Source organism: Cervus canadensis, chromosome 12, assembly GCF_019320065.1.
Source record: "Cervus canadensis isolate Bull #8, Minnesota chromosome 12, ASM1932006v1, whole genome shotgun sequence".
Lineage (NCBI taxonomy): Eukaryota > Metazoa > Chordata > Mammalia > Artiodactyla > Cervidae > Cervus > Cervus canadensis.
In genome coordinates this window covers 37268339-37412517 of record NC_057397.1, presented here as the reverse complement: position 1 = coordinate 37412517, position 144179 = coordinate 37268339, and positions in this window count along the sequence as shown.

The window sequence follows — 144179 nt, the reverse complement described above, 5'->3', positions numbered from 1 at the left end:
ACATGACTTAGTGACTGAATGATAATAGCTACAGGCTCCAAGAGGCCCGGACTATGTGCTCAAGTTCATCAAGTGGTTAACATCTTCCATGTGTTGGAGAGGGAAGGGTTTTTACATTTGTAAAACAGCTCAGGAAATGTGCATCAAATATAGGTACTTCAGAGAGGAGCTAAAGCAGAGGATATGGGGCTAGTCCTGTCGGGGAAGGCCCTAGGGTCCTGCTCCCTTACAGGTATATGAACTTGTATTCAATAATATTTTCCCAATAAACTTAGTTATATATTTCTCCTATTTTGCTTCACAATATGGGATATTCAGGATAACAGTTTTCCGAAGGAAAAAAACCACGGTTTGTGCAGTATTAATGGACTTTCCTGGTGGCTCTCTTGTAAAGAATCTGCCTGCAGTACAGAAGATTCAGGTTTGATCCTTGGGTGGAAGGATCCCCTGAAGAAAAAAATAGCAACTTATTCCAGTATTCCTGCTTGGGAAATTCCAAGGACAGAGGAGCCTAGTGGCTATAGTCCGTGGGGTCTTGAAAGAGTCAGACATGACTTAGTGACTGAAACAAAAACAAAAAAGTGGATTATGAATAGATGTCTACTTTAGGTGGTTATAGGATTGTGAATCACCTAGGAGACTATGCTTTAAATTTCAGAGTACTCTTTTTAAATCTTCATCCTTTCTGGGTTGATTATAATGATTTAATTAATAATCATGGTATCTTTAATTATATATGTATGTACTACTTAAAAAATTATTATTATATGATACTTATATATTTAAGCACAGGCCCTGTGACAGATAGGTGGAGAATTGTCAGATGAAGTATGATAGATTTCTTACTCACAAATAATTTATTTTCTTCAAAGTATTGCAATATCTTTTGGGGTTTTCCCTGGGCTACAGTCCATGGGGACATAAAGAGTCGGACATGACTGAGGGACTGAGCACAGACATAGATAAGCAGGCAGAGTTATCAGCATCAGCAATGTTTAATGTATACTTACTCTGTTTCAGCCATTGTACATTCTTGTGTGATTTACATCAAGGAACCATCACAAAACTCTGCAAATTCATGTTAAAGACAAACAATCAGGGCAGAGTGATGTTAAATAACTTCCTCAGGATCATGTGTTTGAATCAAGGCTTGATCCCAGGGTTCTGACTCCAGAGCCAAAGCTCTTAAGTTAAGAAACAGTCAATTAAAGAACTAGGGTTACTGTCTCCCCAACTTTCACACATGTACCCTGGAAGCTGTGTAGTTGCAACAGAGCTTAGTTACCAAACTCTGAATTGCTGTTGTCATCACTTAGTCACTAAGTGATGTCTGACTTTTTGTGACCCCATGGACTGCAGCCCACCAGGCTCCTCCATCCATGGGATTTCCCAGGCAAGAATACTGGAGTGGGTTGCCATTTCCATCTCCAGGGTATCTTCCCGACCCAGGGCTCAAACTCTGGTCTCCTGCATTGGCAGGCAGGTTGTTTACTACTGAGTCACCCTGGAAGCCCTCTGAATTGTTACAAGCCCTCTGAATTGTTCTCAAAGGTAGTAACTTGACTTTAATCTGCAAGTTGAAGACTCAGTTCCTTGGAAAAAAATGTGTCTATATTTGCTTTTGTAGTGAGAAACACTTGCATCTAGGTTTTTTCCAGCATCCCAATAATAGTCTTTACCTCTCAGCTAGCTTAACCTTGTTTGGAGGCTACAGTGAAGAAAATAAACCTAGGTATTCTGATCATTTCTCACTCTACTTTCACGTCTACCCCAATCTAATCCTCAAATGGACAAAGATTGATTTATAGTATGGTTACTTTTAAACACCAAAACTTACATTAACAAAAAAAATTCAGAATATATATGAAGAAAGTAGGTTTTTATTGATTAATAAATTCAGCCTTGAAAGAGGAAATGAACTGGAGTTGTTTTGCTATGAACTTTATTTATGAAAATTTTAACAACAGTAACAAAAATTTAACAGCAAGACCTTAAAGGTCATCTACCATCTGAACAATTCCCTGCCAGAGACTATTTCACAAAGAGAAGTATTTTCATCACTCAAAAAAGTCTACTACAGCTACTAAAGGGATGTGTGTGGGGTAGCAACAACATTTTAAACAACATTGGCTAAAGGTAGAGAAACAATTGCCCATTAACTGATCTTTAGATTGTTCTACCAAATACCTTTAGATTATTCACTTACAAGTAAAATTTTAATATCCCATATACATCCCCATTCTTCACTGTCACCCTATTACATGAGCTTTTACTGCCTTATCTGTAAAATGAGGGCAACAGAAACAAACTCCCCTAGCCTGATATATTCATATGTGATTATTACAACTTCAAGTATTTAAGTCATGTATAGGATTGTATGTTTTAACAGTTAACATCTATACATTTATTTCACTTTTCTAAAATCTACATACAAATTGTTACAATGTGTACACTCACAGGATATGTTAGCATTTTGGAAATTATTTGGACTAAAAAACAGCTGTATTCTGGCTTTAAATATATACACTTTCTCCCACCACCACCACATGCTTGTATTTTCCCATGTGATGTTAAAATGAGACCGTACCACATTACATTTCATCTGTAACATTCCCAGTCACAGCTATATTCTATTAAGATTTCCCTGTAGCTTTATCCGGACTCTGCTCTGTCTACTGCTTTCAAAGCAAGGTATGGTCAGGTTTACTCCTATTTCAAGGTCATTTATACAGAAGCTAAATGAGATTGGCCCTAGTATAGAACTCAGGGGAACTATATATGTTACCTTTCTTTTTCTAACATCTTCTATTCACAATTGTAGGGGAAGTGTGTGCGTGTGTGTGTGTGTGTGTTACTATCGCTTTTGAACTTTGTTCTCTAACACAATATGCTCAGTTATCAATATAATACTTTAATGACATAAAGAAATAACAGTTATAGGAAGACAGCATTTTTATTATGAAGGGAACAAGCATATCTACAGTAATACATACTAAAAATCAAGTTTGGAAAGAACTTATACAAATCATAAGAATAAAAATAGATATTAAACCTGTGACTGTATGAACATCTTTATACGCAATTTCAAATTTGAAATAGCCATCCAAAATTTACCATCTTCTTTTAAGCTTTCACATGCACCTGATTTACTAAGTTTTAAACTGAATATTTTATTTTTTATAGCTTTAATTATATGTATTGTTTTTATAAAATTAACGGTGTTATGCTTTATAATACCTCAATAAATTTATTTTAAAGACACTATAAATTATTATAGCATTTATCCTTTAAAATATTGTGGTTTGAGTTTAATTATTTCAAATTTGTTATGTTTTAGTGGTTGGATTGTAAATCAGGAATATCAATTGTTACATGGTTTCCTTAACAAGTTAGAATATTTAATAGAAAGCATTTTTTATTGTTAGAAAGTTTAGCATTATGTAAAACTTATTTTGGGGACCTCTACCTGCAGCTATAAATAATTCTGAAAATTTAGTTTTAGCACATTTATTTATTCCCTGGGCCATTGCTATGAACAAAAGAGATCATAAAGTTTTTTTTTTTTAATCATGTATGAATAGAGAATCAAACATGGAATATCTTCCCTTAGAAATATCTGCTCTGCCTCTTAAAGCTCACACATTTGAAACACTCACACATCTGCATGTAAAAGATCATATGGAGAACCCCTGAGAGAATAAAGAGAAGCAAAAGGATTTGGATGAACTCAGTCTCCCGTTAGCCTTTGCCAAAAATACTCATTTCGGTCCCTCAGACAATCCAGTCATCAACTGAATACACTCAAGTGATCCAAATAGATGCTACATGAAATAGAACACTACCCAGCCTGGCTCTGTCCAAATCCTTGGTACACAGACTGTGAGCATATTAAAATGATTGACGTTGTTTTAAGCCACTAAATTTTGGGTGGGTTTCTTATGCATCACTTCGTTTCAGACCGTATTAAAATAGTAATTATATAGGGACTTCCCTGGTGATCCAGTGGTTGAGAATCTACCTCCCAGTTCAGGGGATGCAGGTTCGATCCCTGGTTGGGGAACTTTGCTCTCATTTGTCGCCGTGGGACAACTAAGCCCTCCCACCACAATTAGAGAGCTTGTGAACTCTGGAGCCTTTGCTGCACAACTAGAGAAGTCTTCAGGAGCCGCAGCTAGAGAAAGCCCTAGTGCCATAACAAAGACCCAGAGCTGCAAAAAAGTGATTATATAAAATACAGTTTCCATATCCATGCTTGCTCCTTAGAAGAAACACTAGGACAAACCTAGACAGCGTATTAAAAAGCAGAGACATCACATTGCTGACAAAGGTCTGTATAGTCAAGGCTATGGTTTTTCTAGTAGTCATGGACAAATGTGAGAGCTATACTTTAAAGAAGGAAAAACACTGAAGAATTGATGCTTTCCAACTGTGGTGCTGGGGAATCTTGAGAGTCTATTGGACTTCAAGGATATCAAACTAGTCAATTCTAAAGGAAATCATCACTGAATATTCACTGGAAGGACTGATGCTAAAGCTGAAGCTCCAATACTACGGCAACCTGATGTGAAGAGCCAGGTCATTGGAAAAGACGCTGGTACTGGGAAGATTGAGGGCAGGAGGAGAAGGGGGCTACAGAGGATGAGATGATTGGATGGCATCACCAACTCAATGGACATGAGTTTGAGCAAACTCCTGGAGATAGTGAAGGACAGGGAAGCTTGGGGTGCTGCAGTTCATGGGCTCAAAAAGAGTCAGGCACAACTTAGTGACTGAATAACAATATATTTGCAAACACTCTTTTCTTTAAAAATTGTATTATTTATTCAACAAAAAGCAAAAAAAAAAGCATTTTAGTGCTTTTTTCCATGTTCTAATAAAATTTTTGTATATCTCCCATTACAGATTTTTTGCTTTTTAGGCATAATTTATCTGTTTATTTATTTATTTTCATTTATTTTTATTAGTTGGAGGCTAATTACTTTATAATATTGTAGTGGTTTTTGTCATACATAGCAATCCCACTTCTGGGCATACACACCGAGGAAACCAGATCTGAAAAAGACACGTGCACCCCAATGTTCATCGTAGGTAGCACTGTTTATAATAACCAGGACATGGAAGCAACCTAGATGCCCATCAGCAGATGAATGGATAAGGAAGCTGTGGTACATATACACCGTGGAATATTACTTAGCCATTAAAAATAATTCATTTGAATCAGTTCTAATGAGATGGATGAAACTGGAGCCCATTATACAGAGTGAGGTAAGCCAGAAAGATAAAGACCATTACAATATACTAACACATATATATGGAATTTAGAAAGGTGGTAATGATAACCCTATATGCAAAACAGAAAAAGAGACACAGATGTACAGAACAGATTTTTGGACTCTGTGGGAGAAGGCGAGGGTGGGATGTTTCGAGAGAACAGCATCGAAACATGTATATTATCTAGGATTTTTTGCTTTTTAAAACATTGCATTTTAATTATGGGTCCATGTGTCTTGTTTCTCAGAGAGCTACCAAAAAAGACACAATACATATATAAAACAATAGTTTCAAAAACATTGAACATGAAATAATAAAGCTCATTAAAAGACAGGAGAAAAATGAGGTGACTCCAGGATAGTCCTACTGTACATTGAGAAAGTGTTCCTGCTGTGAAAAAAAAGAGGGGAGAACTCAGGTAAAGCCCCATAAGTTGAGGAGTTGAGAGTCAGATCAAGCTTCTAGCATGAACAGGATAAAGCACTGGAGAGGAGCTTGATGTACAGAGAGAGAGAGAGAATTCTGCTTATCCACAGATGGTCCCCCTGGAATATTCAGCTAGGACCAGGAATATTACCTAGCTTATCAACCAGACAAGCAAAGGGTACTGGATAGAATTTACAAGTGGATCTTGTTTAAGAGTAGGGAATAACTAACCCTCAACAAAGTACCACCTAACACATGTTAAAAATAAGACGTGAAACGATCAAACCATTTCTACACTACTTAACCACATCTAAGGACAAAACCTAAGAATCTTTACAGAAATAAAAAAATATCTAGCACCCAGCTAGGCAAAATGCACAAAGTATGAGACATTCAATAAACTTTTGTATTGGTTGCAAACAAGAAAATACACCCTATAGTAAGAAGGGAAATCCATCAATCAAAATGAATTTTAAACTGACACAAAAGTTAGAATTAGCAAAGGATATTAAAAAGTTATAACTGAATTCCACATGCTCAAAATATGAAGTAGAGATATGCAACATCTATATTTTTAACAGACTTAAATCAAATTTCTTGACCTGAAGACTTCGACGTGGGAGATTAAAAAATACACTAGATAGAATCAACAGAGGATTAGACAGAAGAAATTACACTTCCATAATTAATATGCTTCACATATCTACTGACAAACGTTTGGATAAAAAACTAAATGGAACATGTGCTTAGAGTTAAATAGGAAAGAGTTAAGGGAGAGAAATAGTATTTTTCTGTAGTTATACAATGACCTAGGTAGCTTACACCCATCTATTCTCACAATATAATAATCCACACAACAATAACAATCTCATTTGATTCTCATTGTAGCATTATCCTGTTTTCAAAATAAGAAATTCAGGAACTTGTAGAATATTACACTGCTTGAGATGGTAAGAGCCAATATTTGATTCCATGTCCATCTGATTCTTCATACCAGACTTCTTTTGGATTATTTCTTTGACCTCCTGAATATCAGTTTCCTGGAACAAAATGACTGTTTAATTTCTTACCACCCTATCCACATTACAATCAGCAGGAAAGAAGAAAATAGGCTGAGGAGGCAAGTACTGTACTGTATAGAGTAGGACTATGAAACTTGTACACATAACTACTGCTCATTTTTCATTGGACAAAACACAGTCATATATCCACACCTATATAAAAGGGAGGTTAAGAAATGTAATCTTGTAAATAAGTTCTTTTGTATCATTTCTTTTTAGATTCTTCGTATGAGGGTTGTCATTCAATATTTCTCCATCTCTGTCTGACTTACTTTGCTCAGTATGACAATCTCTAGGTTCATCCAGCTTGCAGCAAATGGCATTATTTAATTCTTTCTAACGACTGAGTAATATTCCACTGTACATGTGTGCCACATGTTCTCTTATCAGACAGAAACAGACTCACAGACTTAGAGAACAAACTTTTGGTTGCCAGGGTAGAAGAACAGAGGGAAGGAATAGTTAGGGAGTTTGGGATTGACATGCACACACTGCTATATTTAAAATGCTTAAAATGGATAACCAACAAAGCTCTAGTGTATAGCACAGGGAGCTCTGCTTAATATTAAGTAGCAGCCTGAATGGGAGGGAGTTTGGGAGAGGATGAGTATGTGTGCCTATGTATGGCTGAGTCCTTTTGTTTTCCACCTGAAACTATCACAACATTGTTAATCAGTTATACTCCAATGTAAAATAAAAAGAAAAATAAAGGACATAGAAATGTAGTCTTGAATTGGGTGTGCAATCCTTCTTATGGGTCCCTCTGTTGACTTACCTACAATGCTATTTAGTTCAAGCTATTCAGTTTGACAAGGCCATGTTTATTGACTCCCAGAGTAAGAAGCAAATTAAAAGGCAGGAGAAAGAGAAGGAAAAGGAGAAAAAGAAGAGGAAGAAGAATTTGTTTCTTGTCATAGTCAATGATTAAAAAGTACTATTTTTTAAATTTTGAAATACTTAGCATATGGTTCTGTCTAACTGACAGATTTGCAGTACTATATAGACATGTAGCACTTGGTATTCACTCATATATTCAACAAATATTTATGAGCTGCTACATGTCATGTGTTAGAGATGTTCTATGGGTACAGTTATGAGTTTGAAATGGTGCCTAAGCCTGATCATTTTGATGGAGAGAAGCAGATTTTTAAGTGAAAGAAAGCTTTTTTCATGTTATGCTAACAATTCATATAGAGTACAATGTGGGTATAGAGATTTATGTGGCCAGTCTTATCAATGGCAGTCCAAAAACTCATGGAAAACTAATATTTAAACTGATTTTGTAATTGAAGAGAAAGGGCAACATTAGTACACATGTAATAGCACAACTTCTTTGCGGATTTGCCAGCTCTTTATCAGTGCTAAAACATGAGTGGTAGTGTGGCATGAGAACCATGAAATAACAGGCAGAAACCAATAATGGAGAGCTTTGTCTATTTTAGCATGGATTTTAACTTCTTCCTTATGTGCAATGAGTTAGCAATTAAAGAACTGTTTCTTGGCTTAAGGTTTACTTTGTCTTTTATTAATAGAGCTTTCATTTGACATGTTTACTTGGTATAAATTTTTACATCTTTCCTTCCAATCTTTTTGATCTTTTTATTTTGGGTGTGTGTCATATGACTAGCATATAGGTAGATTTTGCTTTTATATCCAGAATGATGATTTTTGTCTTGAAAGAGTTTATACATTTACAGTTAATGTAATCTTTCATATAGATTTGTTTACATTGAGCATCTTAAGTATTTTCTATTTCAGGCATCTGTTTTATTGGGTTTTTTTTTTCTTTTTGACTATTTCAATTCACTTTTTTTTAACAATCATCCACTAACTATTTGATTACATAGATTTCATTGAAGCATAATTGATGTATAGCATTGTGCTAATTTCAGATGTACAATATAATGACTCTATATTTGTTTACATTGAAAATGATCACCAAAATAAGTCTAGCTAGCGTTCATCATCATTCATGTTTTAAAGCAAAAATTATTTTTCTTGTGATGAGGATTTTTAAGATCTACTCTCTTCATTTCAATTCAGTCACTCAGTCATGTCCAACTTTTTTCAACCCTGTGGACTGCAGCACGCCAGGCCTCCCTGTCCCTTATCAACTCCCGGAGCCTATTCAAACTCTTGTCCATTGAGTTGGTGATGACATCCAACCATCTCATCCTCTGTCATCCCCTTCTGTTCCTGCCTTCAATCTTTCCCAGCAACAGGGTCTTTTCCAATGAGTCGGTTCTTCTCATCAGGTGGCCAAAGTATTGGAGTTTCAGCTTCAGCATCAGTCTTTCCGGTGAACATTCAGGACTGATTTCCTTTTGGATAGACTAATTGGATCTCCTTGCAGTCCAAGGGACTCTCAAGAGTCTTCTCCAACACCACAGTTCAAAAGCATCAATTTTTCTGTGCTCAGCTTTCCTTACAGTTCAACTCTCACATCATACATGACCACTGGAAAACCCATAGCTTTGACTAGACAGACCTTTGTTGGTAAAGTAATGTCTCTCTGCTTTTTAATATGCTGCCTAGGTTGGTCATAACTTTTCTTCCAAGTAGCAAGCATCTTTTAATTTCATGGCAGCAGTCACCATCTGCAGTGATTTTGGAGCACAAAAAAATAAAGTCTCACGGTTTTCCCATCTATTTTCCATGAAGTGATGGGACCAGATGCCATGATCTTAGTTTTCTGAAATTTAGTTTTCTGCCAAATTTTAAATTGGATTGTTTGGTTTTACTGCTATTGAGTTGTCTGAGCTCTTCATATAATTTGAATATTACCCCACTAACAGATATGTGATTTGCATTTTCTCCCATTCAGTAGTTTGCCTTTTCACTTCACAATCAAAAACAAATGATTTTCTCTGTTGTGCAGAAACTTTCTGCTTTGATACAATTCTATTTTATTTTTTCCTTTGTTGCCCTTGCTTTTGATGTCAGTTTAATCACATATTTTACTTTCATTTTTTCACCTATATTTTGGGGGATTATTAAAATAGTTATGTACTGACTCTCATATTATTTATATTTATCCATGGACTTTCCTGGTGCCTCAGATGGTAAAGAATCTGCCCTCAAATCAGGAGACCTGGGTTAAATCACTGGGTCAGGAAGATCTCCTGGAGAAGGGAATGGCAGCCTACTCCATAATTCTTGCCTGGAGAATTCCATGGACAAAGGAGCCTGGCAGGCTACAGTCCATGTGGTTGCAAAGAGTCAGACACTAAAACCTTCACTTTCTTTCATGTGATTTCTTTCTTATCACTTTCTGGTTTTCTTCACTTTTTTCTTGCTTCTCACATTTTCATTGGAAAACATTCGATTTTAATTTTTAAAAAGTGATATGTTTTTCCTGTTTTTGTATCAGTTTGTCTAAATGTGGCCTGGCCAGCAATATCTTCACTCAGTTTTTATTTATTTGAAATCATCTTTAATATCATTTTAGAAGAATATGTTTCTGAAAATAGAAATCTAGATTGCTATTTATGTATTTCAATAGTTTACATTTGACTCTCTTCTGGCTTCCATATTTTCTGGGAAGGATCAGATGAGATGAAAATAGTATTTTGTTTTCTTCTCTAGCTCTTTTCATGTTTTATTATTATTATTTTGGTCTTTAGTAGTTAGACTTTAATAGTCCTAAATTGTATTTTCTTTGTGTTTATCCTGCCTGGGCTTTTCTGAAATTCTTAAATGATGAGTTGAGGAATTTAAGTGGTTTTAAAATTTTCTAGGTTTTATCTACTTCATTCATAGTCATCTTCCTTTCTGAGGCTCCAAATAATATTTTCAATTTTTAGGCTATATTCCACAAGTTCCCTATCATCTGTTTTTCTCCTATTATATTTTCTGTCTGTGTTTCAAAATCAGTTTTCTCTGGTATGCATTCCAGTTCACTAATCCTGTTTTCTTTTTATGCAATCTACTGATAAACCCAACAATTAGTCTTAATTTTAGATATTTTATTTTTCAGTTCACTAATTCCAATTTATTTTTCAATATATATTCTCATTCTGTTTTGCAATTCTCCATGTTTTTCTACCTTTTTTCCTCCATGTTTTTCTGCCTTCATCTCTAGTTTTTTAACATAATCATAATTTAAAGTCATTTGTGTTACCTACAGCATCTGAGTCACCTAATGATATGCTTTTATTGTATTAAAATGTTTATTGGCTGAAAATAATTAAACTCCCACCAGAAAGAGTTTGTCCATTTCTCTGTTAGGCAGAAAAACTATTGGCCAAACCCTGAATCAACACATGAATTGAACTGGATCAAATCTGAGCTCCAGTTTTAGCTTATTGTAGGTGACTTCCAGTTTGCCCTATTCATAGGGCATGTCCTTCCACACGTTTCAGTGAACATCTAGTATGAAATTACCTCCTGCTGATCAACTAAAAGAAATACACTGTCAGAAAATTTTGATTCAGTACTTTGGCTTCCTAACTCACACATCTTCAGAACTTAGGATTTCTTTAAGACAGCAGTATGTATGATGTTCCTTCAGTCTCCATTTTTTTCCCCCTTCAGCCCTGCATAATCACCAAAATCTCTTCTAGTTTCTCCTCAATTGTTGTTGTTCAGTCACTAAGTTGGGTCCAACTCTTTGTGACCCCATGAGCAGCAGCACGCCAGGCTCTCCTGTCCTTCAGTATCTTCTTGAATTTGCTCAAATTCATACCCACTGGGATATATGTCCTCTATCTAAACCCATCAAAGAATCTTAGTCTCTTTGTAGCTGGAATTAGCAGATTCCCTTAGGGACAGCTGAAGATTCTTATTTCTTGTGGGGTTTTTTTTGTTGTTGTTGTTGAGAGTTTCTTTGTTCTCCACTCTCCAGATTGATTCCTTTTATTCTTTGTGCCTCATAATTCTCTAATAGCTGTAATATAAGGTGGCTGCAAGATATCATTTTTATCTATTTTTATTTTTGACAGATTGGCTTGTGATAGGTAACATATTTTATTTGATAGTTAAACCTCTTTCTTGTTTTAAAATTACCAAATATTCAGTGTCCCCATCATTGTAGAGTTTTTCTTGAAGTAAACTCAATAATAGTAGGAAGAAAAGAAGAACACTCAAATGTTAATTTTTTTTTTTAGCTCAATTGTACTACACATAATCATTTTCCTATCTCAAATTACAAAGTTTGAATGCCCACTGATTTGGGCAAAATAATCAGATTCAAGCAGCTCTCTTTCTATCCTCTATGTCTAATTTAAATGTTGATGTTGTTTCTGCTTATTGCCTTAAGACTAACTTGTCTTTTTGAAAGAATCTTGTGTTCAACAGAACTAACAGCACTTCATTTCATTTACACATTGTCTTCACTATAAAGCTGCTGTACTTATGTGAGTCAACATTAAGCATGTCTGTTTGTAGCTACAGAGTCTCCAAAACTCAATCCATATAATTTGTCTCCAAGTTTATCTCCTTTGTACAAAAAGGGCTACCATTTCACAATCAAATGTTTTGATCTACTCATCTTCTCTTTTACTTTTTCACTAAGGCAAAAGAAATGAAGAGCAACACGAAGCATAAGGCATTTCCATTATTGTGCATATAAAGGTTCCCAGGTATGTCAAGTGGTGTGTGAGATGGCTTTTGAAAAAATTAAACTTTACTGAAAAAATACCTTATAGTACAACAACCTATATTTCTTGAAGATTCCAGATCAACTTTAAGCCCAATATAAAGCTGGAGATAATGAGAATAAACAATGAAGAAAAATGATTTAAATATTTCTTCCCCAAACAAGTATGAAACCAAGGTGAATGTTGCACTGCATAAGGTAGAAAGAAATGAATCATATATTCAATTTCCCAAGAATAAGTTAAAATGACATTTAAAGTATTTTAAAATGGCACATTGTGCATTGACTTTGAAGATATTATTCCAAAGTTCTAATAATAGAGCATAATCCATTTCATTTAGACTTCAGTTAAATGTGTTTTTGATGTAATAATACATTAACATAATATTCTAATATTTTAAATTATGACTTCAGGTCATGACTAATTAATCTATGAGGTTTTATTAGACTCTTTCAAAACCTAGAAATAGTTGGTAAAAAGAAAAATGATATTTTAATGACTATTTTAAAGCGGTTTAGTCTTTAAAAAGAAATCTGGCTCTAAAAGTTCAAAATTAAAATTAAAGTATGATTTAAATGTTCAACTTCTTTCATTTGTTGGGCTGAGAATTGATAGGGACATCTAAATAAGTGGGTACAAAGAGGTTAATTTACATAGTACCACAATTTTTACACTAATAATTTTTCTTTATTTTGGGAGTCATGAAAAGGTGAAGGAGATTTTAATTTTTCTAGATAATAGAATATTGACAACTCTACCCAGAAACATTTTTGCATATTTCCTATACCCAATCAATATTGATTATGCTGAGCTAAAACAATTAAGAATCATGAACGACGACCACAATTTTTTTAGAATCAGTTTGATGCAACATATGAATATATTTCATGGAAAAGTACATATCTACAACTTTCCAAAATGAATGACTACAATGAATAGTCCTAGATACATTGTATTCTCTCTTGAAAATAAAAACACACTACACACTGTGCAAAAAGATTTCAGATGTTAGTATCTTTTAGCTGACTGCTTAGTGGAAATGAGCCATCAAAAATTGCAAGAAAAGATCATATGTGACTTTCCAGAATAATGCCCAAATCTAGATGGAATTTATTCACTTATTCATTGTTTCAAAAATCAAGTGATAGTTCATGAAATTTTCCAGTTTATCTACAGCTTGGATTTTTTATACTTATCAGTTCTTATTGATTAGTATTATATTAAGTCAAGACAGACTTTAGAAACTATTTTGAGTTATGTACCTACCAATGTACCAACTTAGAGGTGGACAAGCAAGACTAGTACAGCAAAACCCAGCCTCCCTACATTTCTAAGCTCAACATCTAAGAATAGCTTTTATATTTTAAATGGCTGAAGAAAAATTTTAGAAGAATCTGATTTTTTAACATATGAAAATTAGGTTAATATTAAATTTCAAAGTCCATCTCTAAAGTTTATTGAAACACAGATTTAAATCAGAAATTATGAAGAGTCTGAAATTTACTCTAACATGTTGAAGTGATAATACTATTTTGGATCAACTGATTTAAATAAAATAGACTATGAGAACTAACTTTATCTCTGTTGACTAATGGGGCTATTTGAAAATTTTCAATAATCTCATGCTTCACAGGTGGCTGCTCAGTGGTAAAGAATCTGCCTGCAATGCAGGAGCCACAGGAGATGTGGGCCCGATCCTTGGGTCGGAAAGATCCCCTGAAGGAGGGCATAGCAACCCACACCACTATTCTTACCTGGAGAATCCCATGGACAGGGGGGCCTAGAATCCCTACAGTTCATAGGGTCGCAGAGTCGGACACGACTGAAGCGACTCAGCATTTAGTGCACACACACACACACACACACACATATACACACACACATATTTTTATTGGACAGCACTGTTTTGATGAAAGTTTTCACTAATAATCTACCAGAGAGGTGTGAACAAGAGTTTCTTGTCTCTTTTAATACAACAGAATAATTTTCAGATCTTGTAAGAGAATGGAGTTACTAGTACCAGCAGTAACAGAGAGTATGACAAAATGATAAATGATGATATCAGGAAAATAAGGTCTATCTAATTTAAAACCCTTACTGTTCCCAATTTCCCAATAGTTTCTTTTCCTTAAGAATTAACAACATTGCAAGATTTAATAGTTTTGGAAAAGATATTCATCTTTAGATAAGTGGAGCCTCAGGTAGCTCACATCTGGCCACCCCCCAAAATATTCATTATAATACTATTTTCTAAGCGGCAGAACACTTTTTTTCACAACAAATTTCACTTCAAATCTTTATAGAAACAGAATTACTCTGATTAAATTTCAATTGTGTGTCCTACCTATCTATTTACCCATCCAAGCCTTGCAATATCATGAGACAAACTTATAGCGTGCCTTGAAGATAAAAATGTGAAGACACAGTGAAGCCAGAGTATGAGTATGCAGAAGTCCTTCCAGTAGTGTTTTACTGTACTAAAACCAATGGCTATTTCTAAAATTTGAAATACAAAATACAGTACTGAATATTTTTGAGATTAGTTCTCAAATTGTATATTAATGTGTGACCTTGAAAATAAGTATGTATAATTTATGATTCTCCATAAATAAGAATGTACTTCCTAACTTTAAAAAATCCACAGTAACTTTTAATTAACTTGAACCATGTGAAATGGTCAACTCAACAGCTACTTCTGTTGCATTTCTACAAACAGTATCTCTCCCATTCTTTTAAAATTATAGCCCTGATTAAAAACAACCACAGAGATCCTTAATAGAAAAGTAACTCTATCTCAGGAAGCTGCTTCTAAATTGTCTAAGAAAAGTCCTTCAATTATGCAGAAGAAAGGATCAAGTTGGCTAACTGATGATCATCAGCTGATAGATTTCATTCATGATTTTCTATTGTGGAACAATTTCTTACTATAGCCAGATTATATCGCTTAAGGAATTAGCTCTTAAGCAAAGGGGATTTAAAGTCAAATTCTCCTCTCATGTTTAGAAATCAAATCTCAAATTATCAACTGATTTATTGATAACCATTTAATGATTCAGTTTTCTAAGTCAAAACCATTATAAAGGGTTTCAGACTGTGGGAGAGATTATATATATATATATATATATATATATATATATATAAAATGTATACATATATGCCAAACTATCCCTTCAACAACTAGAAAGAATATTCCTTTAATATTATCTGCAAGCCCAATAAACAAGCACATGTGTTTGATAAAGACTATACTTCTTACTTTGGGCTCTATAATCAACTTCTCACACCTCGGCAGTTCCAACTGTTACAGGATGAAATTCCTAGTAAGAAAATTAAAACAGCTCTCATCCATTTCTCCCTTCTCTATGGAGATAATATTGTGAGAGAATATAGGCGCATTGGAGCTTAGTGATCAGAAACTTGGGATATTAAATCATCCAACATCTACTGAACACATCTTAATAATTGGGCAGGATATAGGGAATAAAGAGATTATTTAAACCCTAGTCTGTGTCCTATTAAAATTCACAATTCAGTTGGGAAAAAAAGTCAGTGAATAGTATTTAGGAGATAGTTTTAAGTCCTAGGTATGTGTTTTTGCTGACCATCAAAGTTCTTATGAAATTAGAAAAATGCATCTTTTTTGTTGTGCAATGGAGACCATAAATGTTGTCTTTTCTGTTTGTTATTGGCTAAAAATGCAAGGATGTAGGGTAAATTATTGCAGTAATAATGTAGATGATGTGGTCTTGGAATGAAGTTTTTGTTTGTTTTATTGTTGTTTTCCTGGTCCCACTATATCCCTGGTATATAGATCTTATTTCCCTGACCAGGAATCAAGCCCATGCCCGAACCCCTGGACCATCTCCAGGGAATTCCCTGGGAGGAGTGTTGAGACACTATGCTGCAATGTACTCTAATGTTCTTCAGCTACACATTTTTGTTATGTCTTCTTCTTTGACTGATTGTATAGCTAGAGATAAAGCTAGTTAAGAATCCCAAAACCCAATACTGGAAAAATATTATATATATTCTAATCAGTCTATAAATCAACTCTTTTTAAATACCTGTATAAAAAGGGTGGTGGGATAGTGAAATATAAACAATAGGGTTAAGCAAAGTAAAAGTGAGTGAAAGCATTTTTCTTCATGAATTTTGCAGGTCACTGATCAAGTTTATTGATAAAGATTTTGAAAACAACTCATAGCAACAAAACTGCCATTAACACCTTGATCTGAAGACAAGTGAGCTTGTGCTTGAATAGTTTCTTTATTCCATATATATAGAGGCCTCTGGAGTGTCAGATTCTGAGTGCTCACGATTTTGACAAATTCATAGAAGTTTCTGCCCAGATTATTTCTTAGTTTCTTCATCTAAAATAGCTAGATCATCTTTGTTGAAATTGAACAGCTTTATCACCCCTTTCCACTTAACAGTTTTGAGCAAAAGGAAACAAGACAAGTTGGGGGGAAATAATTGACCTTTCACTATAGTCATAAATGTAACAAAAACAAGGTGGCACTAGTGGTAAAGAACTTGCCTGCCAATGCAAGGTAGGCCAAAGATGCAGGTTCCCTCTCTGTGTGGGAAGACCCCCTGAAGAAGGAAATGGCAATCCACTCCATTGTTCTTGCCTGGAGAATCTCATGGACAGAGGAGCCTGGTGGGCCACAGTCCAAGGGGTTGCAAAGAGGCAGACACGACTGAAGAAACTTAGCATGCACATAGTCATAAATGGAACAAAAACAAATCATTTTAAGGCTGATGGCATTCAAAGTTAAATTTTGTCAGGAACCCAAACAAGCTAACTTTTTTTGTATTTAGAAATCCTTCTGAAGGATTGAACCTGATCTTGTTCTGATCAACTTTCCATCATGCTGAAATTCATAATTGCTAAGTATCTTCTGTATTTGTGCATGTGTGCCTGCTGGATCACTTCAGTCCTGTCTGACTCTTTGTGACCCCATGGACTGTATCCCACCAGGCCCCTTTGTTCATGGGACTTTCCAGGCAAGAATATTGGAGTGGGTTGCCATTTCCTTCTCCAGGAGATCTTCCCAACTCAGGGGTTGAACCCTCCTGTCCTCTATCCCCTTCATTACAGGCAGATTCTTTATGCTGAACCACCCAGGAAGTCCTTCTGTATTTGTGTACCAGCACAAAAATTTTGTTATGAAAAATTCTGGGAATATAAGAGAGTAAAAATGTTGTAGACTCTTTGCTCTCACAAGCAAAATAATATAATTTAATGTGGAGTGTTTTCTTATTTAAAAAAAAAAAAGCTTGAAAGTTGAAATTTAAAAATTTTTTTCTATTTTGAGACAGACTCTAATAAGATAATTCAAATATTAGAAAACACTTTTTCTTTTTTTTTGGCCATGCCCATGTCATATGGGATCTTAGTTTCCCAACCAAGGATCCAACCTTTGACCCCTGCACTGAAAGTGCAGAGTCTTAACCATTGGACTGCCAGGAAAGTTTCTAGAAAATACTTTAAAAGTCCTTATGATCATTGAATTTAACCATAACAAATCAATAAAATTATAAAACTATACACCCACTGAATGAGGAGCACAAAGTTTGTATTATAAGTCAGTCATTTTTTAAGGTTTATGACATTTCTTTATTTCTTTCAGGAGAGGATATTGATTGTTTATTGGATTATGGGCAATTTAGGATTGAAACATTTTACTTTAAAAGTGAAATAAACCAAATATCCCTGGTTAGTCGACTTCTACACTCTTAGTCCTAGATATAGATGAGATGTTATTTTAATGTTTTATATTTTTGATGCCAGTTTATATGCCAATTTATCCTTAAGCTTTTCCTTAACTCTCCTTATAAAGAAATTATTGCTACTTTAATTCTGCAAATCCTTTTTAAAATAATACTGTGTGGCACCTTACAAAGAACCAAGGATATAAGCATGGGAATCTAGTAGTCTTCTACTCTCCCATAGGGAAGTACTTGCATTTTCTTTTAGCACTCAAATTATTCTGTCTGTATTTCCCATTAGTTTCTAATGAAAGGCTCGTGTTTTATTCATCCCCTTCTCTCCAGCACCTAGGTGAATGCCCACCTCATAGATATATTTGATGAATGAAATTGTTGAAATGAAGTATATCCTTTTTCATAAAAATTTAATATCTTTTGCCTATTAAAGAGGATCACTTTCTATTTTTCATGACTAAAATGGCTTTCTAACATGAGGGATTCAATGTAATCCGAATAAGAGAGAATAGTACAAAGAAAAAATGCAGAATTTGGCTGCTGACCTGTAAATTCCATTGTAAAGAAAACCATGGCTCTCTCTTCACCTTATATTCCCATGTTTTGGCACAGAATCTGGCCCAAAGTGGATTCTAACAATGTTTTTAATCAATCAATTGATTTAAAAAGTGGCGCCATTATGGGTAGAGTTGGCTCTCCACCCATTACTTGATGTGTGATTTGGCATCTACTGTTTAATCTCTGGAAAATAGATTTAATATTCACAACAAGATTGGGTGTGAAAATTACCTGAAGGGTATGCTTATGACAATGCTTAGTAAGCTGTAAATCACTAAATAATTACATTGATATTAATTATAATCTTAAAATATAAAATCACACTTATTTTTGCATTGCCTTTATAAAGAGAAGAACAAAACAAAACAAAAATTCCAATTTCTTTGGCGTCTATTTTAATGATGTGATAGGGTATTTAGAGTTTCTTCCTTGGCATGTCTTCCGTACTGTTAATGGTTTTGTTGATTCTCTGCCATTCAAATTATAGTTTTCAGTACTGATAGATTTACATAATAATTCATAAGGTAATTAAAATTTTTGTTCACAAGAATTTCCAGTATAAGCCAGTGTAGGGAATGGCAAACCTGAAAATATTTTTGCTGTATTTTTTTAACCAGAGAAACTATTCTATTAGGAGCCTCAATAGTTTAAAAACTACAAATGTTTATCCTGTACTTTGAATTACATGATTTCATGTACCTGACCTCTCTTTGCTAAATAAATCCATGAATATGCATAGAGATAATTATAAATGTAACATCACAAAAGTTTCCAATATTTAATTCTATTCATTTTTCACTGTCATAAGTATGAGGAAGCCTTCAACATTTGCCAAATAAAACTTAAGTTATCAGAAATATAAATTATGTTTTGACTGCCTACTAAGTCTTATAACAAATTATAATTTAAAAATTACAAAGGCCTCATTTTTTAAATTTATTTTTGATTGGAAAATAATTGCTTAATAATGTTGTGTTGGTTTCTACCGTACAACATGAGTCAGCTATACATAAATCTCTTCCCTCTGAACCTCCCTCCCACCCTGCTCCCCTCCTCATCACTCTAAATTGTGACAGACAGCTGGTTGAGTCCCTTGTGTTATACAGAAACTTCCCCCTAGCTATCTGTTTTATATACGGTAATATATATGTTTCAATGCTACTCTCAATTCATCCCACCTTCTCCTTCTCCAGGTTTGTCCACAAGTTAAAGACTTCATTTTCGTGCGCATTGTCTATTTGTAGTAAAAGTGAGGCAGGAGACTTTCTAATGCCCTTAGGGATATTTCCCTATATGAAAATATCTTAAAACTTACTTTAAGGGAATGGCAATCTATTTATTTAATGATTATTTATGCACTAGTGACAAGATAAAACAATTTATCTACTTGTATTCTAGCCAATATGTTTTGCTTTTCCAATGCCAGATGTTATTGAAGAATATTAAGTTAGTATACACAAATAAGAAAGTTATAATAATAAAAGTTTGGCAATGTTAGTGAAGTAATATGTGACCATTTTGGAAAGTACAACAAGAATTCAAATGCATATGCTGTATTTTATGTTCATAAAGATTTATTTGTTTTACTGGCACAAATCTTAATGGTCCTAATTTATTTTGAATAGTTGCATGTGGTCTCCTGTCTTACTGATATTTATCAAACAACTTATTTAATTATAGGTAAGGATAAAAAAGAAAATAATACTATACTTATTAAAAGTCTAATAAATTCTTCATCACCTTTTTTTCAAATAAGCTTATAATTGCTGCTGCTGCTGCTGCTGCTAAGTTCAGTTGTGTCCGACTCTGCATGACCCCATAGACAGACACCCACCAGGCTCCTCCATCCCTGGGATTCTCCAGGCAAGAACACTGGAGTGGGTTGCCGTTTCCTTCTCCAATGCATGAAAGTGAAAAATGAAAGGGAAGTCGCTCAGTCATGTCCGACTCTTAGCAACCCCGTGGACTGCAGCCTACCAGGCTCCTCCACCCATGGGATTTTCCAGGCAACAGTACTGGAGTGGGGTGCCATTGCCTTCTCCAAAACTTATAATTAGTGCATGTGCTAATAAAACACATGACTACATTATTTAAATTGGAGTCTCCATTCACCCTATTTCAATCATTTCTTCTTTTACAACTTATTCCCAATAACAATTTTGCCAACAAAGTCCATATAGTCAAAGCTATGGTTTTTCCAGTAGTCATGTACAGATGTAAGAGTTGGACCACAAAGAAGGCTGAGCACTGAAGAACTGATGCTTTTGAACTGTGGTGCTGGAGAAGACTCTTAAGAATCTCTTGGACAGCAAGGAGATCAAGGCAGTCAATCCTGAAGGAAATCAACCTTGAATAATTTTTGGAAGGACTGATGCTGAAACTGAAGCTTCAATAGTTTGGCCACCTGATATGAAGAGCTGACTCGTTGGGAAAGACCTTGATACTGGGAAAAATTGAAGGCAGGAGGAGAAGGGAACCACAGAGGATGAGATGGTTGGATGGGCATCACCAACTCATTGGACGTGAGTTTGAGCAAACTCCAGAGATAGTGAAGGACAGGGAAGCCTGGTGCACTACAATCATGGGGTCACAAAGAGCTGGACACGACTGAGCAACTGAACAACAAAATTCCCAATACCAAATATTAGTTTAACTACAGTATGACAATGGTGAATTATTTTTGCACACCTTAGAGGGGGTAAATAGTCTACGCAAAGCATTAAACTTCATAGCTACAATTATTTGAGTTTGGAACTGAAGTGCTTAGAGAACTGAAATTAATTGAATTTGCTTATGACTCAGTTTTGAATTTCAGAGGTTTAGCTAATACACGCTGCTTCTCTCCAAAAATTTTATTTTACTAAAGCTTGTACCTCATCCTATTTTAACAAAGCCTCTTTCTTGCCTTCTTCCTTAGAGGGCATGTAAAATGATCTGTTCAACTGACATTACCAGCATTGTTGCTGTTTACTCACTAAGTCATGTCCAACTCTTTTGCAACCCCTGGACTTTAGCCTGCCAGGCTCCTCTGTCCATAGAATTTTCCAGGCAAGAATACTGGAGTAGGTTGCCACTTCCTGCTCTAGGGGATATCCCCAACCCAGTGATCGAACCTGGGTCTCCTACGTTGGCAGGCAGATTCTTTACCACTGAGGCACCTGGGAAGCCATTAAGGGATGTGAAGCATAGCAGTTAGATTATCAAAAGACAGGTACTCAACTTGTCTTTACTCATTCTTTTGAAAGGTATCAAACAATTTTTAAAATAAGGATACTACAAGGATAAATAAGGCAAAATAAAAATGGGGCATCTGGGGGCAGAAATAATAAATAATAAAAATGATAAAAATGCAATCTTTCTTGACTTCATTGCAACTTTCTTTTGCAAAGTATTTGTTGAGCTGCCCATATCTTGAAATAGGGGTGTATTTGCAAACAGTATTCAATGGTCAAATGAAACAAACAAAAAATAAAAGTTGGATATATCTCTGTGAAAATAAACAAAAGAAAACTCAATTCAAAAAGAAATAGAAGATCTTAACAGACCCATCACAAGCACAGAAATCGAAACTGTAATCAGAAATCTTCCAGCAAATAAAAGCCCAGGACCAGATGGCTTCACACTGAATTCTACCAAAAATTTAGAGAAGAGCTAACACCTATCCTACTCAAACTCTCCAGAAAATTGCAGAAGAAGGTAAACTTCCAAACCCATTCTATAAGGTCACCATCACCCTAATTCCAAAACCAGAAAAAGATGCCACAAAAAAAGAAAACTACAGGCCAATATCACTGATGAACATAAATGCAAAAATCCTTAACAAAATTCTAGCAAACAGAATCCAACAACATATTAAAAAGATCATACATCATGACAAAGTGGGCTTTATCCCAGGAATGCAAGGATTCTTTAATATCTGCAATTCAATCAATGTAATACACCACATTAACAAATTGAAAGATAAAAACCATATGATTATCTCAATAGATGCAGAAAAAGCCTTTGACAAATTTCAACACTCATTTATGATTAAAACTCTCCAGAAAGCAGGAATAGAAGGAACATACCTCAATGTAATAAAAGCTATATATGACAAACCCACAGCAAACATTATCCTCAATGGTGAAAAATTGAAAGCATTTCCCCTAAAATCAGGAACAAGACAAGGGTGCCCACTCTCACCACTATCATTCAACATAGTTTTGGAAGTTTTGGCCACAGCAATCAGAGCAGAAAAAGAAATAAAAGGAATCCAGATAGGAAAAGAAGAAGTGAAACTCTCACTGTTTGCAGATGACATGATCCTCTACATAGAAAACCCTAAAGACTCTACCAGAAAATTACTAGAGCCAATCAATGAATATAGTAAAGTTGCAGAATATAAAATTAACACACAGAAATCCCTTGCATTCCTATACACTAACAATGAGAAAACAGAAAGAGAAATTAAGGAAACAATATTAGTCACCATTGCAACAAAAAGAATAAAATACTTAGGAGTAGTATATCTACCTAAAGAAACAAAAGACCTATACATAGAAAACCATAAAACGCTGATGAAAGAAATCAAAGAGGATACAAATAGATGGAGAAATATACCGTGTTCATGGATTGGAAGAATCAATATTGTGAAGATGAGTACACTACCCAAAGCAATCTATAGATTCAATGCAATCCCTATCAAGCTACCAACGGTATTCTTCACAGAACTAGAACAAATAATTTCACAATTTGTATGGAAATAAAAGAAACCTCAAATAGCCAAAACAATCTTGAGGAAGAAGAAGGGAACTGGAGGAATCAACCTCTCTGACTTTAGGCTCTACTACAAAGCCACAGTCATCAAGACAGTATGGTAATGACACAAAGACAGAAATATAGATCAATGGAACAAAATAGAAAGCCCAGAGATAAATCCACAGACCTATAGACATCTTATTTTTGACAAAGGTGGCAAGGATATACAATGGAAAAAAAGACAACCTCTTTAACAAGTGGTGCTGGGAAAACTGGTCAACCGCTTGTGAAAGAATGAAACTAGAACACTTTCTAACACCATACACAAAAATAAACTCAAAATGGATTAAAGATCTAAATGTAAGACAAGAAACTATAAAACTCCTAGAGGAGAACATAGGCAAAACACTCTCTGACATAAATCACAGCAGGATCCTCTATGACCCACCTCCCAGAATATTGGAAATAAAAGCAAAAATACACAAATGGGGCCTAATGAAACTTAAAAGCTTTTGCACAACAGAGGAAACTATAACCAAGGTGAAAAGACAACCTTTAGAATGGGAGAAAATAATAGCAAATGAAACAGACAAAGGATTAATCTCAAAAATATACAAGCAACTCCTGCAGCTCAATTCCAGAAAAATAAATGACCCAATCAAAAAATGGGCCAAAGAACTAAACAGACATTTCTCCAAAGAAGATATACAGATGGCTAACAAACACATGAAAAGATGCTCAACATCACTCATTATCAGAGAAATGGAAATCAAAACCACAATGAGGTACCATTACACGCCAGTCAGGATGGCTGCTATCCAAAAGTCTACAAGCAATAAATGCTGGAGAGGGTGTGGAGAAAAGGGAACCCTCTTACACTGTTGGTGGGAATGCAAACTAGTACAGCCACTATGAAGAACAATGTGGAGATTCCTTTAAAAACTGGAAATAGAACTGCCATATGACCCAGCAATCCCACTCCTGGGCATACACACCGAGGAAACCAGATCTGAAAAAGACACGTGCACCCCAGTGTTCATCGCAGCACTGTTTATAATAGCCAGGACATAGAAGCAACCTAGATGCCCATCAGCAGACGAACGGATAAGGAAGCTGTGGTACATATACACAATGGAATATTACTCAGCAATTAAAAAGAATTCATTTGAATCAGTTCTAATGAGATGGATGAAACTGGAGCCCATTATACAGAGTGAAGTAAGCCAGAAAGATAAACACCAATACAGTATACTAACGCATATATATGGAATTTGAAAAGATGGTAACGCTAACCCTATGTGCAAAACAGAAAAAGACACAGATGTACAGAACAGACTTTTGGACTCTGTGGGAGAAGGCGAGGGTTGGATGTTCTGAGAGAATAGCATTGAAACAAGTATACTATCAAGGGTGAAACTGATCACCAGCCCAGGTTGGATGCATGAGACAAGTGCTCAGGGCTCGTGCACTGGGAAGACCCAGAGGGATGGGATGGGGAGGAAGGCGGGAGGGGGGGTCAGGATGGGGAACACATGTAAATACATGGCTGATTCATGTCAATGTATGGCAAAAACCACTACAATATTGTAAAGTAATTAGCCTCCAACTAATAAAAATAAATAAATAAATAAATAAAAAATGGAATTGGGAACCCCTGAAAGGTGACAACTCATGCACATACTGCTCCTCTCAACTTGCTTTACAGTACCCCAGCAGGAAGAAGAAAGATTTTCTCCTTCTTCAATAACAACCCAACCAATGAGAAACCCCTATAACTCAGCCAGTGGGAAGTCATCACAAATCTGAATTATTGCTGTCCTCCAGTGGACTTCCATTCAAAGCATCCCTGCCCAACTTCCTCCTTTCCTCTGAAACAACTTTCCTATCTTTTGTTCTCCAGGCTTCCATATACTTCACCATAGTTTGCAATCCCAAATTACCATCCCTTGGCTTTTCCGGAATAAACTTGATTTTGCTGGCTACACTGCTCACATTTTTGTTTTAAAGATTAACAATCCCCTTGTTATAGTTTCATAATATATACCTATATTATGTGGGCTTCCCAGGTGGCACTAGTGGTTAAAAAAAAAACGAAAGAAAAGAAGAAAAACACCTGCCAATGCAGGAGACGTAAGAGATGTGGGTTCATTCCTTGGGTCAGGAAGAGAGCCTGGAGAAGGAGATGGCAACCCACTCCAGTATTCTTGCTTGAAGAATTCCATGGACAGAGGGGTTTGGCAACTACAGTATATAGGGTCACAGAGAGTTGGACATGACTGAAGCAACTTAGCACTCATGCGCTATATTATATAGACTCAGAAAAGCAGTGCAGTCAAAAATATCCTTTTCTTTGTTTAGTTAGGGGATTCCCAAATTTATTTAAGATGAGAATATTCCTCCTTCCAACTCACCCACTAAACTATGCACCTAACTCAGCTCTGCAAGACATCAGACTAGAAAAACTGATTTTCCTCTGAATTTGTCTCATGTCTCTCATACTTTACAATACTAAGTTGGATGTAGATCAATGCTAGTTTCTTAGCAAGCTCCAGAACTTGGATGCTCACTTCTTAAAAAAAAAAAAAAAAAGCTGTTCACAGTTAATCAGTCTTGAAAACATGAAGCAGAAGTTCAGCTCAAAACAGAAAATTTCAAGTTAGAAATATTTGCAGACTGTAAGGATACTTGTAACTTGACTATCACTGCTAGAACATTCTAAGTGCAAAATTAGAGATTAAAAATACTGCTGCTAAAAATAAAAGCATATAAAAATCACAAACAAGTGAGAATTTAAGTAACAATCTATAGATTTTTATTTGAATTATTCTATTTTTAAACTGATATTGACTTTCTACTTAAATATTGATATTTTTTAATTTTTGATTTTGTTATTGTTCTTGAAAGTAGCCCAGCTAAAGCTTATCAAGCTCTGATGACAAAGCACTTTCAGAAACAGAATAATCACTTCTTGAATGGCAGTGTACAAAAAAATGAACATTGACCTGGACATTAACAGATGAGGATTCCAGTCTTACTTCCCTACTAAAAACTTAAGTGACTTAAAGTAAGCCAGTTTAATCTTTTCTGGCATTTAATATCCTCACTTGTAAATGAAAATGCTGAATAACCAGAGATGGTGCTTTTAAATGTAATATCTTAGGATTGCAAATGTAAAAACATCATATTCTGAAGTGTATTGCTAAGTAATACATGGAACCTCCACACTAGGAATGTGAATTGTCAAAGTGTGAAATTCCAGTGTGGCTTGAATTTATAACTAACAAAAATTAGCATGTGTTAAAAATGTTTTACAGCTTATGTAAAAATTCTTCAAACCTCACATCAACTCCTGGAACAGTCCTGTGTTTATGATATTAACATTCCCATTTTATGGACAAGGAAGTAATAGTGCAAACAATTTAAATTTCTTGTCTGTTGGTCACAGAGGGAGAAAACGCTGAGCTAAAGCTCAGATTTAAGCATCTTATTCCAAAGCCAATGGCTTTTCCACACTGCTAAGGAGTTTTTCATTAGTGCATGCAATTATTCAGTTGTGTCAAATAGCACCGCAATAATTGTTTCTTGCTTACCTTTATAATTATTTTTAAATGAAAACAGTTGCATTTAGCAGGAAATATGTTCATCTTTCTCTTTTCCAAAGAGTAAAGGGTACCTAAAAAGCCTTCCTGAGGTTTCTTGCTCAAAGTGGAGGTTTCTTTTGTTCTTCACAACTGATACAATCTTGATCTACCAATTCCACTGTTGTAAATGTGTTAAGCACTTGGCAAGGCTTGGGGAGTGCTATATTATCATCTTTGGATTGCTGTCACAGTATTAATACTTATCCAATTGTAATTATATAGCAAAATAAACCAGTTTTTCTTTTAAGTTGGCATTTTTATGTGGTAGAAAGTCCATTCAGCTTTGTGTCTTGTTTGGTTATAACCTGCTATACAATATAAAATGTAGTTGAGAAACTTCTGATTTTTTACTGGCTACTAAGGGTTCAATGATACACAGTCAGTACATATCTCCTGTGAATGTCAACTCACTACACTCAGTTCTTCACTTGAGTTCTTTTTGGGTACCAAAAGAGAGCCTTTAAACAGTCACTAATGAGTACTGATACATCCCCTGAGATGGGATTTGTGCATACATACAGGACAAAGTAACCATTACATAAATACTTCAGCTACTGGAAGCACTTCAGTGTTATTTAATCCACTATTTCAATACATTAATTACATGGCACCCTCATGAAGTCTGCAAGTGCTTTTATTTCAACAGGCAAACCAAAGTAATTAAGCTAATTCTAAGTAAATTAAATGAAATGAGGTTGCAAGGGGAAGTCAACAATACATTTGCCAAGACTGGAATTAAGGATTTTTGATACCCATTTTTAAACTCAAAAATGTGGTTTCATAGACTATGCAGAGTCCCATGAATATTGTTCACTTAGGAGACAATCAGAGGGCATAATCTGTTTTACCGGATCAGCAACCTAATCTTTCCAGAAGACTATTGTGTAGTAACATCAATACACTTAATGGATAAACATGGTACTACTTATATTTCAGAGCATTTATCTTGAGATTTATCCAAACATGTTTGTGCAGATATGGGTGTAGGGTTAAGCAAAAAAAAGTAGTCTTATTTTTAAAGCTAAGGAATTGAGCCTCTATTGAAAGATTATTTCACAACAAAGTTTTATAAAAATGTTCCTGAATAGTTTCCTTTCCTTATGTACAATTATTTTCTTGTTATCATCATAATCCTGTTAAATATAAAATTTGAAAGCCATCTGGCTGTTGGTGGTGAGCATTTTAGCATACAATATCAATATTTTATATATATATATTGTTTTGCTTATACTCTCTATTACAAAATGAAAGAATACTATAGGATGTGAAGTTTAAATAATACTTTCATAGTTTTACTTAGCATCTATAATTGCACCTGAATTATCAAGTTTTATTTGTTTGTTCAAAAAAACAAAAATGAGTGATGAGAAGAAGCTAAAGATGAAATACAAAGAATAAGTTTAAGTGAAATGCAAACACAAAAGCCATGTCGTCATTTAGTATGGACAAATGAGTTCAATCCAGAGGTCATCATTCATGAAATATTCTTAATTAAGTAAACCTCAATTAGGAAGCCTAGAAAGAAACAAGTATGATTGAATTTGACTGTAAGGAAGATTCAGAATAGGATGTTTTAGTCCTTTCAAAACACAAATTTATACAAATATCTGAAAGGAATATATTTTGGTTACAAATACACACAGGGAGGGCTTCTCAGGAGGCTTGGTGGTAAAGAATACACCTGCCTATGCAGGAGACCCCTGGGTTGGAAAGATCCTGGAACCTGGGTCAAACCTGGGGTCGGAAAGATCCCCTGGAGAAAGTAATGCAACTCACTCCAGTATTCTTGCCTGGGAAATCCCATGGACAGAAGAGCCTGGCAGGCTATAGTCCTTGGGGTCGCAAAGAGTCAGACACGACTGAATGATTGAGCACACAGTGCACAAACACAAGGATTGATGATTTTAAAAAATATTATCAACCAAAAAAGTGTCTTTCTTTCTCATATGCCCAGTTATTTTGTTCTGTTGTTTCCACTGCTTCCACCAGTACTTATACAAGTTAAAGGTTATTGTCAAGAAATGTGAGCCTACTTTCTAACCTTAGAGACTCAAATGCTAGTTCAAAAGAGCTAGTGATTTCTGTATGGTACCAGACAACTGAAAAGCTCTGCTAAAGATTCTGAACCCATGCTGAGAACAAATGCCACAAATCTCAAAGTCAACACAAGTAGAAGATGCGGGAGTAGTAAAACAAACAAGCTCAATTTTTTCAAACTCTCATCCAAATAAGAGTGGGGGCAGTGACTTCTCAATCAGATCTCAAGCTTGGCAAAGGAGTCGTTGGTTTCTTAGACTAAACAGAAAGAAGAAAATAGGGTTTAAAAAAGTCATACTCATTAGGCTGTCAGGATACATGTGGTGAAAAGATCATTGCTTGAAAAGAAGTAATAGATTGTGAAGATGCACATTTTTCTAAGCACCACTCAAATTGTCTCTGGTAGTAGCACATTATTTTGTCTGTTTTAGGCCACAAGCATGTACTGTAAAAGCAGACTGTATTTCTCCAAGGAGTAGAATTGCTTTTTAATTATTTCTGGCTCAACAGAAGCACAAATCATAAAAGCATTTTTGGTTTTGTTTGTTTTTTTTTTTTTCATTTAATCAAGTGGCTTAAAAGATGGTGATAAAAATGATATTCCAAACATATAGGTAAAAATACATGGATATTCCAGAATTAAAACAAGATAAAAATAAAAACTTCCCCATTCTCTCACCCCTCCATATCTTTCTGCTGTTTTACTTTTGATCAAAATGGCTAAAGAACAAAAAAAGAAAAAGATTCCCAGATATGTAGCTAAAAATATAAAGATATCCAAGATTTAAGTAAGAAGAGAAAGACAAGCTCCCACTGCAATATCATATAAACTTGTTTTCCCAAGTAATTTACACTGCATCAAAGCAGCTAAAAAATAGGTGGTTTAAAAACAAACAATAGTCCCTCAAGCTTGTAGGTAAAAGATAGAAAGGTATTCAGTGCTTAAAATAATAAAGTGTAAAAATAAACCCTGCTACCCTTCCCCCATCAGTCTGAATATTTCTCTCCATGTGCTTTCTGTGTTCATATCCATGACACTTTGAATTAATTCTTTCCCCTGAGGGATGGATTACCTTATCTAGTATGGGCATTTCAGTAGTTGACAATGAACTCATGAATTAATCTGAATATAGAAGCTAATTACAATAAAACCTGTTCAGTGTTCTCACTTAAAACATTTCCTCACCCTAAATGTTAATCTTTAAAAGACCAAGGCAATTGGCACAAAGGCAATGTTTCCCATTTAAGAAACTTTTGATTCTTCCTATACTAAATGCATTATTTCCAGTGAGAGAATCAGTGAGGGAGCACTAAGCTTGAAGGTTATCAGGGTACTGTTTGGGTAATTTTACCCAACATGGTCTAAAAGGTCAAAATGACTAAAACTTTTAAAGGGAATTCAAGGGAAAAATGTAGACAGAAAATGGTTGGTATAATAAGAGGAACAGTCACTAAATGCAAAGTAGGCAATTGAAATCACCTATCCCTTGGGTGTCTCTTCACATTTTTCTGCAAAGGGAGAAGCGTGTATAGGACTGATAATCCATTAGGAGTATATATAAATATTTTGAGACAAATACACATATATCTCCTCAAAATAGCATGGAAATTTACTGAATCTTAGGAATGACCAATTTTTCAAGAGTCTAAACACTGTTACCAAACTTTTATAGAGTTAGAAAAATAAATATTCCCTATGCATATTATGGCTCTCACATATTTGTACTACCAAGACTTTGTAATACTTACATAGTCATAGTCTAGGGAATATCAAGCCATCAGCAGTAAAAAGTGATTTGCTTTTTTCCTGCAGAATCCCCAAATACAAAATTTCTAAGAAATTTGCAGTAGCCTTCTTGCCAATCTTCTCATTACACAGATAAAAAAAAATAATAGAAAATACAATGGATGAATTTTCTTAACCAAAGGTCCTAGGGCAGGGACCAAAATTTTTTGTCTCCAAATCAATTCTTCTCACCATGCCTCAGTCTCTCACATAGTGTGATATACACACAGGCAGTACAGATACTTATATCCAGGAGTGGGAGTGGGTTTGGTTTCACTACCATGGAATGCTTGGTCTGCAGATGGGTACAGGTGGAGACCCTGCTTCAGCTCTAAGCTTAGCAAGGAAAAAGAAAAAGTCAGGGAGGAAGTGCCTAGGGATTCCTGCTGCTATTGCAGCAGTCCTGTTTAGTTGCGAAGTCTTGTTCAGGTTGCGAAGTCTTGTTCAGGCTCCTCTGTCCATGGAACTCTCCAGGTAAGAACACTGAAGTGGGCTGCCTTTTCCTTCTCCAGGGGTCTTCTCAACCCAGGGATCAAACCTGTGTCTCCTGCATAAGAGGCATCTCCTGCATAAGAGGCATCTCCTGCACTGCATACAGATTCTTTCCCACTGAGCCACCAGGGAAGCCCTTAGAGACTCCTACCCACATACTGGTAAACTGCTCCCCTAAAACTGAGGGCAAAATAGAAATCACTATCTTAATTTTTCGACAATTGCAGGAGATTGTATGCACTAAAGTTCTATTACATCATGTGTATCTTTGTTAGTGGTAGATAAAAGCCACTGAGGTTTTTTTCAATTCACAAATATGATCTAGAATATTTAACAACTAACACAATGTTCTGTCATCAGCCTTCTGTTCCCAGTCAAAAGACAAAGACAAAGACCAGTCAAAGACAGCTCTACCTTCAAGTCTTCTTTTCCCATTTCCTCTTTTAAGGTACAAAGGTATTTGACTTCTGCATAACATTTGACATTGCTAAATCATAAGAATCTCGATGTTTTGCTTCACTTATTTATTCCTCTCTTCGTATTTTAGAAATGCCTTTAAAGTGACAGATATCTAGGATTCACCATGGATTTTTTTCCCCCAATTTGGTGCTGGAGAAGACTCTTGAGTGTCCCTTGGACAGTAAGGAGATCAAACCAGTCAATCCTAAAGGAAATCAACCCTGAGTATTCACTGGAAGTACTGATGCTGAAGCTGAAGCTCCAATACTTTGGCCACCTGATGTGAAAAGCCAGTTCATTGGGAAAGACCCTGATGCTGGGAAAGACTGAGGGCAGGAGGAGAACAGGACAACAGAGGATGAGGTGGTTGGATGGCATACCCAATTCAATGGACATGAGTTTGAGCAAAGTCCGGGAGATGGTCAAGGACAGGGAAGCCTGGCATGCTGCAGTCCATGGGGCCGCAAAGAGTCGGACACGACTGAGCAACTGAACAAAAACAACAAGGTATTATTAGTCACTTATACCCTGAGAGTGGTTGAGTTTATCAGATCTTTCCTGAGAACTTGAGAAGGGTTATCTTCCAGATCTCCCTTGCTATTTGGAGGTCAGCTGGAGCCATTAGGAGAGACAAGGTTATATCTAATCATAGGTATAGCAGTGCATGCTTTTAGGACTTATTAAGGAGGAATGGAGAGAAATTTTTTTTTAAGAAAGTAGAATGCTATGAAGATTTGAGGGTTGTCTGACTAAAGCAACTACCTTCATAGACTGTAGAAATACCTTAACAAGCAAACATTGACCTGAGGTGTCTGAAGTTTCAGATGCCTGAGATTGACAGTTGGCCTGGAAATGGTAACTCTGAGGATCCAATTGATTCTGAATTCTGGAGCACACTGAAGAGGATCAATCCTTCTCATTTTCCTGCAAAGAAGTAAAAAACAGGCTTTTATTGCATTTGAACAACCTTGCCCACTAGAGAGCAGTAAATGAAACCCACATATACGAAATGATTTCCCTCAATGTTCCCTTCATTTTTTCATGTGGATTTTCATCAACTGCTATCACATGTAGGTTATCAGGGTATGTCTTAGCATGCAAAAATTTAATGCATCTTGAAGAATTAATAACCAACTAAGCAAGACGTCAACTAGAAAATTGTGTCTTAAGAACCACAAGTTAAACATATTTCAGTTAGTGTTTTTGTTCCTGGTCTTGTTTATGTAAACAAAGAACAAAGATGGCCAATATCATTTCACTCTTGCAAGATGGTCAAGAAACTAAAGTGGAACAAGTCATACGATGAATTTTCTTACTGTAACAAACAAGCAAGCAAAAATCAGAATTATCTGTATTGATTTCTACTAGATTATTCTAAGCTAAAGAGAGAAACTTTCAATACATTTTTTTCTTTCCTGATGTTACATATTAGGATTGAGAATTTCCAAGTGCACATAAGCATTGTGGGAAAATTTCTCAAAAAGAAACAGCCAAAAAAATTTCATCCCAAAATGTTTCACTTTCATCCTTTTCTATTTTTCATTTTACCAGATGCAAAATCTAAGTGTTGGGCTGTATCCTACAGGCCTACAAGCCCTCAAGATGGAAGAAAAGAGCGGGTAGTCAGTAACAGAAACATCCACAGTTTAATGGGTGGGGAAGCTCACACATCTGAAGTGAGGTCCTGGACCAACACCCCGCCTTGTGCAGCTGACAGCAGACAGGATAGGGCACGATGGCAGTCTTCACATGGGCAAGTGCTGCTACCAGTTATAGGGGAATTGACAATTGATGGCATCAGGTAGGCTCATTAGTTACCAGGGAAACTAGTAGAAGAACATGCCCGCACTGCCCCTTTGATAAAAACTAGAGGGGGCTTGGATCAAGTGTGCAGGAAAGTACATAAGATTAAAGTGAAGCAGGCACTCATTGGGCAGGGGATGTTCAGATAGCAAGAGACCAGTTCTCTAGAGTGGCCTGACCCTACACCACATTAATTGCCAAGGTGAATAATAAGATTTAGATAATAAATATTGCTAATTCCTTAGATTAAATCTAGAAATTAGAATTTCTGAGTCCAAATATAATGAAAATTTAGACTTTTACATATGTCACCATATATACACACTGCAGCAGCATAGTTTCCTTTTATTCTTGCCTTTACAACAAACAAAATTTTTCACTTTGATCTTTCTTTTTAACAGTTTACTAATTTTAAAACAGTAGTTTCTCACTGGCACAAGTCAGGAACTGAACTCTGATATCATCAATCAAGTCTTGTCTGTGACAATTTTTGTAAATGAAGTTTAATTGCAATATAGACGTGCATGGGTGTTTAGCCGCTCAGTCGTGTTTGACTCTGCAACCCCATGGAGTTCAGCCCGCCAAGCTCCTCTGTTCATGGGGATTCTCCAGGCAAGAATACTGGAGTGGGTTGCCATGCCCTCCTCCAGGGGATCTTCTCAACCCAGGGACTGAACCCAGGTTTCCTGCATTGCAGGCAGATTCTTTACTGTCGGAGCCACCACAGACTTGTGTCTTGTCCCTGGCTGCTTTCCTGCTACAATGGCTGAGTTGAGTGGTAGGACAGAGACTTTATGGTACACAAAGCCTAATATAGTATCAGGACCTTTATAGAAACACGATTTGGTAACCACTTATGTAAATGCAAGCTTGTTTTATTTCCTGAAAGTAGAATGATTACATCTATTTTCATTTAATCTTTCATTCATTTATAAAAACTATATATTTAGGTGTTTATTTGCCTTTTAAATTATTGATAATGATTTTATCATACTTGAGATTTAAAACAATCTCAATCTGTCATGGCTTTATTGATATACTAAATTTGTCATATTAATTTCTGGATATTTTTTCCTTGGTGCCATCAGTTTGACTCTAGGCACTTTGATGTATGTTTTCATCATAAAGAGGTAATATATTTTGATGTTTGCATTTACATTTACTAATTTTCTTGGGTTTTTATTCATTTATTTTTTTTAAATAATGAATTTATACATTAAAGATGGTCCATTCCAAAAATTGTTCGGATTTCTTTAAAATTTGTTAATTGCAGAGATTAATTTCAGGAAAAGTAACTCTTAATTTTTCAAGTTTTCAAGTCTATATGAGAATTACATAAGGCCATGCATTGAATGTATATGACAGGCCCCTGACATGTAGTTCAGTTCAGTTCAGTCACTCAGTCATGTCCAACTCTTTGCGACCCCATGGACAGGCAGCACGCCTGTCCATCACCAACTCCCAGAGTTTACCCAAACTCATGTCCATTGAGTCGGTGATGCCATCCAAACATCTCATCCTCTGTCATCCCCTTCTCTTGCTCTCAATCTTTCCCAGCATCAGGGTCTTTTCAAGTGAGTCAGTTCCTCACATCAGGTGGCCAAAATATTGGAGTTTCAGCTTCAACATCAGTTCTTCCAATGAACACCCAGGACTGATCTCCTTTAGGATGGACTCGTTGGATCTCCTTGCAGTCCAAGGGACTCTCAAGAGTCTTTTCCAACACCACAGTTCAAAAGGATCAATTCTTCAGCGCTCAGCTTTCTTATAGTCCAACTCTCAGATCCACATATGACTACTGGAAAAACCATAGCCTTGACTAGCTGGATCTTTGTTGACAGAGTAATGTCTCTGGAAAGTAACAAAGGCTTGTATAAGAAGCATTTATTCAAGAAAAATAGCTATGTCATGGTAAGAACAGTGAGCTTAGTAGTATTTTTTAAAATTAATTTACTTTTTATTGAAGGATAATTGCTTTACTGAATTTTACTGTTTTCTGTCAAACCTCAACATGAATCACTTGCCCTGTTTCAATAAGTCTAACCCAAATTTTCAGTAGCTTTGAAAACCAATAACCTTACAAGCTACTGGAGAAAACAGAATAGGTTGGAGTTGGAGCTACACCAATGTTACATTTCCGGAAAACCACTACTGTTCAACCTGACAGCTTACTGAAAATCTCCCTTCTCAGGACCAATTTTATTTATCCAATTCACATCTCTGCCTGTGGGAACAACCATTTTCCTATATGATTTGTTCAAAAATAATTAGAGAAAATTGTTTAATATCACAATTGCCTGAGACAATGATACATTAGGGTTAAGAGGCTAACCAAAAAATGTACAAAAAAAAAAAACCCCAAAACTGGGGAGGATTTCCCTGGTGGTCCAGTGGTTAAGACTTCATGCTTCTACTGCACAGGCGATAGGTTCGACCCCTGGTTAGGGAATTAAGATCCTGCATGCTGCACAGCTGTGGCCAAAAAAGCAAAAACCAACCAACCAAACAAAACAGAAAACCTGGGAAATAAAATGTCCATGGTGGGCTTTGAAAAAGTAAAAAATATTTCTGAGAATCTAGGAGGCAGCGTGATGCACATGACCAAGGAAAACCTGAGAAAGGCATAATCTCTCACATATAGCTCACCTCATACTCTGTGCAAGTAGAATTGTAAACTGCCTTCTGGAATAAGGCAAGGCCCCAAACGTGTACAGAACACCTTAGCAAAGGTTTAAAAAAAACAGCAACAACAGAAAATTAAATCGCATACATGTGGGTTGGGGAAAGCAGAAAATAGAAACTGTACCTGACAAACTGTAAATATTAGATTTACTAGACAGAGAATTTAAACATATATTGTGTGAAACTATGTCTAAAGAATTAAAGGAAAAATATGAGAATTATATCCTACCAAATACTGACCAACAAGGCAGAAAAACCAAGTAGAAATTCTAGGTTTGTGAAGTACATTAAATAAGATGAAAATTTCACTTTAAGGGCTCAAAAAGCCAGACAAGAAAATTACATAAAATCAGCAAAGGAAATAACAGTCAGGTGAGACTCTCTAGTCTGAGGAATAAAGAAGCAAATAAAATAAATAAACAGAGCCCTCAGAAACCTGTGGGTCACCATCAAGTGTTGCAACAAATACCTGATGGGAGTCTAGAAAGAGGACAGAGAAAGAAAATTTAAAGAAATAATAGTCAAAAACTTCCCAAATTTTATTTAAAAAAAATAATTTGCATACCCAAGAACCTCAAAAACATCACATAGGATAAAAACCATATTTAAACTATAAAATTAATTATAAGTTTAACTGTAAAAGCAAAAGTTATAAGTCTTTGAAGAAAATTCAGAAGTGAATTTTTGTATTCTTAAACTAGACAAGTTTCTCAGATGTGACACCAAATTCATAAGTGACAAAAAACAGACAAATAAGATTTCATCAAATTAAAAACTGTTGTGCTTCAAAGGACAGAATAAAGAAAGTGAAAGAAAACCTACAGAATGGGAGAAAAATTTTGTAAAACATATCTGATAAAGGACTTATATCCAGAACTTTTATAACTCAGCTTTTAAAAGACAAATAACCCAATTTAAAATGAGCTAATTACTTGAATAAATATTTCTTAAAAGATTATATACAGAGATTATATGAATGCATGTAAAAAATATTCTACATCATTAGTCATTAGGAAAATACATATAAAAATCATAAAGAGATATAAGTTTGCACCCACTAGGGAATCTACCAAAAAAAGGAAAAGACAGGCAATAGCCAAGTGTTGGCATGGATGTGGGAAAATCAGAACAATAATACATTACTGGTGGAATTATTAAGGGGGGAGCACTTTGGGAAACAATTGGGCCCTCCTTCAAAATGTTAAATATAGAGTTACCTTAATGATCCAAATATTCCATTTCTAGGTATACACTCAAGAGAACTGAAAACATATTTCACATAAAAATAGCCTTTGATGCTGGATTACATTGAATGTATATATTAATTTAAGGAGAGCTGACATTTTCCATACTACTAGTTCTTTAATCAAAGGACATGATATATTTTTCAGATATTATCTTTAATATTTTCTTTTTCCTAACTTGGGGAATTAATGTTTTCTAGCTAACAATGTTTTAGAAGCATAGATTATTTATTTCCTTCTTTTCTTAATATATGCTTCTATATATCTTTACTGGAGAAGGACATGGCCACCCACTCCAGTGTTCTTGCCTGGAGAATCCCATCAACAGAGTAGCCTGGTGGGCTACAGTCCATGGGTCACAAAAGAGTTGGACACAACTGAGCGACTGAGCATAGCACAGCGTATGTCTTAAAGCATACTTTTATCTGAATCTTACATATTTTGTTGTAGTTTCATCATTTAATCAAAATATTTCCTACTTTCCATTGTAAATTCTTCTCTTAATAATGCATTTTAAAAAATAGATTATTTCCCAAGCATTCAGAGATTTTATATTTTTAATTGATTAAAATATCCCAAATTTATAATTGGTATTTTATGTTTATTCAGTCAAACTTGTTAATCACATTTTTAAATGTCATGAACGTTATCTTTATTTGGTTGCTTATTATAAGTTAAATAGATTACACTATGATAAAATATAATTTAATGTTTAATAAAGTCATTAAAATGCTGTTATTATTTATATTTTATAAATGAGAAAGGGGCTTTCCAGGTGGCCTAATGGTAAAAAATCCACCTTCCAATGCAGGAGACACAGGAGATATGTGTTCAATCCTTGGGTTGGGAAGAATCCCCTGGATTAGAAAATGGCAACCTGCTCCAGTATTCTTGCCTGGAAAATTACATGGACAGAGGAACCTGATGGTCTATTGTCCATAAGGCCACAAAGAGATGGACACAACTGAGAAACTGAGCAGACACACACATAAAGGTAGTTCAGAGGTACAATGGAAGACATGTGGTTTGGATGCTTCTTTAAATCACTAATAAGTTTCAAACCATAAAACATAAAAGGAATGACCTCATAGAATAATTCACACAGAGAACTTAGAAGACTATGAATGGATTTCAAACAATTTTAAAAACTAGTTGCTTAGGATGTAAAGTAAGATGAGTATGGTCATTGTTGTCTAGTCACTAAGTCATGTCTGACTCTTGTGGCCCTGTGGACTGTGACCCACCAGGCTCCTCTGTCCATGGGATTCTCCAGACAAGAATACTGGAGTAGATTGCCATTTCTTTCTCCAGGGGAAACTTCCTGACCCAGGATTCGAACCCAGGTCTCCTGTGTCTCCTGCTTGGCTGGCAGAGTCTACAACTGAATCACCTGGGAAGCCCATACATGCATACACATAAACACATATTACTATGTGCTAGATATGCTACCATATGGTCTTTCATTTACAAATTTAGAAACATACTTAAATCATGACTCTAGTAAGTTAGCAGAGTTCAAATTTGAACCCAAACTTAGCTCTATTGTATAATCACATATGTATCATTTTGCCTTCTTTCTGCCTCCAGGGTCCATGAGTCCTACTCACTTATTCATTTGCCAGATGAGGAACATGAGTATCTCAGGTCACATCAGACTTGATCTTAGGTTTCCTTACACCTAACTCACATATCTTTTGATTATTCCAAAACTCTTCACAAATATTTTGAGTTATGAAATGTTTTAGAATCCTTTAGCAAAAATCAATCTATGACTTAATCAAAGTATAATAGTATAATGATTACATAAACTTTGAAGATTATTTTTTGAAAACTCAAAGTGCAAATTATTTTGCAAAAAAATTGCTGGATAAAAGGCAATGGAACCTATCAAAGGTTTGGCATATTTTATTTCATTTTGTCATTTTGTTGTGGGATAAAGATTTACCATTTTAAGGAATATAATAAAATGCATGTGCTTTGGTTAAATAAGTCATGCTATCAAATGCAGACTCCATTATAAGCTTTTTCTTTATCCAGAAGGAACATCCATGCCTTATAGTGTTTTCAATAGAATTACCGACTATAGTTTGTTTTCACACCAAATATGTGACTCTTTTCAAGTTAATGGATAAATTTGCTCATCTCTTTCTTTATTATAAGTCAAAGATAAATAAGTCTTTTTCACTCAATCTGCTGAGATAACTTGTGCCCATGCCGAAAGGTGATCTGTTCTAATCAACTTCACGAGGTCTGATGGAATTACACTGAACATATCTCATACCTGACACAACTACAGAATGATACAGTTCAGGACAAACATTGGTGACCTGAATAATACATGACAGACAGATGACCGGGTGAGAAAAGTAATTTTTCACCTACACCACTTGAGTTTCTTTATTAAAGGCTGAGACATGTTTGATGGAAAGAAGGCTGCTATGCCAGCTAAAAGCTGGTGTGTTTTATTAATAGCTTGGTCAGTATTCCCCTGCCGTTTTACTATTTGAAACATGTTATTTTGGCAGTAAAATACAATAGACATCTACTCTGCATGAAAACTCGACATTTCAAAGACATTTCATAAGAATATGAAATGGTTGGTAATTAGATATTATTATTTAATATACTTATATGGTCAAGAGTATTAAGTTTACTGAATAGAAATATCACATTTTAAATTGGAAGATAGATTATTTGTGAGTTGATGGTTGAGAGTTGCTTATGTTTTCATTTTGCAACACAATTTGTACAAAGAAAATCCATGAGAGAGTGGAGTATATCATTGATAAAATCTTATATATTTCTAATGCATTATTTTAGGTAAAAGGAAATTTAATTAGATTAGAGAGAATTCTTGACAAATACCCTGGCATCATTACCCAACTGTAAAATTTAAAGGAAAGATATGATATAGTGAGATGTTGAATCTTATCACTAAAAAAATACAGCTTTATCACTTTAAATAAAGAAGTAAATCAAACTGCTTCATTCCGAAAACTGGTCTTGACAGACAAGTTTAGATGAAGAAACATGTCATCTGTAGATATAATATTTATCTCACATGCATGTAATAAATATACATAGCCTTTTAAAATAGCTTGTTTGCTCAAATTGATGAATGATGTGTCTCCCTTGTAATTATTAATTTATACAAGTATCTATAAAATACTTATTATGTTTTAGGCCTTCTTTTAGAATCTGAGATACAGCGGTGAATAAACAATTAAAATGTGCTTCAGTGGGGTGTACATTTTAGTGGAAGAAAAATAATAAGGAAATTTTATATTGTGCCAGCTGGAGAGGTTCAGATGGTAAAGAATCTGCCTGCAATGCAGGCGAGCCCGGCTCAATCCCTGGGTCGAAGAGATCCCCTAGAGAAGGGAATGGCTACCCACACCCATATTCTTGCCTGCAGAATTCCATGGACAGAGGAGCCTGGCAGGCTACAGTCCATGGTGTCGCAGAGAGTCAGGCACAACAGAGAGACTAACATTTTCACTTTTCACTGTGAAAAAAAAGTAAGGCAGAGAAGGAGGAGGAGGATTAAAGCTGTTATAATAGAAAAAGGGAGGTCAGGCAAGGTCTTAGAGATAAGACTATATTTAAACAGATGAATATTTAAATGAATTGTGTGATACATGTAGAAAGAATATTTGACATAGATAAGAGCAAACAAGTGGGCTTTGTGTCATACGTTGTTGGAGTGGAGACAGTTAGTAGGAGGCGAGGTCAAACAGGTACAGGAAGTGGTAGGAATGACCATCTAGACCATGTTAGAGATTTTGGCTTTAATTCTGTTTAATTTGGAAAGCCACTATAGGACCTTGAGCAGTGAAAGACATGGTCTGACTTATTCTAAGATATTTAGGAGATAGAGATGGACAGGGAAGCCTGGCGTGCTGCCATTCAGGGGAGCACAGCGTTGGACATGACTCAGCAACAGAACAACAACAGCGACAAAGTCAAAGAAACAGATCCATCATGGAGTCAGAATTGGCTCCTCCCTGCAACATGTTTAAAAGGTTAAACCACTGGGATTTGTTGATGGTTTAAATATGGTAAATGTGAAACAGATAATCAAACATGAGTTCAAAGTTTTGATCCTAAACATCTGGAGGGATGAAATCCCTGAGTTACTGAATTGAAGACTAAGAGAGGAACAGGTTTGGGGAAGATGGAAAATCAGGAATTAGATTATTGTATTGTTTTCCTAGGGATGCTGTGACAAAGTAGCACAAATAGGGTGTTTTAAAACTACAAAAATATTTTTTCTCCCAGCTATGGAGGCTAGCTGAAGTCTGAAATCAAGGTGTCAGCTGGGCAATCCTCTCACCAAAGCCTCTATGGGACCCTTCTTTGCCTCCTCCAGCTTCTGGTTTCAAACATTCCGTCTGTGGGAGAAAAACTCCAATCTGTCTCCTGGCATGTGGCATTCTCCCTGCATCTCTGTGAGTTCACATGGTCATCTTCTTATAAGGAAACCAGTCATGTTGGATTAGGGGTCCACCCCAACCCCACTATAATAACTTCATCCTATTTCTCCCTACTTTAACTAATTTTATGTACAATAACTCTATTTCCAAATAGGAAACATTTGTGTGACAGACTCAGTGACATTCTGAGTCTGATGACATAAATATATACATTTATATATTTATAAACATATAAATACATATATATGACATAAATATATATATAAATATACACACACACACATATATATCTATATATATCCTGTCCCATGGCATCTGGTCCCATCACATCACTTCATGGCAAATAGATGGGGGAAACAATGGAAACAGTGACAGACTTTATTTTTTGGAACTCCAAAATCATTGCAGATGGTGACTGCAGCCATGAAATTAAAAGACGGTTGCTCCTTGGAAGAAAAGCTATGACCAACCTAGACAGCATATTAAAAAGCAGAGAGATATTACTTTGCTGACAAAGGTCTATCTAGTCAAAGCTATGGTTTTTTTTCAGTAGTCATGTATCAATATGAGAGTTGAACCATAAAGAAAGCTGAGTGCTGAAGAATTGATGCTTTTGAACCGTGGTGTTGGAGAAGAGTCTTGAGCGTCCTTTGGACTACAAGGAGTTCAAACCAGTCCATCCTAAAGGAACTCAGCCCTGAGTATTCATTGGAAGGACTGATGCTGAAGCTGAAACTCCAGTTCTTTAGCCACCTGATGCAAAGAACTGACTCATTGGAAAAGACCCTAATGCCAGGAAAAATTGAAGGAGGAGAAGGGGACGACAGAGGATGGTTGGACAGCATCACCGACTCAATGGACATGGGTTTGAGCAAGCTCTGAGAGTTGGTGAAGGACAGGGAAACCTGGCGTGCTGCAGTCCGTGGGGTCGCAAAGAGTTGGACATGACTGAGTGATTGAACTGAACTTATATATATATATATATGGCTTCCCTGGTGGCTTAGACAGTAAAAAATCTGCCTGCAATGCAGGAGAGACTGGTTTGACCCCTGGATCAGGAGAATTCTCTGGAGAAGGGAATGGCTACTCACTTCAGTATTCTTGCCTGGAGAAATCCATGGACAGAGAAGCCTGATGAGCTGTAGTCCATGGGGTCGCAAAAAGTCAGACATGACTGAGCAACTAACACTTTCATTTTTTTCACTTTTATATGTATTGGGTTGGCCAAAAAGTTTGTTCCATAATATCTTATGGGAAGACCTGAATGAACTTTCTGTCCAAGCCATATATACGTGTATTTTTGGGGGGGGGGGGGGAGGGGGAACAAAATATAACCTATAACAACTGCAAATATGTTACATTTGAAAATTCAACCTCCATGTGTACGTGTTAAATGAACAGTTGGTTACACTAGCTTGGTGATATCTGGTTTGAAGGTATCAATTTGTAAACCATCATTATATAAATGGCATCTAAAGTCATGAGCTGGAGTAAGTTTATGTAGGGAATACTAAAAGACAGAGCCCTAGATATTTTATTATAAAGTAAAGTAGAAAGAAGGGCTTCCCTGGTGGCTCATATTGTAAAGCATCTGCCTACAATGAAGGAGACTCGGGTTCGATTCCTGCTTCAGAAAGATCCCCTGGAGGAGGGCTGGCTACTCACTCCACTATTCTTGCCTGGAGAATTTCATGGACAGAGGATCCTGGCAGGCTACAGTCCATGGAGTCACAAAGAGTCAGACACAACTGAGCAACTAACACACATACTAACACACAACTAACATACACAAAGTAGGAAAATCAAGCAAAGGTAATAAAGGGAAACATCAATGATATTTACAATCATCAAAAGAGAGACAACCAGACAGCATGTGCCTAAAGATGTAATACATGACACTTTCTGTCTGGCTGTTCCTTCTCACTGATGATCGTTGCCTACATGCAATAACTCATTTAGAGTTGCAAAGTGGTGATATTATAATTATTCTTTGTTTATAATCTGAGATATATAGATAGAAAGAGAGAGAGAGACAGGCTTCCCTGTTCACTCAGTGGTAAAGAAATTGCTTGCCAATGCAGGAGACAAAAGTTCGATTTGGGAAGATCCCCTGGGGAAGGAAATGGCAACCCTCTCCAGTATTCTTGGCTAGGAAGACCCATGGACAGAGGAGCCAGGTAGGCTGCAGTCCATAGGGTTGCAAAAGAATTGGATATAACTTAGTGACTAAACAATAATAAACAAATATGGCTAGATACAGATGTAGACATAGACATAAATAAGCTTCCCTTTGTCATCTCTTTAGTTACCTGAGTACAATTCCTATAGGAATGGGGGAAAAAATGTTTGCATTGTCCTTTATCAGTTTTCAAAATAAGAGATTAGTTCTCTAACAACAGAGATTACTGACTGCGGGATTTTTTAAATTTATTTTACTTTCATCGTGGACTAATAATTTAAATCTACTAAATTTTCTTCAATCCATTTCAGTTATTATCTTCACTGAAGCTCAAGTTGCCCCATTTTTGACTAGTGGGAACCTATCCTGGTTGGCTTTGGAGTCCTTTTGACATGACTCTTTCAATTTTTGATAGATTCCTTGATCTTTATTAGTTCCTATAGTGCCTTTTTAAATTCTTGTGTGAGATTTAGAAATCAGATATTTCTCCAGAGTTCTGTTTTCTCTTACTAGGAGATAATATGTAGAGACCACAATTTCTGTAGCAATAGTACCTTAAGTAATCCTTGGTCAAGCTCTCTAGACATTTTAAAAAAGAGAGTTAGGAAATAGTATCATGGTATCATAAATTCAGACTATTACTATCAATTAAAATTCAAGACCACTGGATTTTACTTAGCTACATCAATGTGAGTTATGTATTCCCTTTCTTCCATATTAAAATATAGCTTCTCAATAGCAATATAACTGAGCCTTTGTAAAAACAAACTTGAAACAGATTCAAAATAACAATATTGATACCACTTACAATATGGCAACTAAAAAGATTAATTTATTTATGTGTTCATCAATTTAATGATTCTTTGTGTTTTAACATAAGCTTCATCACTTGAACTGTACAGTCAAGTCACTGTGGCTTAAAGTCATTCAAAATAGTTCCTCTCTGTACACTTTTTTCTGCCAACTAATACATAGTAAAATTTAGACTTTAAATTTTACTTTTGATTTTATGAATTTTTAATTTGCCTTATGTTAGTGTAAAATATTTGCAGAAGTTTATAGTTAATTTTATAAAAATTATAGATTCAAAGAATCTTGTCTTTTACTCCTGTCTTTCCATTGGATTCCCTCTCTACCCACTCATATAAATTTTTATTTGTTCAAGTTTCATAGTTTTCCTTCCTAAATCAACCCATTTTTGGGTAAGTAAACATATTCAAACATTCTTTTTTTGATGATTGTTTCATAATTATATACACATAACTTTAACTTGACTCTTTTACTTATAAAAATAAGTTGGTGATCAGTTCATAGTTATCTATTAGAGATATTCCTTATTGCTTTTTATACATGTACGCTACTCCATTATGTTGATTCCTTATTAAGTTCATTTTTTGATGGTGAATATCTGGGTTATTTGTCTTTTGCTTTTAAAAGAATACTATAATGTGTTTATGCATACATCTTTTGTATTTTTATCACCATTAAAAAAGTGCATATATTCTAATATTGTATATGTGTAAATACTTCAATGAACAACTCCTTACACAAATTATTTTTCTGGTATTTGAGAGTTATGGCAAGAGATTAGCAAAAGAAAAAAATTATGCAACAATTTATGAATGTTTTTGTAGGTTTTGCCAAAAAAGTTTGGACCAATTCATAGAATTGGTTTGAATTCCACATTTATCAGGTTCATGTCTTCATAAAATTTTGTGATTGGGGGTTACAATTCAGTATTTATAATAATATTGCATTTTGCATTTTAAAATATGGTATAACTAAGCTTTTTCTTTCTTTTTCTTTTGGACACAGCATGCATCTTGTGGGATCTTAGTTCCCCAACCAGGGATTGAATCAGGGCCACAGCAGTTAAATATCAAGTCCTAACACTGGACCACCAGGAAACTCCCAGCATTTTTAATTTTAGAATACTTTTATTTGTGATTTCTCCATCCACATCTCTAATACTAATATTTATTTGCCCTAGCTACATAAAATTGTGGTATTATTTTTTGTACAATTTGCTGGGATATACCAATGTAACTTTACATTTTCACTCATAAATTAATAATCATATATAAATTACACTTTCCTCTTTATATTTTCTCTTTTACAATAACTTGAAATGTTTTTCTCCCCACCTAGATTCTGTGATCTATGTTTATTCAAAAATTATATAAATTATTAAATTAGTGGTAATTTCTCAATTAATTCCACATATTACATTAATATTCTAAGGCATCTTTTAGATCCATGTCTATTTAGTTATACCCATCAAAGGTTACACAAGGTACTGTGATGAAATGAATGATTTATATAAAATAATTTAATTAACTAATAATGTCAATTTACAACCAATTTCTCTTCCAACAACACAAGAGAAGACTCTACACATGGACATCACCAGTTGGCCAACACCGAAATCAGATTGATTATATTCTTTGCAGCCAAAGATGGAGAAGCTCTATACAGTCAGCAAAAACAAGACCAGGAGCTGACTGTGGCTCAGATCATGAACTCTTTATTGCCAAATTCAGACTTAAACTGGAGAAAGTAGGGATAACTGCTAGACCACTCAGGTATGACCTAAATCAAATCCCTTATGAATATACAGTGGAAGTGAGAAATAGATTTAAGGGACTCGATCTGATAGACAGAGACCCTGATGAACTATGGACGGAGGTTCATGACGTTGTACAGGAAACAGGGATCAAGACCATCCCCATGGAAAAGAAATGCAAAAAGACAAAATGTTTGTCTGAGGAGGCCTTTCAAATAGCTGTGAAAAGAAGAGAAGCAAAAAGCAAAGGAGAAAAGGAAAGATATTCCCATTTGAATGCAGAGTTCCAAAGAATAGCAAGGAGAGATAAGAAAGCCTTCTTCAGCGACCAATGCAAAGAAATAGAGGAAAACAACAGAATGGGAAAGACTAGAGATCTCTTCAAGAAAATTAGAGATACCAAGGGAACATTTCATGCAAAAATGGGCTCAATAAAGGACAGAAATGGTATGGGCCTAACAGAAGCAGAAGATATTAAGAAGAGGTGGCAAGAATACACAGAAGAACTGTACAAAAAAGATCTTCATGACCCAGATAATCACAACGGTGTGATCACTCACCTAGAGCCAGACATCCTGGAATGTGAAGTCAAGTGGGCCTTAGGCAGCATCACTACAAACAAAGCTAGTGGATGTGATGGAATTCCAGCTGAGCTATTTCAAATCCTGAAAGATGATGCTGTGAAAGTGCTGCACTCCATATGCCAGCAAATTTGGAAAACTCAGCAGTGGCCACAGGACTGGAAAAGATCCATTTTCATTCCAATTCCTAAGAAAGACAATGCCAAAGAATGCTCAAACTACTGCACAATTGCACGCATCTCACATGCTAGTGAAGTAATGCTCAAAATTCTCCAAGCCAGGCTTCATCAATACGTGAACCGAGAACTTCCAGATGTTCAAGCTGGTTTTAGAAAAGGCAGAGGAACCAAAGATCAAATTGCCAACATCCACTGGATCATCGAAAAAACAAGAGAGTTCCAGAAAAACATCTATTTCTGCTTTATTGACTACGCTAAAGCCTTCAACTCTGTGGATCACAATAAACTGTGGAAAATCCTTCAAGAGATGGGAATACCAAACCACCTGACCTGCCTCTTGAGAAACCTGTATGCAGGTCAGGAAGCAACAGTTAGAACTGGACATGGAACAACAGTCTGGTTCCAAATAGGAAAAAGAGTATGTCAAAGCTGTATATTGTCACCCTGCTTATTTAACCTATATGCAGAGTACGTCATGAGAAACGCTGGGCTGGAAGAAGCTCAAGCTGGAATCAAGATTGCTGGGAGAAATATCAATAACTTCAGCTATGCAGATACACCATCCTTACGGCAGAAAGTGAAGAGGAACTAAAAAGCCTCTTGATGAAAGTGAAAGAGGAGAGTGAAAAAGTTGGCTTAAAGCTCAACATTCAGAAAACTAAGATCATGGCATCTAGTCCCATCACTTCATGGGAAATAGATGGGGAAACAGTGGAAACAGTGTCAGACTTCATTTTTGGGGGGCTCCAAAATCACTGCAGATGGTGACTGCAGCCATGAAATTAAAAGATGCTTACTCCTTGAAAGGAAAATTATGACCAACCTAGATAGCATATTAAAAAGCAGAGACATTGCTTTGCCAACAAAGGTCCGTCTGGTCAAGGCTATGGTTTTACCAGTGGTCATGTATGGATGTGAGAGTTGGACTGTGAAGAAAGCTGAGCACCGAAAAATTAATGCTTTTGAACTGTGGTTTTGGAGAAGACTCTTTTAGAGTCCCTTGGACTGCAAGGAGATCCAACCAGTCCATCCTGAAGGAGATAAGTCCTGAGTGTTCATTGGAAGGACTGATGCTGAAGCTGAAACTCCAATACTTTGGCCACCTGATGTGAAGAGCTGACTCATTTGAAAAGACCCTGTTGCTGGGAAAGATTTAGGGCAGGAGGAGAAGGGGACGACAGAGGATGAGATGGCTGGATGGCATCACCGACTCGATGGACATGAGTTTGAGTAAACTCAGGGAGTTTGTGATGGACAGGGAGGCCTGGCGTGCTGCGATTCATGGGGTCGCAAAGAGTCGGACATGACTGAGTGACTGAACTGAACTGACAACCAATTTAATCTCTTCTATTGAAGCTTTCTTGATTGAAAAATACCTTATATACTTCTGTATATATTTTATACACACATCAGCAGGCAGTATAGTCTATATTTACCATATTTAGAATTTCCTTTAATTATAAACTTTTTTATTTTTAGCTTCTAACATAACTATATATTAAAATAGTATAATACACCCAACTTCTCATCAGTTTTTACTAGAATTTAATATTTAGCTTCTATTATTATTGCTGACATGTAAATGTTTAGTACATGTAACAAAGAAAACTAATACTCACTAATATTGCTAATTGCAGTTTTCTTGTTTTATTCCTAAGATACTGCTTAACTATACTTGCCTTGATTTTGGTGGCACTGTGTGATGAGCCTCTGTCCAATAGAATATGTAGGGAAATTATTAATGCCCTTACAACTGATCTCTAACCTTCTTTTTGTAATTCTTCACAGTTTCTCTTCATTTGTGTGTTGTTCATATTCTGAAATATCAGTAGAGAATAGCAAAGCTCTAGAAAATAATAAAGCAACTAAATTGCAGACTATTTCCTAGAATGGAATAGAGAACTCCCAGTACCTGCATTGAAGTGCAACATTAAAGAGATTTATTGCATTAAACCTTTTAAATGGTTTGTTATATCATGAATAATATAGGAAATCCTTTTTCTCACTGTGATTGAACATTTTAGTAAAATAAAAAAATTCCCTTTTTCTGTTTCATACCTTATATTTAAAATTTTCTATTATTTCTACCCTATCTATAATCATAATTTATTTGCTTTCAACCGTGTTGCTACAGAAATCATCTGAGACAATTAAACTGCTATTTTTAATGTTTTGAGAAAGATTTGGCTCATGAAAATTTTCTCATACTTTCATGCGTAATTTCTTTATGTTTCATACGTTTCCTTTAGAAGTTACTCATTTCTACCTGGATAGTTATAATTTTTTTTCTTTATATTTGGAACCCTAGTCATTTTTTAAAACCTAAACATGGATTTCTTTTGAGTAGTTTTTCCCAGATAATAATGAGCCTTTGAGTAAATGGTTCTTGCTACTTTAAAAATTAATACATTTTTTTATTATTCCTTATATGTGTTGTTTCCTTCTTTCTGGAAGAGTCATTATTTGTAGGTTAGACTTCCATAATTACCCCCTATTTATGTAATTTTCTTCCCATTAATTTTCTTCTTTATAATTTCCTGTACTCTTTGAATACTTGTCTCTTCTGCAGACAATTCACTGTGTTCTGTAGTGAAGCATACAGTATATTGTTTTGTTACGTATTTTATTTAATTGCACCCTCTCTTCACATTTTATGTTGCTCTTTTAAATAGTCCTCTCTTGCTTAATACATTCATTTTACTATTCAATTTATTTAAAAATTAAAGCATATATCTTCTTAAAAATTTTTTTCATGAATTAGTTTGTATCAAAGAGACTATCCTCTGAGTCCTGAAGATATTCTTTTCTTTTCCATTTAGCCATGCATGAAAGAAAAGCTCTTAAAGCTTAGGCCGGAGAACCAACAGGACTAGGGATTGATTTCAGATTGTTCACAGGTCTATCATACTCTGCTCAAGGTATGTTAGGATATGTCTCTGTGAAATGTGAAACTGGAGGACAGGTGAAGAGAAATTTGCAGAGGAAAAGCTGACCTGCACGATTCTTATCAAATTTACAACATACATCAACTCTTTCAAAGTCCTTCATGGGATGTAATTCCATTTCAGTCTTCCTGGCAACTGAAAGAGGTGCATTTAGTCCAACCGGAAGGACTAGTTCCTTTCTCTAAAGTAATAGCAAACATTGCAATTAAAAAGAGAGAGAGTGGACACAAGACTAATTTTCAGTGTTTGTGAGTTTCACAAAACTTCATTATACACGGTACAGAAACTTCATAATTTGGTACTGACTTAGAATTTCTCTATTCTGTAGCTAAAAACCATTTCCCTGTTTGACGTAGCTCCAGTGTTAGTTTTCTATAACTGGGGGCATCTCAGATTTAGCTGGGCTTCATTCACACAGGGTGAATGGCTGGTGAACTGGCAGTCAGATTCATTTTAAAGTTAATTTACATGAGGATGTTAGAACAAATAAAGGAAGAGCAAGTTAGCATGTGTGACCTGAGGGTAAAAATAGCATTGTAAGATCAACCAGTGATGACAGTATCGGTTCTCTTGGTTTATGCTGGGGTATCTAATGGCTGAGCCTTATGAAGATGAGATTTTAGAATATCTTAAGGGCTTCCCTGGTGGCTCAAGTGGTAAAGAATCTGCCTGAAATGCAGGAGACCTGGGTTCGATCCCTGGGTTGGGAAGATCCCCTGGAGAAGGGAATGGCAACCCATTTCAGTATTCTTTCCTGGAGAATTCCATGGACAGAGGAGCCTGACCAGCTATATAGTCCATGGGGTCTCAAAGAGTCGGACATGACTGAGTCACAAAAAGTCGGACACTTTCCCTTTAGGATATCAGGAAAAATAAGCAGTCATGCTTTCAAATTTAAATGAGAAGTGCAAATCAGAGCAGGAAGAGGAGCAATATATTCATGTCTGTGGAAAATAAAAGAGTCTTGTGAGAGTAATTGTTCATTGTTTCTTTCTTGGCCTTTGTGCTGTCATTATCATACATTTTACTCCTCAATATGTTGAAAATCTCAAACTTTACTATTATTATTCATTTTAAATGGTCAATTATCTTATAAAAATATTTAAAAAGAAGGAAAAAAGCCTTTTATATTTACTCATATACATACTGTTCCAGTATTTTTCATTCCTCTGTCTAGAGCCATAGTGTATCTTTTGCTTCTTACACGTCTTGAAATATCACACTCAATTTCTTCTTTACTTTGCTGAACACATGGCATATAGTTGCAATTGTTTTATCTTTTTCTACTAATTATATAATGTTTATCATATTTCACTATGTTGTCACAATTCAATTTTTCTGTATTGTGGGTTATATTTCCACCATTCTTTTACATCTCCAGTAATTTTTGATAGAGTGCCAGGCATTTTTTACATTGCATTATTGAGTGTTGGGTATTTTTGTATTTCTATAAATATTCTTTAGCATTGTACTGTACTGCAGTTAAGTCACTTAGAAACAGCTCGATCCATTTTAGCTTTGCTTTTGGGTTTTATTATGCAAGACCAGATCAGTCTTTAGTCTAAGATTAATTTTGCTCCACTACTGAGGCAATATCTTTCTGTGTACTCTACCTGATGTCCCATGAATTACTAGGATTTCTACTCTGGCTGGTGGCAATGTAAATTCTCTGCCTTTAGAGAATCATAAGAATTCTTTCCTTTGTTACTTTTGTTCATTTATTTGTTTCCCAGTCTTAGGTAGTTTACTCACATATGTGCACTGGATTGTACTCAGCTAAAGAGTTAAGGGTGGTCCCCTACTGGATCTCTGAAGTTCTTTCTTTCTTTTTTAAATTTATTTATTAATTATTTTTGGCTGCACTGGGTCTTCATTGCTACATGGGCTTTCTCTAGTTGCAAGGAGCAGGGCTACTCTCTAAGTGTAGTACATGGACTTTTCACTTGTAGTGACTTCTCTTGTGGTGGAGCAAAGGATCTTGGGTACATGGGTTTCAGCAGCTAGGCATGTGTGCTCAGTAGTTGTGGTATATGGGCTCAGTTGCCACCCAGAATGTAGAATCTTCCCAGACCAGAGATTGAACCCATGTCCTCTGCATTGGCAGGTGAATTCTTTACCACTGGACCACCAGGGAAGTCCTGAAGTTCTTTCTATGTGCAATCCTCTCCTCTATGACAATCTGTCCGGGGGATTTGAGGTGTTACACCCTCCATGGACTCCCAGCTCTGTCTGCTTAAGAAAACGGCTGAACTCCATCTTGGACACTGTGTCCTGGAATTTCTCTCTAGGACGTAACCTGGGACAGTTTGGGGGCTTGTCTCAATTGATAATCCTGTCACAGTGGTCACTGTCCTGTTGTCAGCTGTTCAATCTGCAGACCATTTTTCTTGGTTTTTAATTATTTCAGGTAGGAAGGTATTTTTGGTCTAATAAACATAGATTATTCCATGTTATCTAGAATTCCTTCTCTCTCTCTAACTTTCAGTTCAGTTCAGTCGCTCGTTCGTGTCTGACTCTTTGCGACCCCATGAATCGCAGCACGCCAGGCCTCCCTGTCCATAACAAACTCCCAGAGTTTATTCAAACTCATGCCCATAGAGTCGGTGATGCCATCCAGCCATCTCATCCTCTGTCGTCCCCTTCTCCTCCTGCCCCCAATCCCTCCCAGCATCAGGGTCTTTCCAATCAGTCAACTCTTTGCATGAGGTGGCCAAAGTACTGGAGTTTCAGCTTCAGCATCAGTCCTTCCAATGAACACCCAGGACTGATCTCCTTCAGGATGGACTGGCTGTATCTCCTTGCAGTCCAAGGGACTCTCAAAGAGTCTTCTCCAACACCACAATTCAAAAGCATCAATTTTTCAGCATTCAGCTTTCTTCACAGTCCAACTCTCACATTCATACATGACCACTGGAAAAACCATAGCCTTGACCAGATGGACCTTTGTTGGCAAAGTAATGTCTCTGCTTTTAATATGCTATCTAGGTTGGTCATAACTTTCCTTCTAAGGAGTAAGCGTCTTATGCATGGCTGCAATCACCATCTGCAGTGATTTTGGAGCCCAAAAAATAAAGTCTGATACTGTTTCCACTGTTTTGCCATCTATTTCCCATGAGGTGATAGGACCAGATGCCATGATCTTAGTTTTCTGAATGTTACATATATATATATATATGTATATGAAAGTGAAAGTGAAGTCGCTCAGTCGTGTCCAACTCTGCGACCCCATGGACTGTAGCCTATCAGGTTCCTCCGTCCGTGAGATTCTCCAGGCAAGAGTACTGGACTGGATTGTCATTTCCTTCTCCAGGAGATCTTCCCAACCCAGGGATCGAACCCAGGTCTCCCACATTTCAGGCTTTACGATCTGAGCGACCAAGGAAGTTCATGTGTGTGTGTGTGTGTGTGTGTGCGTGTGTGTGTGTGTATTCCCTTATTAATGTGAAATGTTGTCTGTATCATATTTTATTGTTTAATTTCTGGACTCTTTTGTCTATGGATTTCAGTGTCAGAACTTATACAAACTTTGTGGGTATCATGATATATCTGTTAGTCCTTATTTGCAATCATGTAATCTTTTTCCTTTTTTATAATTTTATAGTTTTATTCTACATAAATTTTACAGTCTTTGCCTCAGACCTTCAGAAGTTTTGTTTTTTCATTAACCTTACATTGAATTGAATATTTAGGTTGATTTTGAGCTACTTGATGTCTTTATAGTATTTGTCTTCCTGTTTTATTATATTGTTTCTTTCAAGAATAGAGCATATCTTTATTAAACTCTATTTATTTATGTCTTTCTATACTGATCTCTCAATAGAAATGTACAGTTTTCTTCATACAGTTCCTCTACATTTATGATGAGACTTTTTAAGTATTTCATAATATTTATTGCTATTTTTATTTATTTTTAAATCAATATTTATTTGTTTTTGTTTGTTTGTCCTTGTCACATTGTGCCGCCTGGGAGATCTCAGTTGTTTGACCAGGGATTGAAACTGTGTCCCATGCAGTGGAAGTGCAGAGTCAACCACTGCACGGGCTGGGGAATTTCCTATTTCTGTCTATTTTCTCCAGTGATATATTTTAATTGGCTAGAATTTATATACAGAAGTTTTGGTTTTGACACTTAGCATTTTACCTGATCACATGACCTATTGTCTACCAGTTTCTAACGGTTTCTTTGTTGATTCTCTTGGATTTGCATTTTATGATATTTTTGAGTTCTCCTTTCTAACATATAAAACTTAGTTTATTCTCATGATCGCTGCATTAAGTAGCCCTTCAAAATGATATCAAAATATAGATAGTAAACTAGTTTGCCTTCTTCATGATTTTCTTGGAAATTCTCCTATTTCACCATTACATATGATGCTGAAATTTGTTTCTGGTATGTATTTGGTTATTTTCAAGTTAAGAAAATATTCATCCATTCCTATATATTTAGAGGAAAAAGAGATCTTTTAGAAGCCTAAACATTTTTCAAAGCTGCAACATCGACTGGAAAAAGCAGAAGGTCAAGAATAAATATATTTTAAATTATTTATGGCTATAAATCTCTTCACACAATGATACTTGCACTAAAACTTTATAAAAGAAATAAGTAAATTTTCTTTGCTTTACAGAGAGAGAAAAAAAAAAAAAAGGACACACTTAGCCAAGTTTTAAACCTCCATCTCTCACTCATTTTACTGTCTCTGGGACTTATTGGTATCCTCTGGGGCCTCTGCTATGTACACTAAAAGTTGGTGGTGATTATCTAACCTAACTATGCATGAGCATCTCTAGAAGACATCTTTGCAATGCAGAGTCCCAAGGCTGACTTCCCTGAAATTCTGCTTTTGCAACTCTGGGGAAGACAATGGGAATCTACATTTAAAGCATTCTCCAGGGAATGTTGTGGTTGAGCCTTATTTGCGTCATTGCTCTGTACCATATGAGTTCTATTCTGTATTATATGCTAAGCCTTGTTGAGTTATGCTATCCTGTAAACATTAAGAATATTGACATATTGGAATTCCCTGGTGGTCCAGTGGTTTAAGACTCATCACTTTCGCTACTGTGGACCTGGGATTCAATCCCTGCTCAAGGAACTAAGATCTCACACTCACACAAACACACACACACACACAGATATATTGACTTAAATATAACTGTATCATCTTAATGTTTTGAATGCAAACTATATAAAAAATGAAATAAAAAATTTATATAGAGGTAGTCTACTATGCTACTTCTTTTTCTTACTGCATGAAGACAAATTTGACATATAATTTGGTCAGTGTTAATTTTTGACCAGAGTCTCTGGGAAAACTTTGGAAAATTATTTTCAAAAATTTAGTTTGTTTTATTAATCTTGACTAGATGTGTTCTAGAGAACTATGATCCTTTGTGGTTAAGCACACATATCTTTTACTAAAGAGAGAACTGACAGTAATGACACTATTATTCAAATGCATTGTAATGCTAAAGGATTCATGTTGTCCAACTTTCTGCCCGGAATCAACAATTTATTTTGCCACAGGGAACAAAGGAACATTTTTTACTTTACTATGGGCTGTTAGAGGCCCTGTAATAAGTCACATAAAATGTTGCCATAAACCAATGTAATTAAGAGTCATTGGTGGAACTTTTCTTTCTACATATCTTTACAAGATAGAAAAGAATTGGAAGGAACATGTCTATTGAACGTTTTATTTAAAATAATAAAAATACATTTTGAAATACATAGAAAGACTCAAATAGTTTACTTACAGTCACTCAACAGGAAAGAGAGGCCAAAAGAAAGAAGATTGGATTAAAAATATATTTAAAAAAAATCAATAAATCTTTTTAATTTCCAGTGGTTGAGCCATCAAAGCTTGTCAAAAGCTTTATTTTTTATAAGAACTCTATACCCTAATGCTTTTTTCCCCCATATTTCAACAACTTTTTGCTGTTAAAAATTATAATATCCAAATTCATCTGCTACACAGTTAATGGCATCAAGAATTGGTGTGATGAAATCCAGGCTGTTTTTTTCTTGCAAGATATGGCAACTGAACTTTTTACTACATACAGAAGCTTACTTTTCTTAATTTTTATGACAAATATGTCTTCTAGTGCATGTGGATTCCTTTTTTTTTTTTTTTTTTTTTTTTTTTTTTATTTATTTATTACCATTTATTTTTATGTGAAGGCTAATTACTTTACAATATTGTAGTGGTTTTTGCCGTACATTGACATGAATCAGCCATGGATTTACATGTGTTCCCCATCCCGATCCCCCCTCCCGCCTCCCTCCCCATCCCATCCCTCTGGGTCTTCCCAGTGCACCAGCCCTGTGCACTTGTCTTATGCATCCAACCTGGGCTGGTGATCTGTTTCACCCTTGATTTCAATGCTGTTCTCTCTGAACACCCACCCTCGCCTTCTCCCATAGAGTCTGAAAGTCTGTTCTGTACATCTGTGTCTCTTTTTCTGTTTTGCATATAGGGTTATCATTACCATCTTTTTAAATTCCATATATATGTGTTAGTATACTGTACTGGTCTTTATCTTTCTGGCTTACTTCACTCTGTATAATGGGCTCCGGTTTCATCCATCTCATTAGAACTGATTCAAATGAATTCTTTTTAATGGCTGAGTAATTATTATATAGATGTTTTTCTCAGCCAATTAAAAAACATTTAATGAGCTTCTAATATATGCTAGATAGAGTCTCAGACTTTTCTTCTAAGAGTTCTTATAGAAAGAGATGTTCGTTTGTCACACATGCTTGTCTGTTGTACTTTGTATCTCATGAGAGGGCATATCAATTTTACAGATACAAACAGATGTAGAATGGAAAAGCACAAATCTCACATATTTATTAGTCATTTCTTGGCACCTACTTATCTTTATATATGTTCTTCTCACAGAAGATATTTTCCAAGTAAAGTTACTAAACTAACTTCAAAATCCAAAATTAACTTTCAAAATATATTCTGGGCTAGTGTTTTAGTCTTCAGATAGTTACACCTTTTGTAAAATGAAGACTCAACATTACTTCCATAGTCATCCTAAAAGGAGAGATAAATTTTAGTTTAACTAAATGTAGTAATTTAGGAATTTAGGAAAATTCAAGAGCTCTCAGGCAACAAACCAAAGTAACAGATGTTAAAATAGCAAAACTTTGATCATAAAAATACCTTGAATTTTCAATGGCAATAACATATAAACTCTACCTATTTAGAGAAAATATTTATCGAGAGACATGGGAAAATTCAGCAAGCACCAAGAAATATAGCATTTTTAGTGATAATCAGAAAAATAATTGCCTTGATTCACTGACTTAAAACTCAATAATTCTATATTTTTTTTCAAGTCTTTATACCTAAATAACTTACTCCCCAGATCAAAGCAGATCAGGACTCAGTCTTCTGCTAAAAGAACAATCATATGGAATAAACCTGCCTTTCTTAGTGACTGAACAACAGCAACGACAATCACCTTATTTAAAATCTTAGAGAAAGTACTTCAAAATTTCTAAATGATCACATATTCCAATATGATGTCCATTTTTATTTCAATGCATTATTTAAGGTTTGATATTAAAGTTAGAAAGTAAAACATTTTCACTTGAAAGACTAAAATTCTCAGCTAGGGAAGTGTCCAGCTGTACGTGTGTGTTGTGCCAAGTCGCTTCAGTTGTGTCTGACTCTCTGCAACCCCATGGACCACAGCCTGCCAGGCTCCTCTGTCCGTGGGATTCTCTCGGCAAGAATACTGCAGTGGGTTGTCGTAACCTCCTCCAGGGATTCTTCCCCACCCAGGGATTGAACCCATGTGTCTTCTGCTTCCCGCCTTCGCAGCGTGTTCTTTACCACCAGGACCACCTGCGAAGTCCTGACCTGTACATATCCTGTCATAAAAATGTTTGAGAAAATATTTTGCAGCCTTTTATGTCTGACTTTCTTACTCTGGCATTTTCCTGCAATTCACAACCTTGACCTTAAATTGTGTGAATGTAGACATCGAGTATACATTAGCTATTTAGCACAAAGCTGATGACATAGCAGAGTCAAGCCTATTAAAAAGAAAAATGCTTGCTGAAGAGAGATGCAGATTTAACTGATATTGTAAATTATTCCTAGTTACAGCAAAGTTGTGTGTTTTTATTTTATCTGTGGCATTTAGTTTCAACCAAAATAAGGAAAAGTGATATACAAAAGTAAATAATTGATAATAACAACAACATTATCTACAAGCCTTAAAATTGTTGGAGGCAAAATAGCTCAAATAATTCTTAATGCCTTTCAGGCACATCTGAATCAAATAAGGTAATTATTCTTTAAAATGCTTACACAAAGTCTGATTTGCATGCTAGTAATTGCTATGCCTTGTGGCATCTAGCAATTGACACAGCAATGATTTTAATTATTGTAATTTCATCAGTATAAATACTTCAAAGTTATGCAAATACTCTCATAATCCACATAGACAGCTCCGAGTATTTGATTTACTAGTCTTGTAAGTCTCTTTGTCTATGCAGTTTACTCTCAGATGTGACTCTGCATTGCAATTGAAGCCTTTCACTCACATCAAAGCTCTAAATCATAACAAGATGAGCTAATTTTACAAAGACTGACACTTCAAACATTAAGTTGCAAATACAATTATAAGATGAAATATAAAAAGGACTTTGCTTGGATATCATGAAGCACAGATACCTGCAGCTAATCACATTTAATGTTTTCTCTGACATGAAAAAGTAAAGATACAACTCCAACAAATGCCTTTGAGTGAATAAGAGCAGGAAAGATCCTCCCTGTTACATGATTAATTTAAATGCTACAATAGGAAAATATTAGTTATGCAATAAATTATCATCAGTATTATAACCACTCAGACCCTCAGCCAGTAGAGGGTACTGAGTTACAAATAAGGATTCCATAATGATATATTGATCCACTGCTAGTAAATCTTAGACTCTGACTCTTGAGTTCTCAGGAAGTGGAAACTCTTACAGTTGGATATTCCCGCCAGGTGGGAAATTGTGTTTTCTTCAGAAGTGCTATTATTATGGGAAGTTAACCTATTACAGTCTTGGCTAAAGTGAAAGACATTTTTCAGGGAAAAAAGTACTTAAGGTAATGTTTAAGAATATTTTAAACCCACCACACTCTTATTTTATACACACACATTAAAAATTACTGGCAAATATGATTTTAATGTTTCACAGTTGATGAGCTTTTGTTCTCATACTAAAAATATATTTTGGCACTAATTATACTTTTTACAATGTATTCACATCATCAGAAATGCATTAGGTTGCAAGTAAAAGAGAAACAGCAAAGGATGATGGCAAGATAAAATTTTCAACAGAGAAGAGCAAAAAGTGAAGAGGAAGCCCCATCAACCACTACAGCGGCCCCCTATGACGTATCTGAGGGGACTTCTGGCTGGAGAAAGACAAAAGCTTGGAGTTGACGTGTACACATTGGTATAGTTAAAAATAAAATGCCTTTCCATAAAAAATATAAATAAATAAACGTGTTAAAATTAAATTTCTTACAGCTGAAATAATAATCATAATGATAATAATAATAATAAACAGGTATAACTTCAGTGGGCCCAGACTCTCACTATACATAGAGAAACTGAAACACTAAATTTAGATGTCTGATTTTTGTGGTAAGCAGTAATTTTTTGATATCCAAATACATGCTTTTTTTTTTTTTTTTTTTTAGCAAAAACTCCTATTTATCCTGGCTCCTTCCTGACCTCTTTGGAATAGTCTCTCAGAGCTGTGAGGCTTCCTCCCTTGCTTAAATCTTCAGTAAGTCTACCAACTATAATATAATTCTCAATTTTTAGGTAGGTTATGCATTTTTCTTCAGTTGACACAAGACAACCTGAGGTCCAGAAAGAAAAACAACCCAGTTACTACCTTCATAGCTTTGAGATGCAATGGAGCTCTTTGGAGATCCTGAGCTGAAGACTCAGATTAGTCTGTTTAGCCTCCTGGTGCACAGAAACTGTGAGAAAATGAATTCATATTGTTTTACACCACTAAGTTTATGGTCATTTGTTCCCTAATGATAGAAACTGATATCGGTGAAAAGTGACACACTGGATTTTGAGCAATATATGTGCACATGCATGTGTTTGTGTGAGATATTCTGATCATTTTCCTATCTATCTCAATCTGCAGCTGGCCTCAGTGGTCACGTGGAGGTAGATCACTGTGTGTGAGTTCAAGTCACTGATGTGATCACAGCTTCCCTGATGCAAAAACAAGTATCAGACAAGTGGATTTAGAGAGGACATTATCTGGAAGTCCTGTTGGTAATATACTGCAACTTACTATTTCTTTTTTTTTTTCTTTTTAATTGAATGTTGTTCAGATACTCAGTCATGTCCAATTCTTTGAGACCCCATGGACTGCAGCATGCCAGGCTCCCTGTCTTTCACTGTCTCCCAGAGCTTGCTCAACTCATGTGCATTGAGCCAATGATGCCACCCAACCATCGTTTCTTCTGTCATCCCCTTCTCCTTCTGCTTTCTGTCTTTCCCAGCATCAAGGTCTTTTTCAATGAGTCAGCTCTTTGCATCAGGTAGCCAGAGTATTGGAGCTTCAGCTTCAGCATCAGTCCTTCCAATGAATACTCAGCGTTGATTTCCTTTAACTGAATGGCAGTCATAAAATAGGTTTACTAACTGTGAAACAAAGTGGTGCTAAAGAACTTCTCTAAAATTTTGTTATTTAGTTCACAAGAAATTATACACACTCAGACACATACAGAGCAAGTTAAAAGGCAAGACTAGTGGGAACTCCCTGGTGGTCCAGTGGTTAGGACTCCCCTATTTCACTGCCAAGAGCCCAAGTTCAATTCCTAGTCAGGGAACAAAAATCCTGTAGATAAGTGGTGCAGCCAGAAAAAAAACAGAAAAAAAGCAGCACTAGTGCTTTTAGTTTCTGAAATAGTAACTTTGGACATGATATTAAAAGTCTCTGACACCATCTTCCTTGTCTATAAATTGTAATTAATTATGGTTCTAAGAATGAGAAATAATATAAGTATGGTGGATGGCAAATTGTAGCTGTTATGATAATGGTGATAGAAAATATGGATGATTTTTTACTCAAAGGCTTTAAGGCAGGTACATATTTTTACACACATATGAATGGCTTTAAATTTTGATGGAAAAGCAATGAATTATGCATAATTATTGTGGATCTAAGTATTCCAGTTTCAAATCTTTTCATACTATGTGACCCTGAGAATGTCCAATACTTCTAGAAGACTTTATTCCATCAATAAATAGGAAGAACAATATCTTCTTTAACTATTTCACAGAGATGGCCTGAATCTCAAAGATGATATATGTGAAACTTTATCACAATTCTACATGAATACAATAAAATAGAATTATTTTACAGAAGCACATATTTATATATATCAAGAAATCAAACAAGTATTTCATGAGAATTTAGCAGGAAGTTCATTAAGGTAATATTTTGGTTCAATTATCTATTATACAAACTTAATGGTTCTCAAAAATATCTAAGAAAAAAGTTCAAAAATTTGACATGACTAAGAGATGTCAATATCATGTGTTTCAACCTCACAAGTTACAACTCATATCTAGTAAAATATTGCAAATTCATCTTGAACAAGCTGCTGAATAAAAAAGACTTTAAAGGCAACAGGAACACCAGAAAATAGACAGCAGCATGAATAGCTAAATACATTCCATGCAACGAACAATGAAACAGAAAGATAACATCACTAAGCCACCTTGCCAAGTGACAGGAGTGACATAACAATGGAATCACATGCAAGAAATTGAAAACACTAAAAATGCAGAATTAATTTTGCACTGCCTCCTAGCAAGGTTATGATTTCTCTAAGGTCTCCTCAGACAAGCTTTCATTTACTGGACACACATCAAACCTCTAGTTATTAACACTGGAAATATATCCACCACAGAAAATTCTAGATACCCACGCGAGTCACTTCCAAGCCTAGAGTCTTTCTTTCACCTTGTACTGTATGTTATATAAACATTTACTTTGTTTACAAATATACTACTGACCTCCTTTAATCCCACCTTCTCCGCATCTTGTGAAAAACAGTAAGTTTTTGATTTGGAAGAGGGGAGATTGTATCACAGCCAGGAAGAAGTGGTAGGGAAAGAAAGATAAGGAAATGGATATTAGGAGAACTAAATGCAGGGACAGAAGTATATAATTAACAATGAGAGACAGAAGGGGAGAAAAAAAAACTAAGGGGAAATAGAGAATAAGGAAAGTGGTCAAAGAAGAAAAATGCCTAGAAAAGTGTGGCTGGGTTGATGGAGAGTTGACAAAAATAATAGACAAAGTGATGATTTTAGGGGCACTCTGAGTGATCAAAGGAGACTGGAGTAGAGGTCAGACAAGGCAGCCATGGGAATATTAAATTAGCTAATTTAAGAAGAACAGATCTTGAGATTACATAGGTAAAATAAAAGGATTTAATATAGAGACAAAGGGGCAAGACGTCAATCTTTGAATAATAAAATTTCTGCACTGGAAAAGTATTTGGAAATGACCATGTTCAAATAATATATGAGAGATTACTATACAACTGCAAGGGTGGATTAAGAGAAGGAGAATATTTTTTCTTGTCTAGAAACAAGCACTGTTTTCTTTCTTTCTTTTTTTTTTTTTTGATGAACTATGATTTTTATTATGTGAAAGCATATCACTTGATTATCAAAAATTGCCATTTGCTTAATTTGCTATTAACTAGAAGAAATTAGGCTCCTATTAAATGGATTTCCCTGGTAGCTCAGATGGCAAAGAATCTGCCTGCAATGTGGGAGACCTGGGTTAGATCCCTGGGCCGGGAAGACCCCCCAGAGGAGGGCATGGCAACCCACCCCAGCAGTCCCACCCGGAGAATCCCCATGGACAAAGGAGCCTGGCAGGCCGTACAGTCCACCGGGTGGCAAAAAGTTGTACACAACTGAATGACTAAGCACAGCACAGTTATTTTTTAACTGCTTTTGTCAAGAAGATAATGTAAATCACTAGAAATTATACTATAGTTTATATAGTATAGTATATTATAGGCATATTTAATAGAGGAAGCACTGGATAACTAGTACATTTATTATTCTATATCTACATCTGTGTGCTCAGATGTATCCAAATGTATCCAACATTTTGTGGCCCTGTTAGGTAGTTAGACTAGGAAAAAGAAGTAAAAAATGTCAATGGCTCAAAGACAAAGGGAGAAGCCTGCAAAAATGGAACAGAGGACCAGAGTGAGATTGGCTAGCCCAATTTACATAGGGCAGGCTCAGGGGGAGGAGAAAAAATACATGAAAAAAGGAGCCAAAATTGAGTCCCTTTTATCTTCTCTTCTTTTGTGTTGGCCCACCTTCATGCCTCGAGGATGTGTTTTCCTTTGCTTGCCTAATAAAACTGAGCTGTAATACTGGTTTGCTGTTTAAAACTGAGCTGTAACCTAGCTGTAACACTGGTCTGCCATTTCAAATTGTTGCTGTGGTGAGACAGAACTAAGGAAATTACACACTCCACTGACAGCCCCATGAACAGTAGTCCGCCAGGCTCCTCTGCCCAGGCAAGAATACTGGGGTGGAATGCCACCCCCTGCTCCAGGGGATCTCCCAGACCCAGGGACTGAACACACATCTCCTGTCTCTCCTGCATTGGCAGGCGGGTTCTCCACCACCAGTGCCACCCGGGAAACTTACACTTATTATTAGTAAACTACAAAAAGAGTGTTAAATCTGTCCTGTTGTTCCTTATGGAACTATCTCTACTAAGATTCTTATATCATTATGCACATGCATTTGTCAAAATTTTAGCCAAAGAAATATGTGACATACTAAGTGATAGCTCAGTTGGTAAAGAATCTGCCTGCAATGCAGGAGACCTCAGTTCAATTGCTGGGTTGGGAAGATCCCCTGGAGAAGGGAACAACTACCCACCCCAGCACTCTGGCCTGGAGAACCCTATGACTGTACAGTCATGAGGTCACGAAGAGTTGGACACGACTGAATGACTTTTACATTCAAGTATATTATAAACTAGAAGTGAGTTTTTCCCCCAGTGAGGGTTCATTTAAATATATATATATATATATATATATATATATATATACATATATATATATATATATATATATATTTGTAATCTTAGGGGGCTTTTCTTTTTATTTTGCAACATAGCTTGTGGTGAAGGAGCATTGGTATCCACGGTCCCTCTTTTCGAGACGATGGGCTGCTTTTCTGGGTGCCTGATGTCTTCTGCTAGCAGTCAGAAGTTGTTTTGTGAAGTTTGCTCAGCGTTCAAATGTTCTTTCAATGAATTTGTAGGGGAGAAAGTGGTCTCCCCATCCTATTCCTCTGCCATCTTAGCTCCTCCCCCCACAAGCACTGTTTTCTAAATAATCAGCAAGCAACCATGACGTTGTTTCAGCAAACAGCACTTGCAGAATTAGAAGACAAGAAGTTAAATGCTGGTTTTTGGGGACACTCTGAATATCAAATTACATATAAATTTGGTGACATTCTTTCATCTCCTAATAATAATAATATCTGACATTTGCATTGAGCTTCATACTTAGAAAAAACATGAAAGAAAGGAAGGAGCCAAAATTTATTGAGTATCTACTGTACACTAAATATTATACATATTCTACCTGGATATCCCTTATTTGATATAAGAAAACTATTTCAGATGGCAGAGTACTATCCCCAAAGTCACATAAGTTGTAACAAAATGGAGTCCAAAACTGAAGTTGGATGTCTATTTTACTCTCTTATGCCAGAGAAAGAAAATGGGAGGGAGGAAAAGTAGAAGTGAGAGAGAGAGAGAGAAATAGTAAAAAATAATTTGCATCCTTTAGTGCCAACTGCTGGGCAATAGCTATGCTTATTACCATGTATCACTTCTGGAGATTTGACAAGGATTTATAAAGAGGAGGAAATTTACTTTCAAAAAAGTAAAGCAACTTGTCCACATTTGCACATGTAGGGGATACATCCACTTTATTTGACTCGGAAAACAGGATTCAGTTTTCATAAATGTTTCCATGGTTGAAGAAGAAACCATGTTATATTATAGAACTGTCACTTCCTAGTTGGGTAACTATGGGTACATCACCCATCTTCTCTGTCTCAGCTGCTCTCTCATCAATGTTGGTTAACACATGCCTCACTTACAAGGTGTTGCAAGAATTGCATCTACTATAAACTATATTGAACATAGATATCCACAATAAGCCTGCCTGCAAGCATCCACATTTGTCTCCAACTCTTTGCAACCCCATGGACTGCAGCTCACCAGGCTCCTGTCCATGGGATTTTCCAGACAATAATACTGGGGTAAGTTGCCATTTCCTCCTTCAGGATATCTTCCAGACACAGAGATCGAACCCATGTTTCCTGCGACTTCTGGACTGACAGGTAGATTCTTTACCACTGAGCCACCTAAGAAGCCCCACAATAAGGATAACCATAGTAATGAGTTGATATATGTAGGTAGAGTCTAACCAGACTAGAATATGTTCAACTGACAACCAGGAATATGTGAGATCATATATGCTTTAGAAGACTTACTTGGACCTAATTTGTGCTGCCAATAAATAGGGGTGAAAATGAGTCAAGTGCTCTAACTAAAAGCAAAACTAAAAATATAAACATCATTATTATCATGATTAATTGAAAAATACTTTATTAAATACATATTATGCCATGAATTTTAGTTGGTATTATCAAAGAGATCAGATTTCCTCTTCTATGAGGGAGAAATTGTACTCAGTGAAGACAATAAATAGTGGTATTTTGGATATATGATGACCATTGAAAATAAAGAGAGAAAATAAAAATACAGAAAAATTAATAAAAGTAGAAAAGAGAAAATAGTATAACCATATTAATCAATATACAGTGAACATAGTAATACAATTTCTATACTAACACTACTTTGAAGAGTTGGAAATTTTAGGTAATGGCAACCCACTCTAGTATTCCTGCCTGGAGAATCCTATGGATAGAGAAGCCTGGCAGACTACAGCCCCAGGGTTGCAAGAACTGGACACGACCTAGCAACTAAACCACTAAACAATTCCAGAGGTATATATATATATGTGTGTATATATATATATATATATGTGTGTGTATATATATATATATGTGTGTGTGTATATATATGATGAAAGTGAAAGAGGAGAGTGAAAAAGTTGGCTTAAACCTCAGCATTCAGAAAACTAAGATCATGGCATCTGGTCCCATCTCTTCATGGCAAATAGATGGGGAAACAGTGGAAACAGTGGCAGACTTTATTTTTGGGGGGCTCCAAAATCACTGCAGATGGTGATTGCAGCCATGAAATTAAAAGACACTTACTCCTTGGAAGGAAAGTTATGACCAACCTAGATAGCATATTAAAAAGCAGAGACATTGCTTTGCCAACAAAGGTCCGTGGTTTTTTTCAAGGCTATGGTTTTTCCAGTGGTCATGTATGGATGTGAGGGTTGAACTGTGAAGAAAGCTGAGCACCAAAGAACTGATGCTTTTGAACTGTGGTGTCGGAGAAGACTCTTGACAGTCCTTTGGATTGTAAGGAGATCCAACCAATCCATCCTGAAGGAGATCACTCCTGGGTGTTCATTGGAAGGACTGATGCTGAAGCTGAAACTCCAATACTTCAGCCACCTCGTGCAAAGAGTTGACTCATTGGAAAAGACCCTGATGCTGGGAAGGATTGGGGGCAGGAGGAGAAGGGGATGACAGAGGATGAGATGGCTGGATGGCATCACCGACTCGAAGGACATGAGTTTGAGTAAACTCCGGGAGTTGGTGATGGACAGGGAGTTCTGATGTGCTGCGATTCATGGGGTTGCAAACAGTCAGACATGACAGAGCGACTGAACTGAACTGAACTGAATATATATATATATATGACAGGGGAGTGTGTAATTTCCTCGATTCTGTCTCACTGTAGCAAAAATTTGAAGTGATGGACAGACCAGTGTTATAGCTCAGTTTTATTGGCAAGCAAAGGAAAATACATCCTGGAGGTATGAGAGCAGGCCAACCTAAAAGATGCGAAGAGAAGAGAAACCTCTGGCTCAATTTTGGCTCCCCTTTTTATGTCTTTTCTCCTCCTCCTCAGCCTGCCCTATGTAAATTGGGCTAGTCAGAAGAGTTGTTTGTTTTACCTGAGGTCCTCACTCTGGTCCTCAGACCTTCCTTTGTTCTATTTTCACAGGCTTTCCCACAACTTCTTTGACTTCTAGCAACTGCCATTTTGAACTTCTTTTTCCTAACATTTCCTTCTCAAGAGATGGGAGGCTCAATTCTTGGGGCATAGGGGCATTGAAGTCTCTCTGTCTACTTCCTGCTGAAATGGGACAGCAAGGGGCATTGGGCCTTCCTCTCTTGTTAGCCTGAAGCCTCAAAGTCCTTATAGTGGTGTCCATCTAAGGGTGAGTGATATTTTCTGTGGTCGGCTGTAGTTTTATATATCCTTGTTGAACTGGCACTGCATGTTGTAGCTTGCTGACCTGGGCAGAGAAAAAATGGGTTAAACAATTGATATAAATGGAGCAATCATAAGCAGCATCAATATGGTGAAGACAGGAACTAGTACAGGCATTAGCCAACTCCAAATTTCCCATCACCAGAATGATCCCCCAAAGAGAGATTGTAGTCACCCTGAGAACTCTCCAGCTAATTCTTTCAGATCCTGTAGGGCCTGAATGTTTTTCCTGAGGACTGTGAGACTTTCTTTAACTAAGCTGGAGATATTTACCCAGAAACAACATGTCTCATTCAAGATAGCTCAAGTCCCTCCTTATTCAGGGATCAGGAGATCGATCTCCTATTTATTTTGGAGTACAACCCCTGCCAAGCTGTATTGGCTTTTTAGAGCTCTCCTGAGAAATCTTTTCCCCAGAAACATAATTTTGGGGTGTTCATTAGAATGGCACTCATTTGTAGTCCTGAATAGGTATCTGAGATCTCCCAGGGGCTCACAGCTGTATTGAGTGTCCTCTTCTGTTTTCTTCCATGGCTTGACTCATAGTGAAGCCATGAGTAGTGAATCCAGGAGTCATGTCCTGGTACCTTTACTGCTGTGGGTGTAGAGAGTATTACAGGGTAGGGGACCTTCCATGTGGACTGGAGTTGAGCCTTTTGGGACCCATCTTTCCAAACTTTAATTGGGACTTGAGTCCCTGAAGCATATAGTGGTGGCTCTTTGGAATCTTTTGGGCCCTGGTTGACACCCCACAGGTGTATATCCTGTTAGAATTGCCCAATGGCCATGGTATAAGACTGGAGGATCTGAGCCTCTGGATTGAGGAAGAGGTCATTGACATAAAAAAAAGGTCTCCCATATAGCATCTCATAAGGACTAAGACCAACCTGTTCCCTAGGGGCAATACGGGTGCAGAGGAGAGCTGTTGGTAAAGCCTTCTTCCATCCCAGGAAAGTCTCCTGGGTTATCTTTTATATTGCTGATTTTCAGAATTGGTTGGCTCTTTCTACTTTTCCTGAAGACTGAGGCCTCCAGGCACAATGGAGATAATAAGTAAAGCCCAATGCTTTAGAGACCCCTTGGGTGACCTTAGAAGTAAATGATGTCCTATTGTCAATTTGTAATGACCTGGGCAGACCAAATCTCAGAATGATTTCGTGGAGCAGCTTTTTTACCATCTCCTCAACCTTCTCAGTCAGGGTGGGAAACCCTTCAATCCATCCTGTGAATGCTATCATGAACCTATCATGACTAATAGGTATTTATACCCTTGAGAAACTGTCATCTGGGTGAAGTCCATCTGCCAGCCCTCTCCTGGGTAGGTCCCAAGTTGTTGGATGGGCTGGGCCAGCTGGGGTCTTCGAGCTCCTTGGAAGTTGTTTACTTGGCAAGTGGGGCAGGTGGAGACCACTTGTCTTATATTCACTTGGAGGCCTTTTCCACTGAAGGAACTTTCTTGTAATCGTTGGAGGGCCTTCTCCCCGAAATGAATGGTGGCACGTAAGGAGTTAACCAACATCCATTGGAGATTTCCGGGCAGAAAAAGGAGTCCCTCCTTGTGAAACCACCCCATATGATCTTGAAAGTCCTCACTCTTAGCTTTAAGAGTCTCACCTTCAGTATATGAAGGAGTTTAAGGCAAATTAGTCTGTGGAACTAAGGTGGCAACCCCTATTAGGTCATTGTTCTGTAATGCTGCTCTCTTAGCTGCCTAATCAGCTGCTTGGTTCCCTCGTGCCTCTTCTGTGCTCCCTTTTTCGTGTCCTTTACAATGGTAGATTGAAACCTCGGTGGGCAGAAGTACTGCCTCCAAGAGCCTAAGGATTTGATCACCATATTTGATTGGGGACCCTCAAAAGGTCAACTGGCATTTTCTTTCCAAATAGCAACACGTGCATGTAGCATCCGAAAGGCATACTTGGATTCAGTGTAAATGGCTACTTGTTTTCCCTTTCCCAGCCCTAGAGCACAAGTCAGGGCTATGAGCTCAGCCAATTGGGCTGAAGTACCTGGTTTCAAAGGTTTAGCCTCTATGGTCTCAAAATTGGAGACTACTGCATATCCGGCCCTTCTTTTTCCATCTAAGACAAAGCTGCTTCCATCAGTGTACCAGATTTCCTCAGGATTAGTCAAAGGATCTTCTGGCAATCCCTCTTGGGGGTTTTATCCAATGTTCCAAAGTTTCTAGGCAAGAGTGAAAGGGGAGAGAGCCCTCAGGAGTAGGCAGGAGGGTAGCTGGATTAAGAACTTTACAAAGGGGATGTAGTCAGGTCTGGATTTTCCATCAACACTACTTGATATCTGAAGGTCCTTTGATCAGACATCCATAAACAGCTTCTCCCATTCAGGAGTTGTTTCACTTGGTGGCTGGTAAAAATAGTTAGTTTGCCCCTGAGAGAGTTTTAAAGTGCCTTCTATCAGGTCTGCAATAGCTGCAAGATTTCGAAGTCAGGGAAAGATCTCTTTCCAAAAAGGGAGTAGGATACTCAGGGACCACCCGAAACTGATGGGAAAATACTTGTCCCTCCCAGCAACAAAAAGTGCTCAGGTGAATCTTTTTGTAATCGTTTTTCCTATAGCACCCAAAATGGTATAGATTTGGGGGGAGAAGGCTCTGGAGCAGTAGTAGGTCAGGACAGAGTAGGTAGTCCCTGTGAGAAATAGATTTAAGGGACTAGATCTGATAGACAGAGTGCCTGATGAACCATGGATGGAGGTTCATGGCATTGTACAGGAGACAGGGATCAAGACCATACCCAAGAAAAAGAAATGCAAAAAAGCAAAATAGCTGTCTGAGAAAGCCTTATAAATAGCTGTGAAAAGAAGAGAAGCTAAAAGCAAAGAGAAAAGGAAAGATATATCCATTTGAATTCAGAGTTCCAAAGAATAGCAAGGAGAGATAAGAAAGCCTTCCTCAGTGATCAATGCAAAGAAATAGAGGAAAGCAATAGAATGGGAAAGACTAGAAATCTCATCAAGAAAATTAGAGACACAAAGGGAACATTTCATGCAAAGATGGGCACAATTAAGGACAGAAATGGTATGGACCTAACAGAAGCAGAAGATATTAAGAAGAGGTAGCAAGAATACACAGAAAAACTGTACAAAAAAGATCTTCATGACCCAGATAAACACAATGGTGTGATCACTCACCTAGAGCCAGACATCCTGGAATGTGAAGCCAAGTGGGGCTTAGGAAGCATCACCATGAACAAAGCCAGTGGAGGTGATGGAACTCCAGCTGAGCTATTTCAAGTCTTAAAAGATGATGCTGAGAAAGTGCTGCACTCAACATGCCAGGAAATTTGGAAAACTCAGCAGTGGCCACAGGACTAGAAAAGGTCAGTTTTCCCTTATCTTTGACAAAGGAGGCAAGAATAAACAAAGGGGAAAAAAAAATTCTCTTTAACAAGTTGTACTGGGAAAACTGGTCAACCACTTGTAAAAGAATGAAACTAGAACACTTTCTAACACCACACACACACACACACACACACACACACACACAAAACTTAAAATGGATTAAAGATATAAATGTAAGACCAGAAACTATAAAACTCCTAGAGGAAAACATAGGCAAAACACTCTCTGACATAAATCACAGCAGGATCCTCTATGACTCACCTCCCAGAGAAATGGAAATAAAAGCAAAAATAAACAAATGGGACATAATTAAACTTAAACACTTTTGCACAACGAAGGAAACTATAAGCAAGGTGAAAAGACAGCCTTCAGAATGGGAGAAAATAATAACAAGCAAAATAACTGACAAAGTGACCTGACCTGCATACAGATTTCACAAGAAGCAGGTCAGGTGGTCTGGTATGCCCATTTCTTGAAGAATTTTCCACAGTTCATTGTGATCCACACAGTCAAAGGCTTTGGCATATTCAATGAAGCAGAAATAGTTGCTTTCTGGAACTCTCTTGCTTTTTCGATGATCCAGCAGATGTTGGCAATTTGATCTCTGGTTCCTCTGCCTTTTCTAAAATCAGCTTGAACATCTGGAAGTTCACGGTTCAAGTATTGTTAAAGCCTGGCTTGGAGAATTTTGAGCATTACTTTACTAGTGTGTGAGATGAGTGCAATTGTATGGTAGTTTGAGCTTTCTTCAGGATTGGAATGAAAACTGACCTTTTCCAGTCCTGTGGCCACTGCTGAGTTTTCCAAATTTCCTGGCATGTTGAGTACAGCACTTTCACAGCATCATCTTTTAGGATTTGAAATAGCTCAACTGGAATTCCATCACCTCCTCTAGCTTTGTTCGTAGTGATGCTTCCTAAGGCCCACTTGACTTCGCATTCCAGGATGTCTGGCTCTAGGCGAGTGATCACACCATCGTGTTTATCTGGGTCATGAAGATCTTTTTTGTACAGTTTTTCTGTGTATTCTTGCCACCTCTTCTTAATATCTTCTGCTTCTGTTAGGTCCATACCATTCCTGTCCTTTATTGTACCCATCTTTACATAAAAATTTCCCTTTGTGTCTCTAATTTTCTTGATGAGATCTCTAGTCTTTCCCATTCTATTGCCTTCCTCTATTTCTTTGCGTTGATCATGAGGAAGGCTTTCTTATCTCTCCTTGCTATTCTTTGGTACCCTGCATTCATATGGATATATCTTTCCTTTTCCCCTTTGCCTTTTGCTAATTGTCTTTTCACAGCTATTTGAAAGGCCTCCTCAGACAACCATTTTGCCTTTTTGTGTTTCTTTTTCTTGGGAATGGTCTTGATCACTGCCTCCTGTACAATGTCAGGAACCTCCATTCATAGTTCTTCTGGCATTCTATCTATCAGATCTAATCCCTTGATCTATTTGGGAATAGATACCATGATGTAAAGGAATCCAAGCCTGTGCCCTGAGACTGGGAACCTGATGAAATAGCCATATGACTTATCCTCTTATTGCTCTGAGGGAATGTAAGTCACTGATTTCTTCCCCTAGTCCTCCAGAAGAGCAGTTTAGGGTGTTTTCCAATGGTAAACATTTCATTGTTATAGACCCACTTTAGGTAATAACAGAAGTAATGACAAGGGAGTGGATTATCTGGTCCTGTTAGGGGCATTAAGAGTACTTTAATAAAAAGTGGGGTGGAGCAATGTTGCCCTGCAAGGTGGCAGGGTCCTGGTTGTAAGAGTTAGTAATTGGCTTAAGGACAAATTGATAAAAGGCAACAGACCAGATGGTCCATAAAAGTGGAGCAGAGATTTGATCCAGGGAAATGTCTGTAACTTTAGAAGAAGAGTGGTAAGGGTTTCGGACCAAACGACCTGCAGGGCTAACTCCCAAAGTGACAAACATTATCCCGGAAGCCCAGTTGCCCTTGAAGGGGTGCCACTAACAGATGAACTTCTAGCAGATATTGTGTGTCTGTCACCCGCCCTAGAAGTTTCACTGAGAGATGCTGTTGTTGCACATATTGTAAGAAACATGGAAGATGAAGGCCTGAATATTTAAAGAGATTGGATATTATACACTATTTCTCTTCCAAGGGCCAGCTACTTTCTGGTTGTCCCTCCAGAAGATTGTAGAGGCAACACTGTCGGCCCGGACAAGGCTCAATAAAAGAGCATGAAACAGGAGGGAAGGGGGCAGGGCAGAACTTTTGAAATTTCATAAACTGACTAAAATCAAATGGGTCCAAGATGACAGGTCGAATTCAACTAAACCTTAATCCTCAATCTGCAAGTTAAATGACACACCCAGAGAAACCAGGACAGTTTCAAGCCACTGTCAAAAGAAGGAGTGGGTGGTTCCCTAATTGTTGGGATGATCCTCCCATCCATTAGCATATGAAATCACCCACCTTGCAAAAACTAACCACACCACATTTCATGGCTGCTGCACTCCATCCTCTGCAATGGCCCACACCCTGTGGAGTGGGCTTCTCTCTAAATCCAAACAAATCCACCTCTTACCTATTGCTGTGTCTCTCACTTAATTTTTTTCAATGAGACATCAAGAACCTGAGCTTCATTAGGTCCTGAAACCAGGCACTGTGAGTTTTGGCCAGGCTCAGGTCCTGGGAGAGAGGAGCTGAAGGACGGGAGGAAAAAGCAGTGGGAAAAACGTGCCGAGGAATTCCTTTCATAACTTGCCTAAAAATCTGCTAAAGAACCTGACCTGTGCTCACAGTTTTCATTGGCCTGATCATTAGGGATGGAAGAACCCCCACCCACTTGGGCAACAACTACTAGGGCACAGCAGATGGTGGAGACTGTGAAACACACTGAGGAGCAGCCCCTGCCAGGGCTCCTCAATTGCACCCACTGCTGCTCGCCTGTTTGCAGAGAGTTTGAGGAAACAAGAAATGAGAGACTGTAAAGGAATTAAGATTTTGTTAGCTATATGTCCTTCCAGCCATAGGAGTGAAGACTTCCTATCCCAACCAGAGGTCACCTGGAATCTGAGAATGAGATAAGTGAGCTTTCTGCCAACTTTGTCTTTGCTGTCCCGGTTTCCAGCATGCTGGGCTTCTTGTCAAGTCCCCTGTGCTTCATTTTCTTTGCGTTCAGCTTCCACCACAGGAGCTTTTGCCGAGTTGGGCTTCTGCTGTGCTTGGCCTCCGCCTTGCAGGGGCCACGCTGAGGTTGTTTCAGCCAGGTTAAACCTGAGAAAAGGCACCATAGATGACGGGGGAGTGTGTGATTTCCTCGGTTCTGTCTCACCACAGCAAAAATTTGAAGCGATGGACAGACCAGTGTTATACCTCAGTTTTATTGGCAAGCAAAGGAAAATACATCCTCGAGGTGTGAGGGCAGGCTGACCCAAAAGACACAAAGAGAAAAGAAGCCCTTGGCCCAATTTTGGCTCCTCTTTTTGTACATTTTTTCTCCTTCCCCTGAACCTGGCCTATGTAAATTGGGCTAGTAAGGAGGGCTGTTTGTTTTACCTGAGGTCCTCACTCTGATCCTCAGAACTTCCTTTGTTCTATTTTTGTGGGCTTTTCCCTTCATCTTTTAGCCACCACCATTCTGGACTCCTTTTTCCTAACTACTGAAAATTATATATATATATATATATATATATGTATTTTAAAAATATTTCCATAGCAAATCTCAATGTGCTTTGATATTGTTGAAGGAAAGGCAGAGTTTCAGGAATGAATGTATGGGTAAACTTTATATAAGAATTATATATATATATACATATATATATATAAGCTGGTAGATTAGGAAAAAGGAGTCCAAAATGAAGGTGGCTAAAAGACAAAGAAGGGAAAAGCCCATGAAAATAGAAAAAGGGAAGGTTGTGACTGGAGTGAGGACCTCAGGTAAAACCAACAGCCCTCCTGACTAGCCCCATTTACATAAGGCAGGCTCAGGAGGAGGAGAAAAAATATTATAGAAAAAGGAGCCAAAATTGAGCTGGGGGCTTCTCTCCTCTTCACCTCTTTTGGATCAGCCCACCTTCATGCCTGGAGGATGTATTTCCCTTTGCTTGCCAAATAAAACTGAGCTGTTACACGAAGTTGTAATACTGGTCTGTCTGTCACTTCAAATTTTTGCTGTAGTGAGACAGAACCAAGGAAATTACAAACTCCTCCAATATTTTAATAGGAAAAAAGATTGTATATTAATATGCCTTCATAATGAGGAAGCTAATTATATAACATAGTTTGTAGCTTCATTTGAGCCAGATAAAATTAAATGGATAACTTGAGGTTTCCTACTGACCAGAGCCCATAATTTTTCAGTGTATTAATGAATTCACTTTAATTTCTGTAGTTACTGCTCCATGCTGCTGCTGCTGCTGCTAAGTCACTTCAGTCGTGTCCGACTCTGTGCGACCCCATAGACGGCAGCCCACCAGGCTCCCCCGTCCCTGGGATTCTCCAGGCAAGAACACTGGAGTGGGTTGCCATTTCCTTCTCCAGTGCATGCATGCTAAGCTGCTTCAGTCATGCTCCATAAGGAACCCTAAACAATGAGTGGCATTAAGACCTCTATATTTAGATTTCTATACTGTTTTAGGCAAGATCAGGGACCTTTAATAAGGGCTGACCATGACACGTCTAGAGATAAGAGCTGTTTGGCACAGTAGTTTGACATCTCTCACAATCTTTCACAACCTACCTCTTCCTCAGATTGAAAAGTAAGTTCTGGTATATGGAGACATGTCAGGTAAATGTGTCAAATCAGAATACAATCCCGCTTTGCATGTGTTCAGAAACTTTGCCCTTTGCAACTCTTCAAAATGCAAAAAAAAAAGGGGGGGGGAATCAAATTTAATGTTGTAGCAATTGAAGTGATTTGCAAATTGTCATATGCAGATCATAAAAGAAATGAGTAAGCACTTTTATAATCTGCTTTTAGAACAACTAGTTATAGCCATGCCTGAAAGTACTTCAAGCATATTAAAACATAAAATTTTCAAATTTTTTATCATTAATTGCTTTGTATCACTACATTAAACAATGCAGGCAGACAATCAGAAGTCATTAGCATCCATTGACTTGTTAATCAATTAAACCTACTTCATGTATTGATGTTGAGTAGACAAGTACCTTTATAGTGCTTAAGTGAAACACATTTTTTGAAAGTGAATAATCTCTTTCAAAAGTTAAATATGGAATCTAAATAACCTTTATTTAATAAGTTAAATAAAAAACCACATAGAAGGAAATTGTGACAATTCAATGCACATATATTTGTAGTTAAGCTGTCTGAAAAAGACTAAACTATTGATCATAATATTTAATAATTTTTAAAATACTGAGAATTAAAATCTAGTACTGAATGTTTGCTAAGTATGTGTCATCTAATCCACACAATAAAATCTGAAGATAGGTGATATTTATATTTCCATTAAACAAATAATAAAATTGAGGATCAGAATATGTAAATTATTTTAAATTCACTCAACTAGTAAGTGCCAGTGCTAATCATCTAATTCAGGCAGTCTGACTCCAAACTTTGAACCCTTATGCTGTGCTGCAGGAAGATACAGAATGCAAATCATACTGCAGTAATTTAGTCTCACCTGTGGTGCTCCAAGAAAAACTGGGAAAAGGAGGTAAACTTATGCTAGCTACCAAGTCAGGAACCATTCCAAGGATATGTTTGATTTTCATTCTGGTATATTTTAGGATTTTTTTTTTCCTAGGCAAAGGAGAGTTTCTTCAATTATTTAATTTTTCATGTCCCACATATTTTCTGACCCCCAAAGTTATTTTTGAATGTTACTAACTTGAGTCAATGTTTCCTTGCTTATCTGAATCTTATTTTCTAATTTATAATTTATAAAATAGTTTTATTGATTTTGCAGTTTTGAGGAATAAACTTAATAATATACAGAAAAAGGTATGTAAAATATAGTGATATTAGGTACCAGATAAAGATTATGGAATATTAGGGACAAATGAAATTCCATTGATTGTCATATTACTTTCCATAGATGAGAGACTGAGTAGTTTCTGCACAAAGGAAGAGTAAAATCCAAAGATTCTGAAATTCTTCGATAAATCTTAGATTCTATGTCAAAAATTATAAGGCAGCTCCATACTTTTATTAGTGCTGGAAGAGTTTAGAAAGGTGTTAATGATAACCGTATATGCAAAACAGAAAAAGAGACACAGAAATACAGAACAGACTTTTGAACTCTGTGGGAGAATGTGAGGGTGGGATATTTCAAAAGAACAGCATGTATACTATCTATGGTGAAACAGATCACCAGCCCAGGTGGGATGCATGAGACAAGTGCTCCGGCCTGGTGCACTGGGAAGACCCAGAGGAATCGGGTGGAGAGGGAGGTGGGAGGGGGGATCGGGATTGGGAATACATGTAAATCCATGGCTGATTCATATCAATGTATGACAAAACCCACTGGAAAAAAAAAAAAAATGTGTTGAAGTCAACTGCAATTTTCTTGCTTGGAAAACCAAACTTGAACTTAATCTGTGCGGTACAGATTTCCAAATGATTGTGCTCTGAAAACCATTCCTTGTCATTATACTCATTCTGGGAATGGAATAGTCATCAAATCCTTTTTTTAAAAAATTACATTAACTTGTTAATTTAAAAATTAACTTAAGAAAGAAATATAGTACTTAAAAAGCCTTTCTTTTTGACACTAAGTTCTGTGTGTGTATCATGCAACAGTTTTGCTACTTTTGAAAACTAGAATTTGATAGCTGAGAAAGCATTTAATGTTTACTAAAACACACATACAGAAAGCAAATAGAAATCATATGTGTAGTCTTTAAAATAGCATGTGTGTATTTCTTATAAACAACCCTATATTCCATAACTTTGGGTTCATTGAGGGCTCTAGTCATTCAACATTCTGAGGCAGTGAATGGCTCCAAAGATGAGTAATCAGATCAAATACCCTTCCCATCCAGATCACAGCCTTTCTGTCTGGTCTGTGTCACAAGTGACCAAGAGTCATCATTACCAGTTGATGGGTATTTAATTGTCAATGAGAAATGTGCCCTGGCATTGGCCCAGTTCCTAACAGCTCAGTGTTCAATGTAACAGAAATCACTATAGTGTGCCCACTTCTTTATCTACAAAGCATTTTGCTCTATGGATTTAGGACAAAAAGCTTATTCAGCCTTGAGGAAGTCCATACAGAATGGAGATAAAGAACACTTGCCCCAAATTGTGTACCCTCAAAACTCCCCTCATTAAAAAAATGAATTTAGAAGAAGGGGAAGAAAATGCAGCAGTAGCTATCCATGGAACAAGTGCTGTATTAGACACCCAGCACGTGTTAGGTGACGTGAACACTTAAATGATCGAATACTACTGCTTCAGTTTCAAAGACTGTGGAGAGTGATAGAGAATTAAATAAAGGGTTTTGCTTATGGGAGATAACGGCTGTGGAAGAGAGGTGGCAGAGACCCCATGAGAGAACAAAGAGGAAAGCTCTTCTCTTTAGTTGAAGATACTAAGAAAGACAAACTTGAAGAGGTGAACCTTGACCTGATTCTGGAAGATAGTGTAAAACAAGAATGGGCCAGAAAGCATCAGGAAAGAAGAGGCCACAAAAATCTGAAATTTTTTTAAAAGGCAAAATGGAATTCCAAGGAATATAGGATAGAAAACTTCAAGAGTAACTGAGGAAAGAATTTAAGGAAGAAAGAAATGTAGAAGAGAATCTCCTCCAAGGCTGAGATGCACTCTTCAAAGGAGTGGTTGTTTAATTGCTAAATCATGTCCGGCTCTTTGCGACCCCATGAACTGTAGCTGGCCAGGTTCCTCTGTCCATGTGAGGGCATGGCTACTGCCCACTAGATGGGAGAGAAGGTCACTAGGGACCCATAGGACAGAGGGAAGAAGGAGGAAGCTGCCTGCGGGAGTGTGAGCAAGACCGGCTGGAGAGGGAACACAGCTGGGCCACACCTCTGACAGCCTTGCCATAGGAACCTGGAAGGAGCCTGCAAAAACAGCACTCAGAACTCAGAAACAGACATGCCCCTGATAATAACCTTGAAGTGTCCCTTCAGCACTGTCTGTTCATAATACCTCACAATGCAGCCACTGACGAGTCCAAGGCCAGTATCAGGAAGCAGTTCAAAGGAAAGTGGATTTAGCCCTGAGGGGCAATCAATTAACATAAAGCAAAAGTGGCCATTGGGAAATGAGGCTGTCCAAGGCAAATAGGAACCTCGTTATCAAGGTCTTTATAAATCACGCCAGGTGTCATGGACAGCATCCTCTACAACCAGGAGCAAAGAACTGTTCCTGTGCATAATAGTCATGAAGGGTGCTTACAATAATACAGACCTAGGCAGATCCTTGGGAATTTTACCTGTAAGGAGGCAGGAATTAGGGTTTTTATCCTCCATCTCCAGGGATTCTGATACAAGTAGTGTTTCTTAGACTTCCTTTTTAAGAAAGAGAGGTGTCAATTATGAAGAACTATTGAGAAGTTTGAAGCAGAAGAATGCATCCATATTTTTGTGTTTCAGGAAGTGTTTCCAACTGGAGATAGAAGATAGTTTATAGTAGTAAAGGTATAGCTGTTAAAATTTTTTGTATGAATGTCTCTCTGAAGTTATTCTGACTTGATATACAGATAATTTTGTAGGTATATAATCCCTTTTTAAAATATTAGACTTAAAATGTCGGAAATCTAACTAAAATGCCAAAAGTGTATCAAACAACACAAATATCAAATAACACATTTGTTATAGTCTGACTTTTTGACACTACTGACACTATTGACATTAAGGCTATCTAACAATGTACACTATTTCTTGTGAAGTGGATACTCAGTTAATGTTACTGAGTGATGGTCTTGCAGGCATTTCTTATTGACAGACATATTACTGCAAACTAAAGTAAATAATACTTTTTTCATTTAGCCAGATGGGCTGACTGGGACTCAGCTTTGGGCCATGCAAAGTATAAAATAATTTTCCAGATACTTGATAAGTCTCTATTTTGTTTCTAGGGAATCATACATGGTTTTGTTTGAAGGACTGTAGGAAAGTTCCTACACATTTTCATTTTAGAGTCTGTATAGAAAAGTAGATTTCCTGACTGTATTTTGTGTATGCCAAAATCATTAAAATTTGTAACCATATAAAAAATAAATAAAATTTATGATATATAATTCAAATTCAAGATCAAATATTGTTTACAAAGAATCAACAAATCCTACATAAAATACTTATACTAGTGCCTGACACAAAATAGGTGAACAGTACTATTTATATCCCATGGAATCAAGGAAGAGTAATAATGACTCTCAGCTTGAAAATCTAGGAGTTTCAAGTTGCTATGGAAATGACATAAACTTTGAATTTACACAGGAAGCTGAAACTCTAATACTTTGGCCACCTGATGTGAAGAACTGACTCATTTGAAAAGACCTTGATGCTGGGAAAGATTAAGGGCAGGAGGAAAAGGGGACGACAGAGGATGAGATGGTTGGATGGCATCACTGACTCAACGGACATGGGTATGGGTGGACTCTGGGAGTTGGTGATGGACAGGGAGGCCTGCTGCGGTTCATGGGTCGCAAAGAGTTGAACTTGACTGAGCGACTGAACTGAACTGAACAATTTTTTTTTTTAGCTGTGCAAACATGAGCCCTTTGACTTAACTCTCTGCCTCTCACTTTTTAAAATACAGATGTGTTATACAAACATGTTTATAATTGAGAACTATGTTAATATGTGTCAGACACTGTGCCAATCAGTGTATTTAATCTCACTTATCTTATTTATTACCTGAAATAAATATTTTGCATACAAATGTAGCATAAAGTAAGCCTCAACCAAGTAAATGAAAATATTTATTGTCACAGGGCTCATAAATGTTAACACTGAGGCTCAAATTCAATCATGTTTTCACTGTTGAGGGATTTGGGGTAATATCACTAAATTCCCTCCCCTCTGTCCCTTGCCCATGGGTCAAACCAGGAAAGTGCCAGCAGACATAGCAGAAGGAGAGGAGACTCACATTTCAGCTTTATTTTACAAAGTTCAGGCAACCTTGTCAAAAGTGTACTGTGTATATATTGAATTACTTGATAAGTCCTGGCAAATATAAATCTACTTTTCATTTAATTTATTATTTAGGTAAAAAAATGCAAATATGTACAGAATGGGACATCCCTGGTGGTCTAGTGGTTAAGAATCCACCTGGCAATGCAGGGAATACAAGTTCGATCCTTGTTCTGGGAAGATTCCACATGGTGTGGGCAACTAAGCCTGTGTGCAACAACGAAGAGTAGCCCCTAGTCACCGCAAATAAAGAAAGCCCACAGCAAAGACCAGCATAGCCAAAAATAAATAAGAAAAATATGTACTGAATGTATATAAACATATACGCATACACAGATATTATTGTATATTTGTGTATATGCATATCTCTTCTATATATCAACTATCTAAAATATATACTACATGCACCTACAGAGAATATTGGTGTGTAACAGTTACACCTCTCTCCTTTCCAAAATTGTGAACTCCTGGTAGGGACACATCTTCTCATTTCTGGAACACAGTACCTGGAAATGAATTCAAAATATCCGTTCTCATAAATATCTGTTGAATTAAGAATTTGAAATGAACCAAGTGTATGATGTATTTTTCTTATCTTCTAAATAAATCAACAAAATCAACATGTACAATTTTATTTGTATAATTCATGTTGATTTATATGTGGAGTGAAGTAGGTATAGAATATCTTGATCACAGAAGAACTGTCGACAAAACCTCCCCTGAGATTTTATTTGGGATTAAGTAGTGAATTGGTTCTTAACACTATTAGGTAGAATTGAAGCCAGTTGATCATTCATACAAAAAGAGAGTTTTAATTAATGGCTTTGTGTCAACATAAATCATTTCTGCAGCTTGCTAAAGGCTTTTTACGTGTTCAACACATTTAAAGCATTTTTGCACTATTTTAATACAGCAAATGATGAAAAATTTTAAAACATCTAAAAATCCCATCAATGCTAAAGGTAAGATTTATTCCAATTCCTTTTTATGAATACATTTTAAATAACTAAGATAATATTCTACAAGCAATTTTGTATCCTGAATTTGTACTTGACACAACATTTTCTGAAATGGAACAGGGCACTATGATCCTTAACTCCATGGCTCTCTGACTGACTTTTGTCTGTCGAAAAACTTTAGCCAAAGTATAATTTTAATCGGAGAAATGGAAAAATGCAGAAATAAAGGAAAACAGCACCAAACAATAATAGTTTAGCCACTGAGCATAGTCAATGACCTTGAGTTCCTTCTCAAGGACTATAGGTAATTTTCTGAGCCATATCCTGTGAGCTGTGTTACAGATACTGAAAGCCCAGGTGGAGAAATTTAAGTACATGGTGACTAGACTGTAGCCGTGATGTAAGCTGCCACAGTTCCAAGAGCTGGCCTCAAGGAAATGGAGCAAACCTGACCCTGGAACTGAAGATTAACTACACTTAAAACAATCAAGATGATTCTGATAGGAGCACCGATGACCAATTTCAAGATGACGGTTAGAGCCAACTGTGCTGTTTCTGCATGTAGCTCCCTCCCCCTGTCTATGAAACCTCTTGCCCCCAGATCGTCGAGGTATGGGTGAGGGTTAGCCTTTACATAAGCAACCACCCTCCAGACCAGTGGCCAGCACCCAAAATAAAGCAAACTTTCCTTTCCACCTACCTGGTCTTTGTATTGCTTTTGAGCGGCAACCAGCTAGATCTGGGTTAGGTACCATTTCTAGACAGAGCATCTTACACGGAACAAGTCTGAATTCAGCATGCCAGGTCTGAATGAATCCAAAACACTTTGCTTTGCTTATGTACATGAAGCAACCAGAATTGAAAGATGGGAAACAGCAGGGAACACCTTCTATGAAATGGTGTGTTCTGTGCTGGATCTGTTCCCTTCTTTTTTGAAGTACTTCGGTGTTTAGCCTTACCCCTAAAGATGTATTTCTGGCTAATTGTTTATCTTACCTTCTTTTTTTTTTCTTACCTTATTTAGGTATACTTTTTGTTCAATACTATCTACCCAAAATAATAATTAATTTCTTTTCTGTCAAGTGAACAAAATAATATGTCATATTACTCTGTAATATTGAAATATCTCTTCTAGCCTATTTATTTAGTGATACTGAGGCTTGAAAAGTCAATATATCAGAAAAATAACTAGTCTTCACAAATTGAATGAGACATTTCAAAAGACTTTCTGATCAAAAGATTAAAGATAATCATTCCATGAAGTAAGTTCTTAATTAAATTATCTGATATTCATATAACTTTGCATTATCAGAAACCATGAACTTACTAACTTTTCAATTGTGTTTTATGAAACTATATTATCAAGGGTGTTTGTTAAACTTTAAGTATTTAGACATATATTTCTTGGCTTCTTTTTTGTTCTCTTGCCTGGGATCCAAAATGTTTGACATGGTGGTGAGAAAAAACTCATTTTTCTCTGAAACTTTTTTCCTTTATTTCTTCTTTTATATTCTTTACTATATCTGGGTCAAATATATTTTATCTGGAATACTGTGGTTTCTTTTAGAAGTTTTCCTTATGAAATTTTGACATTTGGCTTTAATTCATCCTTACAAGATGTGAAGAACTTACAAAAATAAATTTTACATGAAAATGTTATGTCCTAAGTGGAATTATTTCATTAAAACTTAAATAATGTACCTAAAATTACTTCCTGTAGTTTACTGCAAATATACATTAAAAAATAATAATAGGGTTTCTCAGATGGATCAGTGGTAAAGAATCCACTTGCCAATTTAGAAGACATGGGTTTGATCCTTGTGTCACAAGATCCCCTGAAAAAGGAAATGGCAACCCACTCCAGTATTCTTGCCTGGGAAATCCCATGGACAGAGGAGCCTTGGGTCACAAAAGAGTCAGACACGACTTAGTAACTAAACAAAAACAAAAGAACAAAACATAAAAAAAATAGTACTATAAAATTAGAATAGTTTTTTATTCTAATTAAACTTGTATTTAATTAAACCTATATTTACTTCTATTACAATTTTCATTATAACAAACATTTATTGGCTAAAATTATATATAGTATGTCAACTAAAGTTATTTAGGAGTGTAACATCAATGTATTTCCCCCTTATCTTAATTTTCTTAAAACTGTTTTTATGTATAAATTTTGTCCTTTTTTTAAAGAATTTTACTCATAGTAATAGTATGCATTCAAAACTTCTACTAAATTTTAGACTGTCAGCTTATCAGATTTCTGACTCGTATGATCTGAGGATGAATATTCAGGCATTCAGGTATAAGCAGGTACTCTAATTTATGTAAGGTTCACCTTGTTTATGTTATTTACTGATGGTATTCTTGGCTGAAAACTGAGGTCAAATTATCCCTAGTAACTATCAATATTGTATTTCTGACAATCTCCAATCTTTTGTCTTTACCTCCTCACAAATTTCAAAACTTTACTACCACTAGGAAAGTGAAAGTGTTAGCTACTCAATCCTGTCCAACTCTTTGCAACCCCATAGTACTATAAGTCTGCCAGGCTCCTCTGTCCATTGAATACCCATTCCATTCTCTTCTCCAGGAGATCTTCCCGACTCGGGGATTGAACCCAGGTCTACCACATTTCAGGCAGACTCTTTTCCATCTGAGCCACCAGAAATTTGGAAAAGCAAGTTGAAAATGAACTTTCAGTGGTTCTACTCAGTGGAGAGGGCCTTATCTCTGCAGGCCAATTTTTGTTCTCTCTTTCATTCCAGGAATGTGACAATGAGAAGTCACTTTATTTTGTTTTCTTATTTTGTAAAGGAGAGTTGCCCTGTAAATCTTCTAAAACTTTCTCTAACTCTAAGACTTATGAGGGCAGATGTTCTGTTTGTCCTTTATCTGTAGTGACCAGCACGGTGCCTGGCACATTGTAGATGCTCAATAAATCTGTGATGCTTGGCTACATATCAGATTACATACATTTACAGCATCAGATAGATGACCTTAAAACAAGGTGGTTTTAAATATTGACTAATCCAGTAGAAAAGGAAGTTAAAAGAATTGGAATCATTCTAAAATTCTGCATTAACAATTCTGGAAATACATCATTTATTATTGGTAACTCTAAAAATCAGATGGGAATGTTTATGGCTTTCAGATCCCTAATTTATCTCATTAACTGTCGCATTTTTTGGCACTCTTTTATACTATTTTTCAGTTACCTGCAAGAAAATTGAATCCTGACTAGATTTTTTTTTCTTTGAAATTGATATTTATATTATCCAGAAGCAAAACAAAGTGATTACCTCTTTCTTTCCTCTCCCCCCAAATACATCTACTCCAGCTTCGTTTTTCTGAATACCAACCAAAATTTTCCATTTTCACTTTCTATCAGAGTGCTAGCTTCAAGTATTAATTTTGGCTCCTTGAAATCAACGCTCCCCAATCACTTCATATTGGCTAAACTCAGCTCAGAAGTTCAATATTTGCTTGTCTTCTAAAACTGATAATCATGACCAGGAGTATATATCCAATATTATGGAATTATTCAGACATTCAAAAATTTAAAGCACTCTGAAGAGGAAAGACTGCAGACTCTTCTGAAAACATGAACCACTTGAAGCACTTCAGTAATTTTCAATTGCTTTGTGATGTGCAAGCAAAGAACCTCGATCACTTTCACACTGACGCACTTAAGCTCTCTGATAATTTTATCCCCTTGCAGCCATTTTCCGAAAACCATCATTTCCCTCACTGAAGTGGCTTTTAAAATACATGAAGTGTTTCAATAATTTTAAATTATCTTCTACCACATAAACTCGGACCCTGATCACCACCAAATTGAACAGCTAAACAAAATTTAAAGTAGTCTAATCTTTTGTTTTCAAAACCTATGTATTGGGATGTCAGTTATTCTATAAATGACTTTAATTTGGGTTGTATAGACTACACAGAAAATCAATTAAGGCAAGATACATGGAATAAACTTAATTGTATGAAAAGTAAATTAAAAATGCAAATGTTAGAAAATGAACCATCTTCCTGGCTTCAACCCTTGAATAAAATATATGCAAAAAATATATTTCAATGCTTTGATTTTAAGATAGAAAACCAAAAAGTATTTCCAAAGAGGAAAAAAAAAATCAACTCTGCAAGCTAGTGTGTGATATAGCTGAAGACTGTTCAACAATTCTCTTTGGAAAATAAAATGCTCATATTTAGAAATAGAGATATAAATGTACCCTGTATAGAAAGTGGCAAATGTAGGATTATGCATAAGCCAATAGTTTCCAAATTGAGGAAATTTTAGATCCTTTGGAATAATATCCAGGAGGAGTATTTTGGGTTTTTTTTATGTCTTGAGGATGAAATTTTATTATTTTCATGATTACAAAAAACTCCTGCCATATATGCATGGATTTACTAAAAAGTATAGCCTTGTTTGAATACTTACAAATATTACTTAGTATTTGATTTTGTAAATATTTCAGCACACTGTTTAAAACCCCAGCATTATATTTTGGAATAGATTCATGTTGATACATAAAGTATTCTTTTATTCTTGGACATGTTCTTAACACATGTACAAGAATCTCAGGAGACACATGTAAGTGGACTTACTGAACTAACAGATATGTGCATCTTCTTTACCACAAATATTTTAAAAATGTATACACATTTTCTTTCTTTTTTTAACATTTTATTTTACACTGGAGTGTGGTCGATTAACATTGCTGTGACAATTTCAGGTGGGCAGCAAAGGGACTCAGCTATACATATGCATGTATCCATTTCCCCTCAAACTCCTTCAGAAAGAGTATGTTAATCCAAATAATCCATAACTGCAGAAATCAATAACAAAATTTTTTGTTATCTAGTATTGTCATTGTTAATGTTTCTTTGATATGTATTTTTAAATAGCCATGTTTCCCTCAAATATTTACAAGTAATATTTTCTCCTATTCCTGCAATACCTGCCTTAAAACTGATATGTACTTACATTTTATGTACTTCCTAGAACATTGCTGGGATTATGACAACACAAAATGAGGAGCAGGGAACTGGGTATCAAGGAGGGAAGGAAAAAAGTAAAGCCCATATGGACCCTTGGAGATGTCTCTTGTGTCCACAGTGGTAAATAAAGACCAAGGAGATACACTTACTCATCACCTAGTACAAAAGTTTCCTTTACAGATGTGGAAACTGAGACTCAAATTACCCAGGGACTCACATTTCCATAACAAACACACAGAAAACTGCTTCTCACTTTGAATCTCCTTTGTATGTTCTACTCTCTAGTCATTAACTAGTAACTTAGGATGCTACACTATAAAGCAAATGGACTCTTCCTTTGTGGACAGTATGAATTAAATGGAAAATTCTGGAAATTTGGCACTTGAAGAAATGTTGAACTTCATCCAGTGTGCTTCAACCCTTTCATTTTATAGAGAAAAGTCTTAGAGAGTTGAAGTGACTCTCAAGGCAGAGGTTTGACCGTAATCAAGGTCTCTGACCCATTTCTGACCTCTGTTTTATTTTGATGACTGGCTTTATAGATGTACCCTGTACCATACTGTCTTCTAAGCACAGTTTCTTTATTCTATGTCACTGTGAGTGAGGAGAGAAAAACCGTTCACAGCACTTGGATGAGAAGCTTTTTTTTTTTTTTGGTAGAAAATGTATTCAAGAGGCTTTTTTACTGTGTACTTTAAATTATTTAACCAACTAAAGTTTACTACAAAAAGATGAAAAGCAAAACTTGCAAAATATCATTTTGAGATATACAAAATTATGATACAAATTTTAAAGTTAATGGCACTTAGGGAGTAATATTAATAATATATCTGGGTTTGATACCAGAAGAAATTTGGTAATTAGAAATTTGGAGAAATACAAATATTGTTTAAAACTGATTCACAGATATGATTAAATTAGTGTTGTAATTATACTGTCATTATGATTTCCAGCACCTCTACAACTTTATTTTTAGCCTTCTAAGAAAAGCTGCTTGTAGAGTCAAATTATAATCATGTTATCAAATAAATATGGATGAGAATTAACAGCATTCGTTTTTCCACATGATTCACAAAAAAAATGGATTAGGATGCCACTGCTTCTTATAGTTATAGTCCTTTATAAACTGTAAATAAAGTCCACTGGATCATCACTTACAGGCAAGGTCATTTTACTTATTGAGAATCTTACGCTCAAGCTTCCTAATCGCTACTATATAAAACTTTATTACATAAAAGCAATATGTACTTCTCTTTCGGGTATAGCAAAAGGCAAAACACAGTAAGTGGCACAGGTCATAACAAAGTGGCAGCACATGAACATCTGTGCTCATAGAGAAGGCTCGATAGACCAATATGGTGATGAGGTTTTGGAGAAAGTCAAACTCCCAGAATCACCAAGCACAGACATCAGGCAACTTTTGGGCTTCCTAAGCAACCTATTCTATAACAGAAGAATATATGGACTAATTAAGTATAAGGAAGTCTAGACAATGCTGTCTATTATTTTAATTTTTAATTGAAGGATAATTTCTTTATATGAATCAGCCATAGGTATACGTATGCACCCTCCCTCCCACCCCCCACCCCATCCCACCCCTCTAGGTTGTCACAGAGCCCTGGTTTGAGTTCCCTGAGTCAGACAACAAATTCCCGCTGGCTATCTATTTTGCATATTGTAGTGTATATGTTTCTATGCTACTAATGCTGTCTATTCTTGCCAACAGCCAGTTAGCCTTTAACTCTTAGAGTCAGCCTATCAGTCATTCTACTAGGGGAAAAAATCCCATTATAATGGAAATGATCCAGTCCAGACGCAGAAATAGAGCCTCAGTCTTACATATATCCTATCATGGTCCCCAATAATCCCTAGATACACATTTTGGGAGACATTCAAAGAGTTTTATCAGACCCCAACTAGATTATACAGTTTGCAGTTTTAATTTCTTTACTTTTTTTTTTTTCTTGACTGGAAAAATAATTTTATTTTGTTTGCGGCAGTGGGTGGGGGTCCAGATTCAGAACTTCTGGAACTGTTTCTTGGTGCTGGCAGCCTTGGGGACCTTGAGGTGATCCATAAAGGATTAATGAGTGAAAAATTAATTTCATAGCTATACACTGTGCTAGAGAATTATTTTGTATATATACAGACACATACATATAAAAATATATGTGATATTATATAATATATTGATACATTGAGAGAGATTCCTATTATAGTAGTATGAAATTTTATAGCATTTGAGACAATTTATACACAAACCTCACATAAAAAAGAAAATGTTGTGTGATGTGGCATAATTCAAATCCTGCCTAAAGCATGCTGCACAGAAATAATGATCACAATATTCAATCCAATAATACAAAATCAATAGATGTCATTGAGCTGCCATCTGAAGCAAATTTAAAATGCCATTTTGTCGACTATTAATTAAATTGACATATCAAATTAAAAGCAAAACTTTTTCTTTTGCTGGAAAAATTATTGATAGTCCTCTTTTATTGTAAAATACAGATTGAAGTAAAGATAATGGAGACATTAGCAAATAATCCCATCAGATATATTTTTAACAATGAGGTTTGACTTTTCTTACAGAAAAATCTGCTTGTCTGTAGAAGTTCCATAAGTAAAGCTTCTGCAAATGGTCTTTTAACTCTTATTGATCACAACCTTGGCATTCAAAGTCTAATTATACTAAAAACTGCCCACGTCTCTTGGGTACTGGAAAATCATTATCTGAAATTAATCAGTTCTTCAAACATACCATTCCTAATTATCATGTGGTTATTGAGCTAGTATGTAATTTAAAATATATATGGTACTAATTTCAAATACCTTATTTGTATAAATCATTGTATTAATATGAAGGTAGATGTATAATATATATTTTATCTCTTGTACCACAATTACAAAAGACAAACCAACCACCCCTTACTGTTTCTGGTTAAACATTATGCAAGAATTAATAATAATTTTAAAAATGATAGCAGCTACATTCTTGAGTTTTTAGTATGTACCAGTAACTATTTTAATTTTATCTTATTTATTTATTTATGATTGACTATGCTAGGTCTTCGTTGCTCCTCTGGCTTTTCTCTGGTTGCTGCAAGCAGGGGCCATCCTCTAGTGTGTTGCGTAACCTTCTTATTGCGGGGGCTTCTCCTGCCACAGAGCACAGGCTCTAGGATGCACGGCTTCAGTAGTTGCGGAACATGGGCTCAGTAGTTGCAGCTGGAGGACTCTAGAATATAGGTTCAATAGCTGTGGTGCCCCAGCCTAGCAGCTCCACGGTATATGGGATCCTCCTGGGTCAGGGACTGAACTCCTGTCTCCTGCATTAGCAGACTCTTCACTGAGCCGTCACTGAAGCCCTGTGCCAGTGACTAGTTTAAATGCTCTATTCTCTTCAACAATACTTACATAGCACTTGGGCTTCCCCAATGGTGCTAATGGTAAAGAACTCTCCTGCCAAAGGAGGTGAGACATAAAAGACATGGGTTTGATCCCTGGGTCGGGAATCTCCCCTAAAGAAGGGCATGGCAACCCACTCCAGTATTCTTACCTGGAGGATCCCATGGACAGAGGAGCCTGGCAGACTACAGTCCATGGGGTCACAAAGAGTCAGACATGACTAAAGTGATTTAGCATGCCTGCGTGCATTATAGCACTTACTATGTTCAAGCACCATTGCAAACCCTTTGCATTTATGTGTGTGTGTTAGTCACTCAGTCAAGTCCAACTTTTTGTGACCCAGTGGACTGTAGCCTGCCAGGCTCCTCTGTCCATGGGATTCTCCAGGAAAGAATACTGGAGTGGACTGCCATTCCCTTCTCTAGAGGATCTTCCCAACCCAGGGATCAAACCCAGGTCTCCTTCGTTGCAGGCAGATTGTTTACCATTTGAGCTACAAGGAAGTCCTGTATTGCATTTATGGCCACATTTAATTCATACAGTTTTATGAAACAGAACTATTATTATAACTCAACAGAAATGAAGGAAAGTAAGTACGGGATCAAACTGTCTGTAATCTCATTGTGCATCAGTATTATACAATGTTGTAATGTGGTAGCAGAATTCTAAGGTAAATCCCAAGATTCCTGCCCTTAACTGTGGGCAGAGCTTGTGAATATGATGGGATTTTACTGTCATGATTTATGTTGTAATGGGAATGGTGAAGGAATTTCAGGGATGTAATTAAAGTCTCTAATCCAATTATATTTGAAAGTGAAAGTGTTAGTCATCAGTCATGTCTGACTCTTTGAGACCCAATGGACTATAGTCCACCAAGCTCCTTTGTCCATGGAATTTCTCAGACAAGAATATTGGAGTGGGTTGCCATTTCCTTCTCCAGGAGATCTTCCCGACCCAGGGACTGAACCTGGGCGTGCTCTGTTGTAGATGGATTCTCTACCACTTGAGCCACCAGCGGTCTTTATGTTCATCAAAAAAGGAGATTTTCCTGATTGATCTGATCTAATCATGTGAGCCCTTTACGGCAGAGTCCCGAGCCTTGCCTCAGTGAAAGAGTTCAAGTAACTGAGATGCTCACCTCTTGGCCTTGAACAAGAAAGCTGTCATGTTGTAGATAAGATCATGTGGCAAGAAAATGTGGGTAGCCTCTAGGGGCCAATGGCCCTTGTCCTATAGTTGGTAAGAACTGCATCCTACCAACAACAGTAACTCAGAAGATGACCTCATTCATAGCCGTGTCTTACACTTGATTTCAGCCTAATTAGACCCTGAGTGGAGAGGCTAGCCAAGTCATCTGTGGTCTCTTGACCTGTGGAAACTGAGATAATAAATGTATGTTGCTTTGAACTACTAAATTTATTACACAGCACAGAAAAACTAACAAATTTAATTAACCCAGGTCTTGGATTTGCCTAGTGATAATATTAACTGAGCTATCATCCTTATGTGCAGACTGAGTGCTTTCTTCCACAAAGTGTTTTTGCCAGTAGCAGTGAAGTATGCATGCATGCTAAGTCGCTTCAGTCGTGTCTGACTCTTTATGACTCGTTGGACTGTATCTGTCCATGGGATTTTCCGGGCAAGAATGTAGGTTTACCTAAATACCCTGATGACAAAGTTGGCTTCACCAAGAGACTGCTCTAAAATGTTTATACTGTTTCGATTGTTCAAGAAACTAAACAAATTCAGCAGTGTTCCTTAACTTTGATGACTTTATAAAGACAACATATTAAATTAACAACAGCTAAATACAGAGAATGAAATAGACTCCATAGAGTTTATGGATCACTTAAGCCAAATTCCAAATATAATAAACTACAAACAAATATACAGCAGGTCTCTGACTATTTTCCACAACACCATCTTGCCTCACAGGAAGTTGATGAATCTGTACAGTCTCTCATACAAGGCCCTTCCAGAGCCTTTTCTCCATTTATTATTCATTTGTAATAATATTATTCTGTGCCCTACATTATTCTCATTCTGAAATATCTGCTGATACTAGAGTTTTTAAATGGCTATCACAAAATTATATGCTTTTATTTTTTATTTATTTTTAGTTTCTCTGTGTGTGTTAGTAGCTCAGTCATATCTGACTCTTTGTGACCCTATGGACTGTAGCCCACCAGGCTCCTCTATCCATGGGATTTCCCAGGCAAGAATACTGGAATGGGTTGCCATTTTCTTCTCCAGAGGATCTTCCTGACAAGGGATCAAATTAAGGTCTCCTGCATTGCAGGCAGATTCTTTAAACCATCTGAGCTAGAGGAAAGTCCGTCTCTGTCAACAATAGCACAAAATCCACACGAAGTATAACAGTCCTTGACATCTCTCTAGCTCTGTGTCTTTTCCAACTACCTACATGCAGGTCCATTTGTCTTGAAGCACAAGAAGTTTGTTCTCCTTTACTGTTTTCTTTCAGAAACATTAGAGCTTTGTTGACCAAAGAATGTGTTGACTTGGTCCATTGCTTTTCATTCCATTTTGTCTCACCCTTTGTTTGTTATATATTCAGGAGGAACTTTTGTTTAGTATCTGAAACATTTTGATGCATTTTAATAGAAATTATCGAGGATTTAACCTCGTTTCCACTTGCAATCATCAAAAATGTTTACCATTAATGCTATGTACCAATGCTGTGCTTCATGTTTTACTGGCATGTCCAACTCTCTGCAACCCCATGGACTGCAGCCCACCAGGTTCCGCTGTCTGTGGCATTTTTCAGGTAAGGATACTGGAGTGGGTTGCCATTTCCAACTTGAGGGGATCTTCCTGACCCAGGGATCAAACCCACATCTCCTGCATTGGTAGGCAGATTCTTTACCACTGAGCCAGAAGCCTATATACCAATCCTAGTTCTTCCTAAAGGAAGTTCTTGGCTAAACCTACAGAGGAAAAGTTTCTGTACTGCTGTGAGACCTTGGAATCCTTTTAGAGATTAGCTATACATTGCTTGTCATAGCTCTGCTACTATTATCTTCAAATATTATTTAACATTTTATTATTCTGAGGTCATATATGTTTATGTCTGCTTTTCCCAAGGAGATTGCTAGGGTTTTAACAACTGGTCAATGAGAATTCCTTTTCTTTGAAACAAGGTAAAAATGTGTGTTTATTTCTCTCTTCTTCCTTCCATATTTGCTCATTTCACAATAATCGTTGCTACTCCAAACAGACATTTAAAGTTTAGTGCCTGATTGCAAGTGCTGTTGGTTACTTTGTCTTTATATGTAGGTCTCTGGGTAAGGATAGACTTCCCTGGCATCTCAGTGGTAAAGAATCTGTCTGCCAATGCAGGAGACACAGGTTCAATCCCTGTGTTAAGAAGATCCCCTGGAAGAGGAAATAGCAACCCACTCCAGTATTCTTTAATGGAAAGTCCCATGGACAAAGGAACTTGGAGGCTGCAGTCCATGCGGTCACAAAGAGTCAGACACTCTGAGTGACTGAGCACTGTGTAAAGACACTCCTTACTTTTCTTTCTCCCTGATTCTTCACATGAGAATTTAAAAGAGCTTTCCTCCCCTGTTTTGACCTCTGACCTCTAACCCAGTGAGACTGTAAAGACAAGAGCTACATTTTCCTTCAAGATCTCTGAAGAGAAAAACACTTCATGGAGTTGTTTATGATACCCTCCAGCATCTGTCAATTCTTATAGGCAGGGACTAGGTTGAATACAAAGCAAGGCTGAATCAAGAGTTTCTTGGCAGCCTGGGTCTTTTTAAGACAGGAAGGAGAAAATGCTGGAAAGATAATCTCTTCTCATCTAAGTCTTCTCCTTATACCCTGAGAATATCTTAAGACTAGTGCTAAAAGTCAAAAAATCCCAGAAAGCAAAGATGATAAAAATATCTGTTCTATTAAGTGAATGTGTCATATATCCGAGCACCCTGAGATTATCATCTGTACTTAGCTAATGGGGTTTGTTATTAAAAAGTGTGTTAATAATATAGATAACTCATTTATCCCATTGAATATAAAAATGGGAAATTTAGTACTTTAGGGATGTTTCCAGAACATGGTTTATCCCCCTTACAAAGATAATACAGTAATTTATACTATCAACACGTCGCAAATGGCTATATTAATTCACTATTACACGTTAATATAAACAAAGTAAAAAAGTCATACAGAAAACTAGCCAATCTGATCACAAAACTACAGTCTTGTCTAACTCAATGAAACTAAGCCAAGCCATGTGGGGCCACCCAAGACGGTCGGGTCATGGTGGAGAGGTCTGACAGAATGTGGTCCACTGAGAAGGGAGTGGCAAACCACTTCAGGATTCTTGCCTTGAGAACCCCATGAACAGTATGAAAAGGCAAAATGACAGGATACTGAAAGAGGAACTCCCCAGGTCAGTAGGTGCCCAATATGCTACTGGAGATCAGTGGAGAAATAACTCCAGAAAGAATGAAGGGATGATGTCAAAGCAAAAACAATACCCAGTTGTGGATGGGACTGGTGATAGAAGCAAGGTCTGATGCTGTAAAGAGCAATATTGCATAGGAACCTGGAATGTTAGGTCCATGAATCAAGGCAAATTGGAAGTGGTCAAACAGGAGATGGCAAGAGTGAATGTCGACATTCTAGGAATCAGTGAACTAAAATGGACAGGAATGAGTGAATTTAACTCAGGTGACCATTATATCTACTACTGTGGGCAGGAATCCCTTAGAAGAAATGCAGTAGCCATCATGGTCAACAAAAAAGTCCGAAATGCAGTACTTGGATGCAATCTCAAAAATGACAGAATGATCTCTGTTCATTTCCAAGGCAAACCATTCAATATCACAGTAATCCAACCTATGCCCCAACCAGTAACGCTGAAGAAGCTGAAGTTGAACGGTTCTATGAAGACCTACAAGGCCTTTTAGAACTAACACCCAGAAATGATGTTCTTTTCATTATAGGGGACTGGAATGCAAAAGTAAGAAGTCAAGAAACAACTGGAGTAACAGACAAATTTGGCCTTGGAGTACAGAACGAAGCAGGGCAAAGGCTAATAAAGTTTTGCCAAGAGAACGCACTGGTCAAGGCAAACACCCTCTTCCAATAACACAAGAGAAGACTCTACACATGGACATCACCAGATGGTCAACACCAAAATCAGATTGATTATATTCTTTGCAGCCAAAGATGGAGAAGCTCTATACAGTCAGCAAAAACAAGACCAGGAGCCGACTGTGGCTCAGATCATGAACTCCTTATTGCCAAATTCAGACTTGAACTGGAGAAAGTAGGGAAAACCACTAGACCATTCAGGTATGACCTAAATCAAATCTCTTATGACTATACAGTGGAAGTGAGAAATAGATTTAAGGGACTAGATCTGATAGAGAGCCTGATGAACCATGGACGGAGGTTTGTGATGTTGTACAGGAGACAGGGATCCAGGCCATCCCCATGGAAAAGAAATGCAAAAAGGCAAAATGGCTGTCTGAGGAAGCCTTACAAATAGCTGTGAAAAGAAGAGAAGTGAAAAGCAAAGGAGAAAAGGAAAGACATACCCATTTGAATGCAGAGTTCCAAAGAATAGCCAGGAGAGATAAGAAAGCCTTCCTCAGCAATCAATGCAAAGAAATAGAGGAAAACAACAGAATGGGAAACACCAGAGATCTCTTCAAGAACATTAAAGATATCAAGGGAATATTTCATGCAAAGATGGGATTGATAAAGGACAGAAATGGTATGGACCTAACAGAAGCAGAAGATATTAAGAAGAGGTGGCAAGAGGTGTACAGAACTGTACAAAAAAGATCTTCATGACCCAGATAAACACGATAGTGTGTTCACTCTCCAAGAGCCAGACATCCTGGAATGTGAAGCCAAGTGGGCCTTAGAAAGCATCATTATGAACAAAGCTAGTGGATGTGATGGTACTCCAATTGAGCTATTTCACATCCTGAAAGATGATGATGTGAATGTGTTGCACTCAATATGCCAGCAAATTTGGAAAACTCAGCAGTGGCCACAGGACTGGAAAAGGTCCGTTTTCATTCCAGTCCCTAAGAAAGACAATTTCAAAAAATGCTCAAACTACCGCACAATTGCACGCATCTCACACACTAGTAAAGTAATGCTCAAAATTCTCCAAGCCAGGCTTCAGCAATATGTGAACGGTGAAGTTCCAGATGTTCAAGCTGGTTTTAGAAAAGGCAGAGGAACCAGAGATCAAATTGCCAATATCCTCTGGATTATTGAAAAAGCAAGAGAGTTCCAGAAAAACATCTATTTCTGCTTTATTGACTATGCCAAAGCCTTCGACTGTGTGGATCACAGTAAACTGTGCAAAATTTTGAAGGAGAGGTGAATACCAGACCACCTGATCTGCCTCTTGAGAAACCTGTGTGCAGGTCAGGAAGCAACAGTTAGAACTGGACATGGAACAACAGACTGGTTCCCAATAGGAAAAGAAGTATGTCAAGGCTGTATATTGTCACCCTGCTTACTTAACTTATATGCAGAGTACATCATGAGAGACGCTGGGCTGGAAGAAACACAAGCTGGAATCAGGATTGTCAGGAGAAATATCAATAATCTCAGCTATGCAGATGACACCACCCTTATGGCAGAAAGTGAAGAGGAACTGAAAAGCCTCTTGATGAAAGTGAAAGAGGAGAGTGAAAAAGTTGGCTTAAAGCTCAACATTCAGAAAACTAAGATCATGGCATCTGGTCCGATCTCTTCATGGGAAATAGATGGCAAAACAGTGGAAACAGTGTCAGACTTTATTTTTTGGGCTCCAAAATCACTGCAGATGGTGATTGCAGCCATGAAATTAAAAGACACTTACTCCTTGGAAGGAAAGTTATGACCAACCTAGATAGCATATTAAAAAGCAGAGACATTGCTTTGCCAACAAAGGTCCGTCTGGTCAAGGCTATGGTTTTACCAGTGGTCATGTATGGATGTGAGGGTTGGACTGTGAAGAAAGCTGAGTGCTGAAAAATTGATGCTTTTGAGCTATGGTGTTGGAGAAGACTCTTGAGAGTCCCTTGGACTTCAAGGAGATCCAACCAGTCCATCCTAAAGGAGATCAGTCCTGGGTGTTCCACTGGAAGGTCTGATGTTGAAGCTGAAACTCCAGTACTTTGGCCACCTCAAGCAAAGAGTTGAATTATTGGAAAAGACCCTGATGCTGGGAAAGATTGAGGGCATGAGAAGAAGGGGACAACAGAGGATGAGATGATTGGATGGCATCACCGACTCGATGGGCATGGGTTTGAGTAAACTCCGGGAGTTGCTGATGGACAGGGAGGCCTGGCATGCTGCGATTCATGGGGTCGCACAGAGTCAGACAGGACTGAGGGACTGAACTGAACTGATTGAAGTACCGTATAAAAATGTATAAAGTAGTATCATATTCCTATTAATGACTTTTACCACAATTAAATAAAAACTAAACTCTTTCCACTGTTAAATAAAATAAAATATATTACCAGTTCAAAGTCTTTATAGTAAGTTGAATAGAAACATTTAAGGATCGAATATAATTAAATAAATTAATATAATTAATTGACTTTGACCATCACCATAGCAAACACTGTTTAGTACATCCGAATTCCGGCTAACCATTTAAATATTTCCTAATGTCATGTTCACAAAAACTCTATGGGATAATGGCTATCATCAATATCATTTTACATGTGAAGAAACTGAGGCTTGGAAATGGTAAGTAGTTTAACCAAGGCCATACATGTCAAAATTAGGGGTTGGGCAAGGTCTGTACTCCTGAGCCCACATGCTTACCCACTATATTGCAGTCATAGGATAGATTTTTATATAGACAAGAGTATTGTAAGTATTTGTATTTTACATAGAATCCAACAAAATTATTCCCTAATATTTGAATTGAACTTTTAATATTTTATAACCATTTACAATAAAAAGCATGTTGCAGTTTATATTGTTTACAAAGATAATTAAAAATAAAGCTCTGAATTAAAACTTACAAGTCTAAGTGCTTGAACAACTAATTAAAAGAAAAAGACTCCAAGTGTCCATATAAAAAATAACTAAAATGTTAATCGAATAGGGAATATTGGGGATATTTTTTGGAAGGAGCCAGTTTCACCTCTTATTTATTTATTTTTTATGTTTGCAGAATAGAACCATTATGTAAATAATATTTATATCATCAGATTAATTGCTATCATTAAATGTGTCATCTTCAACCACATTTTTCTAACTATATTTAGTTGAATTGCCATAGTAGGAAACAACTTGTAGCAGTTAATATATGATGGTCCATTTTGCATATTTTTCTCATACCATAATGAAAATGAAATTGAGAAATCTGCTATATTCACTGTTGTACTTTTAAATGATACAGCAGTAACCTCAATATATAGATCCCTTCCTAGAACTGTAGTTTTGGATACAGAGAACAGTGAGAAGGAAACACTTTATGGCTAACATGAAAAAAAATTATTTTAAGAGATTTAAGTTTCTGGTAGTTTTCATGATCATTGCTACATGTTTAATCCCAGAAATGTTCAATTCTTATTTAAATAGCACTTCCTATCTATCACTAGTGCTTTCCTTCCTGGGTCATTGAAAACATAATAATTCATTTTGTCATTTGAAGGTGTGCTGACCTACTTTTCCTAGTTAATTTCAAGAGAAGGATCAGATGTTCCATTGCTTTTCGTAATTGATTTGACGATAGATCTTTACTAGAGCTCCACAACATGATCTGAGGGCATTCCAGGCAGCAAAGGCTCAAGGTCATTATTGAAATGAAAATTCCACAAATCAATTATTTCTCTTAACAGCATTGTCTGTTGCTGTTGATTGTTGACTGTTCTAAGTCAGTCAGGATGGAATTGGATAATTTTGAATTTCAAATATGGAAAATACTATTTAAAAAAATCAGAACTGAATACCTCTATAGTTCATACATAATACATGCTATTTTAGCCCATATTTCATATTCTGTTGATTTCCTTATCCACTTTCAAAGAAAATAGACAAATGCTAGGAATATTATTTATTGTATTTTACAATAATAGTTACCCTTTTCATTTCATTTTAAAGAGTTCTAATATAGTGGTCCTGATATTTTGAACATATTCCATGTATGACTTCATTTCACTCCATAACCTTAATAACAATGATAGGGAAACTAGTGAAATAATCAGATATTTTATCAGCCACACACAAAATCAGTCTACCTATTTTTAAAAACTGTAGGAAGTTACTAGTGATGATAAACTGAAGTGCTATTTATCTTGGTTTAGTAAAAGGACTGACATGTAGAGAAATTAGCAAATTATTTATTCTGGAAATGATAGAACTAGAGAGGATTCCAGAGATAAATTGGTTTTGATTTTCAAACAGATAATCCAGAGCATATAGAGAAGACAGATACACTCAATAAAATAAATTTAGCTTGCTTTTTATAGTTCATCTCTACAGTATTGACCCTGCCATGGCTGATCTTTCTTATGTTCATCCAAAACTTCTTTTGTAGTAAATTAAAAGAAACAACAAAAAAAAAAACCCTGTAGAATAATGGCATACTTTTGATAGATCCTCTTTATTTGCTGAAGATAAGCCAATTTTTTATCCTATCTTATTTCCCTTAATTCCCTTCCCTTATCTAAATGATATACATTTTCCATTTCTTAAATATTACATTTATGTTTCTGCTTGGAATTCTTCCTAACTTTCAGACTTCTTCTGAAAGATGAACATCTAACCATCATTGCTCTTTTTTTATTTGTGGCTACTGTTTTCTATTTATGATCTTCTTGACAAAAATGTTACAAAAGTTTATGGAACTATTGTTTTTAGTATTACATGTCTTTCACAAAAAAAAATGACAATCTGTCATCAAGTATTTAATAGCATTTTTAATCTTCAGTTTTTCATTATAATTTTCATCATTTCATAATTATGCTTTACTGTGGGCAGACTATTAATCTGTTTTATACTTTATGAAATGAATGCTAAGTGAAGTTTAACCATATCAAAGCTAATGATACATACCTGACTATAATTGTAGTTTTTGGAATTTTTCCTTAATAGGTTTTTCTTTCATCATTTTATTTATTTATTTATTTGTTTGTTTATTTATTTTTAGCTGTGTTGGGTCTTCATTGCTGTGTGGGCTTTCCTCTAGTTGCAGAAAGTAAGGGCTACTGTCTATTTGCAGTGCGCGAACTTCTATTGTGGTGACTTCTCTTGTTGCAAAAGCCCAGGCACTTGGTCGCAGGCCTCAGTAGTTGTGGCTCATGTGCTCAGTAGTTGTGACTCGAGGGCTCTAGGGCACAGGCTCAATAGTTTTGGTGCATGGGCTTAGTTGTTCCGTGGCATTTGGGATCTTCCCAGATAAAAGATCGAACCCCTGTCTCTCACACTGGCAGGGGGTTCATCACCATCGAGCCACGAGGGAAGCCCTAAGTTTTGTTAAATTGATCATATATCGTCATATGAAAGTTAAAGTATAATTGAGAAGATGACCCTCTCTGGCACTGGAATATTTCAAGTTTATATGTGCTCTGAGTCCTTAATTCTCAGAATCAGAAATGTCGATATTTAGTGTAAACTTAAACATCCATGTTGCTAGTACCAGTAATAGTTAGCCTCCACTGTTTACTTCTGTAAATTTTTATACTAGTATCTTTTTGCTTTATTTCACTATATATCTGTAACGATAGAATCCAGGGTTTTCTTGCCCTTTCTTTAAATAAGTATGCATATATACACAGAACTTATATGAACAAATATAAGTATAAACACATATACTCTTAAACAAGAATATATAAGTATGCACATATACATTTATATGTGTATCTATGTAAAGACACAGAGCTCTGTCTGAGGTTTCCATTGGGAGAAGAGACGAAAATGTTAGTCTTAGCTAAGCTTTAAGTGTTTTTGGTAGAGCTTAATTTGTTACTGTCTTAATAAAACCCAATACTTTACAAACATTAGTAGTTCATTTTTTCCCACAATCACTCTACAAGATAGTGTTATCCATACTTTGGAGATCAGAAAACTGAGGTTCGCAGACAAAAAGCAAAATCATTTCCGATATCAAGACCACTAGTACAGAAACTCAATTGATTCCAAAGATAACTGACCCTAAGACAAATGGTCTTAACTAGTAGCTACTTTGTTGGCTATTCATATGTCCATATATACTTTATTTTTCCAGAATGAAACACACGGATCATTTGTGTGTGAAAAGACTACACTAATTTGCAATTATAAAACTCCAAGACTTTTCATCTGTAATAATGGTTTTACAAACAACTGTATTTTCCAGTTTCTAGACAGTTCCTTAAGGATAAGAACTAGTTATTTTAATATATAAAAGTCAAGGTCAAAATACATTAGTGACTGGAATAGGTTTTATTGCACTAACGAGATTAGATAATATTTTCAATGGCACTGTCTTTCTTATGAACAAGTATTTCTCAAGATTTTAGTACCACACAGGATAGATTTTTCATAAAACCTTGATCTTTGGCTGATATACTTTTAATAGCTTATTTCAAATCATCTCTTTTCTCTATATTTTATTTTTCCTACATCCCTAGCCTCACTTCAAGACCTTTCTCATTTTGATCCTTTATTTCTGAAATCGTTGATTCTAATACATTTGCACCCCAAGCCACTTTCAATGCCTCTACTAGAGGGTGTTAGAAGTGATTTTGACAATGTTCCTTTACCCTTTTCTTCATTTCATACTTCAGGTTGAAAATGCCCTCCTTGTCCAGTCAAACAAATAACTGATGGCACCAATCAATGATTGCCACACAGTGCTTCTCCTCGTATCACAAGAAACGTTGGAGAGGCCCTACTTTCCATACTTCAAATAATTTTTTTTTCCCCATGCAACACTCACCTCCATACTCTTCTTTAATTGTAAGACTTCATGTTTGACATACTCTTTTTCCTGATGCTAAAAGCAAATCTTGTAATTCTACTTTTCAACTACAGTGCAGTAGTTAGACATTTTCCCTTTGATTACTATCGATATTATATGAATGATATAAGCATCTATATAATGCATATTCAGTTCTGTTCAGTTCAGTCACTCAGCCATGTCTGACTGTTTCCAACTCCATGGACTACAGCACGCCAGGCCTCCAAGTCCATCACCAACTCCCAGAGTTTACTCAAATTCATGTCCATTGAGTTGGTGATGTCATCCAACCATCTCATCCTCTGACGTCCCCTTCTGCTACCACCTTCAATCTTTCCCAGCTTCAGGGTCATTTCAAATGAGTCAGTTATTTGCAACAGGTGGCCAGCGTATTAGAGTTTCAGCATCAGCATCAGTCATTTCAATGAACATTCAGGACTGATTTCCACTAGGGTGGACTGGTTGGATCTTCTTGCTGTCCAAGGGACTCTCAAGAGTCTTCTTCAACACCACAGTTCAAAAGCATCAATTCTTCAGCACTCAGCTTTCTTTATAGTCCAGCTCTCAATCCATACATGACTACAGGAAAAACCAAAGCTGTGACTAGATGGACCTTTGTCAGCAAAGTATTATCTCTGCCTTTTAATACGCTGTCTAGTTTGGTCATAACTTTTCTTCCAAGGAGTAAGCATCTTTTAATTTCATGGCTGCAGTCACCATCTGCACTGATTTTGGAGGCCAAAACATAAAGTCTTTTGCAGATTCCATTGTTCCCCCATCTATTTGCCATGAAGTGATTGGACCAGATGTCATGATATTAATTTTCTGAATACTGAATGTTAAGTCAACTCTTTCCCTCTCCTCTTTCACCTTCATCAAGAGGCTTTTTAGTTCTTCTTCACTTTCTGCCATAAGTGTGGTGTCATCTGCATATCTGAGGTTATTGATATTTCTCCTGGCAATCTTGATTCCAGCTTGTGCTTCATCCAGTCCTGCATTTCTCATGATGTACTCTGCATATAAGTTAAGTAAGCAGGGTGACAATATACAGCCTTGACATATTCCTTTCCTGATTTGGAACCAGTCTGTTGTTCCATGTCCAGTTCTAACTGTTGTTTCTTGACTTGCATACAGGTTTCTCAGGAGGCAGGTCATGTGGTCTGGTATACCCATCTCTTTAAGAATTTTCCACAGTTTACTGTGATCCACACAGTCAAAGGCTTCGGCATAGTCAATAAACCAGAAGTAGATGTTTTTCAGGAACTCTCTTGCTTTTTCTGGTATTTCTACCTATAACAAGTTGTTTTAAAAGTCATCATTAGTGTCCATTCCACCTCGCCATATGGACAGAGTTTAGAAGATCTAGTAGGAGAAGTCATTCTGAAGAAGCATGGAAGTGGCCCCCATCTCTTCTGCCTGCTTTCTGTTGGTTAGAAATCAGTCACACTGACGACTAATGACTAGAGAGGCTGGAAAACCTAGTTTATTTGTGTAGTTAAATTTCTTCTCCAGGAAGAGAGAGACAGAATTGGTAAAGAGCTAGCCTGTCTCTGCCAGAGAAAGTCTAGTGACAACGTGCTCTGGATAGAACCTATAACTCTTCAACTGCTGGATAGAAAATTTTTCAGAATAAGAAAACAAGAGAAGTTCCTGGAAGTTCTGGGCAAGTCTTTAGAAGTTTATTGAGAAGATAGGAAATACAAATGATGTAAACCACAGTGGAACATCCTATTGCAACTTCATATTGTAGCTTGATACATGCTATCCAAGTGACCTACGGGAACTCTCAGGAGAGTATACTTAGAAAAATATTGTTCTTCACATTCTATTTTGCCTCTGACATTAATGCCAGTTGTTGATAATTTTTTTCTTTCTGCTAAGAAAGTAAAAATATTTTCAATCCTACATAAAGGTTTCCATAAATATATAATATATTTATATTGTAAAAATACTGTATTTAAAACATTGCCTCTAAACGTAAGTAAGGAGAGGAAAATATTTTGCAACAGCAAATACAGAGTGGATGTTTTCAGTTTTAATTGTGATTAAAAAGGGGACACATATTCCAGGCGCCAAATGTGTAGTGATACACTGGCTTGGGCTAGGGTAACTCACTGACATGAGAGGAGGAGAAAGTGAAAAAGGGTGGAAATTAGCATACAAAGAAGTTCTCCTATGTAACAAACGCTTTACAGTGGACATTTTATAACCAGAGAAACTGAGGTTCAAAAAATTAGTGCAAGGACACAGACCTGAAAAGTAGTTCACTCTGAATTTGAAATGGTCTGATTCCAAAGCGCTTATTTTTTCTATTTAACAGAATGTGGAGGCATTAGTATTTTACTTACCATCCTGTATTTTAGTAAGACATTTTTATTCTTGGTATTATAACCTATGTATTTTGTTGGCATGCTCTTTATCCCCTTCTGGTAACATACATTTTGCATCCCCAAATGCCTAGCAGAGTATTATGTAGAGATTATGACTGCAAATTCTTTTTCTAAAAGACTAATTACATAATCTGTCATGGAAGAAGATAAAAGAACTAAATTGCCATTCATATGATTTCCTATTAGAGATACATCACTCTGCTCCTAACCCATAATAACCTCTATTTGGAGTTCCTCATTCACTTTGTTGTATGTACAGGTCAAACTGGACAAGCTACACATAATAAATGCATAAATCAGAGCATAAGAACTTATCAGACTAAATCTTAGAAGTGTATTCTCTTCAATACAGCCAATTATGTCTAGTTTTTAAACATCAGACAGCATTTGGACCTTTGTTAGCTCTTATAATAACACAATTCCAGCCATTTTAACATTTTAAAATATGCTGTAATGGCATTTTTCCAACTTAAATGTATTGTTTTTAAATAGGAGCTATTTCCTTCCGTTATCAATATGTATTTAAACTGTTGAACACAAACTAAAATATGGCATTTGTAATTTTAAATGAAACTATATTTGCATAATTACTTGGTTGGCCATACAGATTCTGGAATACAAGTCATTCCAAACTACATAAATATTCATGATCTGTTTATTCTACTTAAAATGTAATCTGAATGCATGTTGCTAATCTTTGTATTGAGAGTTCTTTAAAAATATAAGTGTCTGTTTTGATATATGTATTTGAAGTTCAAAAAAACAAGAAAGTCATATCCTAAAATGGGTAGTTGTTCTGTGTGTTGGGGTTTTTTGTGTATTTTGAAGAGTAAACTTTAATGGCAGGCTTGACAATATTATTACATCTCATGACATAGTCTGTATTGAAATCATTTCCAAGCTTCTATTATTCTAACTTTAATGGAGCTATCTAAAAGAGTAAGAGTTTAGGAAATGCAAAAGTAAATTATCATATGAATGAGTATATTAATATAATTAAAATCAAGCTCCAAGATACAAAGTAATAAATATTCTTCAGTTGGAAGCTGTATTAGAAGTCATCTGGTCACACAATTTGTCCGGTGCGTCACACCTACCAACATCGGGCAGTAATCCCAGGTCCCAGCTCCAGGGATGTTGTGAGAAACAGTAAACCCATACTTAAGCAATTTTTAATTAACTGGAAAACCACTGGTTTCTGAGGTTTTTTTTTTTTTTTCCTTTTATGCTCTGGGTTTCAGAACACTACTCCTTCAATTGAATCAACAACTTTCCTATTGAAATTATCATTTATAAGTTAGAAATATTTGGTCTTGAGCTACACCACACATATTGAAGATTTGTTTTGCATAATAAAGCCTCCAATGTGATGCATTTATATATTTTTCATCAGGTCTTTGAAAAAAAACCTATTTTCATATGAAAGTAGACAAGATAGGAGGCTCAGATGATAAACAACAGACTGATTCAAAATTAGGAAGGGAGTACATCAAGGCAGTGTACTGTCAGCCTGCTTGTTTAATGTCTATGTGGAGTACATCATGAGAAATGTCAGACTGGATGAAGCACAAGCTGGAATCAAGATTGCCAGGGGAAATATCAGCAACCTTGGATATGCAAATGATACGACTTTAATGGCAGAAAGCGAAGAAGAACTAAAGAGCCTCTTGATAAGGGAGAAAGAGGAGAGTGAAAAACCTGGCTTAAAACTCGACACAGAAAAAACTAAGATCATGGCTTTCAGTCCCATCACTTCACTGTAAATAGAAGGGGGAAAATGGAAATGGTGACAGATTTTATTTTCTTGGGCTCCAAAATCACTGTGGACAGTGACTACAGCCAGTTAAAAGATGCTTGCTCCTTGGAAGAAAAACTATGACAAACCTACACAGCATATTAAAAAGCAGAGAGATTGCTTTGCCAACAAAGATCCATCTAGTCAAGGCTATGGTTTTTCCAGTAGTCATATACGGATGTGAGAGTTGGACCATAAAGAATGCTGAGTGCCAAAGAACTGCTGTTTCAAATTGTGTTGCTGGAGAAGACTTTGAGAATCCCTTGGACTACAAGGATATCAAACCATTCAATACTAAAGGAAATCAAGCCTGAAAATTCACTGGAAGAACTGATGTTGAAGCTGAAGCTCCAATACTTTGGCCACCTGATGCAATGACTTGACTCACTGGAAAAGACCCTGATGCTGACAAAGACTGAAGGCAAGAGGAAAAGAGGGATGCAAAGGATGTGATGGTTAGACAGCATCACTGAGTCAATGGACATGAATTTGAGCAAACTCTGGGAGATAGTGAAGGACAGGAAAGCCTGGCATACTGAAGTCCACGGGGTCGCGTAGAGTTGGACATGACGGAGTGATTGAACTACAACAATTTTCATATGAATATGGTTTCAAATTTCCATCATTATGTAAACTCCTTTTGAGGAAAATAATTTCATCAATGGCCACACGTTAGCAGTAGTTCTCAGAACACTCTATTTCAATTAAGCATCTTAAAAACAAGGAAGAATTATTAATTTCCCTTTTTTTAGATAAGGCACTGCAGTTATGGCTGCTTAGGTTCATTCAATTTTCTGTCAACTGTTTTATACAAATACTGGAGCTTCTAGTCAAATAAATTTCACCAATTTTTTTTCTGGTTTTGGTCAGCTATGAACCTCTGATCATCTTGGCAAGGCATTTTTACATATGTTATGAACAGCTATGTATAAGCTGTTCTAGGCAGTCCTCACCTGAAATAGGATCTGCTTCATGTGATCACTCATCCTCTGGTAGTTTATCTCAGACTTGCTCTCACCATAGGAACAAAGATCAAAGAAGAAAACAGGATACTTCACAAAAGAACAAGTGCTATTTAGGTGAAAAAAAATTAAAATAAGGGCAGACATTTATTTATTGGCTTGATAGTATTCTTCTTTATTCAATGGTTACCTTGCTTCAGGATTGCTACGCACACACCTGCGTTAGAGGGAAGAGCTATTTAATAAAAGTCCAGGGAGTGGTCTCATGCTTCTATTTTGTTTCTGTTCATTTACTCTTCTCAGGACAAATTGATAGGCTTTCTAGCTTTCCTGTGGTGGATCAGCAGTAAACAATCTGCCTGCAGTGGAGGAGCTACAGGAGAGGTGGTTTCAATCCCTGGGTTGGGAAGATCTCCTGGAGGAAGTCATGGCAACCGACTCCAGTATCCTTGACTGGAGAATCAGCTGAACAGAGGAGCCTGGCGGGCTATAGTCCATATGGTCACAAAGAGTCAGACATGACTGCAGCAATTTAGCACACACACAGTAGCTTGCCTGTATAGGATCTCATCAGCACTATGGATTGTTTATATGGTCCTTTGCTAAGATAATAGTGGGGATTCAGAAATAGTGGAAGCTTAGAGAAGTAGATCTACACTAGTTTTACGAAAAGTAAGTTTTTTCTTAAAGAGTTGCTCACAATCTCTGGTGAGCCAAAATGTACTGGTGAAATTTGAAGATACAACCAGATTATCCTAGCTTTTTATTTACCACCAGGACTTCTGGAATGTCTCAAAGTGGAAGAGGAACAACCTGTGACTATGTCCATTTTCAGTTTTAATTTATGTTATAAGCATCCTCTTAACCCTTATAAGAATCTGGAAAATTCCAACACAAGTCATCATCTGGGAAAGATTAAAGTTCCCTGAATTTGAATGCCTCTTTTTTATAATCAAATGCCTGACACTTGGCAGAGTTTATGGAGACTGGGAAAACTTGAAAATCACTACTTTGAAGCACATGTTCAGGTCTTAAAAAGGCTACATTCAGATGTGACTTGTGTTCTTTACATTACATTATACTGCCCTATTCTTCTGCCTCATACTTAAAATCTTGTAAGTTTTGTCTATAATGAAAAATGGGCTTTCTTTATAGATTCAGATTAATGCTTCATTAAAAAAAAAACATAAGGCAATCCAAAATATCAACTATGTAGTGTAAGTCAATTCCAAGTTCTTGTAAAGTCTATTGTTATATTGAAATCCATTTCCCCATACTTAAAAACTGTTCTAGGGGTCAGTGGTAGCAACCAGCCAGAAACTAACCTCTCCTTTGTCTTTTAAATCCATGAATATTCTACATTTCTTACTCCAGTTGTGTTCTAAGTCAGCTTCTCTTTACTACTAAAATATTGCCCACATAGAATGATATCTTAGTTCTGTTTAAATTCTCATGAGTTTTTTTTTTTTTTCCCTTGAACTGACTCTGTAAAATGTTCACACAGAGCAGACATGCCTACTGTTCCAAGGGATCATTCAAAAAGCCAGCAGACTGTAAACTGAATGGACTCTTATCTTAGAAGGATGAAGGACAGAGCAGGCCTGCTGGGATTTGAAGAGTTGGTTCCAGGGAGTCTAGATATTTCAAACCAGACGCTTACACAACCCATTTCTCTCTGGCCTTATGACTGAATGCACTAATTCATTTACCATTCAAAGTGCCCTTCTATAATTTATGCCACATACTGACATGTATTTAACTCTCTAAAATGCCTTGAATAAAATTTGTTTGAAAGATATTATACACAATAAACTATAATGCATTTTAAGAGGCACCTTGGAATAAAAATAAATATAAATTGAAGAAAAATGCTTATTAATAAGCATTTATATGGCACTTCATGTTTACAGATGGTTTTACAGTCATTCTTTATTAGTTTAATGTGCCAAGTCTCTTTGGGATCAAAGTGCTACTTAAGTACATCTCCGGACTTTATTTCCCTGGAGTCTAGACTTGTAGGGTTAAGCATTGTAAAGACAGTCTTTCTGGAAAAGTTGTATCCTAAAGCTATTAAAGAAATTTTAATGTGATGAATAAGAGTACATCCAAGACACAGTTTTCACTGAAATGCCTGGTTTTGAGGAAATCAGAAGAATACATGACCTGTAATAACTTTATGCAACTTAAGTTAACATAAGGGCTGTGTAGCCCACCTGACTTCTTGCCCGTATTTGTAGAACTAGATCTTATGGAACAGCATCCATGGGCTCTATAAAGTGTTTCCTGTGTTCGAGTATGAAAGCACACCTAAAGAGCTATGTCTTTCTTATTTCCATGTCAGGGATCCTCCTGGAAATTGCCACTGTTACAGAAGTGATGCAGATTCCAGACTGATGGCCTACATCTTCTGGTCTTATGGTTCAACTAATGTGTCACTCCTTCTTCTGATGATTGTCAATTGCCAGTAACCATAAACTTACTTCTGTTTATGGCTTCAGGAATCTTTATTAAATAGAACCTGAGGGCGTATGGTAACAGGAGTGCAAGGTAAATGATAATGTCTAAATCAGATACGTATATGTTAAGATTTCAATATTTACATGTCATCTATATTCTGATAGGGCTTCTCTGGTGGCTAAGGCAGTAAAAAATCTGCCTGCAATGCAGGAGACTTGGGTTTGATTTCTGGCTTGGGAAGATACCCTGGAGAAGGATGTGGCAACCCACTCTAGTATTCTTGCCTGGAGAGAGGAGCCTGGCAAGATACAGCCCATGGTGTCTCAAAGAGTTGAACATGATTGAAGAGACTTAGCATGCATGCGTGCACACATACAGAGTATTACCACTACTGAAAGAAATGGAAAGACAGTGTGTTTTTTAACTAAGGAATGAGTTAGTTTTGTCCTTGCAACCCTGATACAAATGCCCCCGTACTATAGATGAACAACATGAGACCAAGGAAGTTAAGTTGCATCTTTAGAAGTAGGACTTAGCTTTGTCTGATTCAAAATCTGTGATCTTTTTGCAATGGCTTTGGCCTCGGAGTACGGAATGAAGCAGGGCAAAGGCTAATAAAGTTTTGCCAAAAGAACGCACTGGTCAAGGCAAACACCCTCTTCCAACAACACAAGAGAAGACTCTACACATGGACATCACCAGATGGTCAACACCAAAATCAGATTGATTATATTCTTTGCAGCCAAAGATGGAGAAGCTCTATACAGTCAGCAAAAACAAGACCAGGAGCCGACTGTGGCTCAGATCATGAACTCCTTATTGCCAAATTCAGACTTAAACTGGAGAAAGTAGGGAAAACCACTAGACCATTCAGGTATGACCTAAATCAAATCTCTTATGACTATACAGTGGAAGTGAGAAATAGATTTAAGGGACTAGATCTGATAGACAGAGAGCCCTATGAACTATGGACAGAGGTTTGTGATTTTGTACAGGAGACAGGGATCAAGACCATCCCCATGGAAAAGAAATGCAAAAAGGCAAAATGGCTGTCTGAGGAAGCCTTACAAATAGCTGTGAAAAGAAGAGAAGTGAAAAGCAAAGGAGAAAAGGAAAGACATACCCATTTGAATGCAGAGTTCCAAAGAATAGCCAGGAGAGATAAGAAAGCCTTCCTCAGCAATCAATGCAAAGAAATAGAGGAAAACAACAGAATGGGAAACACCAGAGATCTCTTCAAGAACATTAAAAATACCAAGGGAATATTTCATGCAAGGATGGGAATGATAAAGGACAGAAACGGTATGGACCTAACAGAAGCAGAAGATATTAAGAAGAGGTGGCAAAAACACACAGAAGAACTGTACAAAAAAGATCTTCATGACCCAGATAATCACAATAGTGTGATCACTCTCCAAGAGCCAGACATCCTGGAATGTGAAGCCAAGTGGGCCTTAGAAAGCATCATTACGAACAAAGCTAGTGGATGTGATGGTATTCCAGTTGAGCTATTTCACATCCTGAAAGATGATGATGTGAAAGTGCTGCACTCAATATGCCAGCAAATTTGGAAAACTCAGCAGTGGCCACAGGACTGGAAAAGGTCCGTTTTCATTCCAGTCCCTAAGAAAGACAATTTCAAAAAATGCTCAAACTACCGCACAATTGCACGCATCTCACACACTAGTAAAGTAATGCTCAAAATTCTCCAAGCCAGGCTTCAGCAATATGTGAACGGTGAAGTTCCAGATGTTCAAGCTGGTTTTAGAAAAGGCAGAGGAACCAGAGATCAAATTGCCAATATCCTCTGGATTATTGAAAAAGCAAGAGAGTTCCAGAAAAACATCTATTTCTGCTTTATTGACTACGCCAAAGCCTTCGACTGTGTGGATCACAGTAAACTGTGGAAAGTTTTGAAGGAGAGGTGAATACCAGACCACCTGATCTGCCTCTTGAGAAACCTGTGTGCAGGTCAGGAAGCAACAGTTAGAACTGGACATGGAACAACAGACTGGTTCCAAATAGGAAAAGCAGTACATCAAGGCTGTATATTGTCACCCTGCTTACTTAACTTATATGCAGAGTACATCATGAGAGACGCTGGGCTGGAAGAAACACAAGCTGGAATCAGGATTGTCAGGAGAAATATCAATAACTTCAGCTATGCAGATGACACCACCCTTATGGCAGAAAGCTAAGAGGAACTGAAAAGCCTCTTGATGAAAGTGAAAGAGGAGAGTGAAAAAGTTGGCTTAAAGCTCAACATTCAGAAAACTAAGATCATGGCATCTGGTCCGATCTCTTCATGGGAAATAGATGGCAAAACAGTGGAAACAGTGTCAGACTTTATTTTTTGGGCTCCAAAATCACTGCAGATGGTGATTGCAGCCATGAAATTAAAAGACACTTACTCCTTGGAAGGAAAGTTATGACCAACCTAGATAGCATATTAAAAAGCAGAGACATTACTTTGCCAACAAAGGTCCATCTAGTCAAGGCTATGGTTTTTCCAGTGGTCATGTATGGATGTGAGGGTTGGACTGTGAAGAAAGCTGAGGGCCAAAAAATTGATGCTTTTGTTTTGCTTTGTTTTTTATTTTTCCATTTATTTTTATTAGTTGGAGGCTAATTACTTTACAATATTGTAGTGGTTTTTGCCATACATTGACATGAATCAGCCATGGATTTACATGTGTTCCCCATCCCAATCCCCCCTCTCACCTCCCTCTCCATCCCATCCCTCTGGGTCTTCCCAGTGCACCAGCCCTGAACACTTGTCTCATGCATCCAACCTGGGCTGGTGTTGAACTATGGTGTTGGAGAAGACTCTTCAGAGTCCCTCGGACTGCAAGGAGATACAATCAGTCCATCCTAAAGGAGATCAGTCCTGGGTGTTCATTGGAAGGACTGATGCTGAAGCTGAAACTCCAATACTTTGGCCACTTCATGTGAATAGTTGACTCATTGGAAAATACCCTGACACTGGGACGGATTGAGTGCAGGAGGATAAGTGAACGAAAGAGGACGAGAAGGCTGGATGGCATCACCGACTCGATGGGCATGAGTTTGAGTAAACTCCGGGAGTTTGTGATGGACAGGGAGGCCTGGCGTGCTGTGATTCATGGGGTCGAAAAGAGTCGGACACAACTGAGTGACTAAACTGAACTGAACTGAACTGATGCCCTATTCAATTTTGAATTTTTCTCAGGCTGCAAGTTCTTCTCAATGCAATACTTTTCAAAGAGACTACTCCAAAAGATTAATATGAATATTGTGTATGGAGAGAGAGATAGAAGTAATTCCAGGGACTTCAAAACAAAAATGCTGATTCCTTTAATCTCAGGAGAAATCCATAAACATATGATTTAGTGAGAAAGTTTTTAAATTAAGTTTAATTTAATTTAAATCTAAAATTTAAAAGGAGAACCTAACGCAAGTGGTCAGGTAATTTTCAGAAATCTTGAGACAGTTTTATTTTTCCATTTGTTTTAATAGTAATTGGTAGGTGTTGCTATAGCTGTGTAATAGATTATTCAAAAGCATAGTGTCTTAAAAACTTATTGCCTGTCATGATATATGTTAGAGGCAGTTCAAGAGAGGGTCAGCTGGGTGATTTTAACCTGGGGATGCCCATGTGGTGGCAATCCAGGGGTGACTGTGGCTGAGGTCCTCTCAAAGGTGTCTTTCCTCACATGACTTATGCTTCATTTGAGAAGACACACATAAATGGAGATTTTCCTGTACCTCTCTCTCTCTTTGTTGTTTCTTCGGATGATCTCTCTAGGATGGCCTCTACTGGGTGGCCAGACTTAAGTGGCTTCAAGTTTCCAAAGGTTTGTGTGTGAAGAAGACACGCCAAGAGCTGAATCTTTTTTATGAATAACCCCAGAAAGTTTCATGGTTATCTCTTCTATTCACTGAAGCGGTCATAAGCCCCTAGCCAGATTCCAGTGAGGGGAACATAGACCTCACCACTCAAACATCATTTGTCAAACCCAGTTACTATGACACATTAGAGATAATAAAGTTATTGAATTATTTTATCTAAGATGGTATATTTTGAGATACAAATAAGTTGAGATGAATGAATGAATGGTAACTTTTTATTAGTTTACTAAAGCTAAGTAAGCTGTGAAGGCAAGGGTCCAAACTTTCTGAAATTATGCTTCATGAAACATAAACATGACCTATAGTGCTTCTCTGTGCACTGCTTTTGATGACAGACCACCTGAATCCATGGAAGAACCACTATGACAAATTTTATGCTCTTCATCAGTTAAGTGTAAATATACTGAAGGCCTGCTTTCAAAGCTTAGCACAAACATATCAGTTAAAGCTTAATGTTATAAATACCCCTGATGTGAAGAAAGCTGAGCACTGAAAAATTGATGCTTTTGAACCATGGTGTTGGAGAAGACTCTTGAGAATCTCTTGGACTGCGAGGAGATCCAACCAGTCCATCCTAAAGGAGATAAGTCCTGGGTGTTCACTGGAAGGACTGATGCTGAAGCTGAAGCTCCAATACTTTGGCCACCTCATGTGAATAGTTGACTCATTGGAAAAGACCCTGATACTGGGACGGATTGGGGGCAGGAGGAGAAGGGGATGACAGAGGATGAGATGGCTGGATGGCATCACCGACTCGATGGGCATGAGTCTGAGTAAACTCCGGGAGTTTGTGATGGACAGGGAGGCCTGTCATACTGTGATTCATGGGGTCGCACAGAGTCGGACACGACTGAGCGACTGAACTGAACTGAACTGAACTGATGGTAAAATTATCATGTCTTCGTAAATAAAGAAAATAATCTTGTTCTCAGTTTTAAAAAGATAATAGAAATATACCTCAGCAAGCCTTAAGCATGCATTAGTGTGTATGTGTGTGTGTGTGAGAGAGAGAGAGAGAGAGAGAGAGATTTACCAGCCTTGATCACAAATTATTTAAATAAAAAGTTTATTGAAGAGACAGTTTACAATAGGGCGTGTAGAGTTAAGGAGATAAGGTAGGGTTGGTGAAGGTCTGAAGAGGAGCAAGAACATGCCGCCATTACTATTCTAAGCCTGGAGATGTAGGCAAGGAAATGACAGCAGTGGGATCCAGAGAGAGATGGAGCCAGATTAAGGTCACCAGACAGGGGCTATGCTTCTGAAAGGAGGTAGCCACTGCTCATAACATCAAGGAAGAGACAGAAAGAAGGAATAATGCCTTCAACTCTCTTCCCACCTTCTACTCTCCCGATGTTGACCAAACCCAATACAGTTACAGATAACAAGAGAGAAAAAATGAGAAACTTACAAATACAACCCTCCTGGAGCACATAGTATGGAAGAGAACAATGAGTGGTCCCAAGAGACAAATGGAGAATAATCAGCCCTGACCTCTGAGATTCACTAACAGTGAACATATTTTAGATCAACTTTTAATCTACACTCACATTTTTTTCCTGGGAAAGCAATCAAATTAACAAAGATAACAGCCAATGACAAGATATTCCTCATAGCCTGTAATGCAGCTAAGATTTTTCTTTCCTTTCCTGATAACAATTTGAGGGGATATTATGTATTACACTTGGACTAACCAAAGCCAGAGCAATTCAATAATTACAGATCTTGCTAGAAACTACAAATAATTCACCAAAGAAATTGGGGAAATGTGCCTGGGTCCAGTATTATAAAGTTGATTTCCCTTTCTCAATGCAAATCGGACTATATATCAAGCCATAGAAAACTGAAGGTTTGTGTTGAGATCCTGATATGAGCTATGAAAGTCATTGCAAGCTGAACCTTATGTTTATTGAAACCAGTACCATTCTTGTTGATGTCAGCCTCTATTTATTTAAAAGGGAGAGCTGTTTTTAAAGTTTTATTCTTATCAAACTTACTATTTTGAAAAAGCACATATATATGAAGCAAGAGAGGATGAGTCAAATGGTAATATAAGATCCTAATTTGTGGTCAGGCAAAAGCTAAAAGAGTAAATCCATGCAGTTCAATGAGTAGGACCACAAAAATTTAGAGACCAACATGCCAAAAAATGTATGTTCTAAAAATGTTTATTGTTATAAGACAATATCCAAAATTTGGAAGTTAATAATTCATTCAATATAGTGATGGATCAGGAGATAATTTGGACCAAAATAGATGTAATTAACAATCTTTGTGTTGACTGTTTCTGAAAGATTAATGTTAGTCTTTCAGTGTTAGTGTTAGTTGCTCAGTGCGTCCAACCCTTTATGATCCTATGGACTATAGCTTGCCAGACTTCATTGTCCACAGGACTCTGCAGGCAAGAATACAGGAGTAGGTTGCCATTTTCTTCTCCAGGGGATCTTCCTGACCCAGGGATCAAACCCATGTCTCCTACATTGTATGTGGATTCTTCATAGTCTGAACCACCAGTAAAGCCCTATTTATTTGTGATCTCTTCATAAACTTTGTAGATAAAGCCCATATTGAAAATAAAAAATAAAAGCAAATCAGAAGTAAAACAGCAGCAACAAATCTCTTACCAAGAAATTTCACTTCAGTTCAGTTCAGTTGCTCAGTCATGTCCGGCTCTTTGCGACCCCATGGACTGCAGCACGACAGTTATCCCTATCCATCAACAACTTCCAGAGTTTAATCAAACTCATGTCCATCAAGTCTGTGATGCCATCCAACCATTTCATCCTCTGTCGTCCACTATTCCTCCCTCCTACCTTCAATCATTCCCAGCATCAGGGTCTTTTCAAATGAGTCAGTTCTTCACATCAGGTGACCAAAGTATCAGAGTTTCAGCTTCAGCATCAGTCCTTCCCATGAATAATCAGGACTGATTTCCTTTAGGATGGACTGGTTGGATCTCCTTGCAGTCCAAGGGACGCTCAATAGTCTTCTCCAACACCATAGTTCAAAAGCATCAATTCTTCGGCACTCAGCTTTGTTTACAGTCCAACTCTCATATCCAAACATAACTACTGAAAAACCATAGCTTTGACTAGACAGACCTTTGTCGGCAAAATATTATCTCTGCTTTTTAATATGCTGTCTAAATTGGTCTTAGTTTTTCTTCCAAAGAGCAAGCGTCTTTTATCTTCATGGCTGCAGTCACCATCTGCACTGATTTTGAAGGCCAAAACATAAAGTTAGTCACTGTTTCCACTGTTTCCCCATCTATTTGTCATGAAGTGATGGGAAAGGGTGCCATGATCTTAGTCTTCTGAATGCTGAGCTTTAAGCCAACCTTTTCACTCTCTTCTTTCACTTTCATCAAGAGGCTTTTTAGTTCTTCCTCACTTTCTGCCATAAGGGTGGTGTCATCTGCATACCCGAGGTTATTGATATTTCTCCCAGCAATCTTGATTTCAGCTTGTGCTTCATCCACCCTGGCATTTTGCATGATGTACTCTGCATATAAGTTAAATAAGCAGGATGTCAATATACAGCCTTAGCGTACTTCTTTCCTGATTTGAAACCAGTCTGTTGTTCCATGTCCAGTTGCTTCTTGACCTGCATACAGATTTCTCAGGAGGCAGGTCATGTGGTCTGGTATGCCCATCTCTTTAAGAATTTTCCATAGTTTGTTATGATCCACACAGTCAAAGACTTTGGCATAGTCAATAAAGCAGAAGTAGATGTTTTTCTGGAACTCTTATACACCTTCAATGATCCAGCAGATGTTGGCAATTTGATCTCTGGTTCCTCTGCCTTTTCTAAATCCAGTATGAACATCTGGAAGTTCATGGTACACGTACTGTTGAAGCCTAACTTGGAGAATTTTGAGCATTACTTGGCTAGCATGTGAGATAAATGCAATCATGCAGTAGTTTGAGCATTCTTTGGCATTGCCTTTCTTTAGGATCAGAATGAAAACTGAACTTTTCCAGTCCTGTGGCCACTGCTGAGTTTTCAAATTGGTTGGAGTATTGAGTGCAGAATACTTTCACAGTATCATCTTTTAGGATTTGAAACAGCACAACTGGAATTCCATCACCTCCTCTAGCTTTGTTCATAGTAATGTTTCCTAAGGCCCACTTGACTTTGCATTCCAGGATGTCTGGCCCTAGGTGAGTAATCACACCATCGTGGTTATATGAGTCATGAAGATCTTTTTTATATAGTTCTTCTGTGTATTCTTGCCACCTCTTCTTAATATTTTCTGCTTCTCTTAGGTCCATACAATTTCTGTCCTTAATTGTGCCCATCTTTGCATGAAATATTTCCTTGGTATCTCTAATTTTCTTAAAGAAATCTCCAGTCTTTCCCCTTCTATAGTTTTTCTCTATTTCTTTGCATTGACCACTGAAGAAGGCTTTCTTATCTCTCCTTCCAATTCTTTGAAATTTTGCTTTCAAATGAGTATATCTTTCCTTTTCCCCTTTGCCTTTTGCTTCTCTTCTTTTCATAGGTATTTGTAAGGCCTCCTCAGACAACCATTTTGCCTTTTTGCATTTCTTTTTCTTGGGGATGGTCTTGATCCCTGTCTCCTGTGCAAAGTCACAAACCTCCATCCATAGTTCTTCAAGCACTCTGTCTATCAAGTCTAATCCCTTGAATCTATTTGTCACTTTCATTGTATAATCATAAGGGATTTGATTTAGGTCATACCTGAATGGTTTGTGGGAAATTCTGAAAGAGATGGGTATACCAGACCACCTGACCTGCCTTTTGAGAAACCTGTATGCAGGTCAGGAAGCAACAGTTAGAACTGGACATGGAACAACAGACTGGTTCCAAATAGGGAAAGGAGTACGTCAAGGCTGTATATTGTCACCCCGCTTATTTAACTTATATGCAGAGTACATCATGAGAAATGCTGGACTGGATGAAGCACAAGCTAGAAGCAAAATTGCCAGGAGAAATATCAGTAACCTCAGATATGCAGATGACACCACCCTCAGTTTCAGATTACTGTGATATTGAATGGTTTGCCTTGGAAATGAACAGAGATCACTCTGTCATTTTTGAGATTGCAACCAAGTACTGAATTTCAGGCTCTCTTGTTGACTATGATGGCTACTCCATTTCATCTAAGGGATTCTTGCCCACAGTAGTAGTTATAATCATCATCTGAGTTGAATTCACCCATTCCAGTCCATTTTAGCTCACTGATTCCTAAAATGTCAATGTTCACTCTTGCCATCTCCTGTTTGACCACTTCCAATTTGCCTTGATTCATGGACCTAACATTCCAGGTTCCTATGCAATATTGCTCTTTACAGCATCGGACCTTGCTTGAATCACCAGTCACATCCCCAACTGGATGGTTTTTTTTGCTTTGGCTCTGTCTCTTCATTCTTTCTGAAGTTATTTCTCCACTATCTACAGTAGCATACTGGGCACCTACCAACCTGGGGAGTTCATCTTTCAGTGTCCTCTCTTTTTTTCTTTTCATACTGTTCATGGGGTTCTCAAGGCAAGAATTCTGAAGTGGTTTGTCATTCCCTTCTCCAGTGGACCACATTTTGTCAGAACTGCCCACCATGACCTGTTCATCTTGGCTGGCCCTACATGGCATGGCTCATAGTTTCATTGAGTTAGACAAGGCTGTGGCCCATGTGATCAGTTTGATTAGTTTTCTGTGATTGGGGTTTTCATTCCATTGGCCCTCTAATGGATAAGGATAAAAAGCTTATGGAAGCTTCCTGATGGGAGAGACCTTCTGAGGGGGAAACTGCACCTTGTTTTGAAATTTACATTTACCTAAATTGGGTGGAAATTTAATAACCTAGATTTTGGCTTTGAAATTAGTTTTATCAAGTTAGTAGGAGTTGTTTTAAGAAAGATGTATATGCTTGACAGTTTGTTATATATGATTTTCGTTAATTAAGAATTCTTAAGATCATGATGGCACATATATATATATTTTATGTATGTAGGTATGGCTACATTATTATGTATTTGCATACAGAAAACTAATATAAAACTAGCACATACGCACACACACACACACATACCAAAAATGCATTGAGCATTATTATGGGCTTTACATGGTCAACTTCATGTCACTTTGATACCTTTAGCAGGATTGATGGCATGAGTGGGGGAGGGGCATCTATCCTCTTCTAGAACAAGTCCCAAGAGGGCAGCCACTACAACTTCTAACACTTTATTATTGGTTAATTTGGGGCTTCTTTCACTCAGATGACATAGTTAGAAGGATGTCACTGCACAAATCAATAGCTAGTGCCTTGCCATTGATGTGTCCGCTACCTTAAACAACAGCTGTGTCTACAATCATCTTCTGAGTAGTCAGGATACTAATTATTGAAAGCATGCTATACTTGGAAAGTGACTCTCCAAGAAAATTCTGACCCTTTCATGTAAAACTCGGACAGCTTGCTGCACACTCAGCATGCACTTCCGTGGTTTCTTTTCCTGACAGCCTTGACTTTGTCTCTCTGCTGTCAAGGGTATGCAAAAGATTCCATTCACAATGAAATTAAAATGCACATGTAATGCACTTTTAAGCAAGAAGAGTAAATGATGAATTTATTAAAAGTAGATGATGCCTGCAGTTTTGAGATTTTCTAATTATAGTTATGTTAACTTTGCCCACAAAAGCTCCTAGTTATTTTCTGGAATTGACTTTTACAAAAAAATAGCTTACGCATATTTAAGGAAGTACCTAAAAAAATATATTGTAACTTAAATTTTTTCTCTGAAGAGCTCTTTAAAGGATAAATCACTGCTTTTCCTAATTCATAAGAACTTAATCAATCAGATGCAACAATGTGGTCTAACACTGCTCAGATGATTATGTTCATAGCTACCTATCTTGCTTAAGACTGTATCTGTGCTATGTTACATTCTCTTAAGTGTGAGGTAAACTAAAATAAAAATATTACTATTAATCTATGGAGTATTAAATATAAGTTGCATAGAAAGAGATGAGAAAAAAGAAAGAATTATAATTAGTTCCACCCCACATAAATTTCATGGGAATCAATTATAAGCTATTAAAACAATTGTATCTTTAACAGCAAAAACCACCACAATATTGTAAAGTAATTAGCCTCAAATTAAAATAAATAAATTAATTTTAAAATATTATACACAAATAATAAATTGTAAGATAGAAAACAAATGATTATTCAATATTATTAAACATCATTTAATATCAATTTAAAAGATGTTTAATATCAGTTGAATATTTTAAATATCAATTAAATTATGTCTTTTATTTTCTATCACTCCATCTTTTTTTTCAGTTTATGAAAATATGCTATCTGATTTCCATGTGACTGTTAACTTAATACTTTATAAACTTTACCTTTAGCCGTGGAGTCTAGCTGTCAAGATTTCTCACATTGTGTGTACATGCATGCTAATCACTTCAGTCGTGTCCCACTCTTTGTGACCCCATGGACTATATCTCACCAGGCTCCTCTGTCCATGAGATTCTCCAGGCAAGAATACTGGGGGGAATTGCCATGCCCTCCTCCAGGGGATCTTCCTGACCCAGGGATCTAACCCACGTCTCCTACATTGCCCACAGATTCTTTACCACTGAGCCACTGAGGAAGCTCCCTTCTCACATTAGTATGTGTTAAAAAATTATGAAATATAATCTTAATAGCCTATATATTCTTAGCATGTTCCAGACTGATGTATAAATTATTGTAGTATAATTTACATAAAATCAAATACACAGATCTGAGGTGTTTGATAGATGATTTACTACTGATTTTATTACTATAACCTGAGTAACTTGATACTTTTACTGTAACTCGATACCAAGCAGTGAAAGTTCCTCTTTGTTCTTTTAGACAAAAACAGTTTTGTCTATCCTATTTATTTTGCATTTCCACATTTTTCAATCATCTTAATTTCTGAAAAGATTGCTTTTTTTCCTTTGAAGGAGAAAAAAATACTGTGTGAAGAAAAGAACTTGAGTATAATTTTTCCTGTCATATATAATTAGAAAAAAATGTTTTATGATCAGATTTTGCCAAAGGGGCAAAGAATATTCCCTCCCTGCAGCTTTGTGTATTTCTTCACACTAAATAATCATAAATTCATTTAAATAGATGTAATTTATTTTAAACTATTAATATTTTTCTAGTTTATTCATGTAATCTATAATTTATATATTATATATAAGAAAATTAATGTGATTTTATAAGTCAGGTAACAAATAATATTTTGCCATGATATACAATGGTTATAGACTTTTCATCTTAACACTTTTGTATAAGTTATACTTTCTTATAAAGAATTGGGGTTACTAACAAGGGTATTTTTGTGGTTGTTGCTTAGTACTAAGTTGTGTCTGACTCTTCTGTGTCCCCCATGGAATATAGCCTGTTAGGTGCCTCTGTCTGTGGAAATTCTCCAGGCAAGAACACTGGAATATGTTGTCAGTTCCTTCTCCAAGGGATCTTCCTAACTCAGGAACCGAACCCATGTCTCCTCCTGCATCTCCTGAATTGGCAAGCAGATTCTTTACCACTTGAGCGACCTGGGAAGCCAAAAGACAAGGCTAGAATTAACCAACCTGTTCATGAAAAAGCTAATTCTAGTAAAAGCAACAAGTCCTTCCAAATATAGTACTCAAAGTACTGTCTATTTAAATGTGATTCTAGAGCCATAGCAAACTATTTTGGCCCTAATTTATAGCCCTAATTCATAAGGTACTACCTTTATTCATGTTTATTACTAGAAATGGCAGTAGTAACTAGGAAGCAGAAGAGAGTGGGAATTTTGCAAGTCTGCATTCTGAGAAGTTACAAGTTACAAAGGAAATCTTTGAGTAGAATCTTTTTTATACCCTTCCTATACATTGTTTTAGTATTTAGATTAAGCAGCATTTAAGCATTTCAAGATCATTTAAGTTTATTTCAATTTAAATGAGTAAATTTTATACTAAAGCAGGATTTGTTAAGTGTCCAATAAAAGCTATTCAGCCTTTGTGGGAAGTAAAATTAAAGATCTAATAGCAAAATTCTCCATGTGCTTTTCAGTTCAGTTCAGTCCCTCAGTCATGTCCAACTCTTTGTGACCCCATGGACTGCTGCAGCACGCCAGGCCTCCCTGTCCATCGCCAACTCCCAGAGTTTACTCAAACTCATGTCCAATGAGTCGGTGAGGCCATCCAACCATCTCATCCTCTGTCATCCCCTTCTCCTCCCATCTTCAACCTTTCCCATGGTTAAAGGACTTTTCAGATGAGTCAGCTCTTCGCATCAGGTGGCCAAAATATTGGAGTTTCTGCTTCAGCATCATCCTTCCAATGAATATCCAGGACTGATTTCCTTCAGGATGGACTGGTTGGATCTCCTTGCAGTCCAAGGGATGCGCAAGAGTCTTCTCCAACACCACAGTTCAAAAGCATCAAAACTTTGGCGCTCAGCTTTGTTTATAGTACAACTCTCACATCCATACACGACTACTGGAAAAACCATAGCCTTGACTAGACAGACCTTTATTGACAAAGTAATCTCTCTGCTTTTTAATATGCTGTCTAAATTGGTCTTAGTTTTTCTTCCAAGGAGTAAACGTCTTTAAATTTCATGGCTGCAGTCACCATCTGCACTGATTTTGGAGCCCAGAAAAATAAAGTCTGCCACTGTTTCCACTGTTTCCCCATCTATTTGCCATGAAGTGATGGGACTGGATGCCATGATCTTAATCTTCTGAATGCTGAGCTTTAAGCCAATTTTTTCACTCTCCTCTTTCATCAAGAGGCTCTTTAGTTCTTCACTTTCTGCCATAAGGGTGGTGTCATCTGCATACCCGAGGTTATTGATATTTCTCCTGGCAATCTTGATTCCAGATTGTGTTTCTTCCAGCCCAGCGTTTCTCATGATGTACGCTGCATATAAGTTAAGTAAGCAGGGTGACAATATACAGCCTTGATGTACTCCTTTCCCTATTTGGAACCAGTCTGTTTTTCCATGTTCAGTTCTAACTGTTGCTTCCTGACCTGCATACAGATTTCTCAAAAGGCAGGTCAGGTGGTCTGGTATTCCCATCTCTTGAAAAACTTTCCACAGTTTATTGTGATCCACACAGTCAAAGACTTTGGCATAGTCAATAAAGCAGAAATAGATGTTTTTCTGGAACTCTCTTGCTTTCTTAAAGATCCAGCAGATGTTGACAATTTGATCTCTGGTTCCTCTGCCTTTTCTAAAACCAGCTTGAACATCTGGAAGTTCACGATTCATATATTGTTGAAGCCTGGCTTGGAGAATTTTGAGCATTACTTTACTAGCTTGTGAGATGAGAGCAATGTGCTTTTCAAGGGTGAAAATTTCCCAAAATTTTTGATAAAGAACTCCAATCTTCGAAATGTTTTTGAGACTATTCTGCTAACATATCTAATGTTACTTGTTTATTTACTACACACAGACTCTGTATGTAGATTCATTATAAAATATGCTCAAAATTTTTTAAATTATAATGAAAGAGGTAAGAATGAAATACAAATTTATGTAATCTTATTTAATTTATTTAAAATGGAATAAAAAAGACGGACATATTGAAGAGTGCTGTTTTAATGTTTTAGATATGTAATTTTTAAATGTACTCCCTGCTGTTTTGAAACAAACATAATTATTGCTTTAGGCAAGAGTCATCAAAGGCTGCTAAAACTAGTGGGTAAAAGTTTTATGAGGAACATAATATTTACATAGCCTCAAAATATTTCTCACAGATTATCCATTAATTACAAACAGAAATGGGCAATTTTATAGCAGTGATATTTGGGGTGGACAAATATTTAATAAGATTTAATACCACCAATATTGGGCAAAGCAACAGTATGTGTCCCCTTATATGATTTGCTAAGCAACATGCATCACTTGTGTAGTAGTTCTTCCAAAAATGAATAATTTGAACCTAATTATCAAGAAATATTGAGCAAAACCCAAGTGAAAGACAATCACAGAATACTGGCTGAACTTTTAAAAGTAAATGGCTAAGGATCTGTTCTAGAAGAAAGGAAATTCAATGTAATTTACAATGCTAGATAAGGGGCAAGTTGTCACAAAAGGAATTTATTGGACAAACTGTCATAAATTGAATATGAAATGTGTAGTGTGTAGTAAATAATAGTGTGCATTATACAGTGTTAGAGTCTATCAATGTCACAATTCTTAAATTCAATAATTGCACTCTGATTATCTGAGAGATTATTCCTGTTCTTAGAAAACACATGCTGAATATTTAGATGTAAAGGTACCTGATGCCTGCAAGTACCTCTCAAGCAAAAAAAAAAAAGCAGTATATTGATAGCAGTAAAGAATCTACCAGCAATGCAGGAGACACTCAAGACGGGGGTTCCATCCTTGGGTTAGGGAGACCACCTGAAGTAGGAAATGACAAACCACTCCAGTATTCTTGCCATATCTAATCCCATGGAAGAGGAGACTGGCAGACTACAGGGCATGGAGCCACAGAGTGGGATATGACTCAGGGACTGAGCACCTACCAAACAAACACAGAGGAGTGGTAAAGCATATCTCACAAAATGGTAAAAATCAGTGAATTTGGATCAAGGTTAAGTGGGCTTCTTTGCACTATACTTAAAAATCCTCTATAAGTTTGATATTATTTAAAGTCAAATTAAAATATGCAATATTTTCTATTAGCATCATGCAAAAAGTATAGTGAACTTTTCATCACAGAATATAAATCTATGTATTCAAAGTGTTTTTATTTCCCCATGAACAAATTGTTTAGAACTTTATGGATCATCATTGCTTAGTCATTAACATGTGGCTTATCATGATTTTTGACCAGAGAAAGAAGTTTTAGCACTACCATTTACTTCTGGTCTGAGTTTACTAACAATTTTAAAATAATCTTTAATTTATTTTTTTGGTAGGGTTTCTTTATCCATTTTCTAAGATAGATTTAGTTAAAACTAAGTAGTAAAAAATTAATCTCCATTTCCTCTGAGATATATGGAGTATAGTTTAATCATGATACACACAAACACATAGGTGCAGGCATCACTACCAACCCCAGTGTGGTATCTACTTGGCAAAGTTGGCCTGAATTCCAATGCTAGAGCTCTTTAGATTCACTCATATAGCCATTTCCTCTCATAAAATGACCAAACTGCTAGAAGGCTCAACCAAAAAAATTCTTATTCCATTGACTGTATATTTATACAATGACTTCATCACTTTACCTGGCTACTTTTAAGTAATGTGTGTGTGTGTGTGTGTGTGTGTGTGTGCGTGTGCGCACTTAGTCATGTCCGATTCTTTGTGACCCTATGGACTGTAGCCCTCCAGGCTCCTTTGTCCATGGGATTTTCCAGGCAAGAATACTGGATCCGGTTGCCCTTTCCTTCTCCAGGGGATCTTCCCAACCCAGGGATCAAACTTGCATCTCTTGTGTCTTCTGCATTGGCAGGTGGATTCTTTACCACCTGGGAAGCCCCTTTAAGTAATGCTTCCATAATATTAAAGTTTGAAATCATTCATCCTTGGGTATTTTGCTACATTGAGGGAAAAACCCTTGAATCTGACACCTGAATATTGATAGGAATTAGTCAGAAAAGGGGAAAGAAAAAGGTATGTAGGGAATACCTACATATTGGGATTGGGTGAATAAAAAATAGAATCAGTTAAGGAGCCATGTAGAGGGTAGAAACAGAGGTAGCAGTTGGCATTCTGAAATGTTTCGAAAGCTGAAGGAACTCAAATCAAGACTAGGAGTGCAAGGTCAAACATGCCAAAGTGCTAAAAAAGGTCAAGGGGCAGAAAGCTGTAAAAGAACATTGTGCCATGATGAACACAGTTAAAAGTGTTAAGAGGTTTATTTTTATTTGATGTTTGAGCTGAAGCAAGATTACAGATACTACTTGTAGGTAGAAAAGGATTAAGTATAAATCACTCTTTGAAAAATATTGATGGGGTTCCCAGGTGGCTCGCTGGTAAAGAATCCACCTGCCAAGCAGAAGACTTGGGTTTGATCCCTGGGTTAGGAAGATCCCCCAGAGAGGGAAATGGCAACCCACTCCAGTACTCTTACCTGGGAAATCCCTTGGACAGTGGAAACTAGAGGGCTACAGTCCATGGAGTAGCAAAAGAGGTGAACATGACTTAGTGACTCAACAAGACTAACAGATATTTCCAGGTTAGCTTAACTAGTTAGATCATGGTTCTCAGCTAGTAGAGCACAGTGGTTTTCTAGAGTTACCAGCCTCTGTTCATATCTAAGTTCTGTCTGCTATGACTCATGTGAGCTAATCCTCTCTGTTCTTCAGTTTCTCCATTTATAAAGTTTAAAATACTGATAGTGTTTATCTTCTAGGGATATTGTGAAGATGAGATCAAGTATTCATGCAAATCATTTGGGAAGATTCCCTGAAATATGGCATGTGCTCATTTAAGTATAAACTATTATTATAATCAGTTATATTAATAGCTACTCTGTTCTCTGACTCAAATCACAGCTCTAAATTTTGACATAAATATCAAATTTGTTTTCAGGGTGTCTAAAGGGGCCATAATTGAATCACTATATTCATCTCTGCTGCTGCTAAGTCACTTCAGCCGTGTCCGACTCTGTGCAACCCCATAGACGGCAGCCTACCAGGTCCCCCAGTCCCTGGGATTCTCCAGGCAAGAACACTGGAGTGGATTGCCATTTCCTTCTCCAATGCATGAAAGTGAAAAGTGAAAGTGAAGTCACTCAGTTGTGTCTGACTCTTAGCGACCCCATGAACAGCAGCTCACCAGGCTCCTCCGCCCATGGGACTTTCCAGGCAAGAGTACTGGAGTGGGGTGCCATTGCCTTCTCCAATATTCATCTCTAATATGTCAAAATAACTTAGACTGTAAGAACTATGAACAAAGGTTCCTAGCAAGAGGGAAAATCTATATCAAGATAACAAATATTTATAATCATATGACCTACAGCTAGATCATGTTTGATCATTATTAATTAGAATCTTGAATTTTTGAAAATCTTACCAAACTTGAAATCCGTGTTCAATAAGTTACAACAGGTATTTTACTTATTATCATAATTACTAAAATTATAAAAGGAAAAATAAAACAAATATGCTTCTTTGAAATAATCATGAACCACAAAAATCAGTTTCATCCTAAGAGAGGCTTAATGAGATTCATTGACTTACCTATAGACATAAAACAATTAAGTGGGATTGGGAATACATGTAAATCCATGGCTGATTCAAAGAATAAAAAAATAAAATTAAATTAAAATTAAAAAAAAAAAAGTTAAAAAAAAAAAACAAAACAATTAAGTGGTAGAAGGGAAATTTGAATTTTAAGTGACATGACCCCCTAGTTTAGTGTTTTTCTAAACACTACCATCTAAATAGCAAGAAATTTCATGTGTGTATTACTTTAAAATTTGCAAAATGACCTAATACATGATCTCATGATTTTCACAACAAATGTGATATATGTGTTTGCCAGGGTTTCTTGCTAATACATACAAATTTTTAAAGTTCAGCAATGGAGACTCCCAGGAGCTAGTCATTTTACTCTAATTCTGTGTGTGTGTGTGTGTGAGTCACTTAGTGGTGTCTGACTCTGCAACCCCATGGACTGCAACCCACCAGACTCCTCTATCCAAGGAAATCTCCAGGCAAGAATCCTGGAATGGGTAGTCATTCTCTGTTCCAGGGGATCTTTCTGACCCAGAGATCAAACCCAGGTCTCCTGCACTGCATGCAAATTCTGTACCATCTGAGCCACCAGGGAAACCCTTTATTATGATAAATGACAGATCCAATTAGAACTATGTGCAGGCACACACACACACAGCTCTGGTTTGAATATTTGTGTCCTCTCAAACTCACATGCTGAAATTCTAAAGTTCAATGTGATGATATGTGGGAGATATTGGGAGATGATTGGAGAATGGAGTCCTAAGAATGGAGACCTCCTAAATGAGATTAATGACTCTATGAAAAGAGACACTTACCTCTTGCCACGTAAGGATGCAAGAAAAAGTCTGAGACCCAGAAGAGAGTTCTTGCCAGACCTTCCTGACATTCTAATCTCAGACTTCCATCTTCTAGAATTGTAAGAAATAAATTCCTAGTCTTTATAAGCTACCCAGTCTATGTGTCCATGCTAAATTGCTTCAGTCCTGTCTGACTCTTTGGGACCCTATGGACTGTAGCCTACCAGGTTCCTCTGTCCATGGGATCCCCCAGGAAAGTATACTGGACTGGGTTGCCATTTCTTTCTCCAGGGGATCTTCCCAACCCAAGGACTGAACCTATATCTCTCAGGTCTCCTACATTGGCAGGCAGATTCTTTCCCACTAGCGCCACATGGGAAGCCCAGTCTATGTCACCCTGAACAAAGACACACATACACACACAAACAGACAAACATAATTAGTAAAATGACTTGGTCATTTGATTCCAAATAGACAGACTTTTGCATTTACAACATGGCCTTAATTGCTATACAATGCTTGGGCCTCAAGAATTAAATCCTGTAATAAACAAACATCCATGAAGCATGAGCAGCTGAATAGAAAGAAAGAAAGAAGAGTGCTGAAATTTATAATTCAATGGAATTTCAAGTAATAACAGCTGAGGCCTGTAAGCTGTCCCTTCACATCTGAAACAATCATTCCCACTGTTTTTCTGGTTGACACAATTTATTAAAACCTCTCAACATATACAAAATAAAATTATGATAAGCCCCCAAATCCAACACAGAAAGCCTAGCATGAGACATTTAAGTCGTAATTTACCTTAGAGAATCAGGAAAAAGAAACCCGAGAAAAAATGAGAAAAAGTTCAAAAAAGTCATTTCAGCATCCCAGTAGAGTTAAAGATCATTTTCAAGTGTCCTGCTCAGATGTTTTTATAATTGTGTGGATCGTGCAGGGCTACACATTCTACTCGTTCTCAAGTGGCTGAACCCAGAAGGTGGTGACTGTTTTTAACTGGCTCCTTGCTCGCTTTTATTTTCATTTCCTGTGCGAGAGTGAAATTGCCATTTGGGGACAGTTAAATCTACTTCAAGCATAAGAATCATTTGTCCCATGTGGAGGCAGCTTCGATGAATAGCTTTTCATTTCTTCTTATTCATCCTGACTTTCATTATGATGCTTAGCATGATAGGATTTCGCTTGATTCCTCCTCTGCTTCACACGGCTTGCTTTCTTCAGGGTTACTCTGACCAAAATTTGGAGCATCGTGGTTCAGATGGCATTTTGGCAGCAACTGTCATCTGTAGACTGAATGTGTCTCTACCTAGTATGATTCTTGATTATCTGCTTGTTGCTAAAAAAGGATTGTAGCTCTCAGGTGGGAAAAAAAAAATAGTGTCAGTACAACACTGATAGAAGGCAAAGCTTGCATCTTTTATTTTCTTAGCAAGACAAAATAAAGAAAAGAATTAGATCAATTTCTTGATGGAGATGTCATAGTTTTATTTCCAGTCAAGAAATGCCTATCTAATGGCTGAGCATCTGATACAAATTAGCTCTAAGCAAGGCATTATGGTACAAATGCATATATTTGGTTTTTCCAAAGCTGTGGATTTTCATTTAATATTAGCAGTGAAACAAATGCACACACTCATTGAAAAACTAATAAGGTTATAAAGACAGACACTATATCGATGAGATAATTCAGAGGGAAGAAAAAAGTAACTAGAGGTAATTTTCTTTTGAACAGACAACCTTCATTAAGATCACAATTTAAATGGCTGTCACAGATATAAATTTGTAAGAATGCATACCTTGTAACTACAGACCAGAGGCTTTCATCTTTGAAGAGCTGGATTTAACACTTTTAAATATGAAAAGATTTCCACAAAAGGAGTGACATTTAGAACAATTCTTCAAGGATAAGCAGATAGTCTCCCAAAAATAACTTTTAGTAGACAGGGGAAGAAAATTTCAAGATAAGAATACAGATTCTACAAAGGCATGAAACTATAATAAGGCATGTTTGTTTTTTTTTTCAATTGAGAATTTTTATATTTCTTTTTGTGATGTGGAAAAAGCATTTAAAGAAGATGATACTAAAAGGTTGCCAAGGGTGAAGAAAGGTAGAAGAGGGATGGACTGGGAGTTCGGGGTTGGTAGTTGCAAATTATTACATTTAGAATGGATAAACAATAAGGTCCTACTGTATAGCACAGGAAACTATTAATAAATTCAATATCCTGGGATAAACCATAATGCTCAGTCTCTCAGTCGTGTCTGACTCTTTGCAACTCCTTGGACTGTAGCCTGCCAGGCTCCTCTGTTTATGGGATTTCACAGGCAACAGTACTGGAGTGGGTTGCCATTTTCTTCTCCAGGGGATCTCTCGGATCAGGGATCAAATCCATGTCTCCTGTGTTCCAGGATTCTTTACCACTTGAGCCACCAGGAAAGCCATAATGGAAAAGAATATAAAAAAGAAGGGAATGTATATATATAACTGAGTCCCTTTGCTGCACAGCAGAAATTAACACAACATTGGAAATCAGCTACACCTCAATAAAAATAGATTAAAAATACATAGTTGCGGTCATATTTAAGGGTCCATGTTTAAGACATTAATGAACTTGGAAAATTTTTTCTGATCATTAAGAAGTCTTTATCGCTTTTTTAAAACAGATGAGTTCTTTCAACACTATAATTTTAAAACCTATCTCTAACAATCATGTGAAGGATATTTTGGGTTAGGAGAAATTGTGAACATAGCCATTTGGGTCTATGGCAATCATCCACACAACACATGCTGAAGCTGAATGAAAAGAGTGAAATAGAGATGGTCGTGGAGAAAATGTAAGACATTTAGAAGGTAAAGCTGATGAGACTTGATGACTGAGGTGAAGTGGAATATAACAAAGAATACAAGAAATAAATGTAGTTCAAGCTTATGAAATAAAAAGAATAATCACCTTGAACAAGATCTATAGAATACAGGAGGAATAGGATGAACACATTTAAGAGGAAGGGTGTTTTCATTTTGGAAATATGAATGTGGTATAATCTTACTGAAAGCTGGATTGTAGAATTGGAGAACAGTAAGCAAGAGGGCTAGAATATAGACTTGGCAGTCACTATGCTATAAATTATAGTTCATATGCTAGAATTGGAAGTAATTTCCTAGGGAGACGGAACTAAGTAGGAAGGGAAATGGGCATAGGATAGAACTGTGGACCACAGCAGCGTGTACGCAGCTGTTAGAGAAAGAGGAAGGGAACACCTCAGGCTGTCAAGAAGGAAGAAGCAACTTCTGTCAAGGAGAGAATGGTCATAGTTTAGTGCTTACAGAAGTCAATTAATTAAGTAAATAATCCTGCCTTCTTAAAAAATTTTCCCTTAAATATTACTTTCCTTTTATTCTTTTATGATGATACATTCCTTAACACCTTTCACAGTTTTATTTACTTATTACTCCTTTATTCAACTTTGTTTCCAGACCCTCTTTCTTCTTTACTCTAAATTTGGACACACTCTTCTGCCACAGCTTTGACTACTATTTCATACTAGCTATTCCTAAATATAAACATTTTTATTCATTCAAAAACCCTTAACGATTACTACTTTAGAATCTAATTATGGGGAAAAAAAAACAAAATTGCTGCTCCTTCTTTCATAGTTTTATGTATGGAGAGTGTAATAGATACATAAATAAATTGCAATGTGATTAAGTGGGATATGATCATATTGCCATTTAACCTGTCACTCAGGTAGTTTTTTAGGAACTGGATTTGGCAGATAACTGGGGCTTCCCTGGTGGCTCAGACAGAAAAGAATCTGCCTGCAGTGCAGGAGACCTGGGTTTCATCCCCGAGTCAAGAAGATACCCTGGAAAATGGAATGGCTACCACTCCAGTATTCTTACTTGAAGAATTTCATGGAGAGGGGGTCTGGCAGGCTATAGTCCATGCGCTCACAAAGAGCCACTTTTCAGTTTTCTAGAGGCAACAGTTTCTGGTAGAAGTCTTAGTAACCCTAAAAAGAAAGAATTAGAATTAGGGCGATATCGAGATGGAGAGGAGTCTGGGGTGACTCACACGTTTATGCTTGTATGTTTGGTTCTGTGTCGCTGTAGTTTAAGTGGCTGCCAGCCGGGTTGATAGTAATGGCATTCACTAGCATGGTCGTTTCTTCAGAAACTGGAACAGGTTTGACTGCAACGATAGAAGTGATGACATCAGTTTTAGACATGCTGGTTTTGATATTTCTTTTTAAAAATGTCTCTGTGGGGGCAACAAATAGGTAAATGAAAATGTAGGGCTGACTTAGCAGGTCACTTACTGGAAGTCACTCCTGTGGGCAAGGATGGGAATCCTTTCGGCAGATCATGAATTGAGGACAAAAAGCTAGCAATTGCTGTATTTGCAAGACAGCCACAATTGTACCACCTGTCCTGAGTTGCAGACTCAAGAAGACTTTTGTATACAGTACCCACGTGTATTTCCAGTTCAATGTGTTAAACCAATTGCCCTCTTTGAAAATTTATTTCACTTACTGTTATCTATTTTTGTCTATTAATATTGCTGTCATTTTCAGTTAGAATTTCTGAAACCTTGAAATTTGCTCTGTGAGTTGAAGCATGATGCTTTCGAACTGTGGTGCTGGAGAAGACTCTTGAGAGTCCCTTGGACTGCAAGGAGATCCAACCAGTCAATCCTAAAGGAAATCAACCCTGAGTATTCATTGGAAGGACTGATGCCACCTGCTGAGAAGATCCAACTTATTGGAAAAGACTGATGCTGGGAAAGATCATGAGCAGAAGAAGGGGGCAACAGAGAAAAAGATGTTTGGATGGCATCATCGACTCAATGGAGATGAGTTTGAACAAACTCCAGGAGATAGCGAAAGACAGAGAAGCCTGGCATGCTGCAGTTCATGGGTCGCAAAGAGTCGAACACGGCTGAGCGGCAACAACAGCAACAACTAGGGACGCTCTTAGTTACTAAATGTTATTGATTCAGCTCTTAGAATGCTTTTCTTATTCATCCATACTTTATATTCACACCCACAATGACTTTGTCCAAACATTCAAAATTTCTTGACTGGTGAATTCCTAGTCTCTCGCCCAATACACCTCCAAGATACTCACACATTTACTTTTTCAAAATAGAGGTTGAATATTCAACATCCTGAAATGGTGCCTCTTTACCAAAATAATACAGTCCTGTAGCTTCAAGCTTCAAATCCCATGTTTTACATCCCAAATTATCTTCCCAGACATGTCTCACAATTCATTCCACCAGGAATTATAAACTCTACTCCATACCAAGTGGACTTTCTAATGCCCACAATTTGTGATTTTGCTTCTGTTGTTTTCTCAACCTGGTAAACTCTTCCTTTAGTTTTTAGCCCAAGCTAAACATTCCCTATGTTCTAATCCATGGCTTAAATGTGATTACAATTAGATCTTCCCCAGTGTTTTTATCAGAAGTAATTGCTCCTTTTGCTTTATTCTGATAGCACCTCTCTTTTAGTACTTATTTAATTCTGCATCATATTATACATAGTTCATTATATATGTCAATCCTGCTAACTAATACCTTTATCTTTTAGCATTCCTATTAGGAACACAACAAACAGAATGAAGCTATTCAAGGAAAACTATTTCTATGTTTTAAAGTAATCTGGTTTAATCCTTTATCAAGAAACTGAGTTAACTTCCATTACAGTGGTAACAGCTACAGCTAGTAAGGGGGGAAAATTCTGAATCCCGTGTATTTTCAAGGAGCAATGGGTAATTTTTAAATTGCTTAGCTGACTCTATATTTAGACAAGCAAGAAGATGTTAGATGGAGATCATTTAAGAGATCTAATAACTTGCATTGTTTCAACCAAATATGTAATATCTTTGTTCAATGTTCTAGAATATTATGTGGGTTAAAAGCTAAACGTTATGATTTTAAAAGATGGTTAAAATTCACAAGTAGGGAGGCCAGAAGAGTCCTTGGCCCTCAGGAATCCAAGTGTATCTTGAGCTACATAGCTGACAAGTCACCATAAATTAAGAAGAGATTTTGTTTATACTATATCTCACCTGATTCTAGCCTCTGCTTCCAATCCTTGGATGAAAATTCTTTGGGAAAATCAGGTTACTCCTACACCAGTCATCTTCAATATAGGTTGAGTTATTCCCTATCCTAGCATATCTAACCAAAATTTATTCCAGATACATACAATGTTTCTTGGTAGGGTTTCAGTGTCCTAGTTTTAAGGACATCTTATATTTATCTTTTGCAACTCAGAAAATGAAATGTTTTGATGAAGTTCTCTAGAATCCCAAGTTCTTAAAGCAGACCTGTTTACCTGGGGAAATGGAATCAACTTATGTTCTCTTTTGCAGATATCTTTCCTGGAGTTGGGTACTTTGTACAGTTAGAGCTCACAGGCTTGTTATAACTAAAATAAGAAAGTAAAAGGAAATGTTGGTCAATGCTCCTCCCAGGACAAAATGCAAATACCTGGCTACAAGCAACACTAGACTACGTGTGGTCATGTTTCTGGGAGAAATAACAGAAAAATAGTCTGGGGTTCAAATATGTGTCCCTAGAATAATCATAAGACACAAAACAAAAGGGCTCCACCCTCATGGGTGATTATAGGAGAAAAAACTATGTGTCTGATCCCCAATTTGGTGGCCTCCATAGATGGGAAACAGTCCCAGGTTGTTTAAGTTCCTGTTCAGACTGAGGGCAAAAATCACAAATCTCCAGTAATTGGAAAGTTCCTTTTGATTCCTTATTCTAATCCCCTGACTTTAATGTTTATCCAGCAGATCCCTTCCTCCTCCTGTTATTTGTCTCCCTCAGGACTTCTGGGATTTCTTTGCTTTCAGTTCATCCATATTCACCTGGATATTCACACACCTCTGAGTCACATAATATTTTCTTAGTTTAGGACCTCTTACATTTGCCTAAAAATGTTTGTTTTACCATCATTGTTTAATAATCCATTAAATTTATCTAATATGTCCTACAACTAAAATACCCTAAGCTTCTAACTCATAATAAGGCAATTTCAGGGCATAAATGATATAAACAATGAGATACACTGGAAGGTAAACATCATCAAAGATTTTTCTTTATTCCCTTATGTTCAAATAATTAATTAATCTGAACCCATACCTACTCATTTAAAGAATTCATAGCAGAGAAAATGAAGAGTGAAAACCCAAGTATCAATTAACTGATGTATGTAGAATATTATATTTGTGTTTTCATATGCAGCTTTTATTTAATCCCCCAGAATACTGTTAGGTTATTGGCAAAGAAACAGACACAGAGAAGTAGCTTCTCCAACATCACAAAGTCAGTATTTAAACCCATATCTATGGCACTTTCTAGCAGTCATGGTCCAGTATATTCTATAATCTAAGGAAACTTGATACAGAAAAATGGATACACGAAGAATGGAAATGCTCAAGAGCCAAAGCAAAACTCAAAACAGTTATTTCTGAAAATACCTTTCCCTTAAAGCTAACCCTACCCTAAAGTTGGAAGAAAATTGAAACAGATAACTTAATCAGAGCCTAAGGTACAGAACGTTTTATAGAATCTAAGACCACAGAGAAAGAGGTTAACACCTGAACCAGGGAACATGAAGGAAACACAAGTATTGTTACAGACTCTGCTTGAGGGAAAAAAAAAAATAGGGGGGTGGGGGTGGGCGGGAAGGGAGAAAATATTTTTACTTTACTCTTCCTCTCACCTTCCAGTTTTCTTTAAGTGCCTCCCACTGATTAATTTTTTTCAGAATTGAGCTCCTCAAGGAACTTAGGAAACACAGTTCTCTCTGATGCAGGTACAGAAGAGAGGAAAGGCAGGAAGTTGATTTGAGACAAAAAGGCAAATGTCACCACAGATTCCATGATACTACATGGTGCACTAGCTTGAAAAGTGTTAACAAAGGCATTCAGGTGAAAGAAAGGATGAAGTATATATTCTGGAGTAAACAGCAGTGCAATTTGGTTGTTACACTGGGAACTTGTGGAAAAATTAATCTGAAAAAATAGGCTAATGCAATACATAGGAAAATATGATGGCCAAGTTAAGCTGTTAACATTTAATTTAATGAGAAGACAATTTGGACCAGGGACATGATGCTATTAACATGTTGTTTGGAGAACATTAATTTGAAAATGGCATGTAGAATACAGTCGAGAAGACTGGAGAACACTGCCTAGCAAGGAAGCAATTGCAATTGTTTAGGCATAAATGATCATGACAATGTGACAAAGAGCTATTATTTATTGTTCATCTGCTTTGTAAGGACTACCATTCTACATAATTTATATACAAGCATACAATTAACCCCAAAGTTATTCTCAGAATCAAAAAATTTAAGTAAAATTCTCCTGCTATAAGCTACTGGTAATGAAACAGAATTATTTTAGATGATCCCAAATCAATATAGTTTATGAATACAAAGCATTTGTTAGTTACCATAGCAAACTCAATTATCTGTATTGTTAACCTTAATTTCTCTAAATGGTAATGCTGGAAAACATTTGTTAATAGCTTTTTTTTTAATTTAGTAGAACACAGGTATTATTCCAAATTGCCATAGACTTTTAACCTATTTCCATTGTAGGTTGAATTATTCTTTAGTAATTCAAAACTTCTGTCATAAATAAAATGTTTTATGAGAAATATATTCATGTTAAAGTAACATCTTCAAAGTCTGTATTAGAAGCTTTCATCACATCGGAAGAATGTTAGCACAGATATAGAACATATTTTCCTCGATGGTTCACCAGATAAAGAATCTGCTTGCAATGCAGGAGTCACAAGGAGATATGGGTTTGATCCCTGGGTTGGGAAGATGCCCTGGAGGAGGAAATGGCAACCCATCCTAGAATTCTTCCCTGGGAAATCCCATGGACAGAGAAGCCTAGCAGGCTATATAGTCCGTGGGGTTGCAAAAGAGTCTGGCACTACTGAACACACACACATACATATTATATGTCTAAATTTTATTTCTATATCAAAGTGCTTTATATTGCCTCCACATGAGTATTTAATATTTTCTCCAGTTTTTCATTAATTGCTTTTTTGTTAATCACTCTCGACTCCTGGCTATTTATAGATCTTTAAATTTCAATAAGTTGATTCCTTCTAAGTGAACATATCTATCAAGGTGAGTTATCTGTTCAACATTTATACTGATGTGTGTTCACTCTTTTCAGATCATCTTTATACCACTCCTGAAATTCTTAATAACTCTTGAAGTGATGATAGCTCAAAAAACCATAGAGTTTTTTATCTAAGTGTGTAAAATGAACAAGATGAGACTAACTTGGATATTTTTGTTGAAGGCAATGGTCATTATCATTTGGCTTAGTTTTAATTTTTTGTCATTGTTATTTTGTCAATGGATTTGTAATCACTAATGACATGAAATCTCCCTAAAATTGGAATTAATATATAGAGATCTGAACTTGGAAGCTGTTTAATCTATAAAAACAATTAGACATTATTCAATCTGCTCCCACCCTACCTCTTCTAATATTATTTGAAAGTTGATCTTGAAAACTCATGGCATTTTAATAATATAAATCTGAGACTGAGTCAGAGGTATTGTTAGAATCAGAATGACTCATTTTTAAATGATCATTGCTTGGTTCAATCTATAATGACCCAGTATTTACAATCTTGGAAGAATTTCCAATATACCAGTTTCTTCTCAGAACATTAATCTAATGGAAAGAATAAGTCATCCCTTCTAAAGGGGATGGTAGTGCTTATAGATAGTAGATAGACATATTATTCTCGATACATTCGACTCATTGCTTCCGATACAGCATAAAAGCACACATTATCGCTAGTTTAAGGATATTCATCCTTATGAAACATTAGTTCAAACTGCTAAAATCTATTATTATCTTGATTTGTACCAAAAATTATTCACTCAGACAGAGACCTATACTTCCCAATTGCTAAATGCGTTGGTTGTTCTAACAACCTCTTGTTCAGAATTTTCAGTGGGTGACATTTCTATAATTTCTGTCTATACAGGTTCTTTCTTCCCTATGACATTTGAGACCTTCCCAAATATTTACCAAGGATTTCAACTACCATTTAAACTCGTGAGAACTAAAGTGGAAAGGTATCTTGTGGAGTATGTGAGGCCTTAGGACCTTCAGGCCATAGAGCAATAGATTAAACGACCTCTCAAGACCCCCTCCAGTTCTATAGTCTATGGGGACTGATAAACCACAGAGATAGCCGAACAAAGAGGATACAATGAAACTGGCTCTATTATCCCAGCATTTAATGGTTTTCTGTGTATGAAGTTCAAAGCTGAAACTTTCAACAAAGATTCCACGAACACAGTGTTTCCTGCACTTACCACTTTTCTGCTTACAATATTTTCTAACATTTTTCAAAGGCCAAGAAAATGTGCTTTCTTTATAATTCCAGAAGTAGTTTAAGTAACAGGAGATATTGTTACAGATAAAAAATATGACAGTGAAATCAGAGTAATAAAGTTGGGTTTTTGGTTAGGCCATCAGAGCAACCAAAGGAATATGAAAAAGGCAAAGGTATGATTTTTTAATAGAAAGAAAAGTAAATTTTGAGCAGAGACACTACATGCAAACCAAATGAAAAAGAAAGGGGGAAAGTTAAGGCACTTTGAGAAAGAGTAAATGAAAGATACCAAAAGGTGAATTAAAGTATATTCAAGGGCTCTGCGTATCATCTAGAAATAAATATGGTTTTAGTTAGAATAAAAGTCATTGCAGAGAAGAAGAGTCTAAAACTAATCAAAGCCAAGAAAGAAGAAATGCACAGTATAAAACATGAGGTATAGAGAAGCACCATGATGATGGAATGAAGTCAAAAGTGTAAAAAAAAAAAGATAAGAAAATTAAGGGTAGAAAATGAAAGGAAGATTGCACGAGAGTTTGAGATAAATCAGAATCCTTTCAAGTAGAGAAGTAAGAAGGGGTCAGGGCTGGAGATAATGGGACCTCCATGAAATGGAAAGTGTAATTTATTCACTGAAGTGGTGGATATTGCTATCAATTTTAATGACTTCTTTGCGTCAGCTTTCAAACTAGAGAATTGAGAAAAGATATTAGCAAAGAGACATATATTTGCATATCTCAGGGAAAGAGAATGAAATAAATATCAAGCTAGGGGAATGATTAAGTTATTGAACTATTTAATTTCTGGCAAACTACAGAAAAAATTGAAAATCAACTGGATTTCAGAAAGCAGTATTAATAAATAAGAAGACCTTTATCAGTTACCTTTTAAAAACTTTATAGCATTTAAGGACTTGATAAAAAAATAGCCAAGCTTTCTAGACTCACTTATTTTTATAGCCACCGTCTGAAATAATTCTTAAAAACATAATACTCCAGCAGCTATGTATACACATTTAGTCAATCACAAAAAGCTTGATTAACTTTCTCAGAGAATGTTGGTGTGAATACACACACAATGCACATATACAAACACACTTGCATTCATTTTAACCATTTTACTCTGCCAGGGGAAAGAAGAATTTTTCTCCTCCAGGAAGTCTTTTCCCCTCAACAGAGTATAAGAACTCATGGAAGTGCTTGGAGGCAGTCATTCATATACCCACCACTGTGTGAATGATGAAAACACACACAGAGGCAAGTGATGGAGTACAGAGCATGCTGTAGCCATCACCGCCTCATGCTGCCTAACAGCTTGAAGAAACCAAAGCCTCACGTCAAATTATCCCAGCCAGAACCTCACACTTACCATCTCCTGATAGGGAATACAGATAAAAATCATCCTTTCCCCATCGTAAGCAGTGTACTGCCAAGTGATTTATTAATGAGCATGAAATCCAAACACCATCTGTGTCAACCAAAAGAACGTTCTAGTTATGATTTTTGTTAAGATTTTGCCTGATTTGATCTCAGAAAATCGTCTGTGAAAAATCACCTCTGAAGGTCTCATCAAAGGCTGAAGTTGGAATTGATCTCGGCACTGATGAGTTTGATTTCACAGGAGAATGTCAGATTGCCTGGGAATTACTACATTGAAAGTTGCTTCCATCGCTTCCAATGGGCATCGAAGCTTGAGTTCCATGGCTATGAAGGTCTTGTTTCTCATATATGTGATTTTGACTTCTCTCTAAGGCACAAGGCAACCAAGCCTGTGTTTATCCAGACAGTACAGGTTCAGATAATTAAAATAGTAAATCAATGTGACTCAGTGTAATTGATATGCACAGACTCAGGAGAATACAGAATTCTGCCATGAAGTCGACAAACAAACTTAGAGGAATGTCTTGGATATTTCTAATGCCATGTGTCTCCAAACGGGTATAGAGAATGAATATTTTAGAGACTGTGAAACAAAGCAGAGTTCACATCTGACTGGGACAATCAGGAAATTATTGATTTTTGTAGACGGGATTTAAGGATAGACCAAATTTAAATGTAGAGGTGGAAAGCTGGACATTAGTCCAAATAGATCAAAGAGCACGAATTAAATCACAGAAATTGGGGAAACGAGATATTCAGGACAAAGCCCTGAACTAAAAAGAAAACCAGAAGAAAGAGGTGATGAGGGGATCGGGATTGGGAATACATGTAAATCCATGGCTGATTCATATCAATGTATGACAAAACCCACTGGAAAAAATAAATAAATAAAAATTAAAAAAAAAAAAGAGGTGATGAGGCTGAAATTTTTGGAGAATAATTTATAGTGGGAATTGTATATCAGGGTATATCATAAGAAATACTTGAAAGTTGAAATTAAAAGAATGTGATATAGTCATTTGACTAAATCTGATATTCACAAAAATAACATAAAGTCAGGACTATTAGGAAGTAATCTAAAACCCACTGCTCTTGACACATACTCTCAAGTTCAAATGTAATTGCTCTGGAACAAGATTCTGGAAAAAAAATTACCTCCTTCTAAACTCTGACCCAACCTCTCACATCTCTATTTGTTTTCTGAGTCAAGCATCCAAAAATCTTTGAAAGACTCCAGAACTTAGTAAAAGGTTTCCTTTGCATGAGTCTGGCTATATAAATGCCTCTATTTGTCAATTTAAGAAGCTGAGAGGGGGAAAAAATTGCAACAGTTTTCTACAGAAATTAAGTCTAAAAATTACTTTAGCAGAATTCCACATTCAGTATGTCTGTAAAGTAAACCTGGCAGCCTCTCCTCATTTTATTTTCATGCTAATTCAACTGTTATCAATTTACAGAAGTGATCACCTTTAAAAATGACCATTCACTGACATAGAATTCCCCATTTATTTGGTTTGTGATGACCTAATTGATACCAACTCTGCCAATGTTATTGCTCTATTTTTCTTCTTATTTGCTCTTAACTCTTGTTACACAGCCTTGTTGTTGGTTAGTCGCTCAGTCATGTCCGACTCTTGGCAACCCCATGGACTGTAGCCCACCAGGTTCCTCTGTCCATGAGATTCTCCAGGCAAGGATACTGAAGTGGGTTGCCATTTCCTTCTCCAATTACACAGCCTAAATTTAAAATCATCTCTAAAAAATGTCTATTATGGAATATGCCTGTGGTTCATCTCTTGTGCATCCTGTTTTCTTTGGGGGGTACCTGAAGACCAGAAGAAAAAAACAGGGGAACTTGAAAACAAAAACCATAGCAACTGAATTACTCACAAACTTGATCATGCTTCAATTAGTATTTCTCTTTTGTCGATGAGAACCTCAGAACCTCCTATTCCCTATATGAGACTGTCCCAAATCAAGCCACTCTGATCCAGTGTTAATCAAGGCAATTCTTGAAATATTTGAATATGATCTCCAGTAAGACACAAGCTCTTTGAGTCTCTGGTTTTCTTATTTATATACAGCCCCAATAATACTTCTGTGATAGAATAACTGGAAGCTAAGATAAGCTAAAGAAATACAGAACCACACCTACTACAATGTAAGTGTTCTATAGTAAGTAAAACCAGTTAATAAGCAAAACTTCTGTTAATCAACTTGTCAATTTTTGATGCAATGCCAGATAAACAGCTTCATATATTTGGTAGCAAATGTACTGATTTTACTAGAACTGATGTGCTATTTAACATAGTTTATAAAGGGCTTAAGTATATCCATAAGTTTTGAGGGCAATGAGACATTTAAAAAGAGACAGAAGAAGGCAATTTGCCCTCTTCACTCTACTCACATTGATAAAAATCGATCATGGACTAATCAATAGCATTTCTGACAGCCTTTAGGGCACTTCGGCTACTGATCCATCTCCTAACTTGTCAGCTGCTGCTGCATGGCCTCCATTTATCTGCTATAAACTGTGGCCTTTATGCCATGCTTCCTTACCTTCTATTCTGGCACTCACCTTGATGCTATTATATTTTTTATATTGTTGGCAATAAATCAAATTTTCCTTCATAATTATTACTTGTACTTCAAAACTACATTTTTTACTTTGAAGACCCTTTTCACCTCAAGAAAGAAAATGAATCAAATGAGTGATTCATCTTGGGACATTGCATTTTCACACAAACATAAATGGTACAACTGTTACATAATAACAGAACTCTGAGTGAGTGAATAATAGTCATTCAGTCACATAAGACTCTGAGACCCCATGGTCACTGCAGCTTGCCAGGCTCCTCTGTCCATGGAATTTTCCAGGCAAAGAATACTGGAGTGGGGTGCGAAATAGTCTCAAAAAAGAAAAAAAATTGCACAGCCTGGAGTTGCCACTAGAGTGATAGTCCTCTGGTTTGGCTGTTAACATAATCCCATGTTGCAAACTCCAGAAATGCATAGGAAATTTGGGGAAAAGTCACAGTTTACTTATTGTGAGTCCTAAAAAAGAGAGCAAGAAGATACCATGAGGTTTCCCCATGATTGGGATTCATTGTATAGGTAAGTATTCTGAGCTGTTGCTAACAGCTAATGGCTACCCCCACGTAGAGTATTTGTCAGCCTGTTTCTATATGCTGGGGCTTCCCTTATAGCTCAGTGGGTAAAGAATCTGCC